Raw genomic sequence first — 134,589 nt, 5'->3', positions numbered from 1 at the left:
TAACCAACTTAGTGACGAAACGGCCTCACCTAGTACCATAGACCCGTCTTGGTTAGGACTACGCGCTTCAACTAATTAAATAATATCAAGTAGATATTTTCATTCAAATCTTACCAATTGAAAATTGCCTTTTAACCTTCTAATCTGATAGAGAATAGTTCGGATCCCAAACTAAAATGTCGCCACTAGCCATCGCGGATATTTTCGTTGTCTCGGGTTGAGGGCGATATTGACCGTGTAAGGTGGAAAAATATTGATTGAGGTTAGATCAGATGTTGAAAGCCTAGCTGTCACGATATTGAAGACACTTATTGTCAATCCGGTTGATCGTGTAAGGTGCTCATAAGGTCCGCTTGAGAGAAAAAAGTGGCAACGATTTGTGGCAAGAAAATGTAAACAGTGAAAAAATTGGCAGATGATTTACGCTCTAAAAATTGAACATAATGTTAAGATGTCTTTAAAACGGTGGGAGACGTCATATATAAGGTGGGAAGTTCGAATATAATGTTATTAATGTTAGCATCATCATGATAAACGCGGCGAATGGGATAGAAGTTACGAACTGAAAATTTAATAATATATATATATATATATATATATATATATATATATATATATATATATATATATATATATATATATATATATATATATATATATATATATATATATATATACATATATATATATATATATATATATATATATATATATATATATATATATATATATATATATATATATATATATATATATATATATATATATATATATATATATATATATATATATATATATATATATAGACGCTGGAAGTGCTGTGGACAAATATTATAATCCATTTTTATCGGTTTATGTATGATGTCGTTAATATTTGAATTATCAGAATAAACCCATATGTATTGTAATCATAACTTGCTGTGCTATTCAAAATAACATTTATGGTCGTTTTCCACCAATGATGACAAATGTGTAATTTACGAATGATGCTTCGTCATAGAAACTGAACATTGAATAAAAAAAATTGAAATGTGGTAAGAGCATCAGTTGAAACATTTTTAAGCATTCTCATCGAAATAAATTGAATGATACAATAATTATACGACTAGGTAATGTATGTACGCTTAAGAAACAACATAAAAATATGATTTCTGAATAAATTTCCTTTTTTCAGTTTCGAACAAACCCCGTAAAAAGCCATTTTAATTTTTAAAAATACGATATGTTGGTATTGTATCTAGAATTCACAAGGTAATGAAACGTTAACATCAATTAGTTTCTAGTAATCATCTTTTTAGTTGCCAGGGAAATTAACACCAAACTATATTTTTTTAGTGTTATATATATATTCCATGCCAAACCGATATAGTGGTTCTCAGATTTTCGTGTAAATTGGTAGTTTTGTTCCTTATCGCAAAATATTAGATCCCATTCCATTTTAGGTTGGTTCGAAAAATCTAGTTTTTCCCCCTTTTTCCAAAAATAACTATTTTTTTAAATTCATATCTTTTGAACTACTAAAAAAAATAATTTTGTTTTCTTAATTATTGATCGTATTTGTTCTTTATAGTTCTCATTGTCCGAGGGCGCTTTATTTTTTTATATTTTTTCTCGAAAGCTGAGGATTTTTTAGACATAACATAACATTTAGACATAACATATTCAAAAATGTGTTCTTCGTTTTTAAATTATGATTTTTCAAATTTAACCGATGGTTCAAAAAATCATTTTCTCCCTTTTTTCCAAAAAAATACGTTTTCAAAAATTCATAACTTTTGATCTACTGAACCGATTCAGATAATCGACATAGTTAATTGGAGTCAATAATTTCGCATTTACAAAAAAAATTGGAGTTCTATTCGCATATGTATATATATAGTCTAGTCGCATAGGATGATCGAAGGAAGCTTAGAAACATGTTAACTTTGAAAAAGAACTCAAGAACGAAAAAGAACACATCTCTGATTTTTTAATGTGTTAAGTAAAAAAGATTCCAATAAAAAATATAAAAAATATAGCGCCCTTGGTCCCGAAACCATGTAAACTATAAAAAACAGATACAATTATTAATCACGTTGTTTTCATTCATTTTGACGTAGGACTACGTCTTTCATTTCTATACCGGGGTGTAAAATCAAAGTTTCGAAAACGAAAGCGTTACGCCGGAGACCGAGATTTTGAGCGTTAATAGCTCCTAAACAACTGAACGAAATGGTATGATAAACACTTCATTCGAAAGATAAAATGTCTACGCGTTCTATACTTGTTACTTTTTGATCCAAAAACTTGTTTCAATAGTCTTAAAATTGCTTTCAAAACAGGCTGTTGACATCACCAATCGGTATATAAGCGAGCGCCGCTCGGAAATCCACTCAGTTCTAATTGAACAGCGATTGGAGCATGTTGTCGCTGTTGTGGTGAAGCTCTTCATTTATCATGAAAGCGCGAATGAACGGTGTCACCAAGAGCCTGTTTGTGCACCTTAGGCCAGAAGGGAATCCATCAGGAGGAGAGTGATGCCACAAACGGTTCCCCGAGAAGATCTCGAAGCAGCCGCTAAACACACACACATACACGCGCGGAATTCTTTCCGTTTGGATGCCATTCAGCATCGAGAAAGATCCGGAAAATTATCTGCCAGTTCCTCTGGGAATTTGAAAATACATTCATGTGAAAGAGTTTATTTGAATGTTTTCTATCCATGTAACACTGTGACCAAATATGTTTCAATCAAGTGCTATTAACAGATAGTTATCGAGTTAGCAAAAACCACTAGTGGGCTTCCAGTATCGAGAGAAATGTGGAAATATCTAATCAATACTGAAAATAATCTGCCAGTTCCTCTGGGAATTTAAAAATACATTCATGTGAAAGAGTTTATTTGAATGTTTTCTATCCATGTAACACTGTGACCAAATACATTTGGTTTTGTGATTTTTCAATCAATCGCAATTAACAGGATAGCTTCTGAAGATTATTCTTCCCCATCAGTAGGATATTTCCGTATCCAATATTGTATGCGCCTGCAATCGATTATTGCTCAGTCGCCGAAAGTTCCGAGCTCAGAGAGTTCATTCCCCTCTAGTTTGCCTTCCAAATTGCCAACGTAAACCACGCCTTCTCTCGATTCAATCACGCACAAAAAGCATACTTAAGCGATATTCTGGTGGTGAGACGCATTCATTTTTCGTGAGGACATCGACAAGACAACATTGTTGCTGAGGGTGCTGGACAGCGAAGGATCGAGATCTGCCCTGAAACGCAAGCAGTTTGTTTGAAACTGTGAGGGAGCACAGAGAAGCCGATCCTTCAGGAGAAGAGAAGGTGACCATCGAAGCAGCCGCTAAACACACACACATACACGCGCGGAATTCTTTCCGTTTGGATGCCATTCAGCATCGAAAAAGATCCGGAAAATAATCGGCCAGTTCCTCTGGGAATTTAAAAACACATTCATGTGAAAGAGTTTATTTGAATGTTTTATATCCATGTAACACTGTGACAAAATATGTTTCAATCAAGTGCTATTAACAGATGGTTATCGAGTTAGCATTAACCACTGGTGGGCTTCCAGTATCGAGGAAAATGTGAAAATATCTAATCGTTACTGAAAATAATCTGCCAGTTCCTCTGGGAATTTGAAAATACATTCATGTGAAAGAGTTTATTTGAATGTTTTCTTTTTTTTTTATCTGTATTATAGTGATTTTCAACTCATTTGGCTGGTTCGTCACTTTTTACTTCCATTTTTGGAAGAATGTCGGGAGTGAGAATTGAACTCGTGACCTTTAGCGTGAGAGGCATGGATGTTACCACTACGCCAGATAGCCTCCTGAATGTTTTCTATCCATGTAACACTGTGACCAAATATGTTTTAATCAAGTGCTATTAACAGATGGTTATCGAGTTATCTAATCGTTACTGGAAAATAATCTGCCAGTTCCCCTTGGAATTGAAAATTACATTCAAGCGAAAGAGATCTCTAAATCAACGATAGTCCTACGTCACCCTTGCAGTTATACCATAGATATAACCCACTTCCTGTTTTTTTCGCAAGTGCAATATTTTTCCAAAAAATTCTAACTCATTGCCTTAATTTGATATATCGATCATCTCGGTTAACATTATAACTCAAAAAAGGAAAAATAATACATCTGATTTGAATAAAAAATGTAAATGTGTAAAAAATCCTCAGTTTTCAAGAAAAAATATAGAAAATTATAGCGCCGTTGGTCCCGAAACCATGTAAACTATAAAAAATGGATACAATCAATAATTACGAAAACAAAATTCAAATTCGTTGCAAGTTTGATATTTTTCCAAAAAATACTAGCTAATTAACTTTAATTTGATGTGTCGATCATCTGAATCGGCTTAGTGGTTCAAAAGTTATGAGTTTTTGATAAAAGTCATTTTTTGGAAAAGTGAAAAAAATCGAATCACCCAAAAAAAAATAATACAGGTTCAATGTTTTACCATAACGAAAACAAGCTACCAATTTTCACGAAAATCTGAAAACCGCTATATCAGTTTGGCATAGAATGGCTGAAGTAATACTGCAATAGTTCGACATCGATATATCAAATAAAATCTTATTCTTCTTTGAATCAACTTCAATCGGTCATTCAAACAAACTCAGAAATTAAATACTACAGAAAAACTTTAATTATGAAATTTTGCAATTTTCCACAACTCGCTCTTTCACACCAAATTTCTATCTTGTCGCAATTTCAAACCTCTCAAATTGAATTGTCAAAATGATAGGTCAAAGAACGAAATGCAGGAAAAATTAACAAATAAAGGGAGCTGAGTAATAAAGCAAAAGTAATCATATATTTTTAATAACCATCTCAAAAAATATTGAAAAAACCATTTCTTTTTTAATTTCTCTTTCAAATTTTGATAAAATTGCACTGAATAGTTAAAGAAGGGCAATAATAATATTTGAATAAACTTATGTAATTATAAACATGTTTATATAAACCTTCCCATCTTATCATTCTTCATTAAGGACCTTGCGTCAAGACAGCTAGAAATCCATACACTCTCAAATCAAGTGTGCCTGAAAAAATTATATTCTTCACGTAAACAAGCGCTTCAACTAATTAAATAATACCAAGTAGATATTTTCATTCAAATTTTACCAATTGAAAATTGCAATTTAGCCTTCTAATCTGATGGAGAATAGTTTGGATCCCAAACTCGAATGTCACCACTAGCCATCGCGGATATTTTCGTTGTCTCGGGTTGAGGGCGATATTGACCGTGTAAGGTGGCAAAATATTGATTGAGGTTAGATCGGATGTCGAAAGCCTAGCTGTCACGATATTGAAGACACTTATTGTCAATCAGTTTGATCGTGTAAAGCGGACCTTACACGGTCAAATTTATTGACAATATGACATTTGAGAGCATAATGACAGCTGAACATGGCCGACAACGCAGAAATCCGGATTTTCTGATTTTCGGGCATCAATATCGTGACATTTCATATGGATGCATGATGTTGACGTTTTACCTCACGGACTTCCAGACTGAGTTGCCAGATTTGCAAGCGGACATTTAATTTTTGTTAGTCTTTTTTGCGATTGCAATTAAAATTTATAAATTTCTGAAATTGTAGCAATCATAAATGAAAGCTTTTGGTTTGGAAAACTGATATAGTAATTTACATTTAATGCGACATGCCGGAGTACCACTCAGTGTCGCATTGGAGGCGATTTGACCTGTAATTGGACATTGAAGATGAGAGTGGTACAGCGTCGACGTCTGGCGGCGAATGTCAATGTGGGGCCATAATTTGGGCCCGACCTCGATGTTTACAAAAATGTCTAACTAAACGTGTCGCATATAGGTCTGTCCAATTAGAAAAATGTCGCATTAAATGTAAATTACTGTACCTAAAATAGCAAAATACAGTACTTTTCGCGATACAAACCAAAACCTCAAAGTAACTGACAATGTGATGGTGAGAGAGTGAATGAAAATTAACAACGTCTTAGGAATGTTTAAAACATTGAACTCGGTCATTCTTTGCGCTAGCGAGCGGGGCAGCCACTTTAGTCTAAGTTGTGTGTTTCTTCACACTCCGCTATAAAATTTGGAGAATGAGAAGATCTGGGAAAATCACAGGTGAAAAAACATCACGTGTTAATTCAAGTTACAGTAGAATCCCGATTATCCGTGAATAGTCGGGATGATTTTTAAACATAGAAACTATGTTTTATCAATACAGAAATAGATACAGATACAGATAATCGGGGTTCTACTGTCATAGTCTTATTTATCGAATAAAAACATTTGCTTGCAGATAATATAATTTGCATATATTTTCACAATCTAAAATAATTTGGCATCCCTGAAACTGAAAGGATCAGTCCGTATTTGTGAAGCGAGTATTATGATGTGTTTTTGAGAAGGAAAAACGAGTTTTAAAGTGTAAATTATGAATGAAAATTAACTTTTCCAAATCAAATTAGTATTCTATGTGAATGCAAATCACTTTTTTTCTGCAAGTGGTGAGAAAATCCCATACAAAAATTGTATCTGAAACTGACGTTACATAATAATAATAAATTTTACTAGGAATATCTGAAAATTCATAGAAAATAGGTAAAGTTAGAGTTAGGACCACGCGCTTCAACTAATTAAATAATACCAAGTAGATATTTTCATTCAAATTTAACCAATTGAAAATTGCTTTTTAGCCTTCTAATCTGATGGAGAATAGTTTGAATCCCAAACTCGAATGTCGCCACTAGCCATCGCGGATATTTTCGTTGTCTCGGGTTGAGGGCGATATTGACCGTGTAAGGTGGCAAAATATTGATTGAGGTTAGATCGGATGTCGAAAGCCTAGCTGTCACGATATTGAAGACACTTATTGTCAATCAGTTTGATCGTGTAAGGTGCCCATAAAAGCAATCTCGAATCGGTCCCACTTTTTTGCTTGAAGTTACTATCCCCTGGTGTAAGGTCCGCTTTACGCTTATTGCCCCCAAAAAATTGTTTTTCACACACAGTATATATTTTGTTCCATAAATCTATTCGTATATCTATAGTGTATTTACATTTCAACTTATTCTACTATTTATAGCAAGGGGACGAATTACCCGCAAAGGAAGGAAAGGAGGGTATAAGGATGTAGGGGCAATCACACACGAAGATCTATAGCTTTAAGGAAAACATATATATGGGACATGTAATCAAGGTCTAACCGAGCCAACACATCTCTCACCGGCACATTGGGCTGTCTTCCTCGGGCCCGAAGGGAGTTTTCTAAATTCGATCTGGCGACCAGATACACCTCGCACGACCAAACAATGTGCTCGATGTCGTGATAACCTTGGCCACAAACGCAGAGATTGCTGCTGGCAAGATTGAAACGGAAGAGTAGTGCATCTAACGAACAGTGATTGGACATGAGTCGGGAGAAGGTGCGAATAAAGTCCCGACTCAAGTCCAGACTTTTGAACCACGGTTTGAGGCTAACCTTAGGGATAATCGAGTGAAACCACCGGCCCAATTCATCTTCATTCCACTTGCGTTGCCAGTTAGCGATGGTATTTTTGCGGACTAAAGAATAAAATTCATTGAAGGCGATTTGACGCTGATAAATATCGCCTTCAATTGCACCTACCTTTGCTAATGAGTCAGCCCTCTCATTACCCGGAATGGAGCAATGTGAAGGGACCCAGATAAAGGTAATGACATAACAGCGTCTGGATAAAGCACTCAAAATTTCTCGTATTCTCTCAAGGAAGTACGGCGAGTGCTTTTCCGGCCTCACTGAACGGATAGCTTCGACAGAGCTAAGACTATCCGTTACAATGTAATAGTGTTCAACAGGTCGTGAGGTGACGCTGTCCAGCGCCCAATGAATTGCTGCCAATTCAGCAATATACACTGAGCAAGGATTCTGAAGACTGTGTGAGGTGCTAAAAAATTCGTTGAACACTCCAAATCCTGTGGACTCTTTTATAGTGGACCCATCAGTAAAATACATATTATCACAATTGATACCCCCATACTTTTCATCGAACATCGTTGGAGCGATCCTCGATCGTTGGTAATCTGAATATCCATGGATATCTTGCTTCATGGACAGATCAAAATGCACAGAGGAATTGATGTAGTCAGGGAAACAAACACGGTTGGGAATATACAAAGAAGGATCAACCTGCATGGAGATGAATTCATGATATGAACTCATGAATCCGGAGTGAAAATTTAGCTCGATAAGCTGCTCAAAATTTCCGATCACCAATGGGTTCATGACCTTACACCGGATGAAGAACCGAAGAGATAATAAATTGAAGCGATCTTTTAGTGGGAGTAGGCCTGCCAAAACCTCGAGACTCATGGTATGCGTTGAGGGCATACATCCCAACGCGATACGGAGACAAAGATACTGAATTCGCTCGAGTTTAATGAGGTGTGTTTTGGCAGCTGATTGAAAACAGAAACTGCCATACTCCATCACTGAGAGAATAGTTGTTCGATACAACATTATAAGATCTTCTGGGTGGGCTCCCCACCAGGTGCCGGTAATTGTACGGAGAAAGTTTATTCTTTGTTGGCATTTTTTACTCAGATACCTAATATGGGCCCCCCAAATACATTTGGAGTCGAACCAGACCCCAAGATACTTGAATGACATAGCATGAGTGATCGGTTTACCCAAAAGTTGAAGCTTTGGTTTTGCTGGTCTATGCTTCCTAGAAAAAACCACCATCTCTGTTTTCTCCGTGGAGAATTCGATCCCTAGCCCAATGGCCCAGGTTGAAAAATTGTTCAAAGTATCTTGTAAGGGTCCTTGCAGGTCGGATTCGTTTGATCCTACGACAGACACCACTCCATCATCTGCAAGTTGTCTTAGGCTGCAATTTTGTGTAAGGCAATTGTCGATGTCGCTTACATAGAAGTTGTACAAAAGGGGGCTTAAACATGAGCCCTGGGGGAGGCCCATGTAAGAGACCCGACTTACTGCCGAATCTCCGTGAGAAAAGTTCAAATGTTTCTCACAAAGCAAGTTATATAACATATTATTCAATAGAGGCGGCAGACCCCGAGAGTGTAATTTGTCCGACAAAACCTCTATTGAAACAGAATCGAAGGCCCCCTTTATGTCCAAGAATACTGAAGCCATTTGTTTTTTTTCGGCGTAAGCCATTTGAATTTCTGAAGAAAGCAACGCAAGACAATCATTCGTCCCCTTGCCCCTGCGGAACCCATATTGTGTATCTGAGAGTAGGCCATTCGTTTCAACCCATCGATCAAGGCGAAACAAGATCATTTTCTCCAACAATTTCCGTATACAAGACAGCATTGCTATTGGGCGGTACGAATTGAAGTCGGACGCGGGTTTTCCGGGTTTTTGAATAGCTATAACTCGTACTTGTCTCCAATCATCTGGAACAATATTATTCTCCAGAAACCGATTGAATAAATTCAACAAGCGATGTTTCGCCACATCAGGGAGGTTTTTCAGCAAGTTGAACTTAATTCTATCCGATCCCGGAGCAGAATTTTTACATGAAAGGAGAGCAAGAGAGAATTCTACCATCGAAAACTCGGAATCAAGATCGCACCTATCTTGTGGTATATCTCGAACAATTTTTTGCACAGGAGCGGAATCAGGACAAACCTTCCGTGCAAAATTAAAAATCCATCGATGTGAATATTCTTCGCTTTTATTCGTTGAAGAGCGATTTCTCATGTTTCGAGCCACTTTCCATAATTTTTTCATTGACGTTTCTCGTGACAAACCTCCCACGAAATTTCGCCAATAAGCACGTTTTTTCCCTTTGATCAAATTTTTGAACTGATTCTCAAGTATTTTAGCATTTGAAAATTTTCAGGGGTTCCACGTTTCCGAAAAGCTTTAAATGCATTCGATTTTTCTACATAAAGCTTGGAACATTGGCTATCCCACCATAGATTGGGAGGCCTTCGGGAAATGGTGGAACCTGGGATGGGTTTCGTTTGAGCGCGAACCGCGCTGTCATATATCAAACGAGAAAGGAAGTTACCTCCAATGGAGGTAAACCATCTCTGGAATTGATGGCTAGAGCAATCGCGTCCGCATATTTTTTCCAGTCAATGTGTCTTGTGAGGTCATATGCCATGTTTATAGATTCAGAAGAATTCGACCCAATGGTGATGGAAATTTTGATTGGCAAGTGATCACTACCGTTGGGGTTCTGGATTACATTCCACTTGCAATTTAACGATAGTGAATTCGAGCAAAGCGAGAGGTCAAGAGCACTTGGGTTAGCAGGAGGTTTAGGTACACGTGTTGTTTCCCCAGTGTTCAAAACGGTCATATTGAAGCTGTTACAAAGGTCATATATCAACAATGAACGATTGTCGTCGTACTGTTCCCCCCAGGCAGTTCCGTGAGAGTTGAAGTCTCCCAAGATCAATCGTGGCTCAGGAAGGAGTGAGCACATGTCATCAAGTTGTTTGCGGCTAACCGCAGCTCTCGGAGGCCAATACAAGCTGACAATACAGAGGTCTTTGCCTCTGATGTTTGCATGACAAGCAACAGCTTCGATCCCTCCAATAGGTGGAAGGTCAATTCTAAAAAAGACGGGTGGGTAATGTCGGGGACATAACCGGAGTGACGTAGGACTATACAAAGGGGACAGCTTTTGTTAAATATATATTTTAAATATATTGTTTTATTTCCTTCTTCTACGTGAATACCTACCTATCTACCTGAAAAATGGATTAGTTTACTGTTTACTCTTTATGAATATGTTGATGGTTCTGAAAAGAACCTTTGGTGTTGTGTTTTTGTTATCACTCGATATTCCCATCTTGTTCGGTTAAACCTTCCTGTTTAGCTATTGCGTTTGCCACTCGCCACAGCTTTCACAGTTGGAAAATTTCTTCCCATCCAGCTTGTGTCATGTTGTTCAGTAAATTACATTTAATGGGACGTGCCGGTGAAACACTTTGCCACTCACTGAAACTAATTGTTGCCTTGATGAGCGCCGAACTGCTCTGTTCTTGATGCGTGTTTTCTGATTGTCGTGAGCAGCTTTGCAAGCCAACTCGAGCACTCCGACGGCCGAAACTCTATAATCGCTGTTAGGTATACTGGTGCTCCGGCACCAATCCGTTCGGCCTAGTTACCCTTGCGGAGCAATTGGCGGATACACCTACGGGGAACTGCACACCTGCACGATTCGAGTGGGACTTTGCCTTTCCCTTAACTTGTCCTCCTTTGTTACGTCCACGATGCCGATGCCGTACAACCACACGGGTTTACGGTTTGAAAGAAAATAAGATATTTTTTTGAGGTCCGCGTGTTTTATACTCTAGCGGTACACACTCACAGGATAGAGACAAATCGGCAGACTCAGCCAGAGGAGCGAGTCCAACGAGACGAACGAATGAGCGTTAAAAGGGAGCGATGGCAAAAAAATACATCAAAAAACATACTGATTTTAACCTCCGACCGAGAAGGTCGCTTTTATTTTCAGCTCAGCAGTTGGACGTTTTGGACAAGCGGACTAGGACGTCCCCCCCCCCGGCGTTTTTGAAAGGAGTGATTTCAACGGTTTTAGTGTGGCAGCAGAAAAAGAAGCAGGAAACAACAGTTCGTTTCGACCGTGAGGAGCGGGCGCCTACCGGTGAACCGGAAAAGCGCGCGCTTACGCGGCGTCACTGACGCCACGCCCCCTTTTTCTTTTCTGGCAGTGTTGCCAATTTTAATAGTAGTGCTTAGTGTTTACAAAATAAAATAAAATTTAAAAAGAAGACGCACGCGTACGGACTGTGAAGTGACAAGAGGGAATAATTCCAAAAGTTTACCCGCGATATTGGTGGTTTTTCAAGTGCTCTTGTATAAAAAGTAGTATTTTCTGGGAACATATCCCCAAGTGTCAAGCCCTCACAAGAATAACTCAGTGCTTTAGTGCAAAGTGAAACCCACTTGTCGGCTATACCTAGGGTGTAGCCAGACAACAAAATGGCTTCCAGTAGCTCCGGGCCTCCTCAAGGCCGGGCTACAAACCTGTACGAAGGGAAACCTACCCAACGTACCTCTCCAAAGTGGGCCGACCCACTCAACGGCAATTTGCAGATTCTGCTTCTTCGTGCAACAGGTGAGAACGTGATCCCTTCCAATCCGTTCATAGTTAGTAAAACTATCTCCAACGTTGCGGGGGATAAATTTAACAGCGCGAGACCACAACGAGACGAAAAAAAGAGGACGCAGTATATTCTTACAACCAAGGACAAGGATATTATTGGTAAGCTCCTTTCAATAACTAAATTGATAGATGAAACCCCTGTTGAAGTTATCTTTCACCCAACATTAAATCAACGCAAATGCGTTGTCACTTGCCGTGATGTCATTGACATCAAAGAATCCGAACTGGTTACTGAGCTTTCCGATCAAGGTGTGATCGATGTCAAGCGTATTACCAGGAAGGATAACAACATTGTTGTCCCAACGGCAACTTTAATTTTGACCATTCGTGGAACAGTTGTTCCCGATTTCATTTATTTCGGGTTCATTCGAGTCGGGACTATAAACTTCTACCCTAATCCCATGCAATGCTACAAATGCTATAAATTTGGGCATACGACCAAGCGATGCAAGCGCGAAAATCCGCTTTGCAGAAACTGCGGCCAAGAACATCCGGAACAAAAAACAGAAGCAAACATAGTTTGCAATGCTTCAGCTTTTTGTGTCAACTGCCAAGGAAACCACTCCTCTTCCAGTAGGAATTGTCCCGTATGGCAAAATGAAAATAAAATTACCAGAATCAGAATCGATAATGGAATTTCACACAAAGAGGCAAAGGAACAGTTTCAACTTCAAAACAATGGCTCTTCATTCGCAAGTGTTCTGCAAAACAGACTCACCAACTTGCAAAAGCCAGCACCCCCCCAATTGACACTACATTCGATACAACCATGACAGATTCAACAACTGGTAGTTCATCAACTGAATCCGAAAGCGAATCAGTCATTTCTATGGATACGTCTGATGTTCCAAACAAAAACAAAAACAAAAGAAAAATAACTAAAGGATCATCCTCAGAGTCAGATCAAAAATCTGAAGATGAGACCCAAACAAACAAGGACAAGAAAAGAACTAAGAATGAACAAAGACAGACACCAACAATAAATAACAAGACAACCCCAACAGAAAACAACAACAACAACAACAACAACAACAACACAAAAAACAACAATAACAACAACAGCAACGCACATTCAACAAAAAACAACACAAACACAACAAACACTCCAAAGACTTCTACACCAAACAAAAACAACACCAATACCTCAAAGAAAGCTTCTCTTTCCAAGGGTAAAGGACCATCGGACCATCGTGTGTATGTTTGAACTATTCAAAGAGAATGAATAGTTCAAACATACACACAATTAAGACTTAGGAATTAGAGTTAAAAACACCAACACATTCACTCCAACACAGAAATTCGGGATACAATGGAACATCAGAAGTATCCGACGAAATATTCTAGAATTGAAAATGCTTATTTCGAACTCTAATCCCACAGTCATAGCCCTTCAAGAAACTATGACACCAAACAATTTCAATAAACACTTCATCTCAAAATATATCACATATTTCAAAGAGGGTCCCAACCCCTCAAAAAACGGAGTTGCAATCGCAATCAAAGATGGCACTCCACATGATCTTCTTCCCATTACCACTGATCTTCAGACAGTGGTAGTGCGCATTAAACACCCCTTTCCAATCACCGTCGTTAGCATCTACATTACTTATGATTCCGATCCGAACACTCTACGCGGCCAACTGGACCATCTGTTCGCCCAACTTCCCGCCCCAATCATGCTTATGGGTGATTTCAACGCCCACTCATACGCCTGGGGAGGTGCATACCTCGATCGAAAAGGATCCATCATTGAGGATTTCATATCCGACCATTCTCTTCTCCTTCTTAACAACGGCCAACACACCAGAATCCATTATTCTGGTACTACTTCAGCCATCGATCTCACTATAGTATCAGACAAACTATTTTCAAAACTTTCTTGGAACATCCACGATGATACTTGCGGAAGCGATCATTTTCCAATCTTCACTTCCTTCGGCCAAACTTCTCCAGAGTTTTCAACAAGGCCAAGATGGAAATTTGAATACGCTGACTGGGCTGGCTATCAGTCTGACATTGAAAACCGCCTCTCCGCTAAACGAGATTGGACAGCCAAGGAATTCTCCAAAGTTGTCCTAGAAGTTGCAATGGTGCACATCCCCAGAACCAGTGGCATCCCTGGCAGGAAATGTGTCCCATGGTGGTCGCCTGAGCTGAAGGCAGCGATCAAAGGTCGACGTAAGGCCCTACGCAAATTAAGAAAGGCCCATCCGGACAGCCCACTGAGACCCACTCTGCTTGCAGAGTTCCAAAGGGCTCGCAAAGAATCTAAGACTGCTATCAACACAGCCAAGCACAACAGTTGGGTTAAATTCGTCAGCGAAATTAATCCCAACGCGTCAACAAAGGAGTTATGGAGTAAGATTGGCAGGCTTCATGGAAAGAAAAGAAGCAAAGAATATAATCTTCTAATTAACGGTCAATACACCAATGACCGGAAAGTCATCGCCGAGACGTTTGGAGATTTCTTTGCTTCCGCCTCCTCCAATCAAAACTACGACCAAACCTTTCTAACCCACAAAACGGAATGCGAAAGAATTCCCATCGATTTTCATACCGATGTGGAATTTGACTTCAACAAAAACCTCTCCCTCAAAGAGCTCGATTGGGTACTGAACAAAGTCAAACAAGGATCCACAGGACCTGATGACATCAGCTACCCTATGCTTAAGAATCTACCCCATCTCGGGAAAAAAGCACTTCTGAAGCTCCTCAACAAAGTCTGGGACAGTGGAACCCTCCCCAGTTGCTGGAAAGAGGGTTTAATGATCTGTATCCCGAAACCAGACATGAACAATCATCTTCTTGACAATTTCCGCCCCATCACTCTCCTAAGTTGTGTTGGGAAAGTCTTGGAAAAAATGATCAATCGACGCTTAACGACTTTTCTAGAGTGAAATAAGCTGATTGATCCCAGACAATTCGCCTTCCGTGCGGGAAAAGGTACAGAAGATTGCCTTGTAGCAATCGAAAAAATCCTAGACGACGCAACTGAAAAATTACACCACATTGATATTGTTTCCCTGGATTTATCCAAGGCCTTCGATCGAGCATGGAGGTACCCAGTGCTGAAAAGCCTTTTCGACTGGGGGATTCGTGGGAGATTAGGTCTCTTCGTTAAAAGTTTTCTAGAAAACCGGTCTTTCAAAACCGTTATTAACAACCACCAATCTTCTCTAAAAATCCCAGAAAACGGCTTCCCACAAGGCTCAGCACTTTCACCAACCCTCTTCAACATTGCCATGCAATCTCTATTCGAGATTATCCCGGACCATATAAAGGTCATAGTCTATGCAGATGACATCACTCTTATCTCTACGAGCTGCTTCGGCTTAATTCAGAGAAAGAGGCTTCAAAAAACCTTAGACTCCATCCAAAACTGGGCTCTAAAAACAGGTTTTAAAATTTCCCCGGAGAAATCCAAACACATACATATCGGAAAAGCTCTCAGAAGGAGAACCTATCTTCAGCTCAACAAAATCCCGATCCCTACAATGAGGACATTGAAAATACTAGGGGTTACTTTCAACAAGAAACTCAACTTCCTATCACATTCCCAAAAGACCAAAATAGCCACCAGAAAGAAATTGAACATCATCAAGGCTATCGCAGGCAACCTAGCCTCTGGCCATAGAAAGACGCTGCTAAATGTTGTAAATGTTTGGTTGGTCCCACAAATCCTTTACGGAATAGGCACCTTCAGCCGTGGAGGGGACAGGGTGTTAAACACCATTCAACCAATTTACAATAAAGCAATTCGGCTCGCAATTGGCGCTTTTCCCACCAGTCCTACTCTTGCTGTAATGGCAGAAAGTGGGCAACTTCCCTTCACCCACCTGGTAACAAAAGCCATCACTAATAAAGCCATCCGTCACTTGTCACTCCCCGAAAGCGACCACAATGTCCCATTAATACATAGGACTAAAACATGGTTCAAAAATCTCACGAACAAAGATCTTCCCGATATATGTGAACGTTCATCTGCGACGGGAAGAAATTGGAACGTCAAACCGCCGAACATTAACCTTGAACTTCTCAAGGCAGTTCGGGCGGGAGACCCTTCTCCAAAAGTCAAAGCCTGCTTCAATAACCTCGTTGCATCCAATTTTCAAATTAATCACCAGGTATACACAGATGGTTCAGTCAGTGCCGATGGAGTTGGATGTGGAATCTTTGAGAGTAGATACACTGGTAGCTTTTCTCTTCCACCGCAATGCTCCATCTTCAGTGCGGAAGCTTTCGCCCTTTTAATAGCTACCCAAGAATGCACCCATGATTTTCTTCCTACCACAATATTCTCCGACTCAGCTAGCTGTCTCCACGATCTTCTGAGTGGAAACAGCAAACACCCATGGATTAAGCAAACAGAAGAGGCTGCTTCAAATAAAAACATCTCCTTCCGCTGGGTTCCTGGTCACTCAGGAATACGCGGAAACACAGCCACCGACATACTGGCCGGCAAGGGCAGCAAAATAGAACCCCCAGACATGCCCTGTCCTCCATCTGACATTGTCCGCTGGGTAAAACAGCAAGTCCGTGAAAGTTGGGACATAGGTTGGATAAACTGCCGTCCCACTCATCTTCATAAAATTAAAAATTCCACTCTCCCTTGGGAGGACCGTCTCAATAGTAGGGAAAGGCAAGTCCTTACCCGTCTTCGAATTGGGCACACTAACTTCACCCACTCACACTTGTTCTGCAGAGCCGAAAAACCCCAATGTGCTTGCAACGAAGCTCCGGTTTCCGTTAGCCATCTTTTACTTGAATGTCAACATACCAAAGATGCTCGAGTCCGACACAACATAGGTCAGAGTCTCCGAGATATCCTCAGTAGAGACGAGACCCAAGAAACCAATTTAATTGCGTTTCTGAAAGAAACCGACTTCTTTGGTAAAATCTAAATCGAAATACTAAATACCTTGGAAATTGCTTATTAAAGTTCGCCACTTCACAGTCATGTATGCGTGTTTATGTGTGTATACACATGTATGTACGGGTCGGAAGGAAGGAATTCATACATGTATATACACGCATTCAATAATAATAAATAATAAATAATATAATATATACTTCCATACGCACATCTATCTTCTATCCATTACATTATACTTTAATTAACTTCCTATTCCTACAGCCACACTCACCAAGGAGGATAAATTCATTAAATAAACCTCTCCATTTTTCAGCTCTACTATATACCATTAAATTGAAAACCACTATATTTTATTATCTATTCAAACTGTATTTCATTTCATTTCACCCTACACCCACTCCTCCCCTCTTTCCTTCCCATACCACTCTCACCCCCTTCCACTCCACTAATCCCACCCAAATCCTTTCCACTCCTTTCCTTCCTATCCTCCTGAGAAGGGCCTTTTTGTTTTTTGTTCTGTTTTTTGGCTTTGGAACACGCCTTTCGCTGGGTCACTTGTGCTTCGTTACTGCTTTGGTCCTCGGATCAGTAAATTTTTACTTTTCTTTACAGCATATATTAAATATCTTATGAAGCATAGGATCCCTTCCTACCTTCTTCTTTAATCGAGAGTCGAGCGGACAGATCTGATGAGTGATTTTGTTGGTTTCCCTTTCGCCAGTCCCCTCTGGACTGGTTTTATTGTGGCTCTTCACTGGGCTAGAGGCGAATGAACTGCAAAGTTTAAAGCCTCTGAAAAACAAAGAAAGAAAGAAAAATACATTCATTACCTTTTGTTCGCTCGTTGGATTCACATGCAGGCTAAAAAGGGTCCTTTTCAGGATCACAAAATCATCTTCAATCTAAAGAGTTTATTGTTTTGTTTTCCCTCGATATCCCCATCTTTTTCGGCTAAACCTTCCTGTTTAGCGATTTGTTGCCACTCGCCACAGCTTTCACAGTTGGAAAATTTCTTCCCATCCAGCTTGTGACATATTTTACAGTGAATTACATTCAATGGCACGTTTACAAAAATGTCCAACTAAATAAGTCGCATTACATGTCCGTCCAATTAGCTAAATGTCGAACTAATTGTAAATTACTGTACTTTCAATCTGGAAACAATTTAAGAATTCGTGAAAATTGAATAATCAGGAAAGTCCCCAACTATCAATAAGCTCAGAACAACTGCCAAATTCACATACTCATCAGATCCTGGCAAACAAATGATGAAAAAATCTATTTGTGTTTTATTATTATTTTGGATAATGTTTTAGAAAGCATTGAACTGTATTTCCTAAACTCTTTCTTGGAAGGTTTAATGGCCCTGAAAGGCGCCTTGTTTTATGGAATGGTTCCAATTTAGAAAACTTAGTACTTAGGTTTTGAAAAAAAACCATTTCGAACGCCCTCGATGCCGCCTTGTTCTGGATTTGCCACCAAAGCAGTTTGTATAAAGAACAAACTTTTTTCTTCTGCTACCTGATGCCGTTTTGCGATTGCGTTTGCCGCTCGCCACTCGCTGCAACTGCCTGTTGTCTTGATGTGTTCTGTTCTGAATGCGGTTTTTCTTATCGTCGCGAGCAGCTTTGCCAGCTAACTCGATCACTTCGGCGGCCGAAACTATATAACGCCGGCTAGGTAGACTGGTGCACTGGTACTAACGCGCTCGGCCTAGCTACCCTTGCGGGGAACTCCAGATCAACACGGTTCGAGCGGGATTTTGCCTTTCCCTTCACTTTTCCTCCTTTACCATGTCCAGACATGGCTGCTTGGGTTGGTTTGTTGATGTGTTGTGATGCGAACCGATGTGGTGTACGGTTTGAATGAGAATGATCGTTACGGCAGCGGAGCGGGGATTTTTAAGCTGACTGGCTGGCTCGAGAATTACGCATGTTGAGACTGCGACCAATGTTTCGTTCATTTTTTTCTTTTTCCTTTCCAATCGTGCTTCATTCTATTTCGCTGCTGCTCTGGTTGCCCGTTTTGGTCGGTACGATTTGAGGAGCACAAAATGGACCAATCAAAAATGGGCACATAGGGCATTTTGACAATGCTTGATATTTCACAATTATTCAATTATTTATCTCATGAAAAATGAAATGTTATTCGTTATGATAGATGCGTAGATATATTTCCTATCAATTGAGGCAAAAACCTTTGCGATCTATTGAGAAATGCTCGAGTTATAAGCGTTCCAAATCTTGCATTTTTTCCTACTTGTTCAGTGCCTAGATTTCCATTTCACCCCCTATATCTTCCGGTTAGACGTAGTCCTACGTCAAAAATGAGTGGCACTTATTGATCCCCAATAGCACCCCTCCGTATCTGTCATCACGGTCCAAGCGTATAATATTAAAATCGTGGAAAGAGATATCATCTCGCGAAGAAAGCCAAGTTTCGGACAGAGCAAAAACATCACAATTGTAGTTATGAATTAAAATTTTGAATGTATCCAATTTAGGGATAAGACTACGACAATTCCACTGTAAAACAGTGATATCTCCGACCTCTCTATTTGAATTAGACATCAAGAGAGATAATCATTGCAAGGAGGGGCCATGTTTGCATCAATTGTTGCAAAATTGTCTTTAATACTGGAAGCATTGAGATGACAAGGATTCTGATGGAGTCGGAAACATTAAAACACTTGAAGATTTGGTCCAAAAGTTTTTTCCACTATGTTTCGTAGGAGAGTGTATGCATACTGACAGATTTCTACTACGAGGTGTTTAATGAAGGATGAAAGGTAGGAATGTTTATGTTTATATATGATTTATCGTACGATTTAATTGAATGCATAAAAAATGTCAACAAAACTGGGGTTAAGCACCTTTTTGAATTTGAACAAATATTGATAAGAGATTCCCAGCAATTATTGATGTTTATTGCGTGATTTGGTTACTGCATAAGTTGTTTGAAACGAAGGTTTAGTGTAATGATTTCATTTTGAAGATTATATTCACAAACATACAAGTATGATTAATATAAATTGTATGTATATGATGCGCCTGCCAACCCATACATGCAAACGTGGAGGCGATATGCATACATCCTAGAAAAACTTAAATCGTATAATTATCATTTATATTACATCATATGACCTATATACATGTATATGGCCTCCAATTTCATATACATATGCCAGTTATACACATCATACAAGTAATGTGTCTTGGAGGTATGTATATCGCCTCCAATTTTAGATTTTTGACATAGGACTACGTCTTACATTAAGGGTGCCAAATCAGAAAACAGGTCACGTTTTTATGAAATAAAGTTAACGTTAATAACTATTTTTTTCTACGAACGGATTTAAACGATTCACATACCAATCAAATTGGAAATTTTCTTAGATTTTTTGTTTGATATGCTATACATCACAATCCCATAGTCTGTATATGGTTTAAATTGATGAAAATTGGAAGCATTCCCATTTTCCCATATATTTGTTCTGTCCGTTTGTGTGCTTTCCCGAACAGAGCTGTCAATAACGGGTATCTTATGCAGCCGCTAGAACAGAAACAACGAAGGGGGATAGCGGAAAGAGAAAATTTGCGAAGTAAACTCCAACATTGCATAATAAGTAAGCTGTCGCTAGCGTATAAGTATTGCATCTCCTCTGACGAAAACTCTCAGAATCTTTCTGTGCCCGAAACAACAAAGGTCGCTTATTCTGCTCGTTTTGTGTTTAATGTTTCCCCTCAAGCTGTGAACGCTAGCGAATATTTCACTGAAGTGCATCTGGCATTGCAACTAACACAACCATCCAAGTCATGGCAAAGAAGGCGAAAGAACAGAAGAGTGCAAATGATTATAGGTCGCTTCTAAACATCGATGTATGTTTTTTTGTGTGTTGCTCGTTTTCGTTCCGCGAAACGTAGAAACTTAGAGAAACTTTTGTTGACGGTTTTGACCGAAAGTCGAGAAACCATTTTTCATAAACGGTCATTCTCACGATGTTTCATTTTTAGCACTGCAACTGTGTGCATATGTTAGACGCGTGTTTGATGCTTTTTGAATGACGATGCACTTTTTCTTTTTCTTTTGAATTATAGACACTTGAAACTCAGACAGTTCATTCGTCTTTGATGGCGATGCACGGAAGATGCCTCTCGTTAATATTCAGTGCAATGCGTGCATTGATATAAAGAAACAAATTGCGACATGTGACCAATTAGTGTATTGTTCTCGCAAAGGCAAAAAATGATCGTTGCTTCTCGAAATGATTCTACAAAACTACGCAAGCCATTAAACCTTTTCAAAGTCCCCGGAACTTTTTACTAAAGAGTTATTTATTAAATTTCGACGTATTCGCAAATAATATTCGAAATGATAAACCATCAAATTTCAAATGAAAAAAGATTGCGTAGTCCTATGTTCTAAGCGGTCGTATCTCGGATACAACCCCTCGAATCTTTTACAATTAAATGTTTGCTGGGCAGGTCCGAAGGCAATTTTAAATTGTTAAAATATGAATAAAATTTTTTACTTCATGTTATTTGATTACTCAAAACATGTAGTACTGAACTTTATTTAACCATTTCTATATAAATTTTGCGATATTTCCACTAAAGCACAATAAACAACCAGTAATGACGTATCCGATTGCAACTCTTTCGTATCACATGTAAGATCTTTAATTGCCCTAAAATCATATTTCAGATAGCCATACGAGATAGCTGCGGCTTGATAATCCAAACAACCGGAGTTCAAATCCCATCGGAGCATTTTTACAACCGTCGACACCACTCATATCAAACATTTATATCCCTAAAAGTCAATTGATTAATTCCTTTTTGTACAAACATAAATGTTTATAAAGGTTCTATATACATACAAAAATGGTGATTCCCCAGGCCGAACATTTTACTTTAATATTTTCCGCCATTTTTTTATGGCAGTGATGAATCGTATATTCGTATGACAACAGACTTATTATGTTATTAGGTATTGCCTAATAACCTTGCATGTACAGTAGTGGGACACAAATAATTAGACATTCTCATCTCTAATTGGATATTTTGTAAACATCGAGTTTGGTACCCAAAGTATGGCCCCAGATTGAACGTTGCTACCAGATGTCGACATTGTACCACTATCATCGTGAATGTCCGATTACAGGCCAATCACCTCTAATGCGACACTGAGTAGTGCCTCGGTATGTCGAGGATTAGATGTAACTTACTGTACATGCTCTTTGGGCGCATCATATACCACCCAAAATATCAGATATTCGATGCTCTATATACGATTTAATGTTTGCTGGGTTGGCATACTTGGCAACTTGGATTGTCAAGTTCATAATCTCATGTTTACAGTTTTGAGTTAAGTGCAATTGAATGACGAAGTGGAACTAATTTATTTTTGTCACTATGTTTATCAGAACGCAAAAGACCGGCAAACAGATAATCTTTCGTTCTTAAAAGTTAAAAATAAAAAAAACAACTTTAACTTTCACTTTTCTTGAAACCGGAAATATTCGGACTAAAAATAATTTTTAAAGTAATATTCCAAACATACATGTATTTACAAAAATCTATAACAATTATTATAATTATCAAGAACGTTTTCCGCCATTCGTTTTTTGATTGTCTGTAGTAAATTGTATATACGCATGACAATAGTCGTACTAGATGCATGTATAGGTCGTATATTCATCCATCCAATCATCGTGAGGACTGTTGCAAGTGGAAAATAAATGTGTGCGTTGCCTATGATGCGAACATAAATAACAATATAATACAGTAATTAAAATTTAATACGACATGCCGAGGCACCAATCAGTGTCGCTTTGGAGGCGATTTTGGTCTGTAATTGAACATTGGCGATGTGAGTGGTACAGTGTCTACGTCTGGTGGCAACTTTAATGTGGCGCCATATTTTGGGCCCCGAACTCGATATTTACAAAAATGTCCAATTAAACGTGTAACATTACAGGTCTGTCCAATAATATAAACGTCGCATTAAATGTAACTTACTGTATAACAACAATATTTATTCCCAGCTGTTTTGAGGCACCTCGCACAAATTGACAATATCATTCAGTTGTCAGTGCAAGTCGGAGCAATTTTTAGAGTGTAAAAAAAGTTCACTGTTTACATAAAAGCAATCTCGAATCGGTCCCACTTTTTTGCTTGAAGTTACTATCCCCTGGTGTAAGGTCCGCTTTACGCTTATTGCCCCCAAAACAATTTCACACACAGAAAGCAAAAAAAAATATTGCAAAATATCGCAGATTGTTTACATACAAATTCCAAGATGGCTGAAAGGCCTTTTTCATAAGTTGCGCTACCGTATTGCAACGTGGTTTGACATATACTACAGGTGAACCAGATTTTTTGTATCATACACGAAAATTACTCACACAGATACAATAGCATGCAGAATTGCGGTGTTTTGTTCGGAATCTCAAACAAATTTGTAAATTTTCCTTATTTAAACGCGTTTTCTCGTCTATTTTTTTTTGCTTGAAGTTACTATCCCCTGGTGTAAGGTCCGCTTTACGCTTATTGCCCCCAAAACAATTTCACACACAGAAAGCAAAAAAAAATATTGCAAAATATCGCAGATTGTTTACATACAAATTCCAAGATGGCTGAAAGGCCTTTTTCATAAGTTGCGCTACCGTATTGCAACGTGGTTTGACATATACTACAGGTGAACCAGATTTTTTGTATCATACACGAAAATTACTCACACAGATACAATAGCATGCAGAATTGCGGTGTTTTGTTCGGAATCTCAAACAAATTTGTAAATTTTCCTTATTTAAACGCGTTTTCTCGTCTATTTTTTCACGCGAAAGTGAACTCGGAGACAAAACAAACTGAAAAGTGATCTATCATCATCGGGTTGTTTTCAGAAAGTGCGTGAATTAAACCTCACAAAAATGTCGAAGTGTTATGTTCCGAAGTGTAACAGCAAGCATCCGAGAAAGAAAAAAACCGAGTCAAACTCATGGAAATCAATCTCATTCCATCGATTCCCAACAAATGGAAAAATAAAGAAGCGCTGGCTCAAGTTTCTGGGACAGGATTTAAAAGTTAATACCAGCAATATGTGCGTTTGTTCCAAGCACTTCCAAGAATCTGATTTTGCAGATTCCGTTCTTCCGTTATCATCGAATGGGCGAAAGCGGCTCAAGACTGGTGGTAAATATTTACAATAATCATAATCACAATTATATCAATTCAGTTTTGTTTCAGCTGTTCCGAGTATTAGAAATCCATCTGTTACAAGGCAACAATAACGAAACCGATCTTGCGAACAAATTGATGCTCTTAGCAAACAATTTACATCAAGTATGAATGATTCAAGTTCATCAACCGATACTAATGTTCCCCACTGTAATATGGAAGTGCGGATCCAAAATTTAGAGGAGCAGCTTCGGAAGAAGGATGATACAATATCGATATTGCCCCAACAGCTCATGGAAGAAAAGAGACGAGTGACCAACTTAGAAAAAATCTCCGCGATCAGAGAGAAGTTAATAAAAAATATGTCATTGACAAAGCTCGCGAAAAATTATCCTCCAAGCTCACCAGAAATCAGTCAGATTTGCTGCTAGGCGTAAAACAGCGAGTTAATTGGAATACTGAGGAGTTATCAAAAGGATTTTCTTTGCGATCCTTCGGTTTGTCTGGATACGATTATCTCACTAAAAATCTTGGTATGCCACTTCCTGGATCAAGTTGCCTCCGACAGTACGCATCTAGAATAGATATGCGAAAAGGATTTTTGGAAGAAGTATTAATGATGCTCAAAGCCAGATCCCAAAACATGTCCGAATTTGAAAAAGTATGTGTGCTGCTTTACGATGAGATGTCGGTCAGTGAAGTGTACAAGTACGACAAGAAGCACGATGATGTGTTGGGTTGTCATACTAAAGTGCAGGTAATTTATTCCATTATTCAATTTCAAATAAACAGAACATTTTTGTCAGTGCTGAACTTGGAAGCATATCAATTATTTTTGTTCCTGCAGGTCATGATGCTCAGGGGCCTTTTCGGAAATTGGAAACAACCGTTTTATGCGTCCTTTAACGTTTCGATGACAAAGTTATTGTTCATGGAGGCTGTCACTAAGGCTTACGAAGCTGGGTTCGAGGTAGTAGTTGCCGTATCAGACTGTGGTGGAGACAACGTTGGTATTTGGTCAGACGTCGATTTGAAGAACAAAAAAACATTCCTTATTCATCCACAAACCAAGCGAAAGTTATATCTGTTTGCGGACGCCCCCCATGTTCTAAAATTGATACGTAATCGCCTTATCGATACGAGATTTTTGCTGTCTGATGGAAACATCGTTAAACACCATCTTCTATGGAACTTAGTGGCCAGAAATGCTGTTGAAATATCCGACACTTTTTTTTAATAGGGAAGAATACTTGATGTGTCAGAAAAGTCAACGCCAGAATGTTGCCTGGGCTGCCAAGCTTCTATCTCGAAAGTGTGCCATGGCGCTGCAGCGCAGGATTGGTACAACAGAAGCAAAACGACTAGCGAATTTCATTCTTATCGTGAATAATTGGTGGGATGTTATGAATTCACATAGTCCAAATGAGAGTCAGGTATTGAAAAGACCATACGGATTGTGTCGTAGTGAGCATGATGAAGCTTTGGATTCAATTGTGGAGCTTATGAGTACCGTTCTCCCGATCGATAAATCGTGTATGCAGGTAAATATTAAATTTGGCGTTGTTTTCGTAGCTTTAATAATTTATCTGCATTACAGCTCTTTCAAAAGGCTATTTTGATGTCCACATTTTCGCTACAAAAATTATTTGACGATATGAAGGAAAGGTTTAGAATCAACTACATTATCACCGCAAAGTTAAATCAAGATGCTCTCGAGAACCTTTTTTCGATGATAAGAACGAGAGGTGGAGGAAATGATCATCCGTCTCCATTGCAGTTTTTATATCGATTGAGATTGATTATACTTGGTAAAAGTTTACAGTCTATATCATCAGGTCAATCTACGAAAAACAAATACTCCGGAGAAAAATATCTAGTGTTGGATGTATTGAAAGAACATAAACCGACAGGCTCCGCTGGAAACACAGCTGTTTCTGAAGCACCTGATGAACAAGAAAACGATGTTCATAACCTCACATACAAAATTCGAGAGCGTTATTTTCACTTATCCACTCACCCTTTGCTGGATTACGATTATGCTTATCCAAACAGTTATGTGTCTCACTTATCGTTGGGCGGATTGATGCAACCGTCAACGGAATGGATGGAACAAGCAAGATTATTCGAGAAATTTTTCAGAAGGTATCATAAGGACAATATTTCTAAAGAAAAAGGAATAGTTGCAAAAATAAGCGGTGCATTGAGACATGAATGCTCCGATATGCCGGCTGAACTGATCGAATATTTCATACGGCTGCGCACGTATATACGAATCAACACTCTCAACAGACAAATTAAAGAGGAGAAGGCTAAGAAAATGTCCATCAAACGTCTGCAGAAACCCGCTAATAAACCAGCAGATCCAGCATCTAAAAAAATGAAAAAAATCTTGTTGTGAATGCTGTGTACATTCTACCATATTACCATGAACCATATAGTTTATATCTATAAAATACATAAAATTATGTAAAACATATATGTTTACACCAAATGTGAGATTTTTTAGAAGAAAATATCCATCCGTTTTCCATTAATTTACGAATCATCAAAAAAATCCATACAAATCTTAATAATTTTGCACACTATTTACTAACACTTACGTGAGTACCCTTCTGGCATACCTGGTCACTGTCTATTTACGTTGACCGTATTGTATCTATCGTGGACGTGAGATAGCTCAAGCCATAGTGTTCTCGAAGGTGATTGTCCGTAATTGTAATTAGATGAGGTTTGCAGTCTTGTCATCTTTGTATCGACTCGGTTGTAAAATAGAAGCTAAAAAGTAAGATGACCTCCAGAATAAAGTGAGTTACTTCGTTGTAATGCGTCACTCGCGGTGCAGATTATCATATGGTGGACGGTATCAGGAACTGACCATGTCCACGAGTTTGAGCGGCAACAACAGAACATTTTTGTAACTTAAATAGCGTGATAAGAATGTTACCAATGCATCCATTTTAACGTGACTCTTCAAGCCGGTTGTTCTGGCCACACTGAGGTTGTTCATGCCACATGCCTGTATACTTTGACTAATGAGGAAAAGAAGATTCTTCAACATTAACCCCTTATTATTATTTAATTCATCACACATCAAGGGATTTCACTACTCTGCAGAGTGTTCTAGCGCCCTATGGTATGCAAGTACGCCACGAGTGAGACTCGATGTTGTACGCGAAGGGGTTGATGGGACATCGGGATCCTGTGACCGATAATGTTCCGCAATGAATAAAAATAAGGTTACTACTTGCCGCCCTCACTTTTCGCATTTTACGAAAATATCATTTCTTTACTTTTTTTTCTATTTTTTCTATTAAAAGTTACAGGAAGGTTGTGTCCGAGACACGAAATAATGCTTTATGGCCAATGTTACGTCAGACCGAACCATGTGACATTTCGACTATTTTGAAATTGAAGTTTGGTGCTATAAAGGGTTTTGGTTGATCATACATAACAATTTCGATACATTATTCTTGCTGCACCCGTGATTCTCCAAATCTGATAAATGTGGCATGTGGCTCACGCAATGCTTTACCTAATGCAATCAATAACTCGAAATTTTGCAACTTGTTTCCCTTTGACATATGGTCGGGGTTCTGTCAAAACGAACCAAGCGTCCAAAACATTATTTTGAGATATTTCAATTTGAAGTTTGGGACTGTGTCGGATCAAATCTATCATTGTACCGCTCACATGCTACAAACAGGATGTCAAACATAATACTACTTTTCATGCTGGAGGCACATATCTTTGTCAATTTCTGATTCAGAACCTTTAGAAACATAAAAAAAATTATGTCTCTGCTTGACACGCAAAACGTTCTCTTTGTAGCCAGAGCGAACCAAGTACATTCTATTTATTAACATAATATCATTACACAACACATTAGTATATTGCAACGGCTCTTGACTAATTTCATTAATGGTATATATATTGACTGACTTTTGCTGTTATTTACAAAATAATATCCCAATAAATGAAAACAAATTGATTAAGGAATGCATTACACTTGGTTCGTTGTGGTTGAACACAATTTTGAAAAATGCAGATCAGCACTTCTACACTTCATGGCAGCCTTTGGGCTGTCTGACTTACCAGATCCCGACGACATCTGATTCCAGGAGTTTTCCGAAATAGAAAAATCTGTTAAGATTTGGATCTGCCTTCTTGGAGAAAACGATCACTATCTTCCGATGCCATATTGTGGGTTAATGGTTCGCTTTGGTTGAATGCAATTTCGATTTTTTTCAGTCTGCTACACAGAATTTTTCGTTTGTGGAGGCGATCTGGCGTAGTGGTAACATCCATGCCTCTCACGCTAAAGGTCACGAGTTCAATTCTCACTCCCGACATTCTTCCAAAAATGGAAGGTAAAGTGACGAACCAGCCAAATGAGTTGAAAGTCACTATAATACAGATAAAAAAAACTTTTTCGTTTGGAGCTGTTGTCAATTGTCTGAATAACATGGTCATTTTACAGTCGATATATTATTATTCTCTGCATCCAATGGTGTAAGTAACTCAATTTTGTTAAAAATGGCGCTTGGTTCGTTTTGTTATAGCCATTTTGGTGATGCGGTATCTAATCTAGTACGGCCATAACAATTAACTTCAAACACTTTTTTCCCCAAACTAGTTTTTTTCAAAAACTGGCGTACACGATATCTCAAGTTCTACTGAACCGATTTATGTCGAATTTATCTGAATACAACCTGTATACATTTGCAACTGTATGCATATGCATTTTCACCATTTGCTCAACACATCATAATCTGAATCTTGAACTGTCGATAATAATTACCCAAAAGATGATCTGCGATTGGCGATCTAACGCAAAACGTAAACGATCGGTGAGACATCTGGATTCTGTTTTTGAACTAAGAAAATGATGATAAGGTAACCTAAAATTGAAAAGCAAATCACGTATGTTTTACTTCCGGACTTTCCAAGGTAGTTCTCACATGCAAGAACCATGCATTTTTCTACTTGTTTTTGATGGTGCTCTCGAATTTCCGTCTTTGATTCAACCATTGTCAATATTTATACAATTTTCACTACTGAAAGATATAAGAAAATAACATGTTATATATAAAAATGCGCAGAATTAAATTTCTTAAATACTCATCGCAATCAAATAATCTTTTATGATTATAATTGTAATTTATGGAAAGAACTACATACCTTCCATAAGCTCATATGGCAAAATTTGAAACCATCATCACTTTCACCGCAGCGCCGCCTAGGTGTAGATTTGTACGTTAGATCGCCAATTGACGAATTTACGTTGGATTTACAACCAGATGGCGCAGCGAGTAAAATGAGGATGTTTTGTTTTTTTGGTATGAAATTCGTTCAAATTTTCTAGAAAAATCAGAATTTATCTTCAAATTTCCCGGTTTCATGTATTCTTTCCACGCTGAAAAGGTTAGAAAATCATAATTTTACAATGTGCTATGTGTATTACGAGGAATGGCTTGATATAAGTATTGTAACTTTAATTTTTTTCAACTAAGTTAGCGATGAATAGGGTGTTTTGCGCTAAAAATACTGCAAATCCTTCTCGTATCGGCCCCTACATAACCAATGATATCAGCCAATTTAATATGATATCGATTTCATCGCAATTATCCATAGTATCAATAACCGGTATGCATTATCAAACTTAAAATTTTCGAAGATTATCTATGACTTTGGTCAAATCGCGTGTTGAAACCATCTTAAATATACAAAGCCTTAACTTTCTTACCATATACTGACGACATTCAATGGCTGAAATGAATCTAAATTGAAATAAAATGAATAATCACCACCGAATCTTGCTTTTCAGTGCGTAAAATAAACAAACACCCTCACTTTTGTGGTTCTGAGCTCTAGTGTAGATGTCGCATGAGCTAATTCAGCTTTGCGTAAATTCGTCAATAGATAATGACAAGGTGTTCCGAGTGGTTGGCATCCCACATTAACATGCCGGCGATCGGGTTCGATTTCCGTTCTGTCTTGCGCTGTGGTCACGCGTATTCTAGAGCTTGCTCTACCCAGCAAACATTAAATCGCATAACAAGCGTATATATAACATCATATGCCCTAAAATTTGGTTGGCATATAATGCGCCTAACTGGCATATGCATGCAAAAGTGGAGGCCATATACATACATGGCATATGCCTACCGAATTTGTTTGGATGAATATGCAACTTTGACCGGCTATAATAGCGATTATGTTGAAATTGAATTGCGATCTAATATGAATATATTCATGAATTGTCAAAGCACCAATTACGACTTTTGCCATACTCATATACGATTTATTACAGACATAGAAAAAAAAAACAAATGGCGCAAAAATTTTCGTGAAATGTTTATTATAGCCTCACGAATCGCCATTTTTATATATGAGTATTTATGTTTGTAGAAATAATAATTGTTTGATTGACTTGTGTTGGGAGTGGAATATGAATGTTTAAAATGGCACAGATTGATGTTTGGTGAAAACTGCTCCGATGTGGGTTCGAACTCCGGTCGTCTGGATTATCATCCACCAGCTATCTCGCGCGACTATCTGAAATTTGATTCAACAGCGGTTAAAACTTTCGAGTGCATCAGAATTTCATTGACATTTCAATATGATGTAATATGTTCTTTATTAGGATCTAATATGATTTACTGTTTCATGATTTTCTTCAGCATGCAATACGATTTACTACAGTACTAAATCGATTTAAATTATACGCTTATATGACACACAAACTGCATCAGCGTAATATACGCACATGATGCGGATTAAATATATTTTACGACAGTGTACATCACAAAATTGATGTTTATTATACCGAATTGTGACTTAATTTGATAATGGTATATAAAATCGAGTTTTTACATTTTATGCGATTTCAAATATACACGATACATACTATGATTGATATTATATGCGATTATGATTTATTCGGATTTCTTGTAAAACTTGGCACGTGCAAAATTATACGATTTAATGTATGCTGGGTATTCATTCCTGTCTACGATCTTATAAGCCGACACATTTTTCGCCACGTTCTGGTATACAGCAATGCAGCAATCTGCCTTATTAATGTTTGCACTGTACTTCCAAGATGCACGATAGAAGCTATCGAAAAAGAAACGCAAATTTCCATATGCTTCTGGTGATTTTAATACACAATAATTCTTCCTTACAATCTATACATACCTCATACATCACACATTTATTATCCCACCCGTCAATATATTCGTCTTGCGTTGTGGCTACCTGCGCATTTTATTGACAACTTATGAAATCCCACTGATAACTTCATCAGTAGCGTAAACGACTGCCTCGTCTACTAAATTTTTAAGTGTTCGGCGAAACTACATGTGAAAATTATTGTTTGCAATTCGACGCCTCGGATTTTGTTATCTTCTGGTAGTACGATTACATGGCTAAATTTTTGACATAGTGTTGCTTATATCTTTTTATTGGTTATTCTTAGAAACATCTGTTCGTCAGGATTTTCTCAGCCAGCTGTATAGAGATGTGAAAGTGGAATATTACAAAGAGTGGATGGAGCTCTGGTGACGAAGATACAAATGCTACATTAAGCTGAAAATGGATAGTTTACTATTCCAAATTTCATCTTTTACGCTGCTTTTCGGGCAGTCCAATGCTATTCCTGTCCACAAACGAGCTTTTGGTATGTGTTTGCTAAATCACTTCAAATTTGGGTTCAGTTTAGCATCATTGAATTTATTTTGATTATAGAAGAAGGGAAGGAAGGAAGGTATTGAATTAGAGAGACTTTAAACTCTGAGAGTTCATTCGTCTTTTATCACATAGAAGAAACAAATTTCTGTTCATATGAGCTCAGTTAGGTTGCAAATAAGAGATTTGAGGATTGGTTTAAGGATTTATGGAAATAGGTAACGATTAGAGGTGTGCAAATCAGCTCATCATGATGAACAGCTCTTCAGCTCAGTTGTCAGTGCCGACTTTCAATTTGGGTCCCAAACTCGATAGCCACGAAGCCAGTTTGAAAATGTTAAAATTCAAATGAAATTTTTCACACCATATTATTAATTACTTGAAACACGTACAACAGACTCGGCGAGTACAACATTTCCGACATTTTTACTGAGGCTTTACATTACAATAGAAAGTTTTCTTCAAAAAAAAAAAATCTTATGAGATTTTTGCACCGCCTGCAAACAAAGTGTTTTTCATTGAAATAGAATACTCATTTGATACACAGAAGTTAATTTTCATTAATAATTTGAATTTTAAAAACGTGTTCATTCTGCCTGAGAGCCAATTATTATTTTTGGCGCCCCCTAAATTGGTAAACAAAGCTCAATGACGTCAACGCGAACATAACAATTGAAAAGACAAGGAATAAATGAAACTCAACTGATGTCATAACATGGAGAGCGAGAGGCGGTCACTTCATTTGAATCTTACAGCTCACACACTCTCTGCAATTGTACAGCTCTTTTCTCTCCTGCATCATTATCAAAGTGAGCTGAGGAGCTGTTTGATTTTTTTGCGAGCTGTTCCGTGTCAACTCACTTCAAAGAGTCGATTCTTCGGAACAGCTCATGGGCGGATGGCACATCTCTAGTTTCCTGGAACCTAGGTGGCTATCAAACAATTATGGTTACTTCAGCCATTATCGCAATATATTAATGTATATATATATATATATATATATATATATATATATATATATATATATATATATATATATATATATATATATATATATATATATATATATATATATATATATATATATATATATATATATATATATATATATATATATATATATATATATATATAGTGCTATCTGTTTTGGGCTCAAATTGTTTATGGAATTTGTATCGCAGGATGCATTATGTATCTTGAAACAGCAATGAGAGCAATGCCAGCATAAACTTTTCAGAAAATTGAACATTCCATTCAGATCACGCAACGCACCTTTTAATGTTTGAATAAAACTTTTTGGTTTTGGCCAGCAATTTTTTTTTTGACATTTGAAATTTGTTTGTTATTATGTGCTATCCAGCATTCTATACAGATGAGGAAAAATATTGAGGTCCGGAATCGTGGTATACATTCATCGCGAAGGGCATTAGTAAACATAAAGGGATATTCAAAATCAATTATTTTTTTCAAAATTGTTATGTTTTCGAGTTTTATATGGAAATGAATAATATTCATATTGTTTTGATGAGAGTATTTCTGAATCAATGTTTATTTGGAACAAATTTTGGAGAAATCGTCACTTCGAATTGAGTCGACCATGGATTACATCTTCTTCTTCTTCTTTGTTTTTAAGAGGCTTTAAACTTTGCAGTTCATTCGCCTCTAATAGTCGGGGATAACTTATAGTTTTGATGATAATACTTTTTTTCTGAAAAGAATTTCTCGAGATACAACTGGTTTTGTGATTCCGGATCGACTCCATCTTTGGATAACAAACGTTGCAACGTCAACCTTTCTGGAACCTTGAGTATAAATTCTGGGTGTTTCTGTATTCACCGTTCGATCAGGTTGGAAACTTGCTTAAAATTAGGCATTTAGGCATCATGTAGAGACTCTGATAACATTTGAAATGCTGTCAGTTGTTGGGCAGAAACTCTTAATGGATCAATAAGGACGCACATCAACCTGATAGAGGTCGAAACTCACACTCTTTGGCTCCTTCCCTGATTCGATACATTGCACTAATTCGTCGTTTTTTGTCAATTACGAGGTGAAACTACGGCGGAAAATCATTCTAAAGCGATTCCTTGCCAAATCGACCAAAACCAGCAAATTTTGAAAAAAGGAAAAAAATCGAATTTACATTCGATTCTACATGAGAAACTATATATGTATAATAATGTTATTTTCCCTAAATTGTTCATTGATTTTCCAACACCTTTGAGTTCTTTCTCGAACGTTGGCGAATTGCATATTTTGAAACGTTGTCGAAATGTTTCCCAATGCAAAACATCAGGAATACAACAAGCAAACCAATGAACTCAAAAAATTATGCCGACAGCTTTCACCCGACTATATTTATAACAGCAAAATTAAAAAAAAAATTCGCGTGATATAATGGAATCGTGATATATTCGAAACAGGTTGTTTTTGTAATGAAACAAATCTGTGTTTTATCTCAAATATGTATAATTTAAACACTTTTTTCCCTTTGACCTGCAAAGTATACAGAAAAACGTTCATTAAATTATTTATCGCATGAGCTGTAATAGAACATATTATTACACAATGCAACATAACATATCGAGATTATTGTTGTAAAGCTTTTCTCATAGAAATTTCTCGTATATTTCTTAAAAATACTCGTATACTATAAACGTGATTTGTTCTGCGCGTTCAATCTTTGAACACGAATTATTTACTGTCATTCTTTGTGAGATGTCTTTTGCTGATGTTATACTATCATATATTTCAGAGTTGTTATTTCCAGTTGATATTTGTATATATTCACTTGCTTCTTCATCTTCCTCAAAACAAACTGATTTTGCAACTATTCACAAAATAGTTACCGGTTCACCCAGCAACAGCAGAAGCTCGGCGGTACGCTGGAAGTGATAAATCTTTGAAATATCGAAGATTATTCGATCAATTATTATCATAGCAGTTTAAGAGTATCAGTAAAATAGGAACACGATATGAAATTTATTCGGCTACATCAGTAATGATTTCTGCAACAGTTTTTCTTCTCCGAATGAGTTAATGCAATCTTTTAATATTTTGAAAAGTAATTATCGCAATTATCGAGATTATATACCTGGTTGAACCTACCCATTACCCGATAATCGGTTGAAAACTTTCCGCCACAAACAATATTTCAAGCTTACGAAAGCTGAAACTCTTTTTTAAATTAAGCCACTACTATACTAGAACGACGCGAATGTTCCAAAATTACGTACAAATTTCTTAGTTTGCGAGTGAATCATTTTTTAGTTTCTTTAAGTACTAAAATGTTTAAAATGTTATGTTAGCTGGAAATCCAAACTTTCTGGTGCTCTGGGCACGTAAGTCTTTACATGGAAGTGGATACTTCGTGTGTTATTCGTGATGAGTGTTATTCAAGTTGGTTATCGTTAACATTTTTTAAACATACCATCGATTGGATTCACGTCCCGGAGGATTTTTTATCTCGCTTATTTGTCGTTACAAAGGAATAAATACAAACTTCCATTCGCAAAAGCTGTCACAAAAATGTATCACCGGCTACAGTCCAATGGAGCTTTAACAACTGACGAAATAAAATACTGTAATACTTTCACGGTTCAAATTTGTGAAACGGCACAAGCCGTACATCTCATTCCAAACAATCAAAGAGAAAATTGCTCAGAATCATCCAGAGTTGTTGATTCTGAGCTTATGAAAAAAGTACGAAAGGCTTTCAAAAGAAATGCACAATATTCGATACAAATCCCAAATTAAGTAAACTTTTCGTAAGCTACGTGAATACGGCATTTTTTGTTCAATAATTCAACGACGAATTGAAATTTTCATATTATCTCTTCTGTGATATAAAAGAAACATTTTCAGTGATAAAATCGAGAGTGATATAAACGAGACGTGATTAAAACGCCCAGAGATATAATCGAGACGTCAATGTACTTACAAAAATGTCCAATTATATGTAAAAATGTCCAATTAAACGTGTCGTTTTACAGGTCTGTACAATTGGCTAAATGTCGCATCAAATGTAACTTACTGTACTAGGAATTCGTTTCATCTGAGGTTTATATGCGTTATTAATGACAGATCAACCGATCAGTCATTAACCCATTTTATACCAAGCGTTCGAAAAATCGAACAAGAACTTTGATAATTTGATAATTTTTCATGTAACCATATGGTAAGTTTTTGGCATCAAATGATAGCTTAGTTCCTAGCTACCACTTGCTATGGATTTCAATACTAACATTCCTTCCCTTCCCCTGGTGACTGTAAGGACGTGGCCGGCGTCGAAAATTGCACTACGAGAATGATTTGCTAGTCCTAAGCGTCATTCTGTGTGTACTTTGTGCAATTTGGTTGGTTCAGGTCAATCACGGAGAGCAACTACGAAGTGTACAGTCTACCCAAGCTCAAGCTCAAGCTCAAGCTCAAACTACCACTTACTATGGATTTCATTCAATTTTGTATAATTTTATTGGGCCAAAAATTTGGGTTAAAACAACTATGTACGGAAAGTACATAACATAACAAAAAACAAAATCTAATAAAATGCAAAAATATATAAACTTATTTTAAGTATTACTTTGATAAAAAAACAAACATTGTGATGTAGGAAAAAAACATTAAATTGGATGTTACAGGATGAAAAATATAGGTTTTGGTCAACGTTTTTGTTTGGCGCTGAAGAACGGAAAACACAATTCTTGAAAATTGGGGTTTCTATAACGCCAATAATCAAATTTACACCAATGGATTTCGTTAAAAAAATAATTTTTACAGCTTGGTCGTTAATGAGTTAATCAAGCGGTTTAGATAGAGTGAGTGAATAGATAACTTGAATTTAGAACATTAGCAATTGAATACAATATAGGTAGTGGTAGGTGGTCTTGGATCATTCGATATGTATATCTTAGATTAAATTTTATGATGCTCAGTTTTGGGTATTTCATTTGAACAGAACCCTAATATCTGTATATATTGAAAAAAAACTCTGATCTGTATTATATTGTATTCTAATCTCTATTTTTATTCTTCTCCTGAAATATTTATTCTTCCCATAGGCGAGTGGAATGTTGCCTTACTAGGAGTTTTGTCATGTATTGGAGTAAGTGCAATGATTGGCATCTGTGTTTTCTGCAAGAGGAAGAAGAAAGGACAATTCAAGGTTTCTATACTTATCATATTATTATTCGTAAAGTAGTAAATAATCATTTTTTGTAGAAGTTTGAAAATGATGGACAGATAGAGGAAGTAAAAAATACGGAGTATCCTATCTTGAAATCGCTCAATTTGGTAGAAACGAGAAGGTCGGGTACAATCATTTCGAGTAGCCCTACTAACGTATGAATTTACATCGAATTGGAGTTTTCCTTTTTAACTGAATTTTACTCTGTTCCAGTTATCAACTGACAACCTGTTGGAGCAAACAATTCGAAACGAGTCTTTATCTTCTCACGAACTTGATGGCATCGTCAACTATCATTTGTTGCAATATCAGCATGAGGCTGTTCCGAACAGTGAAGTGGTGCACCACATTAGAACAGAGAACTCAATTATTACTAGTCGGCAAATACCTACCGAATTCGGCGATAATGACTCCAATTCTTACATAGCTTTATCTAGCAGAGATTCGTTGAGCTCGACATCGCCGTTACCTGGTACAAAAACAAGCTGCTCCATAGAACCAGAAACAGCTTCTTTGAAAAATTCCACTGATTTTGGAGATGTGAAACCGTTGATGGATCGTCTCTCGAATCAAATTGAAATTGGTATTGGAGAAGTAGATGAATTGAGTCAGGACGATATACTGCAACAACCAACACGGTTAGATGATGTTACAATTAGCATTAGTGATAAGACGAGTTTTTACGATGAACCCATATCTGCCATGGGCACGATGAAGGAAACCGGAGCGCACGTGGACGAAACTCCAATGGATAGTTTGGACGAAAATACATCCATTACCGAAACTAATAGCATTGAGGAAGCCTTACGCGCTCTAGATCACGCTATTGACGGAGAAGATCAATTTAATGAATATGAAGATGAGCGTGATGTTCTGAAATATCGTGAAACTCATCTGGAAGAATTCAATGAAAATAATAATGGAGAACGAGACGAGTCCTGTAACGATAATAATTGGTTTTTCGATGACCGAATCGACCAGATTTGTGTTAATGAAGAAGGGACTCCGGATATTTTGCGTGAAGCTGTACGTGTAGAAGCTACTAAAATGGTAGACGAAGTTCTGTTATTATGCCAAAGCCGTTATAAAGAGATATTGGAAAATGAAAACTTGAAGTTGAAAAACAACATTTTATTAGAAGATGATCTCGGTGATTTTAATACTGATATCGTAATGAAAAGCAGTACACCTTTCATAGTAAGACAAACAAATAACCTAGCAAGTAGAGAGTACGGAATAATTAAACAATCTCTGTTCTGTGATGTAAATGAGACCAATTGTATGAGGTCAGTTTTTGCTGAGTTAGATGAAACGATTGAGGATACCGTGCATCTAGAATGTGTACGAGACAATGGTGGTAGCAGTATTGATGAAACACATATGGATTTTTCTGCTGTTACAAAAGAATTAGATGGAGATCTCGAACAAGTATATCCATTAAACAACACAGTCACTATGAAGACATCTAAAGTGACGCACGCTCTTGGGGCTACATTCGATTTCGAACAACAAGATATTGGAGATAGCCTACCGGAAATAATGATCAATGACGCCACAGAAGACGCTGTGTCGGATAAGCAAGCTGCTACTCCAATGAATACGCCCATTGAATTGGCGTGTCCATTGACTGCCGATTGGGATAAATGGCTGTCGACCAGTTCATCAGTGTCAATGTCTTGTGAAGACGTGCACGGTCAAGGAGAAACTGCTTACTTCACTAATCGTACGTATGATGAGGGTTGGTTCCTTCATACCCAGTCCGTTTGTGAAGGCAATGATACTTTCGACGTTGATACCGATCAGGAGAATCTCGATTCAACATACGATTTACTGAGGAAGCAGTTAGCGGAAGTGTTACCACATGCACAGGTCTTATTACAGTTTAAAATCAGTAACTTAATATATTAACGTTCTATGGTATTGCAGGGTGCCAAAGAAACATCCGAAAATTTTGAAGAGTAAGTTAATATTTAGATTGTTTCATATTCCAATAATTTGGTGGAATCTGATATTTACTCATACAGCATAACGTTCCAGTTCATACAATCAGAAGGTTTTTAGAGGAATCCGACCTGGAGGGTAAAAAACATGGGATTTATTATGCTATTTGAGATTGAGATTTAGTCAAAAGTTCGAATCTCTTGTGGACAGTGTTTCCACATGTTCATTTGTACCAGAGAAGTTAAAAATCTTTTTCTTCCTAAAACTTATACAGTCGAAAATATTCGTTGTAGAGAAAAATCTCATTTATTTACTACAAATACCAAACTTACATTTGCAAGTCATCCGTGTGTTTGATGATGTTTTTACATAGTTTTTCTGACTCTAAAATGCATATTTACTAAAATTTTCGAGCTGTCGCCACGGTGTTTAATCAAATCTTTCGATCACAAAATAACGTTCATCGTATCGTTGCTGAGCCGATTTCAAAGCTTATTTTAGTACTGCGATTTCATTACGGAGTAATTTTACCTTTAGGGTGCGGAATTAATTCTCCAGATCTTGTATATTCCCACCCTAGAACCCTGAAAACACCTCTAACACAACGTTAATGCTTGTCATATTGGAAAAAATCGTTAATCCTTTTTGGGTTATTGGATATACAGTAAACATTCACTAACTGGCCAAAAAGGGAAGACAAATTATCGATATTCGCGTTTCAACTGGTCCGGCATGTTAAAGGCCAAAAAAATCGAGAGGAACTTCAATGAATTGTTTGATTCGCGTTGATCATTAAATTGAATAAACAAAAGGATTCCAATGAAAATTTCGCATTGAGTGCCACAACAGGTATGAAATATAATTTGAGGAAATTATTTTTCTGTTATCTCATCAATGTTGGAGATAATGTCAGTTTTCATAACATTTCAAATTACATTCGAATGCCCCTCACAGCAAATTTTCCATTTGAATATGGCTGCTTTTTAACTGGTCCAAGGATCAGTTAACGTTTGCCCAGTTAAAAAGCAGACCAGTTAAACCAGGATCAGTTAGCGAACGATTACTGTATATATGTGTGTATATATATATATGTCCCTCAATAAATGCTCAGGGTAGTCAAGGATTTTCTCACATGCATAACTAAAACACAAAAACAGCGAATTACATGTACATTTCATGACTGCTAGATCTGGGCAATCGATTTTTATCAAGCGCATTACGGTATTCGAAACCCCTATCATCGAGGTCGCACCGTCCGACGCGAATCCTTTCAGACGATCCTTGTAAGGAATTCCGTTCTTATGAATCTGATCAATTATTGCATTGTAAATGCCTTTAACGTTGTAAAAGTCATCATGTACCTTAAGTAGCTTTGTTCAGAATCTGACAGGATCTGTACCAAAAACAACGAAAAAATCTGTACCTTTCCAGATAAATCTGTACGTGTGGCAACACTGCTTGTGGAGTGTTTAGAGTATGTTATAAGATTTGTTTGAAAAATTATGGGACTGAAAATATAGTTTATAAATGGGCTGGTAGTTGTGTCCTTTGAAGTTGGTACCTCGTTGACGAAACCTTTACCTCAGAAAGGTTACGACCCATTTAGCTGATATTTCTCTACAATACGTAAAATGTTTACTATACAAGACTTCATAAATCCCTTCCAAAGGGTCGTACAAATAGACTTGGTAGTTCAAAAAATTAAATGGGGAATTTGCATCCGATTTTCAAGAATCCCAGATTTTATTATTATTATTATTCCCAATAATAATCATTTATTCCCAAGGCCGGAAAAGGGGATTATAGAATGACTTTCAAAGCATACGAAGCCCTTTCGAGTTAGAATAGGTACGTACTGGATATTTCTCAGAATATGTCTGTAATAGTGAACACATAGGTCTGTTAAGTTTGCTTATACAGAAAACACACGTAATTGACGAATTAATTGAGAAAATCACACTTCTTATATTGTTGGTTCCATAACGCAAAGAACATTCATGATAAATTTGATTTGATTTCAGATGCCACATATAATATTGTTTTATTGTGATAAGCAGTCTTCGGAAAGCAACGCGGTGCTGATGTGCAACTTTTTGTTTTGCACCCAGTTGAACTCTTACTCCTTGCGCACACCTGCGCCCGGACGAATCAACTCGCACCGAAACAAAGTTGAAATGTTTTGTTGTCAACACCGTTCACTTTAAAGTTCGAACATCCTTTCTGCACCGTATCCTTACACCGGTGTATGTACCCAATTTTAAACCGCGCTCGAATCTTGTTTGTCTGTTTTGCTTTCTCTGTTGAGGCTGTGCGTATGGGGATGCGCTGTTGTTTTTATGCTTTGCTTAGAACGAGCGAAGACAAAACGGGCGCTAGAATTTTATATGTGCGTGTGTATAGAATGAGGCTTGCATCACACAAGTGAGAAGAGATGTTTGGTATCTGCAATCTGCGCCGTGTTGATTTTGGGTTCACTTGTTTCTGAGTTCGGTGCGCATCGTACCAAGAGAAGCGTATGTTTTCTGAAGACTGTAAACTACACTCTCGGAGTCTACCACCTCTGTTGAATAACATGTTATATAACATGCTTGGCGAGAAAACTTTGAATTTTTCCTTCGGAGATTCAGCAGTAAGTAGAGTCTTCTACATGGGCTTCCCCATTTTTTGTTATGCTCATGGCTTTCAAATTACCTGACCACGGGTGTTCACGACATTACAGATTGATAATTTCATAATTTAACACTAACACGACTAACACGAAAAACGACTAAGTGCCAAAAAAACAAACTTTTTTTTCCATTTTTTTTTTCGGGAGAACAGTGAATCGAGTAAAGAGTAAGACATTTGGCACCAACTTTTTTTTTTAAAACCCCGATTTTCGGTGATTTTTCGTTTTTTAAAAAAAAAACTCAAAATTTAACGTCTGCGACACTAATAAATAAAGTTCGAATGAGCTAATATTTTGCATAGGGTATATTATCGTGCAAATCAACATTTCGCAGTAAGCTCCGAATGAAAAATCGAGATAGCTATTTTTATCGGTACCCAAAACCATACGTTTCGTCTCGTATTCCGAAAAAAACTAAATCCCAGAGTGTCGATTTTTGACAAAAAAAAATTCGAGATGGCACTAGATTTCGACTTTTCATGCAATTTTAAGACATTTGGCATCAATTTTTTTTTCATTGCATTTTGATGTGACTTCCCCCAAAACGAGTTCGTTCCTCTCTTTCTCTTTCTCTATTTTGCACGCATTTTTCTAATACTAACGCGAGGACCTTTATAGCATACTTGATAAATGTCTAAATGTGGTTTGAGTTGACGATGGGTAGACAATAACCGTCCATTAATGGGTAACTTCTTCTTTGCATCAGAAATCATGTTTTTGTTCCTCATTATATGGACGTAAAAATAAGATTGCGTACGCGAGTATAAATTTCGTTTCAAGGGGAGTATAAATGTGGATTGAAGTCATTTGAATGAAGAGGCAAATTTGTATTCATTAGTCAAGTCAGTTAAAATAACCACTGACCGTACTAGTTCACCAGTCATCCTCGCTAGTCAACGCTAGTCAAGTCATTTTTTGTTGTAGGCGACTGCCGAAGCAGTTCTAGTCGAAGCGAAGCTACTGAGAGTAGAGTCGGTCTCCATTTTTCACCTTCGAAGATTTCGGGCCCTGCTACTAACAATACAATAAGTTGAAATGTAAATACATAATAGATACAAGAATAGGTCCAAGAATTGAGTGTGATTATTGTTACAATGTCCTTATATCCCATCCTTTCCCTGAAGAACATATGTCACATTTTTAAACTCGAGTCAACCGCGAGTAATCGGTTTCCTATTTTAATTAAGGGAATTAAGGAAAAATGCTTCTCGTTTTCGGTGGTATTGAAAAAAAAATGTCGCAAAATTGTGTTCGTTTTCAACACTTTTAATTTTTCAACAGACTTCTGTATAAATTCATGAATAGATAGGAATGTACTATATACTTAATTTTTCAGAAGCGATAGTAGTCCGAATCGTTATGGAATCCAGTATGGTACTTTGGATGAGGCTATGAGTGCACCGTTAACGTCTGTGGCGAAGGATAACGAAATATTAATCAATTATAAGCGAACACTGTCGCCCATAATGGAGGAAAGCGAAGATGAATCTTGCAACAATAAAATTTCTTGTCACAAGGAATCTTCCAACTATGTAGAAAGCACTAGGTAATTTATTCGCTATAACAAATATTTTTGATACATCGACGTATGTTTGTAGCACTGGGTGTATGGAATCACTCACAGCGATGGGTGTTAAAAAAACCTTGATGGCTTCCAATGATACCCTATTCAATTTTGAAGATGTGCTGGATGAGATTCTATCACCTCGTATACCGTCACAATCACACACTCCAACTAATCGTGATCGAGAAACTGTCGACAATGTTCACCAATCACCGCTGTACGAAATAACAAATGATACTGCAAGTATAACTGAAAGTGTACATGGGACAAAAAGCCTTGAATTATTGCCGCAACGATCACGCGATTCGCCACTTAATTCACCAGTCGAACAAACAAAAGTGGATTTTTCTCAAGAATCTACATTCACATTTGATGAGAAAACTTGCATTTCCCTGAGCAGACCTAATGACGAAGATGAAAGGATTTCAGATATATCAGAACCGGCCCTAGTATCGTCATCCTCGCTCCTCACAAAGCAGAATGACAGCAATAGTCTTAAGGTTGAGGAGACTGCTTCAATTCAAGATGATTCCTTCAATGATATCCTAGAAAAGGAAAAACCTTTGGAAAACGAACAGTATAATCATTTTTTAGATTTACGTAATGCTGCAGAATCCACGGTGAATCTAGAACCACCCGAACCGGATGAGAATTTTGATCCTGCTTCTAGCTTAGGCAATGCTATACATGACACAGTATATCTGCAAAACAAACTGAATTTAGAAAATACATACAGCAACCGAAGTATAGATGAACAAGCTGTAATCGAATCCATTGATCGATTTTTGTTAAAATCCAGGAACGTTAGTTTGCCAGACGACAAAAGTACAAATACTTTAGTTAATGGCCATCTAAGTAGTGCTAAGTTGAACAACAGATCTGATGGTAAAACCTTTGTATAAACTATGATAATTAAGCATAAACTATACATTAATCATGTTGTAGAATATAAAAATAAAAAAGAAAATAAACACCGCTGTTAGATATTTATTAATGATTGATAAAATGTCAATTCGGCAAGAGTCTGTCCATATAAAATAACAAAATTATAATTATAATTATAATAGCGTCGGTCTTGAACTGATCAGGACCACGGTTGTGGTTTAACTCTATTTGGGGTCGTTAAAGTTTTCTACGGTGCTATGTTTTCCCCTAAAATAGTGACCCCCACGACTAGACTTTCCGAAATCTCGTACAGCATGTAAAAGAGAGAGTGTGCTTTGTGTTATCCAGCCACGCATCTCACAAAGTCATTGGGAGCTGTCTGCAACAAATGAGCGAGGTAGAAGGCAGCTGAGCGAGCAGACTTCCTGTGCGCGCTGAAATTCCGAAAGACGAGTATCGATTTTCTCTTCCTCACAGCCCTTCTATGTGCAAGCGATGAGACCAGGCTTTAGCACATGAGCTTGGGATTGGCTCTTTCTCTTCTCTTACGTTAAATTTTGTGATGTGTTCAGGAATGCCTCGTCGCGTTTCGATGCGAACGATGCACATGTGTTGGGTACACGAAGAGATGCTCGTGCATTAATGCTCGCGAGACTTTCTCGTGTAACTGCTCAAAGTAACATTTAGTTAGGCCTTCTGAGATCTCGCACAGCACGTAGAAGAGAGAATGTGCTTTGCCCTATTCAGCCTCTTGTCTCACACAATCATTGCGAGCTGTGTGCAACAAATGAATGAATTGATTGGATGACTTTAGCGGCGATTAGTGATCCCCGATTTTTGAAATTGATCGTTCATCCACTAATCGAATACTTTTCAGCAGTTTGATATTCGATGCGATTAATCGCTCCAAATAATCGATTAATCAATAAATCGTCACACTGAGAGAAATAATTAGTTAGACTAATATTTCTCATTTGTTAGAAAGCCACCTTGTATCAAAAAAGTGTTCATTCCGCCTGAAAATCAATTATTATCGTTTACGCTCCCCTGAACTCGTAAACGAAGCTCATTTCGAATCGCCGGCATTGAGCTTCTTTTAAGAGTTTAGGAGAGCGTCAAAGATAATGATTGTTTTTCAGGATAAAACTGTAGCGGCCGTACGGTTTTTTTGCTCTGGGTTTGGATCGATTAATCGACGTAAATTATTCGTTCGCTTCGATTATTGGTTGTGCAGTATTCGTTCGATTAGTAATCGATTTCTGTAGGAAGTATTCGATTAATCGATTAATCGAACGATCATCGGGGATCACTAGCAGTGATATTTGTGTGAAAGAGTTCTTCATCACTAATTGTTCTACGTGTCATATCCCACATTCCGTTTTGCCTGCCAAGATCGGGTCGATGAAATGTCAACAATCGACCTCAAATGCTGCCACCTTGCAATCGAGTTATCGACCTTTCATATGCATTCATCGAACAACTTGATGCCACTTTTTCGCCAACATGTGCAAGGCGTCGACCTGCTTGCAGCGCTGCCCCCAGCACTGCTTGCTGCTTGTTTGTATTCGTTTGTTATTGAAAATGAAAAGGAAATACATTGATCGATTTTAATCATTTTATTGAAAAAAAAAATAATAAAAAACCATGTATAATGAAAAAATAAGGTATATAATGGAATCGGTGCATCCGGGTTATCTGGATTGACGATTCAAATCCGACTGAGTACATTGATGAATACCTCCTTGCCCTTGATGACACAGATATGTGGCTGAGGAGGATTCTTCAATGTGCGTGAAGCACGGGATCTTCGATGGGGAAAATTGCTCGAAATACTATCAATGGCCAGGTCCTGCTGCTGTTGCTGTTGATGCTGTTCCCCGGAATAGCACCCTGGACTTAAAGGATATTGCTGCGGGAAAGCTGATGCTGTTGGCTGGTGTGACAGAAGTGGAAATAAGCAATGTGGTGATGAGGGAAATCATCTTTCTCATTTGCCGATTGATTGAGTCGTATGCATTCATAGCTGAAACAAAATAAAATGATTAGTAAGTGAAAAGCAGAAATGAATTCCCTACTCACCAGTTGTATGATCCGGATAAAAATGCGAACATTAAAATATCATGCGATTACGTTCGCTTACCTCGCCTATTTTCATTCTACTATACAACGGAATCAGTGCATTCGGGTTCCTCCGGGTGGTAATTCAGCTGAGCAAGTTGATAAATACCTCCTTGTCGTTGAGTTTTCGTGTCTGAAGAGGATTTTTGAATGTGCGCGAAGCACGGAACCTCTAATGGGGAAAGTTTTTCGCAATACCATACCATGGTCAAATTCTGCTGCTGCTGCTGTTAATGCTGTCCCCCGGCATTGCCAACAGGGGTTGGAGGTTACTGCTGCAGGAAAACGGATGTTGTTGGCTGCTGTGATAGAAGTGGAAATCCGCACTGTGGTGATGGGAGAAATCATTTTTCTCACTTACCGATTGATGGAAGCAAACGAGTCGAATGTATTCATAGCTGATAAGACAAGATAAAATAATTAATAATTAGAAAGCCGAAATATATTTCATACTCACCAGTTGTATAATCCATTTGTTTTTGTTTGAGATGACAGTTTAGCGGAGTAGAAAAAAGAACCACCAGTGATGCCATTTGGCTTGTTTAATTATTCAGTATTTTCGCCTAACGAACTATCCGCGTTGGCGATATTGGGGAATAGGCATGACAGTATGGATTTGCAGAAGGAATGAATACACTTTTAAAATGAAAATTATGAATGAACATGATTTTTCCTTAATCAAATTAGTACTCTATGTAAGCGAAAATCACAATTGCCTGCAAGTGGTGAAAAAACGTCATAAAAAATATGTTTTGAGATAATTTTATATTATAATGACAAGTTTTTTTGAGAATATCTGAACGTCTATAAAAAATAATTCAAATAAGGGTCATGACAACGTACTTTAAGTAGAAAAAATTATGCCAAGAAAAATATTTCATACAAATTTTAGCAAATATAAACTGATTCGGGCCGACTAATATGATAGAGAATAGTTTGCGTCATACAAACTAATGCCGTATCCAGATGTCGATACCTAATCGTCGTCATCGTGAATAGGTAACAGCGTTACGGTCGTTGTTAGGTCGATGTTTTTTTCGTCGATTGGATTGTGGGATTACGCAGATTGAATTTTAAATACCAGAAGAACAACTTCCCTCGACGCCATCAAATGTCACTTCAAGGCAGGTATAATCGATAATCGAATACTTCCTACAGAAATCGATAATTAATCGAACGAATACTACGCAACCCCCCACAATCCAATCGACGAAAAAAACATCGACCTAACACTGACCGTAACGCTGTTGCCTATTCGTGATGACGACGGTACGGTCCGACATCTGGATACGACATAAGTTTGTATGAGGCAAACTTTTCTCTATCACATTAGTTGGCCGAAGGCAGTTTCAAATTTCTAAAATTTGTATGAAAATTGTTTCTTGGCGTTATTTATCTACTTAAAGTACGTTGTCCTGATCCTAATTTAAATTATCTCTATATATATATATATAAATGTTCTGTTCGTTTGTGTACGCGTCAAAAACATGAAAAGTGCGGAACCGATTGAGCTCAAAGTTGTACAAAGTTGTACAATAAAGAATATGTGTTCTATATGAAGGAAACGCCTTTTTTCCACGTATCGATTTCAGGGAATATTTGGGGGACTTCGAAAACGAGAGCGTTACATTGGAGGCTCAAGGTTTTATGCATCCAATATGGGATACAAAAAACCTTGTTCTGAAGAATAATCTTCAGAAGCGTTCCTGCTAACTGCACTTGATTGACGAATCACAAAACCAAATGTATGTGGTCGCAGTATTATATGGATAGAAAACATTAAAATAAACTCGCTTGAATGTATCCAGTTAAACCACCGGACAGCGGAGACAGTTGATTGATCATTGTTGAGTTATTTATAGAACAGCAGCCCGATGTGTCTTGCAGAGCAGAGCAGTTGTATAGATGAATCGATCTAATTTCGACCGTGGATCGATCTCCATCGCTGATGATTGTTGCGTGGACGTAGCTATTCTGTAACAACATAAAGATGGTCAATGAGGGCCCTGAGTTTTGAACTCACGATCGATCGCTTACTAAGCGAACGCGCAACCAATGTGGCTACGGAGACCCCCTTAACATGGCCATATTGCGAACGAAATTTGAGGGACGCATAATTTCGCGTTTTGGTGATGCCAATTGGATTTATGCGACATGCGATTTGAACCCGCTAGACTTTTTTTTTGTGGGGTTATGCGAAAGACCGTGTCTATGCCAACTCTCCGCAAACTCTTGAACATTTGAAAGACAACATTCGTGAAGTTATGACCGAGATACCGCCCCATATGTGCCGAAAAGTCATCGAAAATTACTTGTTCCGGATCAAGGTGTGCGAGGAAGCCCTAGGTGGACATTTGAATGATGTTGTATTTCACACATAATGGCATAAACCAAACTTTAATTTGAAATAAAAGATCAATCGAAATTCGAATTCTAAGTGTGTTTTATTTTAATTTACTTTCGGAATTTTAAATTGGAAAACCCTGTATTAGTAACCGAAGCCACTTCAAAACCGTTATCGGTTAGAACGTTTTTTATGTCATCGGGTGAAACACCCTGTTCTATGCCTTTTTAGCACCACAGTTAGACCTTTCCAAGCTTTTAAGCGGTAGATGTAATAGAGAGTTTTTTCCTTCTCTAACGCGTTCACAATTTTGCGATAATCGTCAATTGTATTGCACTGCACTTTCAGTTCACTAATATTTCCTCGTTGCACATTGCGGCACAGAAAATTGTTACTACCGATTGCTTTTTTAACTAGGTCAACCGCGTTTCTGGTTACCACCTGACCCAGGTAAATCGGTGGGGGCTTCGGTTGGACAGTTTGTTGCTGTGCACTTTCGTCGTTCACTGGAGCAAGGGCATCGACCCTTTTGCTCAGAGGGATGACTGTGTTGGCTGTAATGTTTGTTTTTTAAGCTGCGTCGCCAGTGCACTATTGGGACTCATTTTTCTTTTAAAATAGCAATCTAGCTCTGTTTGCACTTTTTATTGTCTATTGGTTTCTTCACATTTAAAATGAAATTACTATTTTCCGGCGTTTTGTTCAAAGCGGGCTCACTTTCAGCGCGGGTTAACGAGTTCTTTACCTCATCCCTTTTTTTCGTCTGCGTTCTAGAAAGGCCAGATTTTACAAACGGATTGACTTGTTCTCCGTTCGTTTCACTACGAGGATACTTTGTCCTTCTCACTCTCTACTAACACTCTTGAAAGCGCGCCAGAAGCGAGCGCAAAATAGAATGCGAACGCGTACACTATCGCAACGAACGAACTTGCCACGGGCTTGAGGGGTGAAAGAAAAGACTGGACTGCTCAGCTCAATAGCCAAGCAGTCTATTAAAATTGTATGTAGTTTTAGAAATCCCGATTGGCGATCTAACGTACAAATTTACACCTAGGCGCAGAGCTGCGCAATTTCATCAATGTCACTGACAACTGACGAGTCATGATAGTCACTTCCTATTGACAAAAATCTTGGTCAAACGGTGACTGACGAAGTACGATGCACTATGCCTGTTACTGAGTTTTGTCAATACGCTTTGATCGATCAAGTAGTCTGTAAAATTGTCCGTAACCAATTGATGGTTGTCGCAGATTGCATTTTAGTTTCATCAAGCGAGGCTTTCATTTTCGTTCCGATTGTTGTTTCTTGAATTTATTGAAGTAAATACTATGTCGGACACGCGATAACGTATGAGCGATAGGAAATCATTTAGGCGACGAAATATATAATTGACCAAAGCTTGAACAATCTCTACATGCTGAAAATAATGAAGAAATTTCTGCCCGATATTAAAATTCACGTATTTGAAAGTCTGTTTAGACTCATTTATATTCTGTGTTCTCCTCGAAGTTCTAGCATTTTATATTAGAATGGTACTCAGGTAGCTCAACGTAAACAAATGCACCCTGATAACGTGTAAACTTCCATTACATCAAGTGACATAATATTCTTCGTCTTGACGGTCGTAGTGCGCTGACTTGCAAAATGCTTTGATGGTCAAAACACTCTGACAAACTATTTAGCATCAAAGAGTGAAGAATTTGTTTTGTCGGTTTATGTTTTGTGCTCGTCGTTTGGTGGTAATGTTGCAATGGTCGTCATAGTAGCCCAAATATACACAGTGACAGTGACAAATTGCAGCTCTGCTTAAGCGGCGCTGCGGTGAAAGTGATGATGTTTTTAAATTTAGCAATGTGAGTTTATGGAAGGTTTGTAGTTCTTTCCATAAATTACAATGTAAATTACAATCATAATAAATTACAATGTCATAAAAGATTATTTGATTGCGTTGAGTTTGGAAGAAAATAAATTCTACGCAATTTTTTATATAACATGTTATTTTCTTACCTCTTTCAGTAGTGAAAACTGTATAAATGATGGCAATGGTTGAATCAGTAAAGGATATTCGAGAGCACAATCAAAAACAAGTTGAAAAATGCATGGTTCCTGCATGTGAGAACTAACTTGGAAAGACCGGAAGTAAAATATTCGTGATTTGTTTTTGAGTTTCAGGTTACATTATCATCATTTTCTTAGTTCAAAAACAAAATTCAGATGTCTCACCGATCGTTTACGTTTTGAGTTAGATCGTCAATTGGAAAGTTGTCAGTTGACGGTATAAAAGGGGCAGTTGGGATTTATGATGTCCCCTCGAGTGCTGGGTTGTTCGAATGTGAATTATTCCCACGAAAACCATGAGGAACCTGATTTTGCTTGGCCGCTGCACTCGATTTTTTAAGGCATGCTAACAGGGGTATCACCAGTGGGATTTGTCATTGAACTTTGAGAGTGGACACATTCTTGCACCGGTGATTCCCTTGGAAAATAAACGGTGCGCCCTCTTTAGTTGTGTCCATTTCGTCGACTGGCAACGTGGCGAAGAGACTGTGTCTGTTGATTGATTATTGTTGATGGGTCAGTGGGAGGAAGCGAAATCGAGAGCGGGAGAAGGAGAGTGGGACTATTGGTGGGTTTGGGGGAGGCTAACATATATTTCAGGAAGGGTGCCGAATCAGAAAACAGGTCACGTTTTTATGAAATAAAGTTAACGTTAACAACCGTTTTCACTGTGAACGAATTTTCATGATATGCATACCAATCGAATCGGAAATTCTGTAAGATTTGTTTGATATGCTATACATTACAATTCGCTAAACGGTTTAATCTAAACGGTTTAAGAGTCCCCGCAGACTACAGACTGATTTGTCGGCCGATAGTTTGGTCGGCTTCCTAATCAGTACGGAGAGGTATGTATGTGCGCACATTACGCCGATTCAGTTGGGTCGATTTTTGCACCAGAAGGCCGACCCGACCAAACTGTTGGTTGACGCAAAGTCTGTAGTATGCGGGGGCTCTAAATTCATAAAAACTGGAAGAACTTCCTTTTGACGTAGGACTACGTCTTACATTAAGGGTGCCAAATCAGAAAACAGGTCACGTTTTTATGAAATAAAGTTAACGTTAATTTGCTATTTTTGCTGCGAACGTATTTTAACGATTTGCATACCAATCGAATCGGAAATTACAATCCCACAGTCTGTATATGGTTTAAATTGATGAAAATTGGAAGCATTCCCAATTTCCATACATTTGTGTGCTTTTCGGAACACAGTTGTCAATAACGGGCAACTTATGCAGCCGCTAGAATAGAAAAAACGGAAGGGGATAGCAAAGGAGAATATTTTCGAAGTATACTTCACCCTTGCATAGTAAGCTAGCTGTCACTAGCATATATATATATATATATATATATATATATATATATATATATATATATATATATATATATATATATATATATATATATATCCTCAAAGGAGATGCAATATATATATATATATATATATATATATATATATATATATATATATATATATATATATATATATATATATATATATATATATATTGCATCTCCTTTGAGGAAAATTCTTTTTGTACCCGAAACAACAAAGGTCACTTATTCGGTTATTTTGTGTTTTATGTTTTCTCTCGAGCTGTGAACGCTAGCGAATATTTCACATGAAGTGTGTTTCGATGTTTCATTTTTATCGCTGCAACTGTGTGCATCTGTTAGACGCGTGTCTGATGCTTGTTGAATGGCAATGCACGGAAGATGTCTCTCGTTAAATACTCAGTGCAATGCGTGCATTGATATAAAGAAACAAATTGCGACATATGACCAATTTGTGTATTGTTCTCGCAAAGGCAAGAAAGAATCGTTGCTTCTCGAGATGATTCTACAAAACCACGCAAGTCATTAAAACTTTTCATGGTTCCCGGAACTTTTTACTAAAGAGTTATTTTTGAATTTTTGACGTATTCGCAAATAATATCTGAAATAATAAACCAACAAAGATTGCGTAGTCCTATGTCCTAAGCGGTCGTGTCCAGGTGCTAGATATCAATTGAATATAGGCTACCCAAATTCAAAATCAATATGGCGTCATTTGTTTACCAACATATCATTTACGAGGATTGAAATTGTTGAAATCACGGAGATAGTTCTAACTGCATGAGCGATTTTCATATTTCGATTTCACATGGAGTTTAATGTTAGCCACTATTCGAATATATAACCGGACCGAGTTGTAAACAACAGTAATCGACAGAACCAAAATGTCAGTGAACCGCAGCAATATTGGGTACACTGGCAATACGAGGGATTTGACGTTTTAGTCATACCCCTGGTCGTGTCTCGGATACAACCCCTCGAGTTTTTTCCCCATACATTTGTTCTACCATAGCAGGCGTGGCAGGCACTACTTTCGTGACTGGGCACCAGACACAACTTTTGGTAACTTTATATATTAGGCTGTCAAAAAAGTCCTGCGGTATTTTTTTTGAATTTTCATTTGTTCATAAAAATAGTTACAATCATCTGTTTTAAGTCAAATATGCGCCGTTTTGTTCGATGACTTGTTCCCAACGAGATGCCAACTTCATAATACCCCTGTTATAGAAGCTCGCTTCCTTATTGGCAAAAAACTCGGATAGCCAATTTTCACAGGCCTCTTTTGTGGCTAACTTCTGCCTACCTAGCTCGTTCGCCATGGACAAAAACAGGTGCAAGGTCCGGACTATACGGCGGATGCAAAAGAACCTCCCATCCGAGCTTCCGGAGCTTCTGGCGCGTCACCAAAGAAGTGTGTGGCCTGGCGTTGTCCTGATAGAAGACAATGTGGCCTCTGTATATCAAAGATGGTCTCTTCTTCATGAGTGCTACCTTCAAGCGGTCCAGTTGTTGGCAGTACAGGTCCGAATTGAGCGTTTGGCCATAGGGAAGCAGCTCATAATTATTCCTTGACAATCCCACCAAACACACAGCAGAACCTTTCTGGCCGTTAATGAGGGCTTGGCCACCGTCTGAGCCGCTTCAGCGGGCTTCGATCACGACCGTTTGCGTTTCACGTTGTCGTAAGTGACCCACTTTTCATCGCCAGTCACCATCCGCTTCAGAAACGGATCGATTTTGTTGCGATTCACATGCGTCGATACGGTCAAAGATGTTTTTTGCGTCAACGTGTGTGGCACCCATACATCGAGCTTCTTTGTGAATCCAAGCTTCTTCAAATGGTTAATAACGGTTTGATGACTTATCCCCAGCTCTTGGCCGATGCTACGGCTGCTACTATGCCGGTCTTTCTCGGCTAATTCAGCGATTTTGTCGCAATTTTCGACGACAGGCCTTCCGGAGCGTGGCGCATCTTCGACGACCTCTACACCAGAACGAAATCGTTGAAACCATCGTTGTGCGGTGGAAATGGAAACTGTATCGGGTCCATAAACTGCACAAATTTTATTGGCAGCTTGAGATGCATTTTTGCCTTTGTCATAGTAGTACTGTAAAATGTCGGATTTTCTCTTTATTTTGCTCCATATTTGCGACACTATAACTCACGAACGACTTAACCAAAGAAAACACTGTCAAGGACTATATCTAGCGCGCAAAAATACCTTTCCAACAAGCTATAGTATGACTCGATACAATGAATACAACTAGAACTACGCGCTTACAACGACACCTCGCGGAAATACCGCAGGACTTTTTTGACAGCCTAATATAATAGACCGTAGTCTGGGTATTTCAAAACGTTGCCTTATTTCGTTCACGACTGTTTCTCTGTTGGCGTGGTTGAATCGATGACGACGATTAGGTTGGTGATCAGGTGGATGGCGAGGCAGAATGACTGGATACTTTGCCTCGAACGGTATAAATGTAGCTGCACTGCTTCTACTGTGCATCCTAAGAACTCTGTGATCATCGACGTAAGGCCATATTTTATATATTGAATGAGTGTTCAATGAGAGATGTGAGTCGTTTTAGTAGATCCAACTGAAACGAACTATAGTTGCGATAATATAGGTAAAAGCTTAACTCTAGATTTTACGCAATACGTATAATAATTGCGTACAATGGAATAAAGCAGGGATTGTGCTTTGCAAGAGCTTTAAGGCACTTTTTGTCTTCTTTAGAGTGCAGTTCGGCCACCGTAACTTAAATGTTAAAATTATATGTATTTCTGTATTAAGTTGAATTAAATGTAGTAATAGTCTGTTAGTGTATAGTCTAAAGTTGTAATAAAATGTGTAGTCATTGGTGCTAACAGTGTGCTTAGTTCAAAATATGAACAACGAAATTCGCTTCATACTCTGGGAGAGATTTCGCGAAGTGAACAAAAGCTACTAGCAAAAGGGAACCGTCACGGAATCCGGTACAAATTGAAACACGACCGCTTATGCGTCGCAGCAGAACTGCTTTTGGATACTACTGCATGGCATTCTTCAGGGCTACCGCGTGTTCTAGAAAGTATATTAATTTCAGCAGAAAACTCCTCTGCTTGTGGGAATTTCCATAAGGATTCTTCTGCTCGTTTCAACTCGTCTTGCTGGAGGATGCCCGACCGCAGCGCAACTTTTGCTATTTTCCTTCTCAAGTTGTCCGAAAAACGAAAAACGAATGCCATTGACCTTTGCAGTCTTTTCCACTTACTGAACCAGGTAACATCGATGAACATGTTTTGATCGATATTGTGATGGTGACAGTGACGTAACTCTTCTTCGGACGTTGCAAGTTTCCTTTGTGCAGGCCATTTGTCTGTAGATTCATATAGAAAATCAGGCCCTTGATTCCAGACACTGTTAGAATAAAGCTTCGGCCCATCGTTTCATTTAGTGGCCTGATCGGCTGGATTTAGTTTCGATGGAATCCATCGCCAATTTTGCTGGTCCGTTACTGTTAATATTTCTCCAATTCTAACGGCGTATCGTTGTATCGGCGATGCTCAGAGTTGATCCATGCAATGACAGTAGTCGAGTCATTCCAGAAGTACCGCTGATTATTTTTGTTAGCATAATAATTCACCACCGATTGCAGGTATCGAACACCTAATAGAGCTGCATTCAATTCCATCCTTGGGATCGATAGAGACCTAAGAGGAGCCACTTCTGATTTTGCTCCCACTAATGACACTTGGACGTTATCTTCTGTTGTAAGTCGAAAATAGACGACGCATGAATACGCCGACTCGCTAGCGTCTTCGAAAATGTGGACCTGTATACGGCTGACATCATGTGGAAACGATGTGTTGAAATGACATCTGGGAATGCGCAGACTACTCAGCTGCGGGAAGAGTTGTGACCATTGTTGCCAGCGAGAAAATAGTTCGGCGTTTATCTGGTCATCCCAATCACATCCCGTGGCCCAAATGTCTTGCATCAATATTCTGCCATGTATAAGGAAAAATGGAACAAGTCTCAAAGGATCATCACTATTTTCAGTACTTCACGTTTAGTGGGGACGTAGTGGCCTTCCAGCACTGGTAGCAAATCACCTCGCAAACCGATCGTAAATGTGAGAGCATCTTCTCTTGCGATCCAGCGCATACCAAGTACTGATTCTGTATTTGAGCCACGTTCGAGAAAAAGGTTCTTAGACCCTTCGGATGTATTCTCACCTATACAGCCTAATACTTCTGCTGAGTTTGTGAGAAAATTTCTGATTTCAAATCCCCCAGCGGCATGAATCGTTCTGACATCGTTCAGCACTTGAACCGCCTCTTGAATAGTCACGAAGCTATCTAAATAGTCATCCACATAGTGGTTATTTTGAATCGCGGAGACAGCACGTGGAAGATGATCAGTGAAATCTGCTGCGTTAACATTTTTCACATACTGTGCTGATGCGGGTGAGCACGTTGCGCCGAAGGTGGCAACATCCATCACATACAGGGTTTTCCAACTTTAAATTCCGGAAGTAAATTGAAATAAAACACACTTAGAATTCGAATTTTCGATGAAACTTTTTATGAAAATTTGGGCAATCCTGTTTCTACAAAAGCCCCGTTTCGAAACCCACCTCCGTGCGTCGAGTGGTTTCTATCAGGATGTTTCCTATAAGCTTATCTTCCTCAATTTCAATTTGTGTACCGTGAAATGTTGTCCCCAGGCTTTCCAGCGCGAAATAATCTCGCAATTGTTCGTTCAGCAAATGATCGGGATCAGTGATATCAGCGACGTGGAAATTGGTTGTAACTTCTAGAATTTGATTCATAGGAACGCTCCCGTAGATTCCCCAGCCCAAACAACATTTCGCTGCAATCGGTTCTCCCGAATGCCCTTGTCGAACTATCAGCGGAACGCCTAGCCGAAGATTTTCTAATCCGATTAAACGTTTCGGTTGGATTGAGTCATAGTCTTCAAGTGGTAAACCACGCAGATGGGGAAATCTTTCCGCAAGTTGGTGATATTTTAGAGATTGCGATGGTAGGACTAGAGTGCTAACGGTACGGGCATTAACGAGTTTATGTTTCAATGAACTATTTTTTCCCGCAATTTCAAGATGAACTCTCTGGGATCTCATTTCTTTTCGAGTAACATTCCCCGTTCATCTGAGAGTTAAGCATACTCCACTCCCTCCAAACCTAGACATTGAACGATGGTGTCCTCTAGCAGAGTTAACGACGACCCCTCGTCGATAAAGGCAAATATCGTTACGGCTCGATCGTTGTTGTACAACACGACGGAAATTATGCGAAAGATTGAAAGACAACTTTCGAAAGTGAAATTGATCGAAACATTTATAGAATGAGTTGTAGACGAGGGATAATGGAGCAACGAATGATGTTTATTGCGACAATCTTGTACATCACATCCTTTCCAAGATTTGCACGGCTATCTGCCATGATTGTTCAAACAAGTTCTACACAGACCTTTCTGTTGAACAATCTTCCATTTATCATCTACATTCCAGGATTTAAATTCGGAACACTCAGCCACACGGTGACCATCGCGATTACAAACTGCGCTTATTTTCCTCGGTTTGGCATTGAATTCAATGTTTGGAATTGTAAAGGTCTCAGAGACTGTGGAGTGAGATTGAATATATGCTTTATCCCTCGGTCTATTGCGCTCGTTCCTGTTCACGTTCGGTGATTCAAATGTTACTTCGCTGGCTGCCGTGACTAATTTCGTCATGAAACTTCTGAAAGTTCGCAGCGTAGGGATAGGCTGCTGGCTCTTATGCAGTGCCCAATCCAACTTTAGAGAACCTGGTAGTTTCTCTACCAGTTCTTGCATCCGCATTGGGTTTGAAAGGTGTGATTCTTGGTGCGCGGCTTGAAGGTGATCCACTAAGTTTTGGACCGCTAGTCCAAAATCTATCACCGTTTCTAGCCGATCGTGTCTAGGGGCTGGTACGCTCTGAATCTTTTTCATCAGCGAACGATTCAATAGTTCAGGTCGCCCGTATAAAATTCGTAACGTTTCTAAGATGGATGGAACACTTGATGGGAGCAGCAATCGGCTGCGCACTGCCTCTAGCATGACCTTCCAGGCATCTTTGTACACGGATGATATTTTCCGCGTCTGAATACCCGCACAATGCGGTAGACTGCTCAAAGTTGCTGATGAAAATCGGCCAGTCCTCTGGATTGCCGTTGAAGATCGGTAACTCCTTTCTCACTTGGCGTGCTGCAATATGGTGTGGGCCTAGCGCTTCATCACATCGAGCCTCAAAAAGTCGTGATGACCTGGAATTGATGTGCTGTTTTTTTTTCTAACCAGAGGACGATTCGATCGATGACCGCAACTGGTGATCGATGTGGTCGGGCATGGAGAACTCTTGACTCGATTGGGTAGAGGTAATGCTGCTACGTCGTTTGTCATTTTCGGGATGGTTTTCGCCATATGAACCCCGTCCTTCATAACCTTCATTGGAGCACTGATCCACTAACCAATCCGATACTTTCTTTCTAGAGTCAACAGATTCAGTCTTGCTGCCCTTACTACTCGCTGTGATTTCTCGTAGTAGTAGCCGCTTTGGTTCCAGCGATTGTTGTCGAATAACTTGTTGTTTTTCTGAAACGTTTTCTACTCCTCCAACGTAAGCTCTCGTAGACGTTTTTCTTCCTCCATTATCCTCTTCCTTTCTTCAATTTGACGTTGTTGCTCTGCCAACTGTCGTTGTTTGATTTCCTTTTCTTATATGTTCGCTTGCTCTTTCAGTGAAAGCTCTTCTTCCATAATCTTCATTTCTGCCTCTAATAATGCAATACGCGTGCTAGATGTCACACTTGCGGGAGGTGCCAATGATACTTTATTTCGTTTGGATGTCATACTTCTCCCTGCGGAAGCCTTGGATGCTTTATCAACTCGCTTCATAGACATGCACTCTTTACAGACAAAGGAACAATTCTTAACTGCCTCGTTCACACCTGCACAACCAAAATGCTCCCACATATTGCATTGATCGCAGGCAACCATATGTCTTTCGGCTGAGTCAAGACGATTGCATCGTCTGCAGTGGGAGACTCGAGTGGAGTGTCGAGGAGTCCTTCCATTTCTAACCCAATTATAAATTTCTTAAAGATTGTGATCGTAGGGTTTGCTAAACCTTAAGAGCGAGACTCGATTTTTATGTTCAGTCTGCTTTAAGCTGAAATTTAATTTAATTAATATTGATTCAGTACATAATTCATCGTGTCTTACAAATTTAGTGAATCCTTAATGGAGGATCTTTCCTGCTGTTCAGTTACTTCGATGAACTCTGAAGTTCTATTACCCTTTTTCCTTTCTAATTCCTATATAATAAAGGGTGTGTCACATCAAATTGCATCATGGAAAAAACGCTGTAGAAATTCGCCCAGTAGACCGATCCTTTTGAAAATTTTAGACAGTAAAATAAAAAGTATTAAACAACTTTTGGCATTTTCTTTTTATTCATACTTCGAGCCCAAGCCCGTATGCTCGCACCTTCCTCTTTACCCAGTCCATAAGGTTCTGTACAACGTCAGGTTGTAGTTTTTTTGAACAAAAATCCATTTTCTCTTGAAGTCCGCCTCCGATTTGATAACTTTTGGGTTCTTCCGGAGGGTCTGCTTCATAATCGCCCAATATTTCTCTATTGGGCGAAGCTCCGGCGCGTTGGGCGGGTTCATTTCCTTTGGCACGAAGGTGACCCCGTTGGCTTCGAACCACTCCAACACGTCCTTTGAATAGTGGCACGAAGCGAGATCCGGCCAGAAGATGGTCGGGCCTTCGTGCTGCTTCAATAGTGGTAGTAAGCGCTTCTGTAGGCACTCCTTAAGGTAAACCTGCCCGTTTACCGTGCCGGTCATCACGAAGGGGGCGCTCCGCTTTCCGCAAGAGCAGATCGCTTGCCACACCATGTACTTTTTGGCAAACTTGGATAGTTTCTGCTTGCGAATCTCCTCCGGAACGCTGAATTTGTCCTCTGCGGAGAAGAACAACAGGCCCGGCAGCTGACGAAAGTCCGCTTTGACGTAGGTTCCGTCGTCCATTACCAGGCAATGCGGCTTCGTCAGCATTTCGGTGTACGGCTTCCGGGCTCGCGTCTTCCCCACCATGTTTTGCCTTTCGTCGCGGTTAGGAGCCTTCTGAACCTTGTATGTACGCAGGCCCTCCCGCTGCTTGGTCCGCTGGACGAATGAACTTGACAAATTCAGCTTATTGGCGACATCCCGGACCGAACTTCTCGGATCACGTCTAAACTGCTTAACTACGCGCTTGTGATCTTTTTCACTGACGGAGCATCCATTTTTGCCGTTCTTCACCTTCCGGTCGATGGTTAGGTTCTCGAAGTATCGTTTTAGTACTCTGCTGACCGTGGATTGGACGATTCCCAGCATCTTACCGATGTCCCGATGTGACAACTCCGGATTCTCGAAATGAGTGCACAGGATTAATTCACGACGCTCTTTTTCGTTCGACGACATTTTTCCAAATTTACGAAAAAATGACAGTGGAGAATGGCCAACGTGATCTATATACTCTTATCTGATTATAAGCGAAAGCTGAAGATATAATTCCTAAAAATTAAATTTCTACAGCGTTTTTTCCGTGATGCAATTTGATGTGACATACCCTTATTCCGTTCCGTTTTCACGTAAATTTCAATTAGTATTGTGTAGTCTAATTTTCGTATAACTCTTTATACACTATCCCTATTGTTTTTCTCTCTGTTTATCATTTCATTCCTCCTGTCAAGTTACACCGTTTTCGGTTACAACGATCTATTCGGCTACGGTGCTGCTGTAACGAGGGGTTACGTCCTAGCAATCGTGATACGTGATACCATCTAACCATCTAACGACTAATTTCCATCCTTCTGTCATTATCACTCGGTTGTAAACACTGGTGGAGTGAACAAACAATACCAAACAAAATGGCCACCAAATCATTATCAAAGAGTTTAACGATGTAATTCTTCAAACATATCCAAAATCAGCATGCAACAGGTAACCTAACGGAATCCTACGTCAACTATGCGGACACAATCCTTCTATGACTTTTTTTCTGAACTATGAAATTGCGCTTTTTGCTAGTAACCAGATGTCTCATAAGGGCAAGTTCTTTTAGGCTACAAGAAACTGGATTAATTTGTTTGGCTACCTATTTATTTATTTACAAATCAAGTGCACTGCTAAAACTGTTATTGCAGATACTTATTCATTAGTTACACTTTAGATACTCCATTACAACCATGTGTTTCTTCAAGTGCGATTTTTTAGTAATGCGCGACTCGTAAATAGTTCCCCAGTCCGTGTATGTTGCCGTATCTCTGATTGTGGCCTAACCTTATTTTCAGCACACGGAGCTACAATACCGAAAACACGGGCTTGAAAGTCTTGCAAATTCATGTGCCATTTATGCTTCTAATCTTTCGTTGTGACTTTCTCTGATGCGTTGTTCGTTGTTTGGTGGATGACCTGCAATACCAGTACCGAATCTCGCTGGTACTAGATTTATTGATACCTATCGATTTATGTCGTGTAGAAAGATACGTCCATTTGCAATCGTTACCTGTAACAGAGGAGCAGTTGCTGTAGATAAGTAAGAATGAATGCAGGAGAACATTTACCACTCGTTTGTTGAGGGTTCCAACTAATCTATGACTGTCGAGGTCAATATTAACGTAGTCAAACAAGCTATCATTACGTCCACTTGTTAGACTTATTATCTTTATCTTATTCTCGATTTCGACGCAGAGTATATCTTTTTCGAGAAAAAATATACTTTTATTGAGTACATCCCAGTGTTTCTGATAAAACATTTGGTTATGATGGAAACGCATTTTTTCTGTTCCCACAACGTTATGTCGATCGTTTTGGTTATTACTACTGCCGTTAGAACTCAATTCTGTATGAAGAGCGGCGTGGAGTACATTACTATTGCAATACAATTCACGCTCTTTCTCAACAATGTTCTGAATAGCACATGATTTGTTGCTCAATGCAGTATTAACTTTTGATTTAACATAACTGCCGTTCGTAGTATGTGTTTTTGTCGAATTCTCACGTGTACTTATGGTTTTAATTCCAGGTATTTTGACCACTTTTAGAGTATTATCGAGCGATAAACTAAAAATCAATTCTGTTTTGTCCGGGTGCTGCTTGGAACGTGCCATTATACCTACAAAACAGTGAAATCAAGATACACTGTGCTTCATAACTATAGAATCACTATTTTTTTCCGAGTTTCCAGAGATATGTAAGAAGTCGGTTGAATTGAAGTATATAGTGTAGGATATAATAACTATCTTCATTTAAAAGACTGGCCATTTGAACTTTATTGTTGTTTTCAGGCGCGAAATATAAAAAAAAACAAAAATTGTAGTGTTTCATAACTATATGAGATGGAAAAACTCCCACTCCTTCACAAAATAAACGTCATGAATTCACATGAATTACAATAAGTTTCTAATTTGGAGGTAATAATTAGTTCTCAAGCTGTTGAAATAACCCATTCGAGGTGGTTTTGATCAAACTGCGCCATGTTGTAGTGTGTATCTCGTTCTACGTAGAGGATACACAGTATGTTCAATAAATAAGGGGACTTTTTATTCAAATCATGGAACACGTAACCACGTAGCCATCTGTTGAAAGTTGATAAAATTACAAAGGTAATGGAATCGCAGCCAACTTTATGTAAATCGGTTGACAGGTTAAAAAGTTATACCCTTTTTAATGACAATATGTTTTGTGCTTGTGTCGTAAAAATACAATGGAACAAAGAGCAAACATTACATTTTGTTTGAGACCTTTACCTTTTTAATTTTATCAACGTTCAACAGATGGCGTTACGTGTTCCATGATTTAAATAAAAAGTCCCCTTATTTATTGAACATACTGTGTACTGCTCGTTTACGAATAGGTACGAATAGTAGATGCAGCTTACAAGCAGTATGAGTGATTTGAAGTGCTTAAACGAGAATGAGATACACATTACAACATGGCGCAGCTTGGTCAAAACCACCTCGAATGGGTTATTTGAACTGATTGATGACCTACGAATTAGAAATTTATTGTAATTCATGTGAAATTGACATGAATTTTGTAAATGAGTGAGAGTTTTTCCATCAGATTCTATAGTTTTTTTTCTCTATTATAGTGACTTTCAATACATTTCGGCTGGTTCGTCACTTTTACTTCCATTTTTGGAAGAATGTCGGGAGTGAGAATCGAACTCGTGATCTCTGCGTGAGAGGTATGGATGTTACAACTACGCCAGATCCCCTCCACAGATTCTATAGTTATGAAACACTGGAATTTTAGTTTTTTGAATATTTCACGCCTGAACACAACAATAAAGTTCAAATGGCCAGTCTTCTTAATAAAGATAGTTATTATATCCTACACTATATACTCCAATTCAACCGACTTCTTACATATCTTAGGAAACTCAGAAAAAAATTAGTGGTTCTATAGTTGTGAAACGCAGTGTATTATATGTAATGTGTCATTAGAAAATACTTACCTTGATTTTTTAATATTAACGAACATTTTTGTTCCAAGCAATTGACTATCGTTATGTGATTGCCCGACAAAATGATTGCTTTACCTTGATGAACAAACATTTCGCTATGAGAATATTCCGATTGTAAAGGGTTTGATAATATTCTATTTCTCATAGCATAATCGTGAGGTTCATTACAGATTCTGGATGTTGCTGATGTAGTGATCGATCGCTGTAGGAATGGAACCAATTCTAGAACAGTTTTCTGAATGAGTTTGAACCTTGTATTATGAAACAAGACACTAAAATTCTGACTGTGTCCGGTGTCATAATCTATTTGACTACACTTCGTTAACATCCACGTGACTAATACACTGTTTTCGTAAAGTGTCAGAATCTAGAGTTTGAACAATAGGTTGAGATAACATATAGTTGTTGAATGTCGAATGCTCACCTGATCATTTTGATTGTCCCTTGAACTAATGACATTCTTGACTACTCTTATTGCAGTAATTCCACCATATTCAGATACTTGTGAAGAACCAGCTTTCATTGGACACAGTAATTGGCAGGGTGTGCCAAAATCTGGTTGTTGGAAATCCCAAATAAACAATGTCCTAAAAATTACAATATTTGAAAACTGCTTATTGTTATTATTTATTTCTAACATACCCATTGACTGAACCGGCAACGGTCGCTGAACCTACTTGCTCTGCACATGTAATATTTTCCCAGCATGATAGCACCGCTTCGGGTACATCACAGCTTCTTGTGTCCCATACGCATATGGTAAATCGATGATAAGATTTCTCCATATTGCATTGATGTGACGTTATCAAGATGTGCCGAGAACCTGGATGAGTATGTACTGATATAACGGCAGCTTCGTTCAAAAGTTCATGCTCGCTCCAGCTCATCATTTTAGAATTGGCTGTTGAATTGAGATATTGAGAGGTGCGCTTTTGTTTTCGATTTATTGTGTTCTCAACAGTCGCAGACGATTTTTGCAAAAATGAAGTCAATTTTTCCAACTTTACAACAAATTTATTCTTTCGGTTTTCAATGTGGGTTTTGATGGTTGTATTAGTTTCAAGTCTTTGAATAAAAGTAGAGAATATATCATCTTCAGTTGATGAACAAGGTTCCAGAGAGGAGGATTCATGACCAACACCATGTTTTTCGTTCAGATATTTATCACGATTTGAATTGCGATTAGAAAGAAAAGCGATGGTAGGTTCTGGAGGATTCTGTACCCAGCATGTTCTTTGATAAAGTGTATCTGTTTGAACTTCAGATGTAAACGTTGGTGTTCCTGTTTGACTGTGGTTATGTACACCTTTAATTTTTCCGAACATTTCGAAAACATATTCACACTGATATGGCTGTTCTTCATAAAGTTCAAAAACCATGGTGTTCAATGTAATTTTGTCAAGTATATCTGTATGACGTTTCTGAATGAATTTATTTCCGTAAGTGTACGATTGCGCTTCGAACATTCCACTGTTCATTCCGGAGTCAGGTTGATTATCATTTTCCTTCGTCACTGTTCGGAACATATTTTGCGATATAAGAGTTGGTCGAAGCTTCATGTCATAATTTCCTGAATCTAACTGCAGCTCTCTATTCTGCGGAATGATTGTGGTTTCCCTTTCTGAACTGGAGAATGCCTCTGAATCTGAAGATGAAGACTCGTTTGACGATGTTGAATCTGTTGTACTGGTGTCTTGAGATGATACAATTGATCTTGAAAGGGAAGATCGGTTTGATGATCCTGATTCGAAATCAGATTCGTAGGATTCAAACTCCGATTCATATTGATAAGCATTGTCATCATCTGGTGTGTTTTTAACACTTATAGGCGATTTTTGTATTTTAGTGTGTACATCGATTTCAAATGATACTGATGGTCGAAGTTCAGTATCTGTTGATATATCCGGTATTTTCGGAATATTGTCTAGTTTCGTAACCTCGTCACTCCTCAGAGTTCTTGTTTGAGTTCGATTGCGAGTTCCAGATATATTTGGCTTCTCAATTATGAGTTTAGGCACTTTCCTACTACTTGGTGGAGAAAACACTGTTACATTGGTTTTTACAGGTTGTATTGTACTTCGAATTCTATTAGTGGATGAAACAAGGAGGGGTTTCTTGTTTTTCATTACGTCTGATATAATTGGCTTGATCTGTTTGTTCGCCTTGCTCACACTGTTCGATTTGATTTTCTTCATATTATCTTGTACTGTAGATATGTTTGACATGCTACGTTGTTCTCCAGTTTTAAGCACTAGATTTGAATTTGGTTTCTTAGTTTTTTCTCCATGTGATTCCTGTTTATTTGGATCTGGTTGGTTATGGTTGGTAGATATACGCGGCTTGCGTATCTGTTGATTAGTTGCTTTCTTCATATTTGAGTAAATTTGGTTCTGTTTCCTATTTGTGATTACTGCAAAGAAATGAATGAATAATATTTTTGAAGTATAAGTACTTTACGACAGGATGCAGAATAGGGGTACCATTCTTCTTTTTTAATCAGACATAATTTTATCATTCAACTTATATTTTTATTGCTGTATTATAGTGACTTTCAGCCTTTGGCTGGTTCGTCACTTGAACCAACGGAATTATTCCGTTGAAAGAATGTTGGGAGTGAGAATTGAACTCTTGACCTTTAACGTGAGAGATATGGATGTTAACAACTAAAGGGTGTGTCACATCAAATTGCATCACGGAAAAAACGATGTAGAAATTTAATTTTTAGGAATTATATCTTCAGCTTTCGCTTATAATCAGATAAGAGTGTATAGATCACGTTGGCCATGCTTCACTGTGAATTTTTCGTAAATTTGGAAAAATGTCGTCGAACGAAAAAGAGCGTCGTGAATTAATCCTGTGCACTCATTTCGAGAATCCGAAGTTGTCACATCGGGACATCGGTAAGATGCTGGGAATCGTCCAATCCACGGTCAGCAGAGTACTAAAACGATACTTCGAGAACCTAACCATCGACCGGAAGGTGAAGAACGGCAAAAATGGATGCTCCGTCAGTGAAAAAGATCACAAGCGCGTAGTTAAGCAGTTTAGACGTGATCCGAGAAGTTCGGTCCGGGATGTCGCCAATAAGCTGAATTTGTCAAGTTCATTCGTCCAGCGGACTAAGCAGCGGGAGGGCCTGCGTACATACAAGGTTCAGAAGGCTCCTAACCGCGACGAAAGGCAAAACATGGTGGGGAAGACGCGAGCCCGGAAACTGTACACCAAAATGCTGACGAACCCGCATTGCCTGGTAATGGACGACGAAACCTACGTCAAAGCGGACTTTCGTCAGCTGCCGGGCCTGTTGTTCTTCTCCGCAGAGGACAAATTCAGCGTTCCGGAGGAGATTCGCAAGCAGAAACTATCCAAGTTTGCCAAAAAGTACATGGTGTGGCAAGCGATCTGCTCTTGCGGAAAGCGAAGCGCCCCTTCGTGATGACCGGCACGGTAAACGGGCAGGTGTACCTTAAGGAGTGCCTACAGAAGCGCTTACTACCACTATTGAAGCAGTACGAGGGCCCGACCATCTTCTGGCCGGATCTCGCTTCGTGCCACTATTCAAAGGACATGTTGGAGTGGTACGAAGCCAACGGGGTCACCTTCGTGCCAAAGGAAATGAACCCGCCCAACGCGCCGGAGCTTCGCCCAATAGAGAAATATTGGGCGATCATGAAGAAGACCCTTCGGAAGAACCCAAAAGTTGTCAAATCGGAGGCGGACTTCAAGAGAAAATGGATTTCTGTTCAAAAAAAACTACAACCTGACGTTGTACAGAACCTTATGGACGGGGTAAAGAGGAAGGTGCGAGCATACGGGCTTGGGCTCGAAGTATGAATAAAAAGAAAATGCCAAAAGTTGTTTAATAGTTTTTATTTTACTGTCTAAAATTTTCAAAAGGATCGGTCGACTGGGCGAATTTCTACAGCGTTTTTTCCGTGATGCAATTTGATGTGACACACCCTTTACGACAGATCGCCTCCATCATTCTAATTAGCTTAGCTTACCCAATTATTTGTGCTCCCTTGGCCGAGTGGTTAGCGTCATAACTAACATGTCGGGTGTTCGGGTTCGATTCCCGTTCTGGTCGGGGGAATTTTTCGTCAAAAGAAATTTCCTCCGACTTGCACTGTGATCACGCGTATTCTAGAGCTTGCCACTCAGAATGCATTCAAGGCGTGTTATTTGGCATAGAAATCTCAACTAAGTACTAATAAAAATGACGCAAGTAATACTACGTTGAGACGGCAAAGTTCCTCTAGGAAGGTTAGTGCCATTGAAGAAGAAGAACCCAATTATTTAAAAAAAATAATCATAAACTCAACTTATTTTCTTTGCTATTGATTTGCTATTGAAACCAACATAAGCTACATACAACACCTGGTGATATGGTTAATACCGTCCGCCACGTGCAATGTTCCAGACAAGAATACTATCAACGAGGCAACGAAGGAGTAAATTCTATCTTTTATAAAATATATATCCGTAATCATAGGCATAATTAAATAATATTAATTTATAAGTATTTATAAGCTACTTAGATTTACATTTTAAAACCTTCTGAGAGGTGATAGCCTCCTTATCCTTTTAATTCAAAGTAAATAAATAACAACAAAAACCCGTTAGCTGCCGCTGGTATTAATTCAACGGGTTTCCGAAATTACAATAAAAACATTTTGATCCGTAATCCATTTAAACAGAGAGAGATTATAATTATGATATATTGCATTCCTACATGTTCTACAATGACATCGTGATAAGCGTTGTCAGGTTTACCATATCTAAAGAATAATATGTATTTATACAGATTTTTTAGACTTTTTGAAACCAAGAATCTGTAGATACAGATTACAGATTTTTTTGGTTTTCATACAGATTTACAGTTTTTTCAAAATAACGATAAGAATATTAGTTATGACTTGATCTTAACAATATTTTTACCCAACTCATCAATTCCATTCATATAGCATTCAGTCTGTCAATTTGAATGAGAGTAGTTTTGTGTGGTAATTTTGACTTGGAAGACGAAGAACGTTCCGGACCGCCAAAATAAGTTTGAAGATGAAGAATTGGAGGCTTTACTCGATCAAGATCCGTCACAAACGCAACAAGAACTTGCAGATACACTTGGAGTAGCTCAGCAAACCATATCCGATCATTTAAAAGCAGTGGGAATGATCCGAAAGATAGGACATTGGGTGCCGTATGAATTGAAGCCACGAGACGTCGTTTTTTCACGTCATAAAAAAAGGGATTTTTGCATCGAATCGTTACTAGCAATGAAAAGTGGGTCCATTACGACAATTCTGAACGTCGGGCAACGTATAGGGTATGGGGTAGCCATGCATCAACATCGCCGCGCGGAATATTCTTGGCCAGAAGGTTATGCTGTCTATTTGATGGGACCAGCTGGGTGTGGTGTACTGCTTAAACCGAATGAAACCATTACGGGGGACCTCTACCGACGACAATTGATGCGTTTGAGCCGTGCACTGAAGGAAAAACGGCCACAATACGAGCAAAGACACGATAACGTTATTTTGCAGCACGACAATGCTCGGCCGCATGTCGCAAAACCGTATACTTGGAAACGCTGAAATGGGAGGTCCTATTCTACCCGCCGTATTCTTCATACATTGCTCCGTCCGATTACTACCTTTTGACCAGCACTTCTCCAATTTTGATGGATTCAAAAATTGGATCGATTCGTGGTTAGCCGACAAATCGACCGATTATTTCCGCAAAGGGATCCGTGAGTTGCCAGAAAGATGGGAAAAAGTTGTGACTACCGCGGTTGTGTGTACCGCGGGACCTCGGGACTTGCACTCGGACGGTTACACGACAGGGTTAATGAAACGTGAACGGTACAATAAATAAAAACGAACTTTATTAACTACTAGACGGATACATTTGGTGATGGACGATAAACAATTGACTCAATCCACAACAATGCAAAAGGTAAACAACAACAAATGACAACCACATTAAAAACACATGTATGCGCATTAGAGTGCCAATGAAAAAGACCATTTCGAATTTTCAAAGCGAACTTGATTAAAAATGTTGATTCCCACGAAAATTTTTTTTTCGAGATAACAGTAAATCTCGACGTTTCATGCAATTCTAAGACATTTGGCACCAAAATCTTTTTTTTGAAAACCCCAATCCCCAAGGGGGGAGCTTGGGTGATTTTTCGATTTGCAAAAAACTAAAATTTTGAGATCTGCGACAATAGTAAATGAAGTCCATATGAGCCAATATTTTGCAGAGGGTATTTTAACGTGCAAACCAACATTTTCTAGGGAGTCCCGGATGAAAAATCGATATGTCGATTATCATTGGCATCCAAAACCATACGTTTTGCCTCGTATTCCGAGAAAACCCAGTTTCGAGATGACAGTAGATCTCGACGTTTCATGCAATTTGAAGACATTTGGAATCAAAAAGAAAACAGTTTAACATTCTTTAGAATTTTACATTCAACTCCTTCTAGACGATGGCGCAAAACGAGAATGATTCGCAGGTGCAACGCAATTGTGCTTTATGTGTCGAACCCGATGATTACGACGACATGGTGGCATGTGATTCTTGCCAGTTTTGGCACCATTACTCCTGTGCGAAAGTCAGTCCCAATGTCAAGGATCGAAAATGGAACTGTCCCACCTGCCAACCCTCATGCAAGGATGGTAGTAAAGATGTCCCGAAGGACGACGGTAACAAAACCAACCCAAAACGCACCGTATTCGACGTGTGCCCTTCTAAATTGGACGCGAAGGCGAAGGCCGAAGATTCCTGCAAAGCAGCAATGCGCTGGACGATAGTGTTATATCCAGTACACGAGCTCGTTTGGAACTCAAGCTGAAAGCGTTGGAGGAACATCAACGGATTAAAGAAGAGTATTTAGCGGAAAAGATGAAGCTAAAGGATCTCCATCGAAAACTTGAGGAGGAGCTACGGGAGAAGGAGTTGACGATCGAAGTGAGATGAATCGCCCAAGCGAAAGTGACACTGGAGCAGAAGATGGCAGACGAGAGCGAATTCCGAAGACAACAAATGGCGATAAGGAAACATACAGCTCATTCGGCAGGCATCTCAGTAGGTTCCAGGCGAGTGACGGCATCAGTGTCACTGATTCAATATGGATAAGCAACTTCCAGCGCTCTGCAACAACTTGTGAATTCTCCGATCATGAAAATCTCATCCGTTTTCAGCGATGTCTGAAGGGACTGGCTCTTGAAGCAGTGCGAAGCCGATTGCTTTATCCCGCAGGTGTACCACACGTTATCAAAACTTTAGGAATGCGGTACGGACGTCCGGAAACACTTATTCGATCCATGACGGAACGAGTTCAGCAGTTACCATCCTTGAAAGCCAACGATCTGGAAAGCATCATTGAGTTCGGACTGGCTGTGGATAACTTAGTGCAACATCTCAAGAACGTGGAATATCAGACACATCTATTCAATTCTTCATTGTTACATGGTTTGGTGGGGAAATTACCTATTGATTATCGTCTCAAATGGTTCGCAATCAAAAGTGAAAATCAAGATGTGGATCTCTGTATGTTTGGAAGGATTATGTCAGGTTTCGTTGAGCTTGCCTATAATGTAGCGGACGACTTCCCATGTATGAAACCAAAGGTCAAGCAGCGGTCATTTGTCCAGGATCATGCGGAACCGGTATCATCGTTAAATAAACTGATTAACAACATTATACCAGGTAGAAGAACACCAAAATAAACGTGCGCGGTTTGTAAAGAAGAATGACACAGAGTATCAGAATGCAGCGAGTTCAAATCGATGAATATCGACGAAAGGCTGAAAGCGGTATAGGAGTTTGGTCTATGCAGGTCCTGTTTGAATTACCATGGAAAATGGCGGTATGAACGATTGCCAGCTAAAGCATCACCCTTTCCTACATTCTTCGAGCGCGACCATGCAGGCAGCGATATCAACAAGTCATCTTAGCGATTTGAAGACGATGTGTGGATCGCTCTTCAGAATTATACCTGTTACGCTATACGGGGAGAATTGCAAAGTGAATTTTTTGCATTCGTTGATGAAGGGTCACATATAACATAGGAGGATTCGGTTGCAAATTAACTTGGTTTAGCAGTAACTATGGAACCACTTAACTTACAATGGACCGGTAATATCAAGCGTAGAGAACCGAAATCTAGACGAATCAGTGCTGGTATCTCCGGTGGATACTCGAAGCATTATATACTGGTACGCACGTACAGTCGGCGGACTGCTACTTCCTACGCAAACTATGGACTATAGCCAAATGTCCAGAATATATCCCCATCTGCGTGGCCTCCCCTTACAGAACTACTCGAACGTATCGCCAAAACTCTTGATCGGTTGGACAATTTGAAGCTCACCGTGCCGTTGAAAATCAGAGAAGGATCGAGGGAGGAGCCAATAGCCGCTGAAAGCCGAATCGGATGGAGCATCTATGGATGTGCGTCAGAGCTAAACTCTACTGTTGTATGTGGATTTCATGTTGGAGGTTGGACCGATCCAGAGCAGGAACTGAAACAACTAGTTCGGGATTACATCACACAGGATAACATCGGGGTAACACATCGTTCTATTCCGTTGGAATCCGAAGCAGATAAACGTGCGAGGATTCTATTAGAATCGACTACCCGAAGAGTCAAAGGAGGTTTTGAAACGAGTTTATTGTGGAAGTGGGAAAACTTCAGTTTTCCTAGCAGCTATGAGATGGCATGGATGTGTTCATTCGAGAGGTCTATATGATCGAGTTCGACGGCAGATTCGGAATTGTGAAGCCGAGTGATATGCACATAAAGCTTCGGAGCATGAATTATCATCTACTAAACCAGGTCAATACTGGTATCTTCTAGTAGGGATTGAAACCAAGTTGAGGTTGATTTGGGATGCAGCTGCTGCGGCTAACGGCGTCTCTCTTAACCACTTGCCGTACGATTTGATTTCTAGCAACAGGGCCCAAATACGAGCACAGTGAGTCGTTTCGATACTCTGCTGAGTGTGTGTATCTTACTTGCGATCGTAACAGTCCCGCATCATCACACGTATCTATTTCACATCGATAGACGACGAGTGAGGTTCGATGTTCTACGTTCTGGCACAGTCTAATCGCCACGAGTGTGGTTCGACGTTATACGTGAAGGGGTTAACTCAGCGTTGTTAAAGGGTCCTGATTTCCTAACATGTCTTCCGTTCGTCATTAGCAACTTTCGACTCTACCGCTTTGCTCTAACCGGAGACATTAAGGAAATGTTTCATCGCTTCTTCATACGAACTCAAGATCGGCAACTTCTAGGATTCCTGTTCAGGGATCATCCAGGACAAAATCCGGTGACCTACGTCATGGACATAGCAGTCTTCGGGGCATCGTGCTCACCAAGCTGCGCTCAATACATTAAAAATTTGAAAGCTAAAGAATGGCTCGAAACTGAATTCCCACGAGCAGTAGCAGCCATCATTCATCGCCATTACGTTGATGATTATCTGGACAGTTTCGGAACAGCGGAAGAAGCAGTAAAAATCGGCATTAAGGTGAAGAAAATTCACGCGTATGGAGGTTTTGAAATCCGGAATTTCTGGTCCAAAGTTCCGGACATTTCAGCACAAGTAGGAGAAAATTCAACGGCGAAAGAGAAAGATATCCGAGCGGAGAAAAATGAGAAAATCGAGTCCGTATTGGGTATGAATTGGATGGGACGACAAAATAAATGAGAAACTGAGGTCACAGTGGAAGAATTGGATTATTCTCGTTCCGAATCTGAATTACTTACGAATCCTGAGATGCTACTTTTCAGAAGCCGTTCCGGAAAATTCTTCTTCTTTATAAGTTCATGTATTCGTCGACGCGAGTAGATCGGCATATGCATGTGCCGTTTATTTCAGTAATGAGACTCTTCATGACCCGGATGCTCGCCTGGTAGCTGCAAAATCGAAGGTCCCTTGAAGATACTGACTGTTCCATGTCTCGAATACAAGCAGCTGTCCTAGGATCTCGTCTTCTCAACAGTGAGATATCCATGCATGCTCTTCCCGTGACAAAGCGTGTTTTGTTGTCCGATTCCAGCACCGTTCTCGCTTGGACTAGATCAGACCAGCGCCGATATAGTCAGTATGTGGGGTTCCGAATCGGGGAGATATTGGCGACAACAGATGTTAGTGAATGGAGGCAGATCGGATCGACATTGAACGTGTCGGATGATGCAACAAAATGGGGTTCAGGCCCAAATATCAACTCTGACAGTCGATGGTTTCGTGGGCCAGATTTTCTGAGGATACCGGAAGAATCCTGGACGGTACATGATGAAATGGATGCTTTCACAGAAGAGGAGATAATCACTTGTAATGTACATTATCCTGTACAGGAACCACTGGTGGAAACGAATAGGTTCAGAACGTGGAAGAAGCTCCGTAGAATCATGGCGTATGTACATAGATTCATCAATAATCTTAAACGTTCGCAGCAGAAACAAATGCTGGTTTACGGAGTTCTGACACAAGACGAACTGATGCGTGCAGAACAATCTCTGTGAAGACAAGCACAAGGGGAGGTATTTTCAGCGAAAATAGCCATTCTGGAGAAGACGATGGGAGAACCGGAAGCTCGATATGGAATTCTACCGAAATCCAGTGCCATCTACAGGTTGTGGCCATTCATGGATAAGAACGGAGTGATACGCAAACGCAATCGGTTGGCAAATGCGGAATGGATACCGTATGGAACCAAGTACCCGGTTATTCTACCCAGCAAACATCCGACCACCTTTCTCCTTATCGACTCATTTCATCGTCGCTTCCGTCACTGTAACCGTGAAACAGTTGTCAACGAGATGAGGCAACTCTACGATATTCCGAAGCTAAGATCAATTGTTGCAGAAGCTTCGAAACGTTGTGTTTGGTGTAACGTTGCTCGTGCCTAATCTCGTCCATCACCCATGGCACCACTCCCGAAAGTACGGTTGACTCCGTTTGTGTGGCCATTCACCTATGTCGGTATAGACTATTTTGGTCCATTGCTCGTGAAGGTAGGACGTAGCAACGTCAAGCTGTGGATAGCATTGTTCACCTGCATGACCATACGCGCTGTGCATTAAGAAATTGCCCACAGCTTGTCGAAGGTTATGGCTGGTTATTGTTATGGTAAATGGTTATGGTGTTTTGGTGTTATGGCTGTGAGAAGATTCGTATCACGAAGAGGTGCACCGGCTGAGATTTTCAGCGATAATGGGACGAACTTCCACGGGGCGAACAACCAACTAAAGCGGGAGATAGATGAACGGAATAACCATCTGGCTGCAACCTTCACCAACACTACTACTCGGAACGAATGGTTCGCAAAGACGGCAATCGGAACCATTTTGGAAATGCAGAGACGACCAGATGATGAGGTTTTCATGACGGTTATGATTGAAGCGGAGGCGATGATAAATACGAGACCATTGACGTACATACCATTAGAATCGGCGGATCATGAAGCCTTGACCCAAACCATTTTCTCATGGTGACCTCAAGCGGTGTAAAGCAGCCCCCAACAATGCCCATGGATTATCGCACAACGTTGAATAGCGGATAGAAGTTAACTCAGTACCTGTCGGATACAATATGGAAGCGTTGGATCAAAGAATATCTGCCAGTGATTTCGAGATGGTCGAAGTGGTTTGAAGACGTGAGGGAGATAACAGAAGGGGATCTGGTGCTGATCGTGGACAGTACCGTGCGGAATCAGTGGATCAGAGGAAAGGTGGTCAAGATCATTCAAGGAAAATATGGACGCGTTCGACAAGCCTGTGTACAGACTACAAGTGGAACCTTGCGAAGACCAGTGGTGAAGTTGGACTTACTCGACGTCGTAGATGGTGGTAAACCGGAAGTCGATCACAAGGCTTTACGGGTGGGGGAATGTGACGTCGAGTTCCACTCGTCGTCCAACGTGAGGTAGTTCCGGGATCACTTGAATGTTCGACATATTATGGATAACCCGATAATGTCGGTACGTCATTACCAGTATCGTAAAAACAACATAACATAGAATTTTGCTCTTCGTGCTGAAAAGCGGAATCACTGAAACTGCCTAATCAAAATTAAAATTTAAAACAATCAGAAAAGGAAAATAAGTGATGAAGAAATAATAGTTGGATTATTTTGTATTTATTTCCAACAGTAAGTGAGTTTGATTAGCCTAGACAGAAATTGTAAAACTAATTAAAACTTATTTCTAGAACACATACCTAACCTAATTTTGTAAATTGCGCTTCTAGTAATTACTAAAAAGAAGAAACTGTAAAATTGTAAGTAAAAAAAATACGTCTTAAAAGAGAAAATTTACAATAAAATTATTTTCAGCTAAAGCAGATCCAAATAAAAAAACCAAATCTTTGAGAACGGGTCTGCTAAGAAAACAGTTTAACAACCACAAATGGCACGAATGTGATTGAGCAAGCACCGTACACTCCGTTTGACTTTTTCCTATTTCCTCTGAAACTTAAATTACCTCAAAACAACGTTTTGAGACCCCTCCCCCCTCTCTAAGAAGGGGCTGCCATACAAATGAAACACAAATTTCTGCATTACTCAAGAATTATTCAGGCAAATCAAACCAAATTAGGCATATTGTGATTTTAGGGTGCAATAAATGTTTCTATGGTGCTTAGACTCTCCACCCCCCTCTCTAAGGGATGGCTGCCATACAAATGAAACACAAATTTCTGCATTACTTAAGAATTTTTCAAGCAAATGAAACAATTAGGCGTATTGAGGTTTTAGGGAGCAATAAATGTGTCTATGGTGGTTAGACTCTCCATCTCCCTCTCTAAGGGAAGGCTGCCATACAAATGAAACACAAATTTCTGCATTACTCAAGAATTATTCAAGCAAATGAAACCAAATTTGGCATATTGAGGTTTTAAGGTGCAATAAATGTTTCTATGGTGGTTAGACTCTCCACTCCCCTCTCTAAGGGGGGCTGCCATACAAATGAAACACAAATTTCTGCATTACTCAAGAATAATTCAGACAAATCAAACCAAAATAGGCATATTGAGGTTTTACAGTGCAATAAATGTTTCTAGGGTGGTTAGACTCTCCACCCCCCTCTCTAAGGGGGCAGGTTTTAGGATGCAATAAATGTTTCTATAGTGGTTAGACTCTCCACTTCCCTCTCTAAGGGGGGCTGCCATACAAATGAAACCGAAATTTTTGCATTACTCAAGAATTAATCAAGCAAATGAAACCAAATTTGGCATGTGGAGGTTTTAGGATGCAATAAATATTTCTATGGTGGTTAGACACTCCTCCCGCTCTCTAAGGGGGGTTGTCATACAAACGAAACACAAACTTCTGCATAACTCGAGAACTAATCAAGCACAATTTGGGATGTGAGGGTTTTTGGGTATGAGAAATGTTTCTATGATGATATGACACCCCTCGCTCCTCTGAAATGGAGAGGGGGTCCCACAGAAATATTACACATATTTCAACCAAAAATATTCCAACCAAACATGACAATTAAAAATTTTCGGAAAACTCTGAAGAAAAAAGGGAAAATTCGGTAGATTGAATTCCCATATGTTCTACAATTATATAGTGACAAGTGCTGTTAGTCCATTTGATGTTTGCGCTAGCGAAATTTATCTTTGTTCGAAACTGGAAATGGGTTTTAATGTGATGAAACGCACTCTTATTTCTTCTTCTATCTATACAAAAAAAAGGATCGCCGGGTGTGTTGATAAGAGCAGAACTCAAGTAAGGAATTGTCTGATCTAGAGCTGTCTTTATTCTATTATATTTTCTGTATAAAACATTTATTCCATGTAACGGAGAAACATGTTATTTGCAAGTGGTTGAAAAATCTTGAACGAGAATTGTGTCGGAAAATAATCTGATATAATGATATAATGATGAGTTTTGTTGGAAATATTAGGAATTTTATAGTAAAAGGTAAATTCAACGTGGTCGAATAGAAAATCAATCAATGAACAGTTCTGCGATTGGACCCATGAACTTGCTCATAGTGAGAAAACGTGAATATTTGAAGGTATTGATAACAGAAAAACAATTTTTAGGCGGGACGAAGTTTGCCGGGTCAGCTAGTTCCTGAATACAGCTATGGAAAGAGATTCGATGACTAGATTGTTCGTTGAAAAACGTGCATTGCTTTACAAAAGGCCTACTTTGAAGCAGAGCTGCAATTTGTCATTGTCACTGCATATATTTGGGCTACTATGACGACCATTGCAACATTACCACCAAACGACGTGCAACAAAATATAAACCGGCAGAACAAATTCCTCACTCTTCGATACTAAATAGTTTGTCAGAGTGTGTTGACCACCAAAGCATGTTGCCAGTCAGTTTACGTTGGGCTACCTGAATACCATTCTTATACAAAATGCTAAAACTTCGAGTACTGAAACTAACGGGCTTTCTAATACGTGAATTTTGATCTCGGGCAGAAATTTGAACGAAGGGATAAATTTCTTCATTATTTCAGCATGTAGATATTTTTCAAGCATTGGTCAATTGTATATTCCGTTGCCTAAATGATTTGCTATTGCTCACACGTTATCACGTGTTCGACATAGTATTTACTTCAGTAAATACCGGAAACAACAACCGGAACGATAATCGAACCGGTTGCTCGATGAAGATAAAATGCAGTCTCCGACAATCATCAATTCGATACTGACAATTTTACCGCCTACTTGGTCGGTCAAAACGTATTGACGAAGCTCAGTAACAGGCATGGTGTTGCATCGTTCTCCGTCAGTCACCATTCGACCAACATTTTTGTCAGTAGGGTGTGACTAACGTGGCTCGTCAGTTGTCAGTGACTTGATGAAAAAATGCAGCTCTGCTTTGAAGGTGATAATATGGTCGGCGTTAAGGGGGGACTGGTCTGGAAAGTAGAAAAAATCGATTTTTTTATTGCATTTATGAGAAGTGTATTTTCTCAGAAATGTTTCTGGAATTCGTTGGAAAGTTACAGCAGCCTGCATACAGCAGGAATGACGTATCGAAATGGTTTTGAATGCTCAACAAAAATCCATCATAGCACCAACTTAAAAATTCATTTTCTCGAAATCATAAAAATGTCACATGGTCCGATCTGACTTAACACCGACCATATTAGAGTTTGGCCCTTTAAACCTTTACAACTGAGCCTGTAAAAACAAACGAATTCAAAAAAGCATTCACACACACACACACACACACACACACAATGCCGTGGAGTTGCCGGCCTAGAATAGCACTTCGGGTCTTGGTCCCTGTCCCTGTCGTATGAGGCGACTAATCGGGTGACAACGCGAGTAAGGGCGCGGTAAAGCCTATTGGAGATTGCACGGGGGAAATACCGTGTACAGGAGCCACGAAAGGAGTGCCAAGCACATCAGGATTGACGCCAGTAAGATCCTGATTACGACATAGAAAACGGACACGATACGGAAACGATTTCAACACGACGCTAAAGGCTGACAGTCGTACTATCCTGTTCCCTGAGTAAGGAAGGGTTACACCGTCCTGAAATGGCGTTTGGGCTAATAGTGCGGTTGCCCCCGTCCCGGTAATAACTTGGCAAGTCTTCGGGTACGTTCGATGCTCGTCTAGGCCCAGGCACTAGGTACTAGGCGTCAGATGTCACATTCCTGACTTGCGCTGATCTGGCTCTGAACACGGTCCCCATGAAGGACCGTGTCAACCCCTGCATGGCCTCACTGCTTGCATAGATAACCATGGGATCACTGGTAGCGACTATGTACAACGAGCGGAGATAGCGGCCCGAAGTTGGGACCCAGAAAAATATGAATAGTTGCAATAACACACCAACAAACGATGGAGAGGAGAATGTGTTCGCGAGAAGCGGACGAATGCTGAGGTCACCTGTCACTCGAGTAGCCACAACGAGTACAAGCAACACGAAACCACAAGAAGTGTTTGCTGCCCAAGCATTCCAAGGAGATCTTGGCTCCGTACAGAGCCAGTTGTTTACGCTGACCTCAAGCGCATCCCAAGAAGGGCAACTTGGGAGGCTCAGCATCACGGACGTTAGGAAAAAGGTCAACGAACTTTACGAGTTCGTAAAGGACAAAAACAATGTCCACTTAAAAATAAAACATCTGGTGACGAGCATCAGATCGGTCGTCATGGTTGCTGAACGCGAGCATAAGGAGCTGCAGATGAGAGCAGAGGGTGCTGAAAAGGCTCTGCTCGAGGCGAATGAGAAACCCGTCGAGATACTTGAGACGCCGAAGGGTCCTCTGAACACACGATCGGACAAGAGAAGGAGGGACACCCCAGGAGAAGAAGAAGAGCTGAAAAAGGCCAAGAACGATCTGAAAGGAGGTGAAAGCAGTGAATGGCGTACTGTCGATAACCAGGCAGAAAAACGCAAAAAACAGAAGGAGAAGAAGAAAAAAGTTGAGCAGGAAAAGAAGAAACTCGGACCTCGAGTGGAGCGAATCAAGGGCGATGCTTTGATCGTTGAAGTGTCAGCAGGAGTATCGTATGCAGCTATCCTTCGGAAAGTGAGAGACGATCCGGAGTTGCAGACACTGGGCGAGAACGTCGTGAAAACTAGGCGCACGCAGAAAGGCGAGATGCTCTTCGAGCTTAAAAAAGATCCAGCGGTTAAGAGCTCTCTCTCAGGAATCAACCATCGAGTGCCGGTATCTGGACGAGATCACGACTGTTGAGGAATTGAGAACTGCGTTACAGTCACAATGTGACCTTGGCGATGTGCCAATGACAATCCGGCTGAGAAAGGCATACGGTGGGACACAAACGGCCTCGATACGGCTCTCGAAACAAGCTGCAAATAAACTGGTGGAGAAGGGTAAAATAAAAGTGGGGTGGTCCGTGTGCCCGATGAAAGCTCCCCCTCGTATGGCCAAGCAAATGGAGAGATGCTTTCAATGCATGGGCTTCGGTCACCAGGCGAAAAACTGCGGTGGTCCTGACAGATCGAAATTGTGCAGGAAGTGCGGGACGGAAGGTCACGTTGCTAGAGACTGCACAAAGCAACCGAGGTGCATGTTGTGCAAGGAGGAGGACGGAAACGACCACGTCACAGGTAGCTTCAAATGTCCGGCGTACAAAAAGGCGATTGCGGGTTCGCAGTAATGGAGGTTACCCAGCTCAACCTCAATCATTGCGACATAGCACAGCAATTGTTGTGGCAGTCAACAACTGAAACTAAATGCGACGTTGCAATGATCGCAGAACCGTACCGAGTTCCTCGCGATAACGGAAAATGGGTGGTGGATAAAGCAGGGATGGCTGCAATACTAGTGATGGGAAGGTACCCCATCCAAGAAGTGGTGGAAAGCTCGTCAAAATCAACGGAATCTTCATGTGTAGTTGCTATGCACCCCCAAGATGGTCAGCGGAGCAGTTTCACGAGATGTTGGACGTACTCACGGATAAGGTCAGCGGCCGCAAACCAGTCATCATCGGAGGAGACTTCAACGCCTGGGCTGAGGAGTGGGGAAGCAGATGCACCAACGCCAGGGGGTACAGCCTACTAGAAGCCTTCGCAAAACTAGACGTCACACTTCTGAACGAAGGCACTAGCAGCACCTTTCGAAGGGACGGCCGCGAATCCATCATCGATGTAACTTTCTGCAATCCATCACTGGCGGCTAATACGAAGTGGAGAGTGTCGGAGGGATACACACACAGCGACCACCAGGCAATCCTGTATAGTGTCGGCCAACGGAATCCCGCAGCGGTACGGAATACAAAAACCTTTGAGCGGAAGTGGAGGACAAAGGTTTTTGACAAGGAGCTTTTCGTCGAAGCACTACGCATAGACAGCAGAACTCTTAATCTGAGCGCCGACGGGCTGACAGGAACATTGGTGAGGGCATGCGATACAGCGATGCCGAGAAGACTGAACCCGACGAATGAACGACGTCCAGCCTACTGGTGGAACGAGACACTCAGCATCCTCCGCGCTAACTGTCTACGAGCCAGAAGAAGAGTCCCTGGGCCTAGAATAGCACTTCGGGTCTTGGTCCCTGTCCCTGTCGTATGAGGCGACTAATCGGGTGACAACGCGAGTAAGGGCGCGGTAAAGCCTATTGGAGATTGCACGGGGGAAATACCGTGTACAGGAGCCACGAAAGGAGTGCCAAGCACATCAGGATTGACGCCAGTAAGATCCTGATTACGACATAGAAAACGGACACGATACGGAAACGATTTCAACACGACGCTAAAGGCTGACAGTCGTACTATCCTGTTCCCTGAGTAAGGAAGGGTTACACCGTCCTGAAATGGCGTTTGGGCTAATAGTGCGGTTGCCCCCGTCCCGGTAATAACTTGGCAAGTCTTCGGGTACGTTCGATGCTCGTCTAGGCCCAGGCACTAGGTACTAGGCGTCAGATGTCACATTCCTGACTTGCGCTGATCTGGCTCTGAACACGGTCCCCATGAAGGACCGTGTCAACCCCTGCATGGCCTCACTGCTTGCATAGATAACCATGGGATCACTGGTAGCGACTATGTACAACGAGCGGAGATAGCGGCCCGAAGTTGGGACCCAGAAAAATATGAATAGTTGCAATAACACACCAACAAACGATGGAGAGGAGAATGTGTTCGCGAGAAGCGGACGAATGCTGAGGTCACCTGTCACTCGAGTAGCCACAACGAGTACAAGCAACACGAAACCACAAGAAGTGTTTGCTGCCCAAGCATTCCAAGGAGATCTTGGCTCCGTACAGAGCCAGTTGTTTACGCTGACCTCAAGCGCATCCCAAGAAGGGCAACTTGGGAGGCTCAGCATCACGGACGTTAGGAAAAAGGTCAACGAACTTTACGAGTTCGTAAAGGACAAAAACAATGTCCACTTAAAAATAAAACATCTGGTGACGAGCATCAGATCGGTCGTCATGGTTGCTGAACGCGAGCATAAGGAGCTGCAGATGAGAGCAGAGGGTGCTGAAAAGGCTCTGCTCGAGGCGAATGAGAAACCCGTCGAGATACTTGAGACGCCGAAGGGTCCTCTGAACACACGATCGGACAAGAGAAGGAGGGACACCCCAGGAGAAGAAGAAGAGCTGAAAAAGGCCAAGAACGATCTGAAAGGAGGTGAAAGCAGTGAATGGCGTACTGTCGATAACCAGGCAGAAGAACGCAAAAAACAGAAGGAGAAGAAGAAAAAAGTTGAGCAGGAAAAGAAGAAACTCGGACCTCGAGTGGAGCGAATCAAGGGCGATGCTTTGATCGTTGAAGTGTCAGCAGGAGTATCGTATGCAGCTATCCTTCGGAAAGTGAGAGACGATCCGGAGTTGCAGACACTGGGCGAGAACGTCGTGAAAACTAGGCGCACGCAGAAAGGCGAGATGCTCTTCGAGCTTAAAAAAGATCCAGCGGTTAAGAGCTCTCTCTCAGGAATCAACCATCGAGTGCCGGTATCTGGACGAGATCACGACTGTTGAGGAATTGAGAACTGCGTTACAGTCACAATGTGACCTTGGCGATGTGCCAATGACAATCCGGCTGAGAAAGGCATACGGTGGGACACAAACGGCCTCGATACGGCTCTCGAAACAAGCTGCAAATAAACTGGTGGAGAAGGGTAAAATAAAAGTGGGGTGGTCCGTGTGCCCGATGAAAGCTCCCCCTCGTATGGCCAAGCAAATGGAGAGATGCTTTCAATGCATGGGCTTCGGTCACCAGGCGAAAAACTGCGGTGGTCCTGACAGATCGAAATTGTGCAGGAAGTGCGGGACGGAAGGTCACGTTGCTAGAGACTGCACAAAGCAACCGAGGTGCATGTTGTGCAAGGAGGAGGACGGAAACGACCACGTCACAGGTAGCTTCAAATGTCCGGCGTACAAAAAGGCGATTGCGGGTTCGCAGTAATGGAGGTTACCCAGCTCAACCTCAATCATTGCGACATAGCACAGCAATTGTTGTGGCAGTCAACAACTGAAACTAAATGCGACGTTGCAATGATCGCAGAACCGTACCGAGTTCCTCGCGATAACGGAAAATGGGTGGTGGATAAAGCAGGGATGGCTGCAATACTAGTGATGGGAAGGTACCCCATCCAAGAAGTGGTGGAAAGCTCGTCAAAATCAACGGAATCTTCATGTGTAGTTGCTATGCACCCCCAAGATGGTCAGCGGAGCAGTTTCACGAGATGTTGGACGTACTCACGGATAAGGTCAGCGGCCGCAAACCAGTCATCATCGGAGGAGACTTCAACGCCTGGGCTGAGGAGTGGGGAAGCAGATGCACCAACGCCAGGGGGTACAGCCTACTAGAAGCCTTCGCAAAACTAGACGTCACACTTCTGAACGAAGGCACTAGCAGCACCTTTCGAAGGGACGGCCGCGAATCCATCATCGATGTAACTTTCTGCAATCCATCACTGGCGGCTAATACGAAGTGGAGAGTGTCGGAGGGATACACACACAGCGACCACCAGGCAATCCTGTATAGTGTCGGCCAACGGAATCCCGCAGCGGTACGGAATACAAAAACCTTTGAGCGGAAGTGGAGGACAAAGGTTTTTGACAAGGAGCTTTTCGTCGAAGCACTACGCATAGACAGCAGAACTCTTAATCTGAGCGCCGACGGGCTGACAGGAACATTGGTGAGGGCATGCGATACAGCGATGCCGAGAAGACTGAACCCGACGAATGAACGACGTCCAGCCTACTGGTGGAACGAGACACTCAGCATCCTCCGCGCTAACTGTCTACGAGCCAGAAGAAGAGTCCAGAGGGCACGAACCGATGTAGAGAGAGAGGAGCACCGCGCATCTTTCCGAGCGACCAGAGCCGCCTTGAAACGAGAGATACGTATGAGCAAATCGAACTGCTATAGGGAGCTGTGTCGAGACGTCGACGCAAATCCTTGGGGTGAAGCATATCGAATCGTGATGGCGAAATTCCGTAGTTCAACGACTCCCATGGAATTATGTCCGGAAAAACTCGAGGTCATTGTGAATGGACTCTTTCCGCAGCACGACCCACCGACGTGGCCACCCACACTGTACGGTGAGGACGAAGCAGAGAACGCACAAGTCGCCAACGAAGAACTCATCGCGGTGGCAAAAGGTCTAAAGTTGAAAAAAGCACCCGGCCCCGACGGAATCCCCAATGTGGCCCTGAAATCGGCGATCCTTGCTTTCCCCGACATGTTCAGGGTGGTGCTGCAGAAATGCCTGGATGACGGTCTCTTCCCTGCGGAATGGAAGATACAAAAGTTGGTGCTGCTCCCGAAATCAAGAAAGCCACCTGGAGATCCAGCGTCGTATAGGCCTATTTGTTTGTTGGATACTTTGGGAAAGCTCTTGGAAAGGGTTATTCTCAACAGACTGGTGAAATGCACGGAGGATGACCACGGATTGTCGAAAATGCAGTTCGGGTTCCGGAAAGGAAAGTCGACAGTGGACGCTATTCGGACAGTTATCGAGAAAGCTCAGGTCTCGCTTAAACAAAAACGAAGAGGCGACCGTTACTGCGCGGTGATTTTGATTGACGTGAAGAACGCCTTCAATAGTGCCAGCTGGGAGGCCATCGCCAAGGCGCTACACAGATTGAAGGTCCCTAGCTACCTGTACAGGATACTGAGGAGTTATTTCCAGAATCGGATCCTGGTATACAACACAGACAGGGGACAGATAGTGAAGAATATCTCGGCGGGAGTTCCACAAGGTTCCATCCTAGGTCCTACGCTTTGGAACACGATGTACGACGGTGTTCTAAGGTTGAAGCTACCCAGAGGTGTGGAGATCGTGGGCTTCGCGGACGACATCGTAACAACGGTAATCGGCGAGACGCTTCAGGAGGTGGAAATGTTGGCGACTGAGGCTGTAGACATGATCGGTAGTTGGATGGACAGCGTAAAGCTCCAGATGGCACATCACAAAACCGAGGTGCTGTTAGTGAGCAATCGTAAGGCAGTGCTGCGGGCAGAGGTATCGGTCGGAGGACATACCATCGTTTCGAAGCGGGCGGTGAAGTACCTCGGAGTGATCGACGACTGGCTGAACTTCAACCAGCACGTCGACTATGCATGTGGGAAGGCGTCAAAGGCCATCAACGTGGTGGCGAGGATCATGCCAAATAACTTTGGCCCAAGCAGCAGCAAGAGGCGTCTCTTGGCAAGTGTATCTTCGTCGATACTGAGGTATGGTGGCCCTGCCTGGTTGGCGGCTCTGGAAACCCACCGAAATCGGAGGAAGTTGAACAGCACATTCCGACTCATGGCCATGCGAGTCGTAAGTGCTTATAGGACCATTTCGACAGAAGCTGTGTGTGTAATCGCCGGAATGATTCCCATCTGCATCACTCTGGCGGAAGATAGCGAGTGCTACAAGCGACGGGAAAGCAGAGGTATCCGGAAATTGATGAGAGCGGAGTCGTTGGACAAATGGCAGTATGAATGGGGTACGGCAGAAAATGGTAGATGGACGTACAGGCTGATACCGGTACTTTCGACCTGGTTGAACAGGAAACACGGTGAAGTTAACTTTTACTTGACGCAGTTTCTGTCTGGGCATGGCTGTTTCAGGCAATATCTACACCGGTTCGGGCACGCAGTTTCACCCCTCTGTCCGGAGTGTGGAGATATGGAGGAAACACCGGAGCACGTCGTTTTTGTCTGTCCCAGGTTCACCGAAAGGCGCGAGGGGCTGCCTGCACTTCATGTCGGGAATATTGTGGAGGAGATGTGTCGCGACGAGATGATCTGGAATGCCGTGAGCAGTGCAATCACACAAATCATGTCGGAGCTGCAGCGAAGGTGGAGGGCTGACCAAAGTGCTGACAACGTCCGACGGTGAAAGGTGAACAACGGCGACGGCTGTTGCAAGAGATGGTACCTCACGAGAGTAGCTGTGACGGGGTGCGCGTCACCGCGAACATTTCGAAGGAACGAGCATCAAGGATGAAGCCACGATCAAAATGGTGAATACCCCACGAGAGTAGCTGCGACGGACTGCGCGTCAGGTTGGAGGGCACTGCCTAATCGGCGCTCCGTTGGGAAGAGAAATCCTGCGAGGGTGACTGTGACGGGGCGCGCGTCAAGTTGGAGGGCGCTTCCTAATCGGTTCACGTCTCGACAGGTGAGAAACCCCGCGAGGGTGGCTGTGACGGGTTGCGCGTCAAGTTGGAGGGCAATTCCTAATCGGTTCACGTCTCGACGGGTAAATTCAAAATGCCTGCGAAGAGGACATCAGCGCAGTGGAATTAATAACGAATGGAAAGAAAAAAATATTGAGAAAAAGGGAAGGACAACGCTAGTTAGCGTTGAAAACTCGAGAAGTGCATGAGCACAGCCGCCCCCTGAAGTAGTCGCCTAGATGTGGTCCCAGGGGGAATAAGGCAACGAGTAGAAGGCTTGGTTTTTGTGGGTGCGATCCCCACTCGACGTCTGGGTTAACCCTTCCCAGGTAAGGCTGGTAGAGCGTTCCTCACCTCTTTAAAAAAAAAAAAAAAAAAAACACACACACACACACACACACGTGGGATTCAACGATTTGTCACATTGCAACATAGGTGTTCGTTTGATTCCGCGCAACGGAATCGTGGCGGCGTTTTACGAGATTATTAGAAAAGCAATGTGCCGCCAGGGGTTGGAGAACTGCAGACATGAACCGAGTTTATTGGCGAAACATTGTAAAGAAGATCTAATCTCTCAATGGGATGCAGTGTCAATATAAATAGAAAAGCAATGTATATGCATGTGATTGGCGGGATATATATTTCGTTGAAATCATTATGTCGGGAAAACTCATCGAATCTTTTGTGCGATATTCAATAAAAAAATATAACTTGATTATTCGATCGAAAAAGTAGTTTTTTATATGTGCCTGCGTCCCTGGTCTCAATAGACAGACTCGGAACAGTTCACATTCAAGTTTAAGTGACCTTAACGACTCACTAATGGAAGGACGTCATCTGACACTAGTTCGAATTATTTATTAGATTTTAACTGGGGACCTGATTTTTTCGCACATTTTTTGTTATTTTTATAATGAAGGTCTTTATTAAATTATATACCGCAAGAATTTTTAGAGCATTTTTTCCCGAAACGAAAATTTCCTCAATGGCTCCCCTGATTTATTAATGATTACTGTTTGAAATTACGGTTGAATCAGACCCAGTAAACCATTATACATGCATTGTAATGATTCAATCTTCACGCGTTACGTATTGGAAAACCAACTGTTTCAGTTCTGCGATCTCGCATATAGCACATTACATCGTGGTATAATTAGATAATTAGTTATACGGATGCATTCAATCGTGTTGTAGTGCATTGGTTTTGTAGTCTGGCGAAAGGGTTATTCGTATGGTAATGAAAATTATATCGAACACGGCACCGCTTCTGTTGCCGTTGAGCTTTTTGTCATCGTTTGTTGTAATTTTTCGTGAATAAGCAGAATAGTACGTTAGTTTAAGGAAAATCGCAGCAATACATTCCAATGAAATTGAACGCTTTCCTTTTGTCAGAAATGAACCATTTGTTCGCTTCCTTGAAATAGAAAAGAGAAGTAATAGGGATTCTACTGGTAATTAGTGCATTTTTTGCACAATTTAATCTCAAAAACGCTCTAACGTATGCTTTTAAAAATGGACTAATTCCGGGTGGCGATGGAAAAATATAGAAGATAATTCAATCTACAAAATTTCGGAAGCGTCAGTCTAGACCGGTCGTGTCTGGGTAACGAACAATCACCCAGATGGAACGACTGAAGATGCTGGTGAAAAACATCTTTCTGGCGAAGTGTGACGTCGTGGTAATAATGGATGACGAGACCTACTTGCCCCTGGACGGCAGTGACTGGCAGGAGATCAGGCCCTTCACCAAGGAGGTAAGCGATGACGTCAAAACTATTTACCACGCCAATTTTTCGAAGAAGGTTTTTCTGTGGTTGACGGTCAGCGAGAAGGGAGTACCGTAACGCATCCGGTCACTTGAGCGTTAACGATGATAACATCAACTACTAAAAAATATTGTTATAGTATAGCATGAAACAGTACCTTTTTATTAGAATTAGAAGGCATTCGTGTAAGTTCTGATTTACAGAAAAAATATTAAAGATTATACCCTAGAAAGGGCTTGTCGAAAATCCTATTATTTACCAAGTTAGAGCCATTTTTAGGATGCGGTATCTAACCTGGTACGGCCATAACAATGAACATCAAACGCGTTTTTTTACTAGTTTTTTCAAACTGGTGTACACGATATCTCAAGTTCTACTGAACAGATTCATGTCGAATTTATATGAATACAATCCACCACCAAATCACTAAAAATATATGTTTGTTTTAAATTGTACTATTTTAAAAAAATTGGGAATGGTAAGAAAAAACGTTTTAAACCGCATTTTGTTTTTAAAACGGCCGCCATTTTGTCAAAAAAGATGTTTTTGGCTTGTCCGAGGTTCATGCGATAGCGGAATATTTACTGTTTCAGAATCTGTTCCTTTTTTTTTTTGTTTCGGAGAACCAGAAGGGCTGGAATCGTGTACGCAATGACAAAACTTTTTTTGTAACCCCCTTCACTTGATCAGATTGTAACTATTAGAATTATGAATATTTTTTCTCCGTTCAATTTTTGTTTTATACTCAAAGAATAGATGAACAAATAATTATATTAGGCTGTCAAAAAAGTCCTGCGGTATTTCCGCGAGGTGTCGTTGTAAGCGCGTAGTTCTAGTTGTATTCATTGTATCGAGTCATACTATAGATTGTTGGAAAGGTATTTTTGCGCGCTATAATATAGTCCTTGACAGTGTTTTGTTTGGTTAAGTCGTTCGTGAGTTATAGTGGGGCAAATATGGTGCAAAATAAAGAGAAAATCCGACATATTTTACAGTACTACTATGACAAAGGAAAAAATGCATCTTAAGCTGTCAATAAAATTTGTGCAGTTTATGGACCCGATACAGTTTCCATTTCCACCGCACAACGATGGTTTCAACGATTTCGTTCTGGTGTAGAGGTCGTCGAAGAGGCGCCACGCTCCGGAAGGCCTGTCGTCGAAAATTGTGACAAAATCGCTGAATTAGCCGAGAAAGACCGGCATAGTAGCAGCCGTAGCATCGGCCAAGAGCTGGGGATAAGTCATCAAACCGTTATTAACCATTTGAAGAAGCTTGGATTCACAAAGAAGCTCGATGTATGGGTGCCACACACGTTGACGTAAAAAAACATCTTTGACCGTATCGACGCATGTGAATCGCTGCTGAATCGCAACAAAATCGACCCGTTTCTGAAGTGGATGGTGACTGGCGATGAAAAGTGGGTCACTTACGACAACGTGAAGCCCAAACGGTCGTGGTCGAAGCCCGCTGAAGTGGCTCAGACGGTGGCCAAGCCCTCATTAACGGCCAGGAAGGTTCTGCTGTGTGTTTGGTGGGATTGTCAAGGAATAATCTATTATGAGCTGCTTCCCTATGGCCAAACGCTCAATTTGGACCTGTACTGCCAACAACTGGACCGCTTGAAGGTAGCACTCATGAAGAAGAGGCCATCTTTGATAAACAGAGGCCGCATTGTCTTCCATCAGGGCAACACCAGGCCACACACTTCTTTGGTGACGCGCCAGAAGCTCCGGAAGCTCGGATGGGAGGTTCTTTTGCATCCGCCGTATAGTCCGGACCTTGCACCAAGTGACTACCACCTGTTTTTGTCCATGGCGAACGAGCTAGGTAGTCAGAAGTTAGCCACAAAAGAGGCCTATGAAAATTGGATATCCAAGTTTTTTGCCAATAAGGAAGCGAGCTTCTATAACAGGGGTATTATGAAGTTGGCATCTCGTTGGGAACAAGTCATCGAACAAAACGGCGCATATTTGACTTAAAACAGATGATTGTAACTAATTTTATGAACAAATGAAAATTCAAAAAAAATACCGCAGGACTTTTTTGACAGCCTAATATAATGGATATTAAAAATATTCTTTGTTTTATTTTTACGGAGCTCGAAAAAACCGTCCGAAATTCGTATCTCTACACTAGAATACCCCCTTAACCCGATGAAGTTGGCAATTCGGCGTTTTCAAAAACTTTCAGTGATTTTGCACGTTCCTCGTTTCTGAAATCAAAATTGTCACTTTTGAACTTCTTTAACCCCACATAACATTGTGATTCTCCGATAGCATGCTCATCGTAAGCATCCACCAATATTCTATGCGAAACGGAAGCAGATTTTTTTTCAGTTTATAGTAAAAAATTATGTCCGTTCGTAGGCACAAAATCCACAATTCTTAACACAAAATAATGTTGTGACTGCATAAAATTTCTGATATTTTAATTTGGATATTGTTGATAGATGCCAAAAAGATAAGAAAAACACATTTGATATTACTTTTAACCTTTTACATTAGAATGTATGTAACTATTGAAATGAGAATTCCGGTTTCATATTTGTACACCTGGTGAAGCCACAGCTTATATCTAATTTTGATTTCAATATTAGTTAGATCTGTACAATTTTCATAGATCTTGTGATAGAACAATAGTAATATGATTGAAAACAAGCGAAACATGATTCTATCTTCTTTTATTCAAATTCAATCATAGTTGGATTCATGCTGGCTACTGTTAATCTCTGATGAAACTCATCCTCTACTGATAGAAGGAAGCTCATATTAGAATTTCATATCAGATGGCGTGTTCTGTTTATTTGTGGCGATACGCAATAAAAATTATTCCGTTAACCTGCATCGCAAGCGGATCGCTTGTTTAGAATTTTGCTTGTCGTTGGATTTATATTAGTTATAAATTGTTTTGTAACCTGTTTTATCTTAATATTTAAATCATTTACCAATAAATGTCTAATCGGATTCGCACCCCAGCTGTCCAGCTTCTTAGTTTTAGTGAAGATAAGATAATACAGATTTACAATCCCGCCTCATTTCGGATAGAAACCAGAAGCCTATTGCTACCGGGCTAATGTATGGAATTGAAAAGTTCGTCGCTTGTGGAAGTCTATTTACTGTGATCGATCTGATCGTATCATATCGTCATATCTTATATTTATTGTGACGTCTTTAAATATATTTTATCATATTTAAATGTATCCATAGCTCAAGACCTCACGACTGATTTGGCTGAAATTTTTTATCAGCATGTAAAAATAGATTATCTAAAGCGTTACATAGCCTTATTTGACATCTAATTTTTTCGATTTTTTATGAATTTTTTCGACAACAATTTTTAATGAAAAACTACACATTTTTAACAAAAATGTCCGCAATTTCAGCAATTTTTCGAATTTTCAAAAACCTCTATTTAACGCTTTAGGTATTGTTTTAAAGTTTTCAAATATTCATTGGAATTTGTTCTACGACACCTCGTTGCTTTAGGACCGATACCACCAACACGGTACCGGTTTTCAGACAGCATCTACGCATCCAGCTGTCAACAGTGTAACAATCATTATTCGTACACTCGAAAAATAGAAAATACATCTTCAAATATACCTTAAACAATGACCAAAATACCCGAACGCTTTACTCTATTCGTAATATCCGAAAAAAAATCACGAAAATTCATTATTTTCCGACTTTCCAGACAGAGGTCCCCCCTTTAGGAAAAAAATTCCGTCTTTCATCAGCATACACTATTTTTGATCTTTCCGTCCAGGATGCAACAAAGCCAACGTCCAGGAAGCAACAAATTTAGCATAAAAATCTCAACAAAATACTTTTAATAAATGCGCTCAGGAAGATGCGACGCGAGGCAAGATAAAACATTTTTTTTATCTCATATATTTATTTTTATAAGGCTCATTTAGCAATTCAGCTGTAACAGAGCCGAATTTATCATGTATGTTTTTCTCATGTTGTATATTACACATTAGCCATTTTTAGGCGTAAGATTATTCCTATCTTATCGAAACACATTTTATCTATTATACAGTAGCCGTTTAGGCGTTAGAGTATTTCTATTCTATCGATGCACAACTCATATCGCCTTTTTTCGGCGTAGGACATGTATGCCACTCCAGAATACATTCTAGGCGTGTTTTCCGGCATAGGAATCTCAACTAAATACTACTAATAAAAATGACGCAAGTAATAAAGGGTGTGTCACATCAAATTGCATCACGGAAAAAACGCTGTAGAAATTCACCCAGTAGACCGATCCTTTTGAAAATTTTAGACAGTAAAATAAAAACTATTAAACAACTTTTGGCATTTTCTTTTTATTCATACTTCGAGCCCAAGCCCGTATGCTCGCACCTTCCTCTTTACCCCGTCCATAAGGTTCTGTACAACGTCAGGTTGTAGTTTTTTTGAACAGAAATCCATTTTCTCTTGAAGTTCGCCTCCGATTTGACAACTTTTGGGTTCTTCCGAAGGGCCTGCTTCATAATCGCCCAATATTTCTCTATTGGGCGAAGCTCCGACGCGTTGGGCGGGTTCATTTCCTTTGGCACGAAGGTGACCCCGTTGGCTTCGTACCACTCCAACACGTCTCTTGAATAGTGGCACGAAGCGAGATCCGGCCAGAAGATGGTCGGGCCCTCGTGCTGCTTCAATAGTGGTAGTAAGCGCTTCTGTAGGCACTCCTTAAGGTAAACCTGCCCGTTTACCGTGCCGGTCATCACGAAGGGGGCGCTCCGCTTTCCGCAAGAGCAGATCGCTTGCCACACCATGTACTTTTTGGCAAACTTGGATAGTTTCTGCTTGCGAACGCTGAATTTGTCCTCTGCGGAGAAGAACAACAGGCCCGGCAGCTGACGAAAGTCCGCTTTGACGTAGGTTTCGTCGTCCATTACCAGGCAATGCGGCTTCGTCAGCATTTCGGTGTACAGCTTCCGGGCTCGCGTCTTCCCCACCATGTTTTGCCTTTCGTCGCGGTTAGGAGCCTTCTGAACCTTGTATGTACGCAGGCCCTCCCGCTGCTTGCTCCGCTGGACGAATGAACTTGACAAATTCAGCTTATTGGCGACATCCCGGACCGAACTTCTCGGATCACGTCTAAACTGCTTAACTACGAGTTTGTGATCTTTTTCACTGACGGAGCATCCATTTTTGCCGTTCTTCACCTTCCGGTCGATGGTTAGGTTCTCGAAGTATCGTTTTAGTACTCTGCTGACCGTGGTTTGGACGATTCCCAACATCTTACCGATGTCCCGATGTGACAACTCCGGATTCTCGAAATGAGTGCACAGGATTAATTCACGACGCTCTTTTTCGTTCGACGACATTTTTCCAAATTTACGAAAAATTGACATTGAAGCATGGCCAACGTGATCTATACACTCTTATCTGATTATAAGCGAAAGCTGAAGATATAATTCCTAAAAATTAAATTTCTACAGCGTTTTTTTCGTGATGCAATTTGATGTGACACACCCTTTACCTACGTTGAGAAGGCAAATGTTCCACTGGGAACGTCAGTGCCATTCAGGAAGACACTTATGCAAACAATTATTCTGCTCTTTAAAAACAACTACTTCAATATAATTTAAACCAGAAGAATAATTATTTCTGCGTATCCGAAATTATCAGAACTTTTTACTACAGATGAACAAAGATTTTTTGACACCAATGAGATTATTCAAATAACATGAGACATTTATGCAGACAGTAGTTCTGATATTTATGAACAATCTTTTCCATCAAACCAAAGTGTTACAATGGCTAAATTCTGCTGTTATAATTTTTGTCCCACATTCCTATGCATTCAACGCACTGTGCGTTGTCTTGTGTGGGTGACTACTTTGTTTGATACTGAGTACCGTTATCTATTACTCATAGGAACACCGTATTGATCCGTGAACAGGTTCACTAGACATCAAACTTCGTTTAGGAAAAGCATAAACTGATACTTGGTTGAGTAAAATATAAGATTAACATGGTTTCTTGCTGTGGTGGCCGAGAGCAGACAAACGACCAGAACGGTAAAAAAGATATGGTGGCTGAGAGCAGACAAGCGACCACAAAGAGTTAAATAATTGTTTTATTTATTCAGAGATTTGACTATCGCTAGCCACTACTTTTCCCATCTTTTCTGGTATTTTACGGATTCCGTCACGAGCCAATCATTGAGACTCTGTTCAGAAGTAAGCGTATTCCACTCATAGTACTCTGCATCGATCGAAACAAATAGTAATCTGAAGGAGTGATGTATAAGGCGAGTGAACCATGGGAACATTCGGTATTTTCCAAATAATTTTTAACACGACCAACAACATGAGACCGAGCGTTGCCATGATGGAATATTATCAACTCGTGTCTGGTCGCATAAACTGGACGCGTTTCGAAAATAGCTCGTTTTAAAAGAATCAATTGTGATCTGTAAAAATGTCTCATTGATTGCTTGACTAGGTTTTAGCATTTCATAGTGGATTACACCCTTTTGATCCCACCATGTACAGAGATTTTCTTCGGCACCGTGGATATTAGGCTTCGGCGTTGATGTTCCTGGTTGACCGAGCTTTACACGCGATCTTCTGCATTTTGGATTGTTGTAGTGAATCTATTCGTCGTCCCTACTAACGATTCGATGCAAAAAAAGACTTCCTTTTGTGCCGTTCAAGCAACATGTTGGACATGCAAAATAGGAAACCGATTACTCGCGGTCGACTCGAGTTTAGAAGGGTGACACATTTTCATTAGGAAAAGGATGGGATGTAAGGAGATGTGTGTTTACACTCGCACTCACATTCACATTCACATTCTCATTCACACTGACACTTCACACTCAATTCTTAAAACTATCCTTCCATCTAATATGTATTTACAATTTAACTTATTCTAATGTTAGTATGAAGGGAACCGATAGCTCGCGAAGGACGAAAAGGAGGGGAAAAGGATGTATGAACAATCACACTCGAAGATCGATAGCTTTAAGGAAAACATATATTTGGGACATGTAATCAAGGTCTAACCGAGCCAACACATCTCTCACCGGCACATTGGACTGCTTTCCTCCAGCCCGAAGGGAGTTTTCTAAATTCGATCTGGCGACAAGATACAACTCGCACGACCAAACAACGTGTTCGATGTCGTGGTAACCATAGCCACAACCGCAGAGATTGCTGTCGGCAAGATTAAAACGAAAAAGCAGCGCGTCTAACGAACAGTGATTGGAAATGAGTCGGGAGAAGGTGCGAATAAAGTCCCGACTCAAGTCCAAACTGTTGAACCACGGATTGAGGCTAACCTTAGGGATAATTGAGTGGAGCCATCGGCCCAATTCATCTTCGTTCCATTTGCGTTGCCAGTTAACGATGGTATTTTTACGAACTAAAGAATAAAATTAATTGAAGGCGATTTGACGCTGATAAATTTCGCCTTCAATTGCACCTACCTTTGCTAATGAGTCAGCCCTCTCATTACCCGGAATTGAGCAATGTGAAGGGACCCAGACAAAGGTAATGACATAACAGCGTTTGGATAAAGCACTCAAAATTTCTCGTATTCTCTCAAGAAAGTACGGCGAGTGCTTTTCCGGCCTCACTGAAAGGATAGCTTCGACAGAGCTCTGACTATCCGTTACAATGTAATAGTGTTCAACAGGTCGTGAGGCGACGCTGTCCAGCGCCCAGTGTATTGCTGCCAATTCAGCAATATACACTGAGCAAGGATACTGAAGACTGTGTGAGGTGCTAAAAAATTTGTTGAACACTCCAAATCCTGTGGACTCATTCATAGAGGACCCATCAATAAAGTACATATTATCACAATTGACACGCCCATACTTTGCTTCGAAAGTCGTAGGAACGATCCCCGATCGATGATAATCTGGAATTCCATAGATATCCTGCTTCATGGACAGATCAAAATGCACAGAGAAATTGATGTAGTCAGGAAAACAAGCACGGTGTCCCGAAACCATGTAAACTATGAAAAACAATTATAATCGAAAATTACAAAAATAAAATCAGATATTTTTCGTTGTGTAATATTTTATTAAACAAAACTAGCTTGGCTTTAATTTGATACTCCCAATAATGCTACAAGCTCTGTTTGCGTTTGACATCCATCTTAATCGAGTAACACTCTTATTCTTCGTATTCAAACTTTTTCGGTTGACCCAGACACTTTTTGTCTTTAACACGTTGAGTCCCGAATTTTTTTTGCTGCGCTTTCCATTCAGTCCGCATTAAGAGCTTTTGCACAATATCAGTGTTGGTCCCAGCTCCCAAAGAAACTTATTGTATAAATAGAAAATAGTCAGAAATTCGACTAGAAAGTAGTCAAATTTTGTAAAACATCCGAGAACAAACTGTATCTATTTTTATTTTCTTATTTTGTAACCGTCAGACCAAGTCAGTTAGCGCTTTCCTACCGAAAAGCTCAACGTCGGCCCCTAGGGATCAACGTGTTAACAATCGAATCACAACTTTTAAATCGTCCAAACTATTCCCTGCAAAATCGAACCGATAGTACAGAGTCACCATAAACAGAAAACCAAATTTCCCGCTTGTTTGCAACGAAACTCGACATTTTCAACACAGTAAAAATTGAACTTGTTGTGCAAAATTCAGCGACTTGTTAAAAATACTCGATTGGTAGATGTCGACACTGTACGATTCAGCAAAAATCAGATGTCGCTGTCTACTATTTGTAGGATCTTGAACCATCTTGTGTAAACGGTTCGAATTCAGTTGAGCAGCCAATAGTAAAAACAATAAGTATTTTTTCTTGTCTCGCGTTGCGTTTTGCAGAGTTTCGTGGAGTTCTAACGTTGCACAAAAATAAAAACAATAAGTACAATAAGTAACGGAAGAAATAATAGTACGATATGGCGGCTAAGTTCAACAATGAGAATTCCTAAGAAAATAGATGTTTGATACCACATGATAAATCCAGACTAATGCTCTGGCCACGTGTTCAATATATATAATACTGACGATGAAGGATTATAGAGTGAGTTCTCATCTCGTAGAAGACGAACGTATTATTATGAAATCCCATAAAAAGTGGAATGGGAATAACTGGTTTTAGGATTGTCACCTTCAACGGAATGCACGGGTCGTCGAAGCAGTACCATCATTCACTGCATGTTAAAGCTGGCTGAAGTCAAGTCGTCAAGTAGTTCAAGCTTGCTAATTTGTCATTACAATCTCTTTTGTGGTGATTGCTATCATAAGATCGAACATATGATATTGTTTTGAAGGAATGTGAATAATCCAAGTCTCAACTATCGGAAAAGTTGAGTTTCTTCATATTTTTGACTTATTAAACTAATAATGAATTCGAGTACTCCGGTTATCCGCCTAATGGCATGGCAAGGTCACCACGGATAAAGAAATTCGCGGGTAACGCAAATAAGGACTAAGAATAAGGTGCAAACAAAAAAACATGAAAACTGTGTTTTATTAATACAGAAATCAATCAACTTTCTCCATCTGTAAGGTCGTGTACAAATTTCAGGAAAGCCTTTAGAATTACTATGGAACTCGCTTTCGTGGATCACCCGCATCGAGGAACATCCATTCGCAGATAATCGAGGTTCTCCTGTGTATATGTTAAAGTGTGGTAATTCAAAGTACTTATCTAACAGAAAACTTTCTCGGCTCTGCGACAGATCGAAGTAAAACTACATTGTTAGGCGAAAATCCACTTATAAATAATACACACTTCAAATTTGTATGGAATTGTAATGGTAGCTAATGTGAAAGCACAAAATGGGTTATTTAGTTATTTCTTATGGCATAAACAGTAAATTGGCAAAATGAGCATACAACTTAATTGCGCTGGATTAAATTGACATTATTCCGTCACACGCGGTAATCAACCCAAGGAAATCTTGTTTGGAAGTGACATGTTAGGTACATCACACTACTATAGACAGACATGTGTCTTCAACCAACATTTAACACGCATGGATACACTTGATAGGGTACTTCCCAACGAATAATTTCCCAGGTATCTGGTGACGACAGAGCTAATTTGTTTAGCACTAGAATGTGATCAAAAGCCGGTTTATCTGAAACCTCATACGTTGCGTTCGAGGTTTCAGTTTCAAGACGCACGTCATCTCAATATTCCATCAACCAACACTAAAGTACACATTGAATAAAAAACAAAAAAAACGGATGGTCCACGATGATGTTATTGTGGTGATTTGTGGTAGCCAAAATTCACTCCAATCACCCTTAAAATAAGTTTGAAGGTGATACATCGATCTTACGTTCGTACTCAGTATCATTCCGTCCATCATTCGGACAGCACGCGTCCAGCAATCATTCGATTAAGTTTGATCGTTCGGTTTCTCGTTGTGAAACAAATACTGTAGGGATGAAAAGTGTGAACTTTTAGCATGGATTATAGCTATGAATCCAGTATAGTGTATCAATTGTTCCAACTGAAATTTTGTGTGCAACCATCTAATTAGGAGTTTCAAGGACAACTGAGCACAAGAAATACAGTGAAAATGACCGCGATTGTGGTGTGATCAGAGTATGATGAAGAGAGCTGACTCACGCAACTTAAGTTTTCACTGTTTCGGGTTTTTACGGGTTTTTACCAAATCAACAAAATTAAAAATGCGAAATTAATTACCGCTTTAAAATGTGCGATTCTAGTGACCTGCTTTATGCAACTACTATATTTATTTTATTAATGGTGGCTTTTCGCGTGTTGTCGGTTAGTGTAAACACCTTGTAGGTTGAGTGTTACCTGAGCAGTCATAAACCGGTGCAGACAAGGCCGTCTATACGAACGCCGCTGTTTCGATGTTTGCAATTACTGTTTTTCATTTCTTTTGTTACTGACCGCTTCGATTTTGACCATGAAAGTGAAAGGAATGAGAATTTCGTCAAAAGCGCATTACTTGTGGATTTCGCCTTTCTGCTCTGTTTGGTTTTTCCTTGTACAGTAACGAATTGGTTTCCGTTCACCTTGTATCGGTTTTCTATTGATTGGAGTTCGCCTTCCACTTTTATGAACCGCTGCATTCAGCTGATTGTAGTGGTGTGAAACAATGAAGGAAGAATTTGACCATATAGCCAACTTGTGCTATTTCTATGAACTTTTTTTGTTTCAATTTAATTGATAATAAAATAAACTTTGTGTATGTGAGAGATACATTACTTCATAACGAAAACAATTATTGTCGTAGACGAAGAAAAATTTTTTGAATTGTGTTTATGTTTAAAATCTTGAAAAGCATTGGGACTTTTAGTAAAAACTTTTAAAACATTGTCAAACCACATATGACCTCCAGAAACATGAAACATTCTCCTTTGATCTATTAACTCGGATTTCCGAAATTGCAATATACGAGATGTATGACATCGCTCAAGAGGATCACATGTAACTGAGATTTAAGTGACACTTATTTTGTAGTTTCCAGAACAATGAAACAAAACGGTAAAATTTTGCGCAATATTGGTACAATATTTTTAATTAGATTTGAACTCATTAAAATTTATTGATTTGTATAGCGTGAACAATAAGTGCTTGAGCATGTTATGATATTGATGAGATTTCGCTTTACATCACATGATTCTTGACCAAGATAAGACGTTTTATGCTTTGGTAAGCCCAGAAGTCTGTTTTTACCTTAAAATCATTCAAAATAAAAATGCCAAAACAATAGAAACTGGATTTCTGTAGACTATCCATGAGTCTGTTTTTTTTTCTTCGGATCGCAATCTCGGCTATGCCTCTGATTCGCTTCAGAAAATATAGGGTGTGTCACATCAAATTGCATCACGGAAAAAACGCTGTAGAAATTCGCCCAGTAGACCGATCCTTTTGAAAATTTTAGACAGTAAAATAAAAAGTATTAAACAACTTTTGGCATTTTCTTATTATTCATACTTCGAGCCCAAGCCCGTATGCTCGCACCTTCCTCTTTACCCCGTCCATAAGGTTCTGTACAACGTCAGGTTGTAGTTTTTTTGAACAGAAATCCATTTTCTCTTGAAGTTCGCCTCCGATTTGACAACTTTTGGGTTCTTCCGGAGGGCCTGCTTCATAATCGCCCAATATTTCTCTATTGGGCGAAGCTCCGGCGCGTTGGGCGGGTTCATTTCCTTTGGTACGAAGGTGACCCCGTTGGCTTCGTACCACTCCAACACGTCCTTTGAATAGTGGCACGAAGCGAGATCCGGCCAGAAGATGGTCGGGCCCTCGTGCTGCTTCAATAGTGGTAGTAAGCGCTTCTGTAGGCACTCCTTAAGGTAAACCTGCCCGTTTACCATGCCGGTCATCACGAAGGGGGCGCTCCGCTTTCCGCAAGAGCAGATCGCTTGCCACACCATGTACTTTTTGGAAAACTTGGATAGTTTCTGCTTGCGAATCTCCTCCGGAACGCTGAATTTGTCCTTTGAGGAGAAGAACAACACGCCCGGCAGCTGACGAAAGCCCGCTTTGACGTAAGTTTCGTCGTCCATTGCCAGGCAATGCGGCTTCGTCAGCATTTCGGTGTACAGCTTCCGGGCTCGCGTCTTCCTCACCATGTTTTGCCTTTCGTCGCGGTTAGGAGCCTTCTGAACCTTGTATGTACGCAGGCCCTCCCGCTGCTTGATCCGCTGGACGAATGAACTTGACAAATTCAGCTTATTGGCGACATCCCGGACCGAACTTCTCGGATCACGTCTAAACTGCTTAACTACGCGCTTGTGATCTTTTTCACTGACGGAGCATCCATTTTTGCCGTTCTTCACCTTCCGGTCGATGGTTAGGTTCTCGAAGTATCGTTTTAGTACTCTGCTGACCGTGGATTGGACGATTCCCAGCATCTTACCGATGTCTCGATGTGACAGCTCCGGATTCTCGAAATTAGTGCGCAGGATTAATTCACGACGCTCTTTTTCGTTCGACGACATTTTTCCAAATTTACGAAAAATTGACAGTGAAGCATGGCCAACGTGATCTATACACTCTTATCTGATTATAAGCGAAAGCTGAAGATATAATTCCTAAAAATTAAATTCCTACAGCGTTTTTTCCGTGATGCAATTTGATGTGACACACCCTTTAGTGTTCGTCGATCACAAAAAGTAAAAATGACATACACCTCCAGTGTACGTATTATTTTCGCCATCACTGTATGCTACTGGAATTCCCATGTCTGATACAAAGAAAATTCAAAGATTTGAAAACGAGGGGGCCAACCCGTAGCCTTGAACTGCATACATTATGTGAGAAACAAGTTATACGAATTTTGCTTACATCACTTCAAAGATTTATGCTTTAAAATTGGTCAAGAGCGTAACGGTGTCAATGCTCTGTCGATTTCAATTCTCGGTTAGGCTATGTGATTTATCATCGAGAGAAGTGTTATGACCCGTACTTTGACATTCATTTAATCATGCTTGCCAGAAAATTATGATCTTCCAACATTTATAAATATTTAAACCCTATTATAGTTAAGATTCACATGTGAAATGATGTAGAATGACATTAAAAAGTGCAAGAACTTTGTAACGAAGGAAGAAAATACAGTGAAACAGTTTATAGTAAAACAATCCAAAGTATTTGATATTTTAGACAACTAACAGAGTGAAAATACAGGAAAATGCTACCAATACGATATGCCTACTGGTTGGCACTGATTTTTTGTTTCGCAGATGCACAATCGAAGGAGTTGGATAGAAGTAAAACAGCAGCAAACAAGAAATGTAAGTTCACGTTTTGTTTAAATATGTTTTAATTTCTAGGTTTCAGAGAGTAAAATAAGTGTGTACATTAAATTGAATATATAAAAACAAGTATTACTCGGACAAGGATAATAAATGTCACAAAAAAAAAAACTATGTTATAATAAATCAATTACATTTTTTTCACATTTTAGATATCTGTTTGTCATTCCTGACTATCTGCTTGCTATAACGATTTTGTTTCCGACAATATCGGAAATGGTGTCGATCGTAGCTAATGGCAACAGGATGTGTTGATCTCATTAGATAATAAATCAACGTGTTTGTTGCGTGTCCTTCCAGCACGGTTTTATAATAGGGCCAACTATTCCTCTCAGGCCTCAATTTAAATTGTGCTTGTACTGGAATACGACCAGCTTTTCTTTCTCGAGCTTCATATCGGGTGACTTTTATTGGTGGTTTACGTTGTGTTCAACCAAAAAGTGTTTATCATCTCATCTTGTGCGAATATGGCAAAAAGATAACAAGCAAATCCACACTTTACAGAGGTCTTTCGTAACAGCCAAATCGTCTTTTCGAATTGTGACATACTATAATACTTTCTTAATTGTACTGATATATCGGAAAACCAGAAACACACCATTCGTTACTTTTCTGTCGTGGAATAGAGTCGCCTTCGTCACAATTGTTTAAATCCTGCCGATAAAAAGAACTTCCGTATTTCGAGATTTTCCGCGATGCTTGAGCGCCTTCCATTAATCGCTTGAATCGTCTCGCATTCGATCTGACTTATGGACAAAATCTAGTTGCTGCAACAATTCTCCCCGAGTTGATTCTTTCAGAGTAGCAAATTGGCGCATAATCTTCCATCTGCATCTGTTTCGTTCCTTACCGCAAAATATAAGACTCGTGTTGTTTTATTTTTTTTTATTAGGGTGCACATTTCCATTTTAGAGTGGTCCGAAAAGTCGACTTTTTCTCGCTTTTGGTTTTTTTTTCTACAAAGACTTTTTTAAAAAAATTATAACTTTTGGACTACCAAAACTTAACCAAAACATCCAGAACAAATTATGCAAATAACGCCCCTATCAATCGCATGATGCGTATATACAATCAGCACTGCGAAATAATTGACACAACAATGAATAAAAAAACAGCTAAAACAGAAACATGTACCGCAAAAATAATATTTAACATAAGAAAACATTGTAACATTAGTGTATAAGTGTGTAGTCTACATTTGTTTGACGAAATGAATAAATAAATAAATAAATAAATTTAAATCCAAAAAATTAAGCCAATCAGCTAGAAAAAATGTAACACTTAGTAAAAATTCTGTAATTATTGATTGTTTTTTTTAGTTTACCTGGGTTCAGATTCAAGCGCGTTTTTTCTTGAAAGCTAATGTATTTTTACATAACATATCCAAAATTCAGAGAGACGTTATTTTTTGTTCTTGAGTTATGATTTTTCAACATTAACATTTCCGAAAAATCATTTTTTCCCTTATTTCCAAAACTGATATTTTTCAAAAACCCGACGTATTGGTATTCTTTGATAAATACCACACTTGCGTAAAAATCGGATTCTAGTCGCATAGATGTAGTCCTGTCGCAAAGGAATATTGAACGAAAACTGAAAACATGTTGACTTTGGAAAGTCATAACTCTAAAACGAAAAGAAACACCTCTCTGATATTTGCTTTCAAGAAAAAAATATAACTATAACGCATTTGGTTCCGATACCATGTAAACTATAAAAAAACAAATACAATCAATGATTATGGAAACAAAATCAATTTCTTCAGGAAGTATTTTTTCAAAGAAAATTAGTTTATTGGCTTCAATTTGATATGCTGATCGTCTAAATCAGTCCAGTACAGTGTTGCCACATTTGAATCTGAACCAGAGGGGTTAAAAATCTTTCTCATATGTATTTTTTTCCAAAAATCTGTACCACCGAAAATATTCGTTGTAGAGAAAAAAAATAATAGCATGAAAAAAATACTCATTTAATTTATACAAATACTACATTTACATTTGCACGTCATTCGTTATTTGACGATGCTCATACATAGTTTTTCTGAATCTAGATTGCATTTTTTTTTTTATTAAATCGTTTATTTTTACAGGCTCAGTTACATAAGTTTAAAGGAGCCAAACTCCTGACTGTATTGTTACAAGTATATATAAACATTTTTCCTTAATTCTAATGTTAATGGTGTAGAAAACCGATTACTCGCGGTCTACTCGAGTTTAGAAGGGTGACATATTTTCTTCAGGAAAAGGAAGGGATAAAAGGATATGTTAACAATGTTTACTCTCACATTCACACTCACATTCATTACACTCAATTCTTAAGCCTATCTTATATCTAATATGTATTTACATTTCACCTTATTCTATTGTCAATGAGAAGGGATTTGATTTCTCGCGAAGGAAAAGGAAAAGGAGAATATAAGGATATAAGGACAATCAGACACGAAGATCGATAACTTTCAGGAAGACATATATTTGGGACATGTAATCAAGGTCTAAACCAGCCAACACATCTCTCACCGGCACATTGGGCTGCCTTCCTCTAGCCCGAAGAGAGTTTTCTAAATTCGATCTGGCAACAAGATACTCCTCGCACGACCAAACAACGTGTTCGATGTCGTGGTAACCTTGGCCACAGGCACAGATATTGCTGTCGGCGAGATCAAAACGAAAGAGTAGCGCGTTTAACGAACAGTGATTGGACATGAGTCGGGAGAAGGTGCGAATAAAGTCCCGACTCAAGTCCAGACTTTTGAACCATGGTTTGAGGCTAACCTTAGGGATAATTGAGTGGAGCCACCGGCCCAATTCATCTTCGTTCCATTTGCGTTGCCAGTTAACAATGGTATTTTTACGGACTAAAGAATAAAATTCATTGAAGGCGATTTGACGCTGATAAATTTCGCCTTCAATTGCACCTACTTTTGCTAATGAGTCAGCCCTCTCATTACCCGGAATTGAGCAATGTGAAGGGACCCAGACAAAGGTAATGACATAACAGCGTCTGGTTAAAGCACTCAAAATTTCTCGTATTCTCTCAAGGAAGTACGGCGAGTGCTTTTCCGGCCTCACTGAACGGATAGCTTCGACAGAGCTAAGACTATCCGTTACAATGTAATAGTGTTCAACAGGTCGTGAGGCGACGCTGTCCAGCGCCCAGTGTATTGTTGCCAATTCAGCAATATACACTGAGCAAGGATTCTGAAGACTGTGGGAGGTGCTAAAAAATTCGTTGAACACTCCAAATCCTGTGGACTCATTCATAGAGGACCCATCAGTAAAGTACATATTATCACAATTGATACGCCCATACTTTGCATTGAAGATCGTAGGAACGATCCCCGATCGATGATAATCTGGAATTCCATGGATTTTCTCCTTCATGAACAGATCAACATATACAGAGGAATTGATGTAGTCAGGAAAACAAACACGGTTGGGAATATACGAAGAAGGATCAACCTGCATAGAGATGAATTCATGATATGAAGTCATGAATCCAGAATGAAAATTTAGCCCGATCAGCTGCTCAAAATTTCCGATCACCAATGGGTTCATAAACTTACACCGGATGAAGAACCGAAGAGATAATAAATTGAAGCGATCTTTTAGTGGGAGTAGGCCTGCCAAAACCTCGAGACTCATGGTATGCGTTGAGGGCATACATCCCAACGCGATACGGAGACAAAGATACTGAATTCGCTCGAGTTTAATGAGATGTGTTTTGGCAGCTGATTGAAAACAGAAACTGCCATACTCCATCACTGAGAGAATAGTTGTTCGATACAACATTATAAGATCTTCGGGATGGGCTCCCCACCAGGTGCCGGTAATTGTACGGAGAAAGTTTATTCTTTGTTGGCATTTTTTACTCAGATACCTAATATGGGCCCCCCAAGTACATTTCGAGTCGAACCAGACCCCAAGATACTTGAATGACATAGCATGAGTGATCGGTTTACCCAAAAGTTGAAGCTTTGGTTTTGCTGGTCTATGCTTCCTAGAAAAAACCACCATCTCTGTTTTCTCCGTGGAGAATTCGATCCCTAGCCCAATGGCCCAGGTTGAAAAATTGTTCAAAGTATCTTGTAAGGATTCTTGCAGGTCGGATTCGTTTGATCCTACGACAGACACCACTCCATCATCTGCAAGTTGTCTTAGGTTGCAATTTTGTGTAAGGCAATTGTCGATGTCGCTTACATAGAAGTTGTACAAAAGGGGGCTTAAACATGAGCCCTGGGGGACTCCCATGTAGGAGATCCGACTTACTGTCGAATCCCCATGAGAAAAATTCAAATGTTTCTCACAAAGCAAGTTATATAACATATTATTCAATAGAGGCGGTAGACCCCGAGAGTGTAATTTGTCTGACAAAACCTCTATTGAAACAGAATCAAAGGCCCCCTTTATGTCCAAGAATACTGAAGCCATTTGTTTTTTTTCGGCGTAAGCCATTTGAATTTCTGAAGGAAGCAACGCAAGACAATCATTCGTCCCCTTGCCCCTGCGGAACCCATATTGTGTATCTGAGAGTAGGCCATTCGTTTCAACCCATCGATCAAGGCGAAACAAGATCATTTACTCCAACAATTTCCGTATACAAGACAGCATTGCTATTGGGCGGTACGAATTGAAGTCGGACGCGGGTTTTCCGGGTTTTTGAATAGCTATAATTCGCACTTGTCTCCAATCATCTGGAACAATATTATGCTCCAGAAACCGATTGAATAAATTCAATAAGCGATGTTTCGCCACATCAGGGAGGTTTTTTAACAAGTTGAACTTAATTCTATCCGTTCCTGGAGCCGAATTGTTACAAGAAAGGAGAGCAAGAGAGAATTCTACCATCGAAAACTCGGAATCAAGATCGCATCTATCTTGTGGTATATCTCGAACAATTTTTTGCACAGGAGCGGAATCGGGACAAACCTTCCGTGCAAAATTAAAAATCCATCGATGTGAATATTCTTCGCTTTCATTCGATGAAGAGCGATTTCTCATGTTTTTAGCCACTTTCCATAATTTTTTCATTGACGTTTCTCGTGACAAACCTCCCACGAAATTTCGCCAATAAGCACGTTTTTTCCCTTTGATCAAGTTTTTAAATTGATTTTCAAGGTCCAAATACGATTGAAAATTTTCAATGGTTCCACGTTTCCGAAAAGCTTTGAATGCGTTCGATTTATCCTGATAAAGCTTGGAACATTGGCTATCCCACCATGGATTGGAAGGCCTTCGACGAATAGTGGAGCCTGGGATGGGTTTCGTTTGAGCGCGAACCACGCTGTCATAGATCAAACGAGAAATGAAGTTATACTCCTCCAATGGAGGCAAACCATCTCTGGAATTGATGGCTAGAGCAATCGCGTCCGAATATTTTTTCCAGTCAATGTGTCTTGTGAGGTCATATGCCATGTTTATAGATTCAGAAGAATTCGACCCAATGGTGATGGAAATTTTGATTGGCAAGTGATCACTACCGTTGGGGTCCTGTATTACATTCCACTGGCAATCTAACGATACTGAATTCGAGCAAAGCGAGAGGTCAAGAGCACTTGGGTTAGCAGGAGGTTTAGGAACACGTGTTGTTTCCCCAGTATTCAAAACGGTCATATTGAAGCTGTTACAAAGGTCATATATCAACGATGAACGATTGTCGTCGTACTGTTCCCCCCAGGCAGTTCCGTGAGAGTTGAAGTCTCCCAAGATCAATCGTGGCTCAGGAAGAAGTGAGCACATGTCAACAAGTTGCTTGCGGCTAACCGCAGCTCTCGGGGGCCAATACAAGCTGACAATACAGAGGTCTTTTCCTCTGATGTTTGCATGACAAGCAACAGCTTCAATCCCTCCAATAGGTGGAAGGTCAATTCGAAAAAATGAGTGGCACTAATTGATCCCCAATAGCACCCCTCCGTATCTGTCATCACGGTCCAAGCGTATAATATTAAAACCGTGGAAAGATAGATCATCTCGCGAAGAAAGCCAAGTTTCGGACAGAGCAAAAACATCACAATTCAAGTTATGAATTAAAAATTTGAATGTATCCAATTTAGGGATAGGACTACGACAATTCCACTGTAAAACAGTGATATCTCCGACCTCTCTATTTGAATTAGACATCAAGAGAGATAATCATTGCAAGGAGGGGCCATGTTTGCATCAATTGTTGCAAAATTGTCTTTAATACTGGAAGCATTGAGATGACAATGGTTCTGATGGAGTCGGAAACATTAAAACACTTGAAGATTTGATCCAAAAGGTCAGACAACTTTATAAATCCCGATTGGGAAGTTGAACTGGACGGAAAAATAGGGACAGTTGGGGTTTTTGATGTCCCCTCGAGTGCTGGGTCGTTCGAAGATGAACTATTGCCACGGAAGCCAGGAGGAACCTGATTTTGCTTGTCCGCTGCACTCGATTTTTTAGGCAAGCTAACAGGGGTTGTCACCGGAGGGACTTGTCCTTGAACTTTGAGAGTGGTCACATTTTTGCGCCGGGGATTCCCTTGGAAAATGAACGGTGTGCCCCCGTTAGCTGTGTCCGCTTCCATTTCGTCAACGGGCAACGTGGCGAAGGCATTTTGTGTGTTGATTGGTTGCTGTTCTTGAGCCGGTGGATAAGCGCCCTTCAAAATTTCCGCAAAAGAGCGTTTCGAGCGTTCCTTCAAAGAGCGCTTCTGTTTATCCCAGCGACTCTTATAAGTTTCACAAGCTGAGAGCTCATGTGGGGATCCCCCGCAATATGGACATTTATGCTCAGTCGCACTGCAGGATTTCCCCTCATGTTGCTCTCCGCAAGTGGCACAGCGCTCCTTGTTGGCGCAATAGTCTGCTGTATGACCAACTGACTTGCATTTGTTGCAAGTCATGGGCTTTGGCACGAAGAGTCGCACTGGAAGTCTTAATTTATCCACCATAACGTAGTCAGGGAGGGCGGAACCAGCAAAAGTTACTCGAAACGAGTCGGACGGCGTGAACTTTTTTTCTTCCCCATTCTGGGAAACTTTTCCTAGTTGATGGCAGTCCAAAATTTTAATTTGTTTCAAAGGGAGCTGTTTAAATCTACCATCTCCCTTTTTTTATTATTTCGCTCGTCAGACCCGTTTCCGTAATCACCCCCGAAATTTCTACGTTATGGCAGGGCACGTAGGCGCGATATTCTATAACAAACCTATTGCCGACAACAATATCGTTAGCGTGCTTCCGATTAGCCACGACAACACGCAGTTTGTTCGGTCTAAACTTGGAAATTTCAACCACGGAAGAGTAATATCTTGCCAGATCTTTCGAAATTTGGATGACATTGAGGGATTTTCCCTTTGGTTTGGGCCGGAAGAAAACAATCCATGGGCCAGATCCAGGTGCATCTTCTGGATAGACCTTGATACGGGGAGAGGAAGCAACTGTGGGGGAGGACGAGGTCGATTGTTGAGCGGGAGCGGGATCAGTAGGGCTGGGAGGCAAGTTCGGGAGTTGAGCGGAAGCGGGAGATTGGGGGGGGGGGGTGAAGAGGAAAGGTTTGCAAATTTTTTGAGGGGGGCTTGTTCAGGTGGATTAACTTTTCCTCTAAAGAGATATCTTCCGAGGGGGGAACGCGTTTAAGCGATTTTCCAGCTCCCGTAGGGGGGTAGACAGTGGATTCAATCTCCATGTCAACGGTTCCTCCTTCATCTGCCATTTAAAGTGGCAGATTACATTTTTTGATTAATTTTCAATTTTTTTTTATTTTTTCATAACCTAATAACCTTAACCTAATGAAATTAATAATACTTATTTTGCACCCAGTGCGGATCCAATGGTTTCCAACTCGAATCGCGTGTCAATCGTTCAGTACAGCTGAACCGGTGTATCGCAACACAGCACGATGATGGTGTCGATCACGAGAGGCGACAAATTCGCCAGCACACAGCGCCCGCGGTGCAGGCCTTCTTCTTCCCGCTTGTTGTGATTGCTTCGATACAATCCACTCGCAATATAGGGAATCCCGTTAGGATGCGATGATCACTTCACCAGCCACGAGAATAACGGTATCACTTCCTTGCTCGATAACGATATATATATGCGTCCGGCGGCTTCGAACTTAGGAAGACGAATGAGATTGCATACTATCATTTATTAAAATTTTCGAGCTGCCGCCACGATGTTTGACCAAATCTTTTGACCTCAAAATAGCGTTCATCGTATCGTTGCTGAGCCGATTTTGGAGCTTATTTTTGTTCTGATTATATTCAGAAAAAAATCGCTTGACAGTTGCTGAGGAGTGAGGCATAGTGAGAACGTTAAGGACAAGACGTTAAGCGCCGAAATGCGAGCGATGCCGTCAATTCTTTTTAGGCATCCAATTTTTGTCCACCATTCTTGCACATGAAAATTTTATTTTCTGAAATTATGATTTCCTTACGAAGTAATTTTATCTTAATGTAGCATCGTGAATTCCGATTTTTCAGCCTGGAACAAACGATTCAATCTGTTGATCTGGGGCAAAACATACGTCGCACCGTTTGACGCGAATCCTTTCAGACGATCCTTGTAAAGAATTCCGTCCTTATGAAAATGATCAATCATTGCATTGTAAATGCTTTTATGATCAGCAGTACCAAGCGATACTGTGATGTAAAAGTCGTCATGTACCGTTCTGAATCATATTTCGGACAACATCATATTTCGGACACTTTGTTCTAATATCTTGAAATGCTTGAAGCACTGATGATATAACTATAAAATTAATATCATAATTGCTTCTTTAGAGTAATCCCTTGGTTTCACTATCACTTCATTTGAGAATAACATTTTAATTATTACATAGTTGGAAAAAATCCATCCAAAATCCACTCATTATTGTTTGTGTTTCACGTTTGCTTAGCGTGATAACGTAGAATTTACCTCTTCATCAATATTAAAATTTCTCTCGTGTTTCATTACTTTTCATCATCGTTATCAGGTTACTGTGATTGCTTGGTAAGTGTTTCCCAGTTGACTATAAAATATAATCAAGTGTGATAGGGAGGCGATCTGGCGTAGTGGCAACATCCATGCCTCTCACGCTAAAAGCCACGAGTTCAATTCTCACTCAAGACATTCTTCCAAAAAATGGGAGTAAAAAGTGACGAACCAGCCAAATGAGTTGAAAATCACTATAATACAGATAAAAAAAATCAAGTGTAATATAATTTTCGTTCAAAAAATTACAAAATAAAGTGTCCAAAATTTCAAATTCAATCTGTCTGAAATTTGATTTTTTTATAAATTGTGTCCGAAGTTTGATTCTTATTCGCTTGATTTGAAAAGCATTTTATTCGATGATTGTTTTATGTTTTCAATCAAATAGGTACCAAATTAAGCAGCTTAAAAGCATATTGAATTAATTTATATCCAAACCAAACCAAATAATACCTGCGCATAAAGTTGAGATCTGTTTTCTGCATCATATGCCTTAAGCGTCCGAAATATGATTCAGAACGGTACCTCAATATTGCTTTGTTCAAATGTAAGAAATTTCACGCGTGGAAAAAATTTGTACCAATCTGTACTTCTTGACGAAAATCTGTACTCTGTACCGTACAGAATCTGTACTAAAAATAACGATAATATCTATACCATTCCAGATAAATCTGTGCGTGCGGCAACACTGGCCCAGTAGTTCAAAAGTTATAAATATTATGAAAAGTTGGAGGCGATCTGGCGTAGTGGTAACATCCGTACCTCTCACGCTCAAGGACACGAGTTCAATTCTCACTCCCGACATTCTTCCAAAAATGGAAGTTAAAAGTGACGAACCAGCCAAAATGTGTTGAAAATCACTATAATACAGAAAAAAAAAAATTAAAAGTCATTTTTGAAAAAAAGGGGGAAAAATTGGTTTTTCGGACCACCCTAAAATGGAAATGGACACCCTAATAAAAAAATAGAAAAACGGGTCTAATATTTTGCAATAAGGAAAAAAACTACCAATTTTTAACCAAAATCTAAGAACCACTATATCGGTTTAGCATGGAATGGCTGTTTAATTTTCCCTTTCCATGTGATTTTGATTTTTTTGTAAGAACGTATGTTAAAGTTTCATCAACACCAGATGGCGAGTTTCTCGTGAAGTGCCAGAATTTTATGGCACAAGGGTTGAACACAAATTATTTCGAGATCATAGTAGCTACAGGTCGGACTCGATTATATATAATCGCAATTTCACTTTCAACGTTGATTTTCGAATCCAATACATAATCGAATCACAAAAAAGCTATTTTTCAATAAATGTTTGCCAATCATACATTAATGAAAAAATTGTTTTCTTGAGATTCGATGTATAGTATTTGAAAAAAAAATATTGAAAAAAAAATGGTCGACTATAAATAATCGAGTCCGACCTGTATTTAATTTTAATTGAATTGCTAGATTATCCTAGTAGTGAAAAATCTTAGAGGGATGGTCGAACATTAAAAAGTTGAACGAATTTTATGAATTTTTAAAATTTAGATAAAGTAGTGATAAATAATTGTAACTAGAAAATTCTAGAAATCTTGTCTGACGAAATCTGGAAATCAAGGAGGTTGTTTGAATGATGATTGACACTGTTGAACACATGAAAAATTTTGAACTGTTTTCGAAACACATGTATTAAAAAAAATGATTGATATGTTTCTAATACTTGCAGCATGTAGATGTTTATCCGCATATTTTTTTAAATATTTATAATCAATGTAGCCTGAGTATTGAAATTACATATAGGAAGAACAACATAAAGTTGTCTTAAAACGATTCAAAACATTCCACTTATGTGAAACCACTTTATCATCAATATAAATGTTTAAGATTAAAATATAACCCTTTCAAAATGGTGGACTTAGGGTGTATTTAGCGGTTTTGAGGTGATTCAATCCAATTTTATGTATTTGCTCTGCTCTGCATTGAAGAAGGGGGCAGGGGGGGGGGATAAATATTATTTGTTTTACTCTTAATGCATAAGAAAATAATAATACGTTGTAGAGAGTAAGATAGAGGATCTATTGGCATCACGTATGTGATACTTTTCCACCGCCATTTCCTTGACTCTTGCTTTTTTTAAACTTCCGCTTTGTATTTTGTTGTCCGCCGAACACCATGCTTACATCTCGCGGTCATGTCTGGGTCACAATCCAAATCAGAAGGCATTCCGTTATGTTTTCTACTTTTTCTGAAATTTTTTTTTCGATTTAGGCTAAGGACTTAGGTTTCAAGGAATTAAAAACTGCCAGAAAGTAAATTTTGATAAAATTGGGGTTTATGGGGTTTCTCAAACAAACGATTCATTTGGATTCAGATAAAATATCGATTGTTGAAAATCACAATTGTTAAACCCGGTATCGAAGGAGTGTTAGAGTAACTTTTGCATTCTAGTTGCATTAATGATTCGAAAGACTTGTTTTTCTTTCTTATTTTTTATCTGACTCTTGACGGCAAAAAATGAGAAAAAAAATCCAAGTTACATTTTGATTTATTTCCCTTTTTCTATAATAAAATCGAATTCTCTATAAACGTTCGCTATTTCTAAAATGTATAGGGCTCTTGATTCATTTTTCATACCATACAACTCAGTGAAGTGTTGCTCTTTCATACTTTAGGGCTCATGTTACCAAAACAGCATCCAACGTATCGAGTCCAAATTTGTTCGCTTCTTTTTACGTCATCTTTTTATAAACTTCCCAGCAATGAAGAACGATGCAAGCACGTGGTTTCGAATCAACTATGCTTTCTGCATAGTACAATTAAGGCTCTTTTTTCGTTTGATCTTATGCAAGCGAACATCGATTGTCCCGAATTACTTCGATTTCATGCACAAAAAATTGCATGACGTTACAAACTTATGGGTTATATTTCATATTTTCAGATATTTACCGTATGTGCTCTCGTGGCCGAGTGGTTAGCGTCCCACATTATCATGCCGGGGGTTTGGGTTCGTGTTATCCGGCATGGAAATATCAACTAAGTACAGGTCGGATTCGAATATCCGGAGACTCGATTATCCGGGATTCGAATATCCGGAGTATTTTATTTTTTGATTTTTCTTATTTTTAGGTCGGAATTTTGAATAATTTGTATGATAAAATTTAATAATCAATATGGGCTTGACTAATTTGACTAATAGAACACAGTTATTCGTGAAAAATGCAAGTCTAAGATGGTGGCCACTACAAAATGGCGGATTACATATTTTGACAGAACCCCATCGATATGGAACACGGATTTTTATGAAAAATTCAAATTCTGAATGACCGCCACCACAAGATGGAGCCAGCAGCGTAGTGAGGGTAGACAGCGCCCCTGGCAAACTATGAAAATGGCGCCCCAAAAAATGTCACTTTTTTTCAAATTTATCACTATAATTACACTTAGGTGCCTACTCTATCAAATTTCTTTTGAAAATCCTATTCAATTTTAACAAGGAACACATTCCTTTAACGTGTTATTGCCTAAATAATTGTAAAACATTGCATAGCACGGAGAGGCGCCCAGGCATGCGTAACGGAAAAATCAAAAGAGTATTTGTGTAATATGATGTTGAGTGTTCCAATTTCTCGAAAATAAAAGAGAGGTTATTGGTTTCATGTACGGAAAGAAGCAACTACTCATGATGGATGTCTTTCTACTCAATTGAAAGATGAAATATAATTCGGGGAAAAAATTGCTTTCGAAAATTCTTGTATTTTGGCGCCCCAAAGGGTCAGCACCCCCCGGAAAATGTCGGGTTTGCCACCCGCACACTACGTCGCTGAATGGCGCCATATATATTGGGTTGGGGAAAAAGAAATGTCGTATATTGTCAATATATGGCAACACTTAAACATATCTTGTGGTGTACTTATCGCATCGGGTCATACTATACGGCTATTTGAAGACGACAATCTGTGCTACAAGTTTTGATAGTGTTGTGATTATCCTTTTCAGTCTCAAGTTATAGCGCGTCAAAGATGGAGTCCACCAAGCGAGAAATTCGACATGTTTTACGTTTTTACTACCTGCGAGGTAAAACAGCAACGAAGGCGGCCGAAAAAATTCGTGTAGTTTATGAACCCGATGCTGTAACGATTCGCACAGCACAGCGTTGGTTTCATCGATTTCGTTCTAAAGGGTGTGTCACATCAAATTGCATCACGGAAAAAACGCTGTAGAAATTCGCCCAGTAGACCGATCCTTTTGAAATTTTTAGACAGTAAAATAAAAACTATTAAACAACTTTTGGCATTTCCCATTTTTCATACTTCGAGCCCAAGCCCGTATGCCTTCCTCTTTACCCCGTCCATAAGGTTCTGTACAACGTCAGGTTGTAGTTTTTTTTGAACAGAAATCCATTTTCTCTTGAAGTCCGCCTCCGATTTGACAACTTTTGGGTTCTTCCGGAGGGCCTGCTTCATAATCGCCCAATATTTCTCTATTGGGCAAAGCTCCGGCGCGTTGGGCGGGTTCATTTCCTTTGGCACGAAGGTGACCCCGTTGGCTTCGTACCACTACAACAAGTCCTTTGAATAGTGGCACGAAGCGAGATCCGGCCAGAAGATGGTCGGGCCCTCGTGCTGCTTCAATAGTGGTAGTAAGCGCTTCTGTAGGCACTCCTTAAGGTAAACCTGCCCGTTTACCGTGCCGGTCATCACGAAGGGGGCGCTCCGCTTTCCGCAAGAGCAGATCGCTTGCCACACCATGTACTTTTTGGAAAACTTGGATAGTTTCTGTATGCGAATCTCCTCCGGAACGCTGAATTTGTCCTCTGCGGAGAAGAACAACAGACCCGGCAGCTGACGAAAGTCCGCTTTGACGTAGGTTTCGTCGTCCATTACCAGGCAATGCGGCTTCATCAGCATTTCGCTGTACAGCTTCCGGGCTCGCGTCTTCCCCACCATGTTTTGCCTTTCGTCGCGGTTTGGAGCCTTCTGAACCTTGTATGTACGCAGGCCCTCCCGCTGCTTGGTTCGCTGGACGAATGAACTCGACAAATTCAGCTTATTGGCGACATCCCGGACCGAACTTCTCGGATCACGTCTAAACTGCTTAACTACGCGCTTGTGATCTTTTTCACTGACGGAGCATCCATTTTTGCCGTTCTTCACCTTCCGGTCGATGGTTAGGTTCTCGAAGTATCGTTTTAGTACTCTGCTGACCGTGGATTGGACGATTCCCAGCATCTTACCGATGTCCCGATGTGACAACTCCGGATTCTCGAAATGAGTGTACAGGATTAATTCACGACGCTCTTTTTCGTTCGACGACATTTTTCCAAATTTACGAAAAATTGACAGTGAAGCATGGCCAACGTGATCTATACACTCTTATCTGATTTTAAAGCGAAAGCTGAAGATATAATTCCTAAAAATTAAATTTCTACAGCGTTTTTTCCGTGATGCAATTTGATGTGACACACCCTTTAGTGTAGTGGCTGTCGAAGATACATCCCGTACTGGTAGGCCAATCGTCGTGGAAACCGATAAAATCGTTGAAATCATCCAAGTAGAACGGCATGTGAGCACTCGCTCGATTGGCCAGGAACTGGGTATAGACCATAAAATCGTTTGGAACCATTTGCAGAAGATTGGATTTCAAAAAAAGCTGGATGTATGGGCGCCACACGAGTTGACGTAAAAAAATCTTTTAGACCGAATCAACGCCTGCGATGCACTGCTGAAACGGAACGAACTCGACCCATTTTTGAAGAAGATGGTGACTGGCGATGAAAAGTGGATCACGTACGACAACCTAAAGCGAAAAAAGTTGTGGTCGAAGCGCGGTGAGCCGGCCCAAACCATCGCCAAGCCCGGAATGACGGCCAGAAAGGTTTTGCTGTGTGTTTGGTGGGGTTGGAAGAGAATCATCCACTATGAGCTGCTCAACTATGGCCAGACCCTCAACTCGGTTCTCTACTGTGAGCAGCTTGACCGTTTGAAGCAGGCGATTGACCAGAAGCGGTCAGAAATTATCAATAGGAATGATGTTGTTTCCCACCAGGACAACGCTCGGCCTCACACATCTTTGATGACCGCCAGAAGCTACGGGAGCTCGGATGGGATGTCCTATTACACCCACCGTATAGTCCGGACCTGGCTTCAAGTGATTATCATCTCTTCCGGTCCATGCGAAACGCTCTTGGTGATACTAAGTAGGCCTCAAAAGAGGCTTGAGAAAACTTGCTGTCTGAGTTTTTTTTTGCAAAAAAGAGGGGGGGGGGGTTTATAAGGGGTGATAATGAAGTTGCCTTCTAAATGGCAACAAGTTTGCGAACAAAACGGCGCATATTTGACTTTTTTTTTTTTTTTTATCCAAAATATATATTTTATTAAGGCTCATATGGCGTCAGCCTAACGGGGCCGGGAGTTCAATATTTTGACAATTTTTGTCTTACAACTATGTTAGTAATATGTAACCGATTACTCGCGGTTGGCTCGAGGTTAGTATTACAAGTGTTCTCATAATTGGTATGTTGCAGTCTTCGATGCTCTGTACGTGTGCCTGATACGGGATACTTCCTATTGGGATGCAGCTGACCATTAATCAGCAACGCCCTCCTAGTCTGTACCCCATATCTAGCGTGGTGCGTCTTTCTCGACTCGAGGAATCCAAGATAGAATGGTCACTAGCCGGCGCAATCATCATCTCGTGTAGAGTTGTCATGAGCGGTACAACCTTTGGCTCTTGTTGAATGATCAGTGGACTGCACAACCTTCGGCCCGTGCATCTGTAAAGAGTGTGTGTATGTATTGCCGCGACTAAGTAAAAGTTTATCGATTGGATAGGAGGGATATGAAACGGGGACACAACGAAGGAAACATCATTAAACGTTGACATCGGCGTTTCTGAGGAACAGGTATAGATGAAGCAGAAGATCAGGATCCCGGCTACCTAAGATATCCCGGACGGGGATATCCGATTGTCTGACTTGTGCTCTCAGTGCTCTAGAGAGCTTAGAGCGAGCAGCATGGAACCGGATACACGACCAGACAACATGCTCGATGTCGTGGTAGCCATCGCCACAATCACAAAGATTGTTTGCTGCGAGCCCAATGCGATAGAGATGCGCGTTTAGGTTGTAGTGATTGGACATAAGCCGAGATATCACGCGAATGAAATCACGACCTACATTCAATCCCTTGAACCATGCACTCGTCGAGACCTTAGGGATAATCGTGTGTAACCAACGACCGAACTCATCTTCACTCCACATGCGCTGCCAACTAACGAGTGTGTCCTGTCGAGGAATGTGAAAAAATTCATTATAGGCAATTTGCCTTTCAAATAGTGTGCCTTCTGAAGCGCCCACCTTAGCTAGCGAGTCCACTTTCTCATTCCCCGGAATCGAGCAATGAGAGGGAAAAATAGTTGATTTTTTCAATAATCTAGAGAGTCGCCGTTTTACCGCGGGTGGACGTCTTCTCCCAACTTCCCCTACTTAAAATAGTCAATTAATCTTGTTGTTGAAAATTTAGGTTAAACGCGTTTTATCATTACTTTTCGTGTTGACAGACAGCTACTGTCTGTCTGTGAATAATTTACGCAGATCGTTGATTTCTGTAAAATAAACGTACCATCGATTTGACACCTACCATCAAATTTTGCACAGTAGCCTTCGTGCACTTCCTGGATGCTGCTGGCCAATTCTACCTGAAGTCTGACATGTTCCGAGACACTACACCATCCTTATTGAATATGCTCTTGTTAATTGCTCAATAACGTTCGACTGATCATAGTTGGGAACAATTCGAAGTGTTGATTTCGACTTACAGGAAGTGGGGGTAAGACGGACATGTTAAGAAGAACTATAATTTGTATCTCCGGAAACCCATGTTTCCCAAAACTGTTTCTTACAATTCAACATACTGTTTTTCTAAATAGTTGCCCAAATATTTTATAAAAATCTGTTTTCCAATGTTCTGTAGTGAAATTGAAACAAGCCGAAAAGTAGAACATTTTTACTGATGCGGGTAATATGGACATGTAGTGGGGGAATATGGACAGGTCTATAATATTCGAAGCGTAGAATTTTATCGCTCGGGAGAGGAATAATATCGCTCTCTCTCAGTGTATGTGGGTCAAGTAACTGAAATGGAACAAAAAGAGAAAGCAATAGAAAAAAGAGTTCAATAATCTTTCCATATCATGCATTGGATGTGATCTCAACATGTCTATTTCAACCCCACCAGTAGAATTATTTCAATATTTTAAATTTTCCACTCACACATGAATTTACTTTTCCGTGTGCATAACTAATATCGCTTCTTCGTTAACTCACAAACCGAAATATAACCATCAGTCATTTAAATTTTGAAATTAAACCACTAAAAATGCTTAATACCGGAGCCGCAAAAGTTACATCCACACGTGGAATCATGCATGTTTTAATTTTTTGTTTCTCTTTTCTACTTTTGATCAGGATTCATTGTCATAGGATGATTTAAATATTGTAGAATAACATGTAGAAAAAGTTCTCATTAACAGAAAAAAATCAACCACCTGCTCATCTTACCCTGACTGTCTTTAACCGCACCTCCCCTGCGTAAAGTTGTTTTCCGAAAACCACTGGGGAGTAGATTTGGAGTAATGAGTCACTGTCGAATCTGGCCAAAATAGAGGAGGCAGATTATGTTTTCTAAACAATAGAAGGAATCTCTTCTTCAAGCATTCGCAAATAAGCAAATAAGTTTGAGAATTTATGTTCCCCTTTGTGAGACAAGTAGAAAATCGCAAGCCACATGTGCAAATGGTTTGCCACACTAGCACCTTTCAGATTTAATCGACAACTAAACAACCATTATTGCATATGATGCACATATTTACACAGTAGCCATTTAGGCGTAAGAGTTTTCCTCCTGTTCTTCCATTATCCAGTTAGACCGGTCAGCGGAGACGGTTGATTGATCATTTTTGAGTTATTTATAAAACAGCAGCCCGATGTGTCTTGCAGAGCAGATCAATTGTATGGATGAATCGATCTTATTTCGACCGTGGATCGATCTCCATCGCTGATGATTGTTGCGTGGACGTAGTTATTCTGTCACAACACAAAGATGGTCAAATGATGGCCCTGAGTTTTGAACTCACGATCGATTGCTTATTAAGCGAACGCGCAACCAATGTGGCTACGGAGAACCCCTCTGACTGTTCTGAAAACTTTCGTCTTTGCAGGAAGGTCTACAGAAATTTTTTTATCTTTAAAAAAATGAAATCATCAGGAAAACGAGTTCCGAGAAATCAACTCTAGTATTTCTAGCGGAGACATTGATATAAATGCCACACTGTATTGAGGAGTTTCACCAATTTCTTCATCAACCCACATTGAATGTGAATGAAACAAAAGGACGAAAGAGACTAGATTTGCGAACTATTGATACATTTCTGAAACCAAACCGTACATCACAAATCTTGGAAGGTTGAATCATACTGTCCAGAATGTTTACTTAAGTTTTCGTATACCATTTTTCGACAGTAATGCTCAGTACAAAAAAAAACTCTAAAATGAGTCGTCAAATGGTTCCACGACGAAGATTCAATTAAAGAAAATAAATTTCTATGAAAAACAAACCCAATTAATTTTTTTTGAATGGAAAAGTTCTTTCAGAAACTATCCGTATCGTAAGCACATGTCTTCATAACAACTTTATGACCCTTTTTCATACGTGATAGTCTCGTTCTTGAATTACACTACCTACACTGCGTTTCACAACTATAGAACCATTCATTTTTTCTGAGTTTCCAGAGATATATAAAACGTCGGTTGAATTGAAGTATATAGTGTAGAATACAATATAGAATACAAACTATCTTCATTTATGAGACTGGCCATTTCAACTTTATTGTTTATTGTGTTCAGGTGCGAAACAATCAGAAAACTAAAATTCCAGTGTTTCATAACTATAGAACCAGATGGAAAAATTTTCACTCCTTTACAAAATTAACGTTAATTTCACATGAATTACGATAAGTTTCGAATTCGTAGGTCATCTTTAGTTCTCAATCAGTTCAAATAACCCATTCGGGGTGATTGCGACCATGCTGCGCTATGTTGTAGTGTGTATCTTGTTCAACGCAGAGGGTACTCCTCGTTTAAGCTTTTCAAATGACTCATACTGTTTGTAAGCTACATCTGCTATTCGTCCCATCACTCCTCATAAGTTCCTGACAGGATTTTGATCTACATCGTCAAATCAATAATAACTATACCAATTAGTTGTACTAAATCCAAGAATATGCTTAAAATTCGACTTATAGTTATAGAAGTGTTATACAGATTTCAATACAGATTTTCTGGGACAAAACTAAGATAAAAAGATTTTTTCAGATCGAAAACACAGATTTTATTATGGTAACCCTACTCCTCAACTGATTTAGTGTGAAACTGAGGCTCTGACAGCGTTCTGGAGTCCTCTTTGACATACGTCTCGTCGTCGTAATACGCTCATAAAACTTTCGAGCCCTCGTTTCAGCACGATGTTGCTATTCTGGAGTTTGTTTGGGTACTTTATTCTTGTATGTTTGCAAATGATGTCTTATCTTAATCCGCTGGATCATTCCAATGCTGGTACAAAATTTCTTGGCCAAGTCACGAATAGAGGCAGATCGATAATTACGAATATATTCCACAATTTTTTGGTCCAATATGGGGCCCTAGAATCGGGTTTACGTCAACTTTTCGGCAGATCCTCCAGGGAACATACTTTGCCAAATTTCTCAATAATTCGTTTCACAATCCCCGGCAAAAACGTTCCTCGTATTTAGAAAATGCATTTCCTACCTACTCTTTCAAGTTTGTAATAATTATCGAAATATTTAGGTAAAGTAAAATCAGAATTATCGTTATACGATTAAATGATCACTTTAAACGAATTCTCTCCTTGGTTTTTGTCATGTCAATTTCCTTCAATTATCATTTGTTTTTATTGATTGAATTCACAGTAAGGATATGCGTAGTTGAAGGAACTGGTCTGTACAAGAAAGGTGCTCAAAATTGCCCAACATTGGAGGCAAAATCGGACATTGAATGCGTTTATGGCTTAGATAGATTAGATTGCTTGAGAAAAATTCAAAAAGGAACAGCGCATTTCACTGTTTTTTCGCCTGAGGATCTACTAGCCGCAAGATGGATTGGTGCGGAGATATTAGTCACCAGCGAATTACGTTTTCACAACGGTATTTCAAATAGTTTATCAACACTTTTGGGTTTTTACTGATTTGTACTACTGTTTCAGAGTTTTTTGAATACCAAATTGTTGCGGTAGTGGATAATGAGGCACACATAAACACAGCCAGAGAGTTGAAGGGCAGCAAATTTTGTCATCCTGGTCATGGAATTCAAAACCATTGGACTGAAGTGCTAGCTGATGTGAGTGATCGTTGTTCTCAATTTAATCATTTTCACCTGTTACCAATCTCTTTTTCCAGTATTTTGAAACGAAATTAGTTCCTCGAGAATGCGAAGAAGATTTGTCACCAACAGAGTCAAGAATAAAAGCGGTAGCCAACTTTTTCGGCCCAACTTGTAAGGCAGGCCCATGGGTTTCGGACCCCGTCGAAGATCGTCTTTTGAGTATGTTCCAGCTGAAATAATAATTTCTTTGCCTTGTTAATATATCTATAATATTCTCTATTACAGAAACTAAATATCCTTCTCTATGTCAGTTATGCTATAACCCATATCAATGTGGAATCGGTGATAAACATTGGGGTCGTCGGGGACCATTGTACTGCTTAACAAGCGGCGCTGGTGAAGTTGCCTGGGTTCGTTTGGATGACGTTCGTAGTCACTTTGGTGTAAGTTTAAAGCTACATGTTCTGAAATTATTTTCGTGATTGCATAACAAGAGTACGATTGCAGTTCAGTGGACTTCCGCCAGAGGCAGACCCGACAGGATTCAGTTTTCTCTGTCCTGATGGACATTTGCAACCACTGGACACCAGGAAACCATGTGTTTGGCTGGCCAAACCATGGCCAGCTGTTGCTGCGCAAAGGTAAATGATTATAAAACATATTATACAAGGAGACTCAGCGCAATTCGTCCTATTCAGAATTGAACTTTTGATTTCATTGATTTCGAACATTCACGTTTCTTTCTGAAATCTAGCCGTACATTCGCGGTTACAGATAGTAATTCTATGAAATAATTCCAATTGAATTTAACGAGTTTGAGCGATTCAAATGTTAGGTCAATTCGTAGTAGATTACGTTCTTCGTTGCAAATAAATGTAATGAATATGTCTGGATATTCGTGATTTCTCACGTGTGTCATGATGTATTGACCATATTCAATCATATACAGTAAATTTGGGTGTACACATGCTACTTGACGATACTTTTCATTGATTTGGTACAAAATATTTTTAAAACATTTATTCTTTTGATGCATATTGATTACTTGCACATTTAACTAGCTATAAGCGCAATCAAATTCAGCGAGAAGTTTTTTTAGTATTTTTTTTTATTAAATCGTTTATTTTTACAGGCTCAGTTACATAAGTTTAAAGGAGCCAAACTCCTATCTGTATTGTTACAAGTATATATAAACATTTTTCATTAATTCTAGTGTTAATGAAGTAGAGAACCGATTACGGTTTGCTCAAGTTTAGAAGGGTAAAATTTTTTTCAGGAAAAGGAAGGGATATAAGGATATGTTGACAATGTTCACACTCACATTCGCACTCACATTCATCATACTCAATTCTTAAGCCTATCTTATATCTAATATGTATTTACATTTCACCTTATTCTATTGTTAGTAAGAAGGGATTTAATTTCTCGCGAAGGAAAAGGAAAAGGAGAATATAAGGATATAAGGAAAATCACACACGAAGATCGATAACTTTTAAGAAGACATATATTTGGGACATGTAATCAAGGTCTAACCGAGCCAACACATCTCTCACCGGCACATTGGGCTGCCTTCCTCTGGCCCGAAGAGAGTTTTCTAAATTCGATCTGGCAACAAGATACACCTCGCACGACCAAACAACGTGTTCGATGTCGTGGTAACCTTGGCCACAAGCACAGATATTGCCATCGGCAAGATTAAAACGAAAGAGTAGCGCGTCTAACGAACAGTGATTGGACATGAGTCGAGAGAAGGTGCGAATAAAGTCCCGACTCAAGTCCAGACTTTTGAACCATGGTTTGAGGCTAACCTTAGGGATAATCGAATGAAGCCACCGACCCAATTCATCTTCGTTCCACTTACGTTGCCAGTTAGCGATGGTATTTTTACGAACTAAAGAATAAAATTCTTTGAAGGCGATTTGACGCTGATAAATTTCGCCTTCAATTGCGCCTACCTTTGCTAATAAGTCAGCCCTCTCATTACCCGGAATTGAGCAATGTGAAGGTACCCAGACAAATGTAATGACATAACAGCGTTTGGATAAAGCACTCAAAATTTCTAGTATTCTCTCAAGGAAGTACGGCGAGTGCTTTTCCGGCCTCACTGAACGGATAGCTTCGACAGAGCTAAGACTACTAAGACTAACCGGATGAAGAACCGAAGAGATAATAAATTGAAGCGATCTTTTAGTGGGAGTAGGCCTGCCAAAACCTCGAGACTCATGGTATGCGTTGAGGGCATACATCCCAACGCGATACGGAGACAAAGATACTGAATTCGCTCGAGTTTAATGAGGTGTGTTTTGGCAGCGGATTGAAAACAGAAACTGCCATACTCCATCACTGAGAGAATAGTTGTTCGATACAACATTATAAGATCTTCGGGATGGGCTCCCCACCAGGTGCCGGTAATTGTACGGAGAAAGTTTATTCTTTGTTGGCATTTTTTACTCAGATACCTAATATGGGCCCCCAAGTACATTTGGAGTCGAACCATACCCCAAGATACTTGAATGACATAGCATGAGTGATCGGTTTACCCAAAAGTTGAAGCTTTGGTTTTGCTGGTCTATACTTCTTAGAAACAACCACCATCTCTGTTTTCTCCGTGGAGAATTCGATCCCTAGCCCAATGGCCCAGGTTGAAAAATTGTTCAAAGTATCTTGTAAGGGTTCTTGGAGGTCGGATTCTTTTGATCCTACGACAGACACTACTCCATCATCTGCAAGTTGTCTTAAACTGCAATTTTGTGTAAGGCAATTGTCAATGTCTCTTACATAGAAGTTGTACAAAAGGGGGCTTAAACATGAGCCCTGAGGGAGGCCCATGTAAGAGACCCGACTTACTGCCGAATCTCCGTGAGAAAAATTCAAATGTTTCTCACAAAGCAAGTTATATAACATATTATTCAATGGAGGTGGTAGACCCCGAGAGTGTAATTTGTCTGACAAAACCTCTATTGAAACAGAATCAAAGGCCCCCTTTATGTCCAAGAATACTGAAGCCATTTGTTTTTTTTCGGCGTAAGCCATTTGAATTTCTGAAGAAAGCAACGCAAGACAACCATTCGTCCTCTTGCCCCTGCGGAACCCATATTGTGTATCTGAGAGTAAGCCATTCGTTTCAACCCAACGATCAAGGCGAAACAAGATCATTTTCTCCAACAATTTCCGTATACAAGACAGCATTGCTATTGGGCGGTACGAATTGAAGTCGGACGCAGGTTTTCCGGGTTTTTGAATAGCTATAATTCGCACTTGTCTCCAATCATCTGGAACAATATTATGCTCCAGAAACCGATTGAATAAATTCAATAAGCGATGTTTCGCCACATCAGGGAGGTGTTTCAACAAGTTGAACTTAATTCTATCTGTTCCTGGAGCCGAATTGTTACAAGAAAGGAGAGCAAGAGAGAATTCCACCATCGAAAACTCGGAATCAAGATCGCATCTATCTTGTGGTATATCTCGAACAATTTTTTGCACAGGAACGGAATCGGGACAAACTTTCCGTGCAAATTTAAAAATCCATCGATGTGAATTTTCTTCGCTTTCATTCGATGAAGAGCGATTTCTCATGTTTCGGGCCACTTTCCATAATTTTTTCATTGACGTTTCTCGTGACAAACCTCCCACGAAAGATCGCCAATAAGCACATTTTTTCCCTTTGATCAAGTTTTTAAATTGATTTTCAAGGTCCAAATACGTTTGAAAATTCTCAATGGTTCCACGTTTTCGAAAAGCTTTAAATGCGTTCGATTTATCCTGATAAAGCTTGGAACATTGGCTATCCCACCATGGATTGGAAGGGTTTAGGTACACGTGTTGTTTCCCCAGTATTCAAAACGGTCATATTGAAGCTGTTACAAAGGTCATATATCAACGATGAACGATTGTCGTCGTACTGTTCCCCCCAGGCAGTTCCGTGAGAGTTGAAGTCTCCCAAGATCAATCGTGGCTCAGGAAGGAGCGAGCACATGTCAACAAGTTGCTTGCGGCTAACCGCAGCTCTCGGAGGCCAATACAAGCTGACAATACAGAGGTCTTTGCCTCTGATGTTTGCATGACAAGCAACAGCTTCGATCCCTCCAATAGGTGGAAGTTCAATTCTAAAAAATGGGTGGCACTTATTAATCCCCAATAGTACCCCTCCGTATCTGTCATCGCGGTCCAAGCGTATTATTTTAAAATCGTGGAAAGAGAGATCATTTTGAGAAGAGAGCCAGGTGTTTTTTTTTTTTTTTTTAGTATTTAACCCTAAAAGATGAAAAAAAATCAATTTGAAGCATTGTAAACACCTTAAATTTCACCGAACAAACAAACCTTCTAAGGAAGATCATTGCAAATTAGCGTACTTTTTTTGTCAATGTGTAATGTTAACACCCAACCACTGTTTGGGCAGTGTTGGTATTTGTTTTTTTACTGATGTTTGAAAACGTTTTTATAAAAATGGCAAGTAAAAGGAAAGAAACAGGTATTGTTGGCGACATCTTTCGGAAATTTCTATCAGCAAACTCCTTTTTCAGTTTTGAGTCAGCTTGAAGCTGTAAAATTCATTTTATTGATTTCATTGTACAGTTCGTATTCCTAACTTATAACTGAGCCTCCTTACTAGTTTTTTTCCAAAATATATATTTTTATCAAGGCTCACACGGCGTTAGCCTGATGGGGCCAGGAGTTCAATATTTTGACAATTTTTCCTATTATCTATGTTAGTAGGGGAACCCGGGGCAAGAGTGCCACCTTAAGCTAATACGCGTTTTTGAATGCTCTTTTGTTATATTTTTTTCATTTTTGAGCTGGTTTGTTCATTTATACTCCTATTTAGGCTATTTAGCTATGCATCAAATTGTTCAAAAGTCATGTTTACTATGAAAATGTTTCATTTACAAAAATGATGTTTTTGGTTTTATTTTTCCAGTACGGGGCAAGAGTGCCACCTTGACGGGGCAACAGTGCCAATCTTATAAAAATATAATTTTTGATGAAAATGTGAAATTGTGAAATTCACGGTGGTTCCAAAGAACGCAAACTCAAGTTCTGGTGGCGTTCACGAAAACTGGTAAGTCAATTTGAACTGGTTCTCTGGCCAATTTGGATGTTTTGTCGAAAGAGTGATCTGAATTTTTTCACTTTGCGATTTTATACCCTAGGTTCCGGATGTCGTGTGTTGTCAGCCCATAAAAAAACTTCTGCACATTAAGGATGTCTCTCACGAGTTGCTCCTCCCGTTGTTTAGAAAACACAGTTTTAAAACGACTTAACTTCTGCATATATTTGGCCAATGTTCTTCTGGGCAAACTATATTCCTCCGCAGCTCGTCTCCATGATTTACAGAATGTACGGCAACAACCATAGTTTTCATCTGCAACTGGTTCCGGAACGAAATCCGTTCATATTTACAAACCATGACCACAACAAACATAACCACGATTACACTAATTTGCGTTTGACAGATCGAATTCGAGGTTACGACTATGGCATTTTTATCCCGGTAATAATGGCTCCTTTTGCCCCGGAAGTTGAGAGATAACAAATTTATTTTTTATTGAAATAAATGTGAACGATTTAAATTAGTTCAAACAGTAAGTTGAAAAAAATTATTATTCTATTTGTATTTAAGGGTGGAGTCATGCGAAGGTATAGAAACTGAGGATATTTCGTTAATTTGCACCTGTGCGTTCTTATATAGATTGCAGTTGTAAGAAGCTCAGATAATATTTATCTGTTTTCCAATAAAAAATATTTATGGTTCTGGCTGATAATATGTGAGATATATGCAGTATCTGTATAAAACAAAGTTAAATAATTGTAAAAGATGGAAATAGGCAAAATAATCAGATGAGCACTCTTGCCCCGTATGGCACTCTTGCCCCGGGTTCCCCTAATATGTAACCGATTACTCGCGGTTGGCTCGAGGTTAATATTACAAGTGTTCTCGTAATTGGGATGTTGCTGTCTCCAATGCTTTGTACGTGTGCCCGACACGGGATACTTTCTATTGGGATGCAGCTGACCATTAATCAGTAACGCCCCCCCTAGTCGGTAACCCATATCTAGCGTGGTGCGTAGTTCTCGACTCGAGGAATCCAGAAAAGAATGGTCACTAGCCGGCACAATCATCAGCTCGTGCAGAGTTGTCATGAGCGGTACAACCTATGGCTCTTGTTGAATGATCAATGGACTGCACAACCTTTGGCCCGTGTATCTGTAAAGAGTGTGTGTATGTATTGCCGCGACTAAGTAAAAGTTTATAGATCGGATCGGGACACAACGAAGGAAACATCATTAAACGTTGACATCGGCATTTCTGAGGAACAGATATAGATGAAGCAGAAGATCATGATCACGGCTACCTAAGATATCCCGGACGTGGATATCCGATTGTCTGCCTTTTGCTCTCAGTGCTCTAGAGAGCTGAGAGTGAGCAGCATGGAACCGGATACACGACCAGAAAATATGCTCGATATCGTGGTACCCATCGCTACAATCACAAAGATTGCTGCGAGCCCAATGCGATAGAGATGCGCGTTTAGGTTGTAGTGATTGGACATAAGCCGAGATATCACGCGAATGAAATCACGTCCTACATTCAACTTCTTGAACCATGCACTCGTCGACAGAAGCCATGGCAGAATCGATACCTTAGGGATAATCGTGTGTAACCAACGACCGAACTCATTTTCACTCCACGTGCGCTGCCAACTTACGAGTGGGTGCTGACGAGGAGTAATCGTTATAAGCAATTTGCCTTTCAAAAAGTGTGCCTTCTGAAGCGCCCACCTTAGCTAGCGAGTCCGCTTTTGTATTCCCCGGAATCGAGCAACGAGAGGGAACCCATGATAAAGTAATCTTGAATAATTTTTCGACCAAAACACTCAATAGTTGTCTTATTTTTGTTAGGAAATAAGATGAGCGTTTATCAACTTTCATTGAGTGGATTGCCTCCTCTGAGACTGTCGGAAAAAATAAAATAATGGTCGATGGGCAGTGTTTCAGTGATCTCTGGAGCATAGTATATCGCACCCATTTCAGCGATATACACCAGTGGACTCGTTTATGTATGAACCATCAGTAAAGAACATTTTATCAGATTTAATTTTCCCATATTTTTTCCGAAAATATCGACGGAATAAAATTGGAGCGTAGATGATTTGGGGTCTCATGGATTTTTTGTCGCATGGACAGATAAAAAATGACAGAGGAATTGCAAAAGTATGAGAAGCAAACTTGGTTGGAGATTCCTGGTGAAGAGTGCGCGTCGTGAGAAAGATACTCATGGTATAAAGACATAAAGCTTGACTGAGGAGTGAATTGGAGCAGATTTTCGAAGTTATGAAAGTGAAACTCAACTTTCAATCGATATAATTTTCAAAATGGTTCTTCCAATTTATAAATATCAGTCTACTACAATAAGAGGTAACATTTTTGGCTTAAATATTTTCGCTCACATAGGGTGTGGGATCTTTGGTAGTCGTTTTGCCGCAACCGATATTGTTACACGTACAATGATAACAAGTAAGACTTGTCGAGGAAAGACATTGTGGAAAATAGGAACTCACTCTACAGGTGAAAAATGTTATAAACAAATGGAAATACGAAGGAACCATGGAAAATCTCCCAGGTAGAGGACGCAAACAGGATCCGTCTCCTGTTGATGAACGAATTATTGTGCAAACATTTCAAAGGAACTCTAAAACGAACATTCCTAAATTGAAGTAGTCAGCACCATGGGAAGATCTGTCAACGAAGACACTGCCCGAGGAGTAGCATACAGGAACAATCTGAGAGGTCGTGTTGCCCGTAAAAGGTCTTTCATCGCAAAGGCGAAAACGACTACAGTTTTCTAAGGCATGCGTAAACAGACCTAAAGAGTTCTGGAACAAGGTTCTTCATACGGATGAGACGAAAACCAATATCTTCGATTCGGATGACAGACAGATGGTGTGGAGGAAACCAGAATCGGCGATCTTAACTTAAGTAGTATATACTTCTACTTATTCGTACTAAACCGAATATCGGGAGCTTATATACCAACACCAACAGAGTCAATTTGACTCTTAAAGTCTCAAAATGTTCTTATTTTTCCAGACAATTTGCCATGAAGGTACAGGATACTGTGGCAGGATTAAACCATGATGACATAAACAGTTGGCAAAATGCTCTGTTAATGATTTTGGAAACGTACCATGTAAATGTTACGACTCTAGACAGTGCAATACCAGTGGATGATTATTTAGATCAAGCGGTTGGATTCCAAGATGCATACAGTTTTCCATCGTGTAACCCTCCAAGGTAAGAACTACCAAAAAATTACATACTCTGAATCTTCTTAATCTTTGGAATGTTGTAGATCGATACTTTTTTGTACAAAATCACTTGTAGAGTTAGCTAAATGCTCATGGCTACAGGAAGTTGCCGCGGTGTTTGGTGTTGAACCGAATATACAATGTATGCGTGCCGATACTTCGGATGGTTGCATGAAAAATGTTCAGTACAAAGTATCTGATGTTGTTATTGTTGACGAGAACAACAGACTACGTGCTGAGCGAGATTACAACCTCAAGCCAATTCTACATGAATACTCACCAACGCTGGAAGATAAATATGTTGTTGTTGCTGTCATTCGAGCGGGGTCACATATTAAAACTGGTTTTGGTAGCCTCAAACTATTCTGTCAATGGCTGATTATTATCATTTAATCGATTGTTCTACTTCCAGATCTTCGTGGAAAGAAGGCATGTTTCCCTAGTTATGAAGGAACAGCTTATTTATCTGTGCTAGAATCACTTATGAACCATACAAATCTCATTGATGAATGTACTGATGTATCTAGCTATTTCTCTCCCAATTCATGTAATTGGAATTTAAAATCGAAGTGTTCCAAAATTTATGATGGAGAAGAAGGAGCTTTGAGATGTCTTCTCGAGGGCAACGGAGATGTAGCATTTTTGAGTTATGGAGTTTATAAACAATTCAAAGGTAGGTCATCGAAATGTTTATTGAATCATTCTTGCAAACCATAGTATAAACTAGGATCAACTGATGTTTCTTGGACCTAGTGCTTTATTTTTTGTTATTAAATTTTGAACACATTTGAATGTTTTCATAGCAAAGAAAAAATTAGTTAAAAAGAAAGCAAAGCGTTAGCGACCTTCATGTTATTTTTTCGTTATAGACTGATTGGAAACTATTCTATTTCCAAAACAAAGCTGTTTCGCTCAGGCATAATGCATGTTTTAGAATAATAGAATATAATAGAATAGAATAAATACTTCAAAAATTGTATATACAGAAGTAAAGCTTCATTGAACTATGTAAATTAATTGCTTGATTACATTTCCAGGAAAGGAACTCACGTTGTCACACAAACACAATCCTTCGGAATTCGTGTTATTCTGTCCATTTAACAAACCATTGAAGCCCAATGCCGTTTGTTATCTCAACTGGGCTTCTAGAGGGCATATCATGATCAGTGGAACTGCTTCCAAGCTTCGTGAAAAAGAAATATACAATTCATTGAGAGAAATTGATAGATTGCTCGGTAAGAAACATCGGTTGACATCTGTTCCTTTCACGTTGTACGGGAAATTCGATGGCAAAACTAATGTTATTTTCAGGTAAAACATTATAATGTTATACGAGAAGTTAATTGCTGAAATATGACTGTTTTTTTTTGCAGAGATAATACCGAATCACTTCGGAGTCGAACCGAACTGTATCGCGACAGAAACCCTGGACTTCTCGACTCAATATATGCCAAGGTTGTGCACAAAAAGTGTATTGCCAATAGTTCCACTAGAATAATGTCCACACTATCTATCAATGCCATACTGATTATCTATTTATCGATTTACCTCTTATGATTTCCAGCGACTGAGTAGGTTTTGTATTGTGTAGAAACAATTTTGTGATATTATGTATACTTTAGACAAGTAATAAATAAGTTCATAATAACATCATCTACGCCTTCGCTTTGCTTTTCGCTATATCCCAATTTTTGGTTTGAGTTATTCTATAAAATGGAAAGAAAAATAACGTTATAGAAGTGCGAACACTATAGTTTTATCACTTGAAACTTTCACTATTTATTATAATTGTGGTTGATAATTTTAAAGTCTCAATGGCACACTTCCGTTCCTAATTCACAGTCAATTGAATGTTTCGTTTCTATTGTGGTTGGCGTGGTAACCATACGACATTCGATTGCAGAAACAACAGGCGCTTATTTCAAAGCTGAAATATTTCGCTTTGAAATGTTTCCAACATGTGGTGTTCGTATTTGCGTGGTTTAAATGGACACAATGGTAATTCGTTTAGAACGAAAAGCTGTTATATCCAACGTCTTAATATTTTTACCGTAATCTGTACTTCAAAAAATATCCATCATTCGAGTTGGTTCATGCGTGTAGTTCATATTTATAGAAATTCAACAAAACCAACATCCCAAAAATAGACTATGGTTCGTTTTGGTTTAACGATTTTAACTGTTTGCGGTCGTATGTCTGCTACCAACCACTACAGCAAAGAACCATACTAATCTGATACTTCATTTAACTATGTGTTAGTTGTTTTTTTTTCTAAACCAATCTTAATGTCTAGTGAACCCCCCTCTAGTGAACTGTTCCCCGAATCAATACGTTGCTCCTGCAAATAAGAGATAACATAAACAAAAGTTGTCACCCGTGCAAATCAGGAACTTTTTGTGCATAAAGACATCGTGAAGGTTCAACTGTAATTGGATATTTCTTGCTTATTTTTAAATTTTTTACGCACATTGATACAAACTCGAAATCGTACGTCGCCATGCGAACCTCTTTCTCTTCTTTTGAATGGCAAATGTAGGGAAATAGGGGATAAAATGCCCCCCTTAAGCAAATCAGACTCAAACATGTATTTTTACTACATTTTTCAATGTTTTTTCACATCCACAATGCAACCACGTTTTTTGACGTAGAACTACGTCTTTCATTAAGGGTGCCAAATCAGAAAACAGGTCACGTTTTTATGAAATAAAGTTAACGTGAATTACTTTTTTTCCGCGAACGGATTTAGACGATTTACATATCAAACGAATCGGAAATTCGCTAAGATTTGTTTTTATGCTATATATTACAATCCTCTGATGTGTAAACGGTTTAAATTGATGAAAACTAGAAGCATTTCCATTTTACCATACATTTGTTCCGATGATTTGTGAGATTCCCTACCCATGCTGTTAATAACGAGCAACTCATCGGCGATCAACGAAGGGGACACGGGTATTGCTTGATTCAAGTGCTACCCACTAACGTTTTCTTCTTACCTTTTTATTTTCAGAAGCCGTTTTCCCGCCAAATTTGCGCTGCGTTGTGCTGTGTTGTGTTTGAGTGAAAAAAAGTGCTGCAAAAGTCTGTATTAAGACTCAGTAAATTTGAAATAAAAAGAATGAATAGAAAAAGAAAATTATGAGTGAAGTTTTAGAAAAACCAAAAAAAAAGAGAATATATTAGGCTGTCAAAAAAGTCCTGCGGTATTTCCGCGAGGTGTCGTTGTAAGCGCGTAGTTCTAGTTGTATTCATGTATCGAGTCATACTATAGCTTGTTTTTTTTCCCAAAATATATTTTTTATTAAGGCACATGTGGCGTTAGCCTGACGGGGCCGGGAGTCCAATATTTTGACATATTTTGTCTTACAACTATGTTAGTAATATGTAACCGATTACTCGCGGTTGGCTCGAGGTTAGTATTACAAGTGTTCTCATAATTGGTATGTTGCAGTCTTCGATGCTCTATACGTGTGCCCGACACGGGCTACTTCCTATTGGGATGCAGCTGACCATTAATCAGCAACGCTCCCTAGTCTGTACCCCATATCTAGCGTGGTGCGTCTTTCTCGACTCGAGGAATCCAGGATAGAATGGTCACTAGCCGGCGCAATCATCAGTTCGTGTAGAGTTGTCATGAGCGGTACAACCTTTGGCTCTTGTTGAATGATCAGTGGACTGCACAACCTTTGGCCCGTGAATCTGTAAAGAGTGTGTGTATGTATTGCTGCGACTAAGTAAAAGTTTATCGATCGCTAGGAGGGATATGAAACGGGGACACAACGAAGGAAACATCATTAAACGTTGACATCGGCGTTTCTGAGGAACAGGTATAGATGAA

General features: G+C 39.7%; 3 protein-coding genes and 1 long non-coding RNA gene across 15 annotated transcripts; 2 read left to right on the top strand and 2 right to left on the bottom strand.

Annotated features, from left to right (window-relative positions):
- The first annotated feature begins 31,485 nt into the window (after positions 1-31,485).
- On the top strand, positions 31,486-44,250 carry LOC129770805 (uncharacterized). Of its 2 annotated transcripts, XM_055773895.1 has the most exons (8): positions 31,486-31,622; positions 31,690-31,890; positions 36,959-37,062; positions 37,119-37,238; positions 37,297-38,952; positions 39,010-39,041; positions 43,029-43,238; positions 43,291-44,250. In XM_055773895.1, the coding sequence occupies exons 2-8, from the start codon at positions 31,806-31,808 to the stop codon at positions 44,156-44,158; spliced, it is 3,075 nt and encodes a 1,024-aa protein (XP_055629870.1). In that variant the 5' UTR covers positions 31,486-31,622; positions 31,690-31,805; the 3' UTR covers positions 44,159-44,250. The 2 variants fall into 2 exon arrangements, with proteins under 2 accessions (XP_055629870.1, XP_055629871.1); XM_055773896.1 differs by lacking the exon at positions 37,119-37,238.
- Positions 44,251-45,742: 1,492 nt separating this feature from the next.
- LOC129770815 (uncharacterized) lies at positions 45,743-46,882 on the bottom strand. Its single transcript, XR_008742203.1, has 3 exons — positions 46,717-46,882; positions 46,221-46,657; positions 45,743-46,164 (listed from the first exon to the last, which is right to left on the bottom strand). It is a non-coding gene; the product is annotated as an uncharacterized LOC129770815 (long non-coding RNA).
- Positions 46,883-61,189: 14,307 nt separating this feature from the next.
- On the bottom strand, positions 61,190-132,588 carry LOC129767200 (uncharacterized). Of its 2 annotated transcripts, XM_055767841.1 has the most exons (7): positions 132,528-132,588; positions 132,300-132,457; positions 64,189-65,956; positions 63,971-64,133; positions 63,538-63,913; positions 61,643-62,193; positions 61,190-61,584 (listed from the first exon to the last, which is right to left on the bottom strand). In XM_055767841.1, the coding sequence occupies exons 3-7, from the start codon at positions 65,916-65,918 to the stop codon at positions 61,537-61,539; spliced, it is 2,868 nt and encodes a 955-aa protein (XP_055623816.1). In that variant the 5' UTR covers positions 65,919-65,956; positions 132,300-132,457; positions 132,528-132,588; the 3' UTR covers positions 61,190-61,536. The 2 variants fall into 2 exon arrangements, with proteins under 2 accessions (XP_055623816.1, XP_055623815.1); XM_055767840.1 differs by having other exon boundaries at positions 132,300-132,574.
- LOC129767201 (transferrin) lies at positions 98,392-132,385 on the top strand. 10 transcript variants are annotated; one of them, XM_055767851.1, is made up of 12 exons: positions 98,392-98,652; positions 101,858-102,109; positions 122,031-122,264; positions 122,324-122,457; positions 122,517-122,661; positions 122,728-122,885; positions 122,950-123,083; positions 130,534-130,737; positions 130,796-131,100; positions 131,164-131,424; positions 131,789-132,062; positions 132,125-132,385. In XM_055767851.1, the coding sequence occupies exons 2-12, from the start codon at positions 102,007-102,009 to the stop codon at positions 132,306-132,308; spliced, it is 2,136 nt and encodes a 711-aa protein (XP_055623826.1). In that variant the 5' UTR covers positions 98,392-98,652; positions 101,858-102,006; the 3' UTR covers positions 132,309-132,385. The 10 variants fall into 10 exon arrangements, with proteins under 10 accessions (XP_055623826.1, XP_055623825.1, XP_055623818.1 ...); XM_055767850.1 differs by lacking the exon at positions 98,392-98,652 and adding an exon at positions 98,655-98,771; XM_055767843.1 differs by lacking the exon at positions 98,392-98,652 and adding an exon at positions 98,688-98,939.
- Positions 132,589-134,589: the final 2,001 nt, after the last annotated feature.

The sequence above is a fragment of the Toxorhynchites rutilus genome, chromosome 2 (assembly GCF_029784135.1).
Source record: "Toxorhynchites rutilus septentrionalis strain SRP chromosome 2, ASM2978413v1, whole genome shotgun sequence".
NCBI classification, from domain to species: domain Eukaryota; kingdom Metazoa; phylum Arthropoda; class Insecta; order Diptera; family Culicidae; genus Toxorhynchites; species Toxorhynchites rutilus.
This window is presented reverse-complemented; position numbering and strand designations above follow the sequence as displayed.

Bases quoted from the DNA above. Each gene is read 5' to 3' on its own strand.
- LOC129770805 (XM_055773895.1), top strand. From the start codon at position 31,806: ATGGATAGTTTACTATTCCAAATTTCATCTTTTACGCTGCTTTTCGGG. The intron at 37,063-37,118 runs GTTTCTATACTT...CATTTTTTGTAG, and splicing joins AGAAGAAAGGACAATTCAAG to AAGTTTGAAAATGATGGACA. The intron at 43,239-43,290 runs GTAATTTATTCG...GTATGTTTGTAG, and splicing joins AACTATGTAGAAAGCACTAG to CACTGGGTGTATGGAATCAC.
- LOC129767200 (XM_055767841.1), bottom strand. From the start codon at position 65,918: ATGAAGAAAGCAACTAATCAACAGATACGCAAGCCGCGTATATCTACC. The intron at 63,914-63,970 runs GTGAGCATTCGA...TTCAAACTCTAG, and splicing joins GGGACAATCAAAATGATCAG to ATTCTGACACTTTACGAAAA. The intron at 61,585-61,642 runs GTAAATGTTCTC...CCTCTGTTACAG, and splicing joins GAACCCTCAACAAACGAGTG to GTAACGATTGCAAATGGACG.
- LOC129767201 (XM_055767851.1), top strand. From the start codon at position 102,007: ATGCTACCAATACGATATGCCTACTGGTTGGCACTGATTTTTTGTTTC. The intron at 123,084-130,533 runs GTAAATGATTAT...TTATTTTTCCAG, and splicing joins CCAGCTGTTGCTGCGCAAAG to ACAATTTGCCATGAAGGTAC. The intron at 132,063-132,124 runs GTAAAACATTAT...TTTTTTTTGCAG, and splicing joins AAAACTAATGTTATTTTCAG to AGATAATACCGAATCACTTC.